Source organism: Microtus pennsylvanicus, chromosome 6 (assembly GCF_037038515.1).
Source record: "Microtus pennsylvanicus isolate mMicPen1 chromosome 6, mMicPen1.hap1, whole genome shotgun sequence".
In the NCBI taxonomy this organism is placed as follows: domain Eukaryota; kingdom Metazoa; phylum Chordata; class Mammalia; order Rodentia; family Cricetidae; genus Microtus; species Microtus pennsylvanicus.
The window spans coordinates 75,561,512-75,699,365 of record NC_134584.1 but is presented as its reverse complement, the minus strand read 5'-3'; the positions used below and the strand labels follow the sequence as shown (position 1 = coordinate 75,699,365).

The window sequence follows — 137,854 nt, the reverse complement described above, 5'->3', positions numbered from 1 at the left end:
TGTATACAATATTCTGTCCGTGTGTATGTCTGCAGGCCAGAAGAGGGCACCAGACCCCACCACAGATGGTTGTGAGCGACCATGTGGTTGCCGGGAATTGAACTCAGGACTTTTGGAAGAGCAGAGCCATCTCTCCAGCCCGAGCATAGGTTTCTTGAATCTTTGAATTCCTAATATAACAGTAGCATAGAAGGGGAAAGAAATCTGAACGTTTCCCATCACCCCAAATCACTCTCCTCTACCTCCAGAACCTTCATTCACACACCACTTTCTTGGACCCTCAGAACTTAAAGCTTTCACATTCTCAGACAACAGCCTGTCCAGGGTACCTGTTATAGATGGCTGTTGCCACTGGGCTGCGTTTTCACCGATAGCCTCTCCTGGAATCTCTAGGGAAGTCAGTCCTGTCACACAGAGCCAAGTCTCAGCTTCTCTCCATGACCCCTTCGTGTCTCTTTAAAACAAATCAACCTATGTGTCCCTTATGTTACCAAGTTCAGCTACCAGCACGAGGCACTTCCTGTATGAGCACATGGAAGGGGGTGCAGCTTTAATTCCTTGTTAAACATGCAGTTTCTCTTAAATCTTACCATGACCTTGTCTTTATGGTTTTTGTTTTCAGGACAGGAATTATCTTACAAAAATAGAAAAAACTGGCTGGGTGGTGGCGGCGCACACCTTTAATCCCAGCACTCGGGAGGCAGAGGCAGGCGGATCTCTGTGAGTTCGAGGCCAGCCTGGTCTACAAGAGCTAGTTCCAGGACAAGAACCAAAAGCTACAGAGAAACCCTGTCTCGAAAAATCAAAAAAAAAAAGAAAAAAGAAAAAGAAAAAGAAAAAACTGGCATGGGGTAAGGCCCAGTGAAGGAGAGATGGACAAGGGAGTTAGAGGGAGCTACAATGACCTTTGACAGCCTGACGTAGAACAATTCCCTTACTCTATTAGGACAGGCTGCTGGTTAGAGGTGGGGGGTCTCTATATGTAAGAGGTACCCCCAGACAAGCTGTTGGTTAGAGCTTGTGGAGGGTCTCCAAATGTAACAGGTACCCTGGACAGGCTGTTGTTAGAGCTTGTGGAGGGTCTCCATATGTAACAGGTACCCTGGACAGGCTGATGTTAGAGCTGGGGGGTCTCCATATGTAACAGTTACCCTGGACAGGCTGTTGTTAGAGCTGGGGGAGGGTCTCCATATGTAACAGGTACCCTGGACAGGCTGATGTTAGAGCTGGGGGGGTCTCCCTATGTAACAGGTACCCTGGACAGGCTGTTGTTAGAGCTGGGGTGTCTCCATATGTAACAGGTACCCTGGACAGGCTGTTGTTAGAGCTTATGGAGGGTCTCCATATGTAACAGGTACCCTGGACAGGCTGTTGTTAGAGCTGGGGGGTCTCCATATGTAACAGGTACCCTGGACAGGCTGTTATTAGAGCTTGTGGGGGGTCTCCATCTGTAACAGGTACCCTGGACAGGCTGTTGTTAGAGCTGGGGATCTCCATCTGTAACAGGTACCCTGGACAGGCTGTTGTTAGAGCTGTGGGGTCTCCATATGTAACAGGTACCCTGGACAGGCTGTTGTTAGAGCTGGGGATCTCCATATGTAAGCGCTACCCTGGACAGCTGTGGTTGGAAACAGGGGGAGAGAGCTAGTTTAGCTCTAAAGATTTTCAGATCATTTGTGCAATCGCAGAAGTTGCCACCATTAAAAACTGAGCATGCTAATTAGGCCATTGGAATGTACTGAGGCCACGCTGTTTGTAACAACAGGGTGAGGCTTTCATAAAATTCACGGCAGTGGCAGGAGAGAGGAGGGGTCACGGAATGAACTCCACTGGAGAAAGTTTCTGCAAGCTCCAAGTGGGAGTTGAGAAGCAAGAAGGAAGCCCGGGAGGGCATGGAGAAGCTGTGAGACTTCCAGGACACAGCGGAGAAACAGGAGGTACAAGGTCACAGAGGGCTTAAGGAAGCTGTGGAACTTAGCAGGTAGCTCCTGGGAGGCAAGGAAAATGACAACATAGAGGCCTAGGAGGGCAAGGAAAGTCGCCGAACCTGGGACATGCAGGCAGCTCCTCGGGGGAGGGGAGAAGTAGCACAAATTCTAGTTGGTCTTAATAATAAAAACCAGAGTCGATATGGGGGTTAATGCTGAAGGTCAGAAAAGCAGAGCGCCAGCCACTGGAGTTACCTCTACCGATGCCCAGACTGAAGGGGCGATCCTGTCCTCAGACTGCATCTCCAGACTCCCTCTGTCTCCAGCAAACCTCAGGCTGCACTGCTCTTCAGATTTGTCCTGCCCTATATTCCTCTCTCTGCCCAGCCGTATCACTCCTGTGCTCTCTGTGCTGGAATTAAAGATGTGTGCCACCATACTCTGACCTCTAGGGGCTGAACTCTGCACTCTGATCTTCAGGTGAGCTTTTGTTAAAACACAAATTATCACTATAGTGAGGAAGTTCCAGAAAGAGCTGAGAGGAACCACGAGGGAGCAGAGAGGGTTAGTGTCGTGGTTACAAGAATTTCAATTTGGGGCCTCTCCAAGCAGACTGAGGGACTCGTCAGAGAGAAATGTCCTAAATCATAAAGAAGAGTCATTCCTTTTCACGGGATGGAGGCCCAGTAGGGGAGAGGAAGCTTCCTGGCACCCAGGTGAGGCTTTTGTAGTAAAAGTAGACGAAGAGGAGACCTCCATAGTGACACCCGCCCTGTAGAAGGGGAGAGACAAGTGGTTAGAGCAGGCAGGGGAGAAACAGCTGAAGAAGCCCAAGGGTCAAAAGGGCACAGCAGGGAGAGAGGACGCTTACTGAGCAGGCAAGGGAGAGATGGATTGTTGTTAAGGTGAACAGAAGTGACTGAAGAGGCGGACTCCAGAATCGAATTTGGTGGGTGGCAGAAGCCGGCAGAAGCGAAGTATTTGTACATTCCTCGGGGGAGTCAGCCCAGCAGCTTGAGTCAGTTTGAAACGTGGAGACGAGGGCATGGCAGAAAGGTCCACGTAACATTTTCTGCCAGTGCTACCCAAAGAGAGGGAACTCTGGAAGGGGGTGGTGCTTGGAGACCCCTTAATTTAGGGGATGGGACAGTGGTGAAAACGAGGACAGTAGTGGGTGACCCGAAGGGTAACCCTTTTATTCACGTATAAGAAGTTCAGCTGTGGCCAGAGCGCATAGGCAAGGTACCATCCTTGGACAATATGTCCTAAGTTTTTGATAAGTAATCAACAGGTGTCCCAGTTAGTGACCAGGAACCCGAGGGCATATCCTCCTTTCCTGTAACCTGGAGAGACAAAGGGCAAGTTAGGTCCAGAAGATGCCAGGCTGGAGCCTGGAGGGGGCCTGCTGAAGCCTATGAAGTGGCTTAGCAATGGGTGCAAGAGGAGTTCATGCAAGAGGCCAAGGGTCGCCTCATATAGCATATGGCAAGAAGAGAGAAGGGATCCAAGAGCATGAGAAGCTGGCCATCCCTCGGAAGGACAGGATTTCATTCTTGGTGGTGGCGGCTGTCAGTGACTGAATTAAGTGTTTTCTATCTAGGGTAAAGGCCTTGTGGGTTAGAGCAATAGCTAACCCCAGATAAGTCACCTGGGGAGTTGACTGCTGGACCCGAGAGGGTGAGACCTTACATCCCCAGCTGGACAGAAAGTTTAAAAAGGCAGAGGTGTCTGTCTGGCTAATTTGCAGGCATGGACTACGAAGAAGATTGGTAATATACTGTATAATCTTGGATTTGGGAAGAGTAAGTCAGAGGATAGGGCTGGCCAAAGAGATGTGGAATGTCCCGGAACCCCTGGGGTACGACAGTCCAGAAGTGTTGAGGGGAAGATAAGTATCCGGGTCAGTCCAAGTTAAGGCAAGGGGTATTTTGCGATTGGGGATCAAGAGGTATGAAAAATAAGGCATCCTTGGGGTCTAGAGCAGAGAAATGGAAGGTCCCTGAAGAGAAGCTGATCTGGGCCTTTCCATATCAATCATTGATCAAAAATTGTCCTACAGACCCACCTACAGGCAACTATCTCAACTGAGCTTCCTCTTCCAGGTATGCGTAGGTTGTGCTAAGCTGCCAGCCCTGATGGCCTGAGGTGCGTGGTAGCTGCAGAGAGCTGACTCCTGCCGGCTCTCCTCTGATCTCATATGTACATTGTGGCATAGGCAACTTGTCCGCAGAAATAAACAAACAAAGGTAATTTTTAAACATTTAAGATTCGGAAGAGGGGGATGGTGTCATATGCCTTTAATCTTAGCACTTGGGGGGGTTGTATAAAAATAAAATACATAAAGTCAAATTAGGACTGGGAGAGGAGGTTAAAGAGCCTGCTTTGGAAACACAAGAACCTCAATCCAAGTACCAGAACCCAAGTGAAACAGCTAGTCAGCGTGGTATTGTCTTATGATGCCAGTGCTGGACAGAAGGAGACAAGAACACCCCTGGGGCTCACTCAGTAGCCTCCTAGCCTCTCGCTGCGTTCCAGGTCAGTGAGATACCCTAGCTCGACCAATGACAGGAAACACGTGAGGAGTAACATTTGAGGCTTCTGGCCTCTTCATGGATGCACACACATGAGTACATACATGTGCACAAAAGAAAAAATAAAGACAAAACAGAAAGAGTAAAACAGCACTAGATGCAGTAACATAGATGCAATTCTTATTTTCCTTATGACTGTGACCAAACGCTTGTACACCACGAAGCTTGGAAGGAAGACTGAGTCTCCCTTGGTAGAAAGAAGGTGGGTGGAGTTCACAGTGGGAGTCAAGGCTCCTCACATCCTGGGGTCAGGAAGCCAAGAAAGGGGAATGCAGACTCTCAGCTGGCTTTCTTCTTTTTCTCGATTTATTGAGTGTGAACCCTGAGCTCGTGAGACGGTGCTGCCTACCTTCAGGGTGGGTCTTCTAAGATAGACCAGAATGCTCTCCACTTAGAGTGATCCTCCAGCCTCTGCAGCCAGAGTGTTGAGATTAAAGGTGTGCACCACCATGCCTGGCACAACCGATACTAGTTCATGAGCATTTCCCCAAATTCTTCTGGAACTGTAAGCAATGTCTAGGAGTCAGCAGCATTATCCTCAAACATTGCTCACGGCTGCCATGGCTGCCCACAGACGGCTAGCTGCCATCACTCATCAGAGAATCCTCTTTGTTCAGCAAGTGGAAACCACAGCTGAACTCAGTGCAGAGAAGAGAAGATTGCGGTGAGCCCAGCCCTGATGGGTACATCTATATCACTGCTCCTGCATCTGTGGCTCAGGGACCATGGAGGAAGAGGGGACAGAAAGGTGGTAAGAGCCAGAACACCAGGAAGCCTGCTGTGAAACCAGCTCTCCTAGAAATGGCTGCATAAAAACCAGAAAGTGGCAGTATCAATAGACCAGCTAACATGGAAGGGGAACAGTTTCACTTGGTCCTACCCCTAGGTGAAGAGCTTTACGCAACTAATGTCTTCTGATTTAGCCCCTCCCAGGGATGAGCTCCCTCACTGTTATCTAATACAACAAAAATGGCCTCATTGGGTTATATTAATATATTTTTGCATACATATACACATACAGACATATATACATATACACATATGTATGCACACACATGCATACAATGTACACATATATATACGTACACACATATACATACACATATGCACATACACATACATATATGTGTGTACATAGCATAATGTTTCCAGAAAAAGAAGCTATTGATTTGAGAATGACGGGTGTAAGAGGGTTGGAGGAAGGAAAGGAGAGGAGAAAGTGATGTGTTAAAATTGCTTGATAGAAGGGAAAACAGACTAGAGTGAAAGGAAGTGTCACGGCTCCCACTGCATGCGAAGCGGACAGATGGCGAGGGCTGTATCTGCTTCACCACAAAAACGACCAGATCCACCGTGTTCAAAGGAGAATTTAGTTATCTATTTATTTGTTTACTTTTTTCTGATTTTTGAGATAGGGTTTCTGTGTAGCTCTGGCTGTCCTGGAACTCACTCTGTAGAACAGGCTGGCCTTGAACTCAGACAGATTCCCCTGCCTCTAACTCCCGAGTGCTGGAATTAAAGGTGTGCGCCACCACCGCCCAGTTTACTTATTTTATTTGAGACAAGGCTTCTGAGACTGCCCTAGACACTGGCCACCCCCGTGTCTTGGACTCCTGAGTGCTGGGATAGCAGATGTGTACTACTCTATCTTGCTTTCCTGCGCCCGAGTTTTGTTTTCTTTCATCGTCATGATTGCCGTGTGATGAAGTGAACTCTGTCCAGAACGCGGAAGTAGCTGTTTGCTCACCTGGACAAACAGAAGAGGTGTCCTCAGAGTGATGGCTGCCAGGTGGCACAGTTCCCAGCCAGGGCCTGTGTGTGAAGCTGTCAAACTTGGAGCAAGCACTCTCCCTCTGTGTGGGCTGTTATAAGCACAGCTGCCCTGTCCCTTGGCCAAACAACGTGCATGCTCTCCTTTCTCTGGTGGGTAGCTCAGGATGATGGTGCCAGGAATGGAGATGTGTCGTAGGGATTTCTCCTGGAGAGTCATCACACAGGCTTCTCCGAGATCTGCTTTTTTTCTCATCCTGTATCCTTTGGTAGCAAGAAGAGAGTAAGATAATGAGATGAGTCTATAGCCAGCTAGTGAGAAAGCCTGCCTGACCTGCAGTATCAGGAAGCTGGGGAGAAAAAGGTTGCTGTTCCCTGGACCTGGTGCCTCACCTGCTCAGTTCCTGGAAAGCTAAACCAAATCAGGCTCTGTTGCTCCCTGCCTGCCATTCAGCTCATCCAACAGGAGTCTCTTACGGACAAAAAGAGAGAGAGAAGGTGAGCAGATCTAAGGTGCTTCCTCCTGCTGCCCTGGTTGCCGAGAGCCTCGTGTATCCTTCTGCTGTGGGCCATGCCTCCTTCTCCTTCTGTCTGCATGTTCTGGAGATGTCTCATTGCTCTTTCAAATTTGCAGCAGTTGCCTTCTGTGGACATCACGTCACCCAGCTAGCACTATGCTTGTTGTTAATTTAAGTGTTTTGAAGGCATCATCAGTTTGGAGTGTGGTCTGCTTTCTGTGAACTCTGGTGGAAAGAGGATCCCACTCTGGCTAAGGCTGCACAGCAGCATACACAGCAAACACACGTGTGCTGCTTCTCCATAAGCCTGAGATGGAAATGTGGGCCTTATCATGGACATGTTGCTGACTGCAGAGCTGAGCCATGGAGAGCTTCGTGGGTTCCCGAAAGTCTCAGAGCTAGTAGAAACATAGACACAAAGTGTCTAATGCAGGTTTTCTGGGTTCAGGCTTTAACCATTCTTGTTGCTCTGAACTTTCCTAAGAAATAATGGTGATGGTGGAGATAATGGGGACAGTGAAGATCACTGTGATGGTGATGTGGTAATGTTGGCCATGGTGAGATGAGGGTCGTGGTGGTGATGACTGTAGCGATAGAGGTGACGATGGTGATTGTCATGGTAGTGATGTAGTGACAGTGGTCATGGTGGAGAAGATGGCCATGGTGATGCTTGTAGGGATGGTGCTGATGTAGTGATGGTGGTCATGGTGGAGATGGTGGTTGTGGTAATGATGGTCGTGTTGGTTAGTTGGTTAGTTTTATCACAACTTAACACAAGCTAGAATTGTTTGGGATAAGGACTCTCAATTTGAGAAAATGCTTCCATAAGACTGATCTGTAGACATGACTGTGGGGCATTTTCTTGATTAATGATTGATGTGGGAGAGCCTAGCCTACTATGTATGGTGCCATCCCTACACAGGTGGTCTGGAGTGTGTAAGGAAGCAGCTGAGCAAACAGGGGGAACAAGCCAGTAAGCAGCGTTCCTCCATGGCCCCTGCTTCAGTTCCTGACTCCTGGTTGCTACTCTGGCTTCTCTCAGTGAAGGACTAAGCTGTAAGGAGAAATAAACTCTTCCCTTCTCAAGGTATTCTTGGTTATGGTCTTTATCACAGCAATAGGAAGCAAACTAAGACCATGGTGATGGTGATTGCAATAGTAGCGAAGATGGAGGTGGTGGTGATAATGGTGATTATAGTGGCGATGACGATGGTGGTGGTTATAGTGGTGGTAAAGGTTGAAGTGCTGATGATAATGGTGATGATGGTGGTAGCGGTTACAGTGGTGGATATGGTGGTGATAATGGTTATAGTGGTGATGACGATGGTGGTGGTTATAGTGGTGGTAAAGGTTGAAGTGCTGATGATAATGGTGATGATGGTGGTAGCGGTTACAGTGGTGGATGTGGTGGTGATAATGGTGGTTATAGTGGCGATGATGATGGTGGTGGTTATAGTGGTGGTAAAGGTTGAAGTGCTGATGATAATGGTGATGATGGTGGTAGCGGTTACAGTGGTGATGACAGTGACTGTGGTGGTGATAATGGTGGTTATAGTGGTGATGATGATGGTGGTGGTTATAGTGGTGGTAAAGGTTGAAGTGCTGATGATAATGCTGATGATGGTGGTAGCAGTGATAGTGGTGATGACAGTGACTGTGGTGGTGGTGTTGATAGTGGTCGTGGTGGTGCCAGACACAGTGATGACTGTGTTGCATTTGGACAGGAACCACAGATGCTCTCTGGTTGAATAAAACTCAGCAATATACAAGTAAATGATCTCTCATGATGCCTTTGAACGACCCAACCAAGGCCTTGGAACACAACATCCCACCTGAGACATGGTGCTATTCTGAAAAATACCTTCACAGACACACCTAACAATCAGGTCTTGCCAACTATGTGGGTATCTCTAAGCCCAGTCAAGCTGACACCTGGAATGAGCCATTACAGCCATATTCTAAACTACTCCAGAATGCAGTGACTTGAGCTGGGCATGGTCACATGTGCCATTTATCCCTGCAGTCAGGAATCGGAGGCAGGGGGAATCACCCGTTCAAGGCGAGTCTGGGTTTCTTAGTGAGACTGTGTTGGTTGCTTGGCATATATCCAGTTGGGTGGAGCTTAGCTGGGTGACAACTCGGGTGTCTTTCATTCTTTTCTGGGGACACTTGTTCTCAGGGTAAGTGTAAGAGGACAGGCCATACCCACACTTCAGGTTGGCTATGTGCCATCAACTAAAGCAGTTCATAGGGCCACGTCCAAGCCCAAGGGGTGGGAGAGCAGTGTTACCCCACTGAAAATGCAGCAAGGCTCTGTAAACAGGAAGGAGAGAATAACCGAGCAGTTCTTCAACCTAAAAAGCCACAGGAGTTAGAAGAGAGCTGACTCGGGCTGATCTCATTCGTGTGAAGGAAAATCAGAACTTTTTGACATTTCCAAAGGACTTCTGAGGAAGCTGGGGTGGCTATTTATGTTCACAGAGTGACTCACAGGAGTCACATGGCATGAAATAGGAAAATTCAATGCTAATTGTGCAGCCCCAGGACTCCCTGCCTAACAGTAATAACATCTTGTGTTGTTTGGCCTTTTCCAGCTCACAGCGCCTCCAACCTTAGCATCTGACTTCACAGTCAAAACAACCCTTCTCAGGTCTTAACCCGGGAGGGAACACAGGTGGAAGGGACTTGTTCAAGGTAACAAACTTGATGGGTGTAAATGTTTGTATTCCCCAGTTGGTAAAGTGCTTGCTATGCAAGCCTGAGTACCCCAGAAGCCGCGTGTAAACTGGAGGGGTGGTGGGGTAGCAACAGCCTGCCACCCTGGGCTGAGGTGGGGAGGCAGGTAGATCCTTGGGGTGCATTGGCCAGCTAGTCTAAGCTAAACAGTGAACTCCAGGCCAATAACTGGGGGTGTTCTTTGGGCTCTAGGAGCATGCGCGTGCACAGAAAGACACCCCCCCCACACACACACATACACACACACCCAGAGATCGCTTTGTACAGTCAATGCCTATTCATTCACAGACCCTGGCTGCTTCCACGGGGCAAAAAGAGTGGAAGTAAAGAAGCCGCCTCTGCTTCAGCAACCTCATCCACCTTCTCACTTTGCCGCTGAGTCAGCCCTGGACCAAGGCACAGAGGGGCTCCTTCCCTCCTTCCCTCTCCCTCAGCAGTTGGCCGGAGCCCACCAGCCTGGGGCTGTATGTATTCTTCTCACTCCGCAGACCTCCACACTTCTTCAGATAGAAACAGTTTTTGTTGTTGGTAAAGACGTGTGTGTGTGTGTGTGTGTGTGTGTGTGTGTAACTGTGTGCATCATTGCATGGTGGGCGTGGAGGTCACAGGTCAATCTTAGGAGACCTTCCTTTGTAACCGTCAAAAAAGCTTCTTCCCTCCCACCATAGTGTCTCAGGGATGGAACTCAGGTGTCAGGCTTGGCAGCAAGCTCTTTATCTGGCACCATCCATCATGAGGGCCCCCAAACAGAAGCAAAGAGTGCAACAACCCTGGTGTGGGGGTGTTCCCAACATCTTCAGCGAGCTTTGTTTCCTTGTCTGTGCTTGTCCCTCCCTTCTTTTGTGTGTGGGATATTATTTAAAAAGGTGCACTTTTGTTTCTATATATGTGCATGCACACACAAGTGCAGCTGCCCTCAGAGGCCAGAAGAGGGTGTTACATCCCCTGCAGCCACAGTTAACAGAAGCTGTGAACCACCTGGCTGGGTTGTTGGGAAGTGAGCACTGGTCCTTTGTGATAGCAGTGTTTGCTCTTAATTATAGAGACTGGCATTCGCTTAAAGGGTGTGTGCGCGTGTGAGTGTGTGTGTGTGCACCCGCGTGTGTGTGTGTGTGTGTGTGTGTGTGTGTGTGCGTGCGTGCACAGGTGCATGTGAAGAGGTTAGAGAACGTCTTACAGAATCGAGGGCTGTTGTGGCCCTATTAAATATTAGTCACAGATTTACCATGTGGTCCCAGGGTTGAAGTTGTTAGACTTGGAAGTGGGCACCTTTACACAGGGAGCCATCTTGCTGGTCCCTTGCTGCTTCTTATGGGAAAAACAACACTATCAACTCTAAAAAGAAACGCAGGTGTCCAGTGTGGCAGCGGAAGTCTGTGATCCCAGTACTGCGGCGCGCTGAGGCAGGATGTAGAATCCTAAGCTAGCCTGGACTACATAGTGAGACCCTGCCTCAAAAAGAGGTAAGTAGGATCTAGCAGTGATAGCACACGCCTTTAATCCCAGCACTCGGGAGGCAGAGGCAGGCGAATCTTTGAGAGTTCGAGGCCAGTCTGGTCGGGTTCCAGCACAGCCAGGGTTCTGTAGTGAGATCCTGCCTCAATCAATCAATCAATCAAACAAATAATCAACCACTCAGTGAGTAAGTAAAGTAAATCGCGGGGAGCGTTGGAAGGGGTGTGGTACACCCCTTGCCTAGAATTTCCAAGCATTTTCTAAATCCTGGGTTCCATTCCTTAAAGAGGAGAAAAAGATCTTTAGTCTCACTGCTCAGTTGCAGACAAGCGCGATGCACGCAGTCCACGACCCTGAGCCCCCGAGCCGCTTCCCCCTCTCTCTGTCCTGCTGCGGCAACGTCACTCTTGGGGTGGGGGGCAGAAGAAACCTGTTTCCAGAGCATGGATTAGCAGTTGCACCCTAAATACTGTTTTTCTAAGAGCATGAATTATTTAGGTCGCCATCGGCAAAGGGGACATGGCTGAAATTCCTGGCAGCCTCCTGCCTTCCTACCGCCTCAGCAGGAACAGGTAGGTGGAACTGGGATTCCACAGCTCTGCTTCTCAAAATGCCAGCCCCTCGAAGCCCTCCCTTCCTTAGTTCTGTTCCGCATTGAGAAGTCACCTTAAGGGACACAGAAAACCAAGAAAAGCCCATTGCAAGGAGCGATGGGGGATGCTTGCTCTCAGCTCCTGGTTGGAAGGTCACTTGGCTGCGAATGATGACAGGGCTCGGTCTGTCCAGCCTTCCCCCTAGCTTCGGAGAAGCCTCCCCCTCCTTCGCGCCACAGCTGGAGCAGCTGCCCTGTTCCACATTGGCTTCGCTGCGCAGGTCTCCGCGACCCACGCAGCTCTTTTATGCACCCCTCGGGCTGGTCCGTGGGTCGGTGTACCACACGCTGCTTGCAAGCCTCGGCGTTGACCAGGTGGGATCCTCGCGACTCGGGGAGAACTGGCCAAGGCACCCACTAGATCCGATGCAGGTGAGCAGGGCTCCTCAGAGTGGGGTGCCTGGGGTAGGACCTGGCGTTCGACTAGGAGCTCGGTTTTCCTTTATATTGCAATAGATCTTCAGCCCTCTCTGTGAATAAGTTTTCTTTTGAGTTGATTTCCAAATTTTATTTGATTCTCTGAAAAACAAAACAAACCACGTCTTTCTCTGAAGAGTTTCTCTTGAAGTGTGTGTAAGTGAATAGACTTATTTCTCTCTTTAAAATGGTTTTGGGGGGGGGCGTTGGGACCCAGGGCCTCGCACATGAAAAGAACTCTGCCATTCAGTCGCATCCCCAGCCCCCAAATCCGTTTTCTTCTAACTATTCTCAGCTCTGGGTCTGCAGCCCCTGGCGACCAGTGTCTTTGCCACCTGCTGGGCACACGTGACTGAGCTGTGAGAGTTACTGGCCCAAGTCCAGAAGGCAGCCTGTCCTTTCTCAGCCTGGTAGCTCCCAGGGCGTCCCCGTGGTTGGGGTTTGGGGGTCCCTGGCTCAGGCGCCCTGACCACACCGGTTCCACATGGTCTCTGGTGCTGCTGGGTCGGAGGTCCTTGGGACTTTGGACAAGAACAACTCTGAATGGCCTTCTCTCTCTCTCTCTCTCTCTCTCTCTCTCTCTCTCTCTCTCTCTCTCTCTCTCCTCTCTTTCTTTCCTTCCCTCCCTCTCTCTGTTTCTCTGTTTCTGGTCTTTACTCTGTCTTTTTTTCCCTCTCTGTCCCTCTCCTCTGTTTTTTCTCTTTATAGCTCTCCTGCCTGTCTCTGACTCTCCTCTCTTTCCTTTTCTCTTTACCTGTGAATTTTTTTCTCCTCCGAGTTTCTCCGTGCTGACAGCCTCACACACATCCCCTGCAGGACCCTGGGCCAGGCCCCTTGGGACTGGGATGCACATTCCCCCAGCAATCTCATGTCTTTGTTGCAGGGTAGGGGCATGGGATGTGTCCCTGAGACATGGCCCAAGAAGCCAAACCAGAATAGGACTGGAGCACAGCAGCTTGGGGGAGCAGGAATAGCCAGCACACCCTGAACCCTCTGCTCTTAGCCCAAGGCCATGGGCACATCTGAATAAACCCTGCCCAGAACCTGGTCTGGTTTGGGGTTAGCGGTTTCACATGGCCTCCTTATGTCCTTTGCAACTTATTTCTAGGGTGATCTCAGGTCATTAGGTATGCTTAGCTGTGATATCTATGCTCCCTAATTATGTGGCCTCAAGTCTCTCCCCTCCTCAACACCTCACCCATGGCTGCAGGGAGATCCCCCCTTCCGGAATGCTTGAATTTATCTCTGTTGTTCTGTTTTCCCTTAAGACGCAAGAACCTACAGAGGATCATAAAGATGCCACCCTGCGCAGGCGCCACTTTCCCTCCATGTAAGATGGGTTAGTTCAATGTCATCTTCTCCCAGAGAGTCCATATAAGTGGTCCCTGGGGGCAGGAGGAAGAGGGTGAATTTGACATTGAAAGAAATGATGGGGCAGTGTCCAGCAAAGGGCTGTTCTGCATTGTCTGCGGCCACTTTAGGCTCTAGCATAGGGGTTGAATTATTTAGTTTATTTTTTGCTTAATTTATTCATTTATTTATATTTTTTTTCTGAGACTGGGTTTCTGTGTAGCCTCCTGAGTTAGGATATGGATGTGTGCTAGTCCTCCTGGCTACGTTGTTGGTGGTGGGGGTGGTGGTAGCTTATAGGCTCCAAGGAGGCCCCGGGAAGGGCCAAAGAGGAAGGTTCTATTCTGGGATCTTTCAATCCAGGCTGTCCTCACAGTACTAGACAGTTCAGAGCTGCCAGGCAGCTCACTCTGTCTGACCCCTCAGGCAATGCCAAGTTCATCTTGGTGGTGAAAGGGTTGCTCTAACCAGTGTGTGGAGCCACCCTCCCCCAGTCCCCAAACACTGCCCTGGAAGGCAGACCTTGGACAGCAGCCCAGGCTGGGAGATTGTTGGTGGGTGGGTGGGGTTTCTTGAGGATTCTTGGATTCTACCAGGCCAGGGTGAGAACCGCCAGGATTGCTAAAATACCGAGTAGTCTCGCTGGAATGGGAGACCCTGGAGGCCTCACAGTCACCCACCTATGCATCAGGGTTCTCTGTTGGGGACAGTAACAGGGCACCTGGGAGGCTGGGGGTGGGCTACCCAAGCTCCATAAACACAGGCGACTTTTGAATTTACTCCCAGGAGAATGTGTGGCTTCCTTCCTCTTCCTTCTTTCCACATAGTGCAGGAGTGTGTGCAATGTATGAAGCTGCACGTGCACACGTGTGCCCATGCGTGTGGAGGCCAGAGGCTTCCTCAGTCACTGTCTGCCTTGTTTCTTGAGACAAGGCCTCTTGCTGAGAGCTTGCAGATTCTGCCAGGCTGGTGGCCTCTGAGTTCTAGGGATCCATGCGTCTCTGTCAGCTCAGGTTGGGATTACAGATGCCACTGTGCCTGACTACTTTTGTAGAAATTCTGAGGAATTAGACTCAGCTCCTCATGCTTGCGTGGCGAGCGCTTTACCAGTCGAACCATCTCCGGCGTCCCTCTCCTTCCTTCCTCTGAGCCACTACACCAGGCTTGATTTCTCCTCAAAACTGTTACAGTACTCAGGACACACGTGAGGTGCTGCAGCTGTCAGTCTCCGTAGCCTTGGGAATCTCCCACCACCCAGACAGGAAGCAGAGACCAATCTGGGTCCCTCCTGTCCCCACCCCGGCTGCAGCAGCAACCACTGTCTGCCATTGATCCTGGGAGTCATGTGTGCTCTGTTTTCATACATGGAACCTCATAGTGAGTGGCCTTTGTGTCTGGATTCTCTCTCTTCTGATGGATTTCTTCCTAAATGCATCTTTACAGATTTTGGGTGTTAACTGCACACACATGAGCTGTGCGATTGATGGTGGTTTTCATCCTGCAATCTAGAATCACCTGGGAAGAGTCCCAGTAGGAGGCTGTCTGGATCTGGTCAGCCTCTTTGTGGGCTGTCTGGATTACACTAATTGATGTGTGAAGACCCAACCCACCATGGATGGCGTTGTTCCCTAAGCAGGGCACCTTGGACTGTATATACTTAGAGGAGGCTGAGCATGAGTGGGCACGTTTATGCTCCCTGGACTGTTATGTGACTGGCTGCTTCAAGTTCCTGCTTTGACTTTCCTACTGTGCTGAACTGGTCCTCAACTGTGAGCTAGAAATGAACCTTCTCTCCCGTTCATTGCTTTTGTTAACAGCAGACTTAAAGCCAGGACAAGCATGGGAGACGCTCTTACTCACCTCACAGCTCACGTTTCTTTCTTCCTCTTTTCTCGTGACTGCCCCTTTCCCTACACAGACCAAGGCAGACATTCAAAACAGGACCATGTTCTAGCTCAGGCACTGTGGTGCATGCCTGTTATCCTTGCACTCAGGAAATGGAGGCAGGAGGATTGGGAGTTGAATATAAGCCTTAGCTACAAGGCCAGCCTGGGCTACATGAGACCCTGACTCAATAGAACAACAACGAAAAAGAAGGGGTGACTAGACTATGCACACTCCTAATTCTCCCCAAAACCATTTGTGTGTTTGTATTCACGTGCATGTGTGTGCATATGTGTGTGTAAACCAGTGATCAAATGCAGCTTTTCATCAGAACTCAAAGCTTTTTAAAAGCCTTGGTTTAGAAAAAGTATCTTAAATTTATTCTTTGATAATTTATACAATATATCTTTTAATTTATATATTTTTAATTCTGATCTTTATCTTGTATGTCCTGTGTACACGCAGTCACAGGCAACTGCTGCCATGTGCTGTGGAGGTCAGAGGACAATTTATGGGAGTCAGTTCTCTCCTTCTACTGTGTGGGTTTGCAGGGTGGACTTCAAGATGATCAGTTTTGGTGGCAAATGTCTTCATCCACTGAGCCATCTCACCAGCCCTGTATACTGCATCTTGACATAAGTTATATGATCCCAAATTTTGGCAACAGAGAGAAAAGGAGAAGGGAAAGAACTGGGGCTCTAGAAGCCGTTTCAAGGGTGCACCCATAATGGCCTGACTTCCTCTCACTAAACCTACCCCTCTAAGTAGCCCTTACCAATGGATTACCCACTGATGACATCATAGCCTCACAAAGCACCCCTCCCCAGGCCCAGCTCTGCTCTTAGTTCACTGGGGACCAATCCTACAACACATGACTCTTGGAGATGACTCAGATCCAAACCATAGCAGCCATCAATAAATGCTTGCTCAAGGCTGGACACTGTGATGCACGAGGTTTACTCACTTGGGAGTAGAGCCAGGTGGATTGCTGTGAATTCGAGGCCATCATGGTCTACATACTGAGACTCTACCTTAAGATTGATAACGTAAAAATATTTGTTCAACAAACAAAGGAGCCACCAATCCTCGTGGCCACCTTAACAAATTGGCAGGTTGATTCATCAACACTTCAGTGGCACAGAGACGCCATGCCATCTAGCCAAAGGGGCAGCAAGAGCGAAGCGGTTGGCAGACATCTGCCGATGCCAAACTCCGAGGATTCAAAGGCAGAGCCAGCAGAAGGAATTTGAAAGACAAAGACATGCTATTAGCAAAGGTGCCTCCTGCTGCTGCCTGGGGCGACTGACAGCAGCTTCCTGGAGGAACAGGAAGAAACACCTGACTCTGTAGACCAGCTGGCTCCTTGCTGCAGCCTAGAGCTGGGCTTACAGGTGCAGTCATCGTGCCTGGCTTGGGACACACGTGTGTGTGTGTGTGTGTGTGTGTGTGTGTGTGTGTGTGTGTAAGGAGCCCAGATGCCGGCCGTGGGTGTTGTTCCTGAGACAGCGTCACCCGGTTTTATGGGAAAGTCTGTCACTGAAATCAGAGGCCCCCCACCCATCTAGGCCAGCAGGTCAGTGGCCCTCATGTGTCCCCCCACCTCCATGTCACTGGCTGTGTGTGCCACCAGGCCTGGCTTTTCCGTGGTTGCTGGGTATGAAACGCAAGTTCTAATGACCTTCTGGCAGGTACTTACTCCTATGCTGTCTCCTCAGTCCTCAAATGCAATTAAAATGTATTGTTTGTCTGTTTATTTTTATTTATTGTGTGGGGGTGTGCATGCATATGTGCACGCTGGTCATGTCTTGGCACGTGAAGGTGCGGATGTACATGTGTTTACATGCACGTACAGGCCCTCGGTTGCTCTCTTCCTTGCTAAACCTGGAACTCACTGCTCAGCTCTTCTCCTTGTCCACTTGCTCACCATCTCCCTGTTCCACCTCCCAGGGCTGGGGTTGCAGGCGGCCTCCGCATCTGCACAGCTTTGACACGGGTTACGGGTATCTGAACTCTGGTCTTCATGCCTGTGCAGCAAGTACTTTTGAGCCTCACAAGCAATTTTAAAGAAAGCATTTTTAACCCATGCTTGAGTGAGGAACCCGAGGATACAAAGGGGACTGTCTTTCATTCTTGTGTGTGACTCTATAAAGTATTTCTGTCTCTACTGATAAGAAAATAGGCTCAGAGAAGTGCAATTGTTTACCAAAGTCACACAGCAGTCAGTGGCAGACTTTGGCAAGGCGCCCAGGCATTCTGGGAAGGAGACATCTGTCTGCTCTGCCCACCAGAGGCTGAGGTTATCCCAGGTGTGTGTGTTCCTTCATCGCCTCTGCCCTGTGACCTGCAACTGGACCTGGCGTCTGTGCTTAGAAGAGGCACAGAAAGGGAGATGCAGATGCACAGGCAGGCAGGGATGTGGCCAGCATCTTCTGCAGCGTGGGGAATGGAAGCATGTCGAGCTAGATGGAAGGGTGAAGAGGAGAGAGGACCTTCAGGGAAGTGAAGGCTGGTTTGTGCCAAGCAGGAGAATGAGGAGATAGTTTCAGCCCAGCGCCCAGCGGGTGCTCAGCATGCATGGCCGCTGGGCGGATGCGGGAGGAGAGCGGAGCTGGTGGTATGCTGGGACTCAGGGACCATACGCCCCATGACCACTAGGCAACAGTCTGGGGTCTCCCCCACTCTGACCTGAAGTCCATGCCAATTCCCTGAGCCCACCTATGTGTGTGCCTGTCCTAGGCACACTGAGATCACGCCATCTGGCTGGGGACGGGCACGGATGGAAAGTGTACCAGCTGTGACCAGGTTTCTCCTCACTAGGGCCCACACTTTGGCTGATGCCCACCTGCCGGTCTCAGCCTGGCATTCAACCTTTGCCATCTGGTCTGGCAGTTTGTTTAGCTCTGCCCTCATGGGACTTTTGCCCCAAGCCATGAGAGCGCTCATTGACCCCAATTTGATTTGATTTTTTCCCCTCCCACCTTGCTTTATGCTGTCTGAACAATGGTTCTACAGTGCCCAAGATGGAGCAGCTATGAAAACAGGGCTTAAGTTAGATTCCCCCAGCCAGCCTGTTCTGTGGCTGCAGTGCTCTGGAGAGGCCCAGAAGCGAGGGTGGGCGGGGCTTCGAGGGTGGGCGGGGCTTGCTGGCTGCTAGCCTGGTTTCAAGGGTTGGAGAGTCAAGCAATCAATATTGATTGACTTGGCTTCATATTAGAATTATAGAATTTCAGTGTCAGCAACAATGCCTAAGTCTATAAAGTCCAGTCTGGTACGAACATAGAAAGAAATAGATAGCATCCCAAGAGACTAGCCCAGTTCAGAGGGAACTTCTTTTCAAAAAAAAATCTTTTAAAGAAAGCCACAGAAACATAAATATGAATGCTTTTGCAACCAAGGAGAGACGAAGATAAAAACCAAGTAGGTGAGCTTCTGAGATAACCAAACCATCAGAAGAGGACTGGCGAGGGCAGTGGGAAAGGAGCTTGTTGAATGACTAACCTTAAACTTGACTCAGCTAGGAGCCCGAGGACAGGGAAAGAATTTCCTTGGAGAAAAGCAATTGTTAAGGAAGATAAGAGATGAAGTCACAGAAACTAAAGCCTAGCCTCCTGAACATCATATATAGACAACATGTCAAGAACTCTAGAGATAAAACATACAGTTAAACTACTTGCTAAGGAAAAGCAAAGTGATGCAAAATTCATTTCTGTTTTACTATAATATTCAAAGAAATTTCCCATTTAGTTCATTTTCTTTGAATTATAAATTTTAATAACAATTTCAAAGAAAAAATGTTGTGAATCCGGAAGTGATAGAGATTAATTCCACTACTGCTAAGCACGATATAACTAAAAAATGATAGGAGGGGTCACCGCTTTACAGTTTCATTTGCACGGGATTAAAATTTAATGCGAATGTACTCAAAAGCTCACGGTATTCTTGAAGCTCCTGGTAAAAAGTAAAATGATACCAGCTTATACTATCACCATTATCCTCTTCAGACCAACAGTTTTGGTAACCCTTGGACACAACAGCAGCGCAAGCTAATCTTTGTGTGCCAAAGCAACAATAACTCAAAAAAAAAAAAAGGAAGAGACACTCATGAGAAGATGGCAAGAGGAAGCTCTGCTGTCCTCAAATGCCACTGGAACTAGACTGTCTGGAAATATGGTGAGATGTTTGGGGAGTCTTAGTCAACCACGAGTCTGACCCAGTAACAAGAAAACAAAGGAAACACAAGATTACACTGTAGCTTGAAAACGTTGTGTTTTCAGAAGAAAACCAAAGCTAACCAGCCAGCTTTGAGCTTACAGAAAATGTTGGCTCAAAATGTAAAATTTAGCACACCGGTTATGTGGTCTGTTTAGTGATCTCTGCCCATCCCCACCCACCCCTGGCCGGTCAGAAGGATGATGGCGGGAACCTTAGAAGGAAAGCAGGTGAGGCAAAAGCTATCTTTCTTGATTTTACAAACACGATGTGAGATCCTTAGACTAAGGCGTTTCCCACATCAATCACATCAGGAGGGCACAAACAAGAACCGCTGTCCCAGGATGGAAAGAACCCCGCTGCAGCTGACATCCCTCTGCTTCGCCACTGCGCAAGAGGAGCTGTTTTCTTCCAGTCTCAGGAAAGATCTTGCTCTCAGCTTGTCTCTCGCTTCTCCCCGCCCTCTATTGATAATTCTGAAACGTTTTCCTCTGTGGTGAGGTTTGTGCTTATTACAGGACACATGCCGCTGCTATTCGGCAATCTGAAGTGACTGGTCCCCATGATGGACTCACTTCTACAGCGTCACCGAGGCAGTGTGGAACAGAGTCATCACACAGTGAGAGACCGGGTGTGGTGGCAATCTGGGTGGGTCCTCGGCACGGCCTACAATAAGGCTTAGACGTGCGCACAGGGCGATTTCCATGTCTTCCCAGGAGCTTTACAGTTTCTTTTTTTTTTCTAAAATGTTTTTCTTTTATTTTTGAGATTTTAGTTATATAATACCCCATTCCCTTTCCTCCCTCAAAATGCTCCCCAAAATCCTTCTTTGCTCTCTTTCAATTTCATGATCTCTTTTCATTAATTGTTGTTACATGCATGTACACACACACACACACACACATATCTTCTTAAATATAACCTGCTTAGTCTGTAAAATTTTACTTTATGTATGCTTTGGACTAACAGTTTGGTACCAGGGAGCCAATAAACATATCCTTTTTTTGGGTGGGAGGGATTCTTTTTTGTTTGTGCCCTCTAACTTTAATTCTCTCTGCTACAGCGAGCACAGAAAGAAGATATCATCAATCCTTTGGGAATATTGATTTCCTAAATATTTCCTATTTGCTTGGCTACAGATTAGGGCAGAGCAACCCAAGGAGAAAAGGAATTAAAGGAAAGATTGAAACAGTAAAGCTTCCGTTTCAAATTCATGTATACCAAGTTTTCACCTGTAAGTAATACGTGGCCTTGGGTCGGGCATACAGCATCAAAACACAAAAATCCAACACTTGTTTCATTTGCCAACTAAAAATAAAGAATAAGATCTATTAATGTTCACTATAACAGATTAATTTATAAGCCTATTCAGTAATTGAATAGCACCTCACATTTCTGATGTAATGATACAGACAGAATAAAAGGGAATATATTTATACTAAATATATATATATATGTATATTTAGTATAAAGTTATCCTAAAGAGCTTCTCTATTCCTCTGCTCAACTAGAACGAGCACAGACCAAGCATTTTACATTTTAGCTAAATTTTTATTTAGGCAATAAGTTACTGTCGGCTTGACAAAAACTAGAGTCCCTTAGGAAGAGGACCCTCAGCTGAGGAAATGCTTCCATCAGATTGGCCTGTCGGCAACTGTGGGGGTGTTTTCTTGGTTAGTGGTTGCTGCTGGGAAGCCCAGTCCAGGGTGGGCAGCACCACACCTGGGCGGTCCTAGGCGGTAGAGGAAGGTAGCTGAGCAAGAGCTGGAGATGAAGCCAGTAGGCGGCCTTTCCCCATTGGTTACTGTTGCTGCTCTGAGTTCCCGCCTTGGCATGCCTCAGGGATGGACTGTGGTGTGGGACTGTGGGCAAATGCACTCTTTCCTCCGCTAAGGCGCTTCGGTCAGTGTTTCATCACCACGACAACAGCAAACTAAGACAGCCTTTCTTCATCACATGAGAGTATTATTGTACTTTATCAGCAAGCAGGGCACTAGGCCATGTCCTGCAGGTACAAGACACAGGCAGTTCTTGCCCTAGGGTCTCACTGACTATTAAGAGATTGTGCCGGGCTAAGTCATTAACAGTGAAGATCTTTGTACAAGATGGGAAGAGCAGAAAAGTGGAACAGAGAAAGCCAGGGTACGGCATCCAGCTGAAATAGGGTGCCCAGGTGTGGAGGCGCTAGCCTCCTCTGCTACAGAGCATGGCGGGTTGGGGCTCCCAGAACAGGGGTGCCAGGATGTCTTAAGACATGTGAGGAGCACTGGGCTTGATCTCATATGGAAGACAGGGTCTTCTGACCACAGGAAGTGAGTCTGAGACGGCAGACTGAGCAAGAGAGTCCGTGCCAGAGCGGGCCTGAGTCAGGCCACAGTAGAGGGATGGAGGAGGGGTGAACGGCGCCCAGGCTTTCCAGGGAGGAGACAGAAGAGGAAAGGCTGCAGGACAGCAAAGGTCTGGGCAACTTCCAGAGTCGGACACTAATAAGGATAAACAAGAACGCTTATGTAGTTTGAGAGTCAAACACACCACATATGATATAATACCGTATAATATGAGCATATAATAGGTTCTCAGGGAAGGGACTTCCCCTGAGATTCCTGGCAAGCCTTTATCTTTATTTTTAATTAATTAATTAATTAATTTTACATGCCAACTGCAGCCTCCCTTTTGCCTCCTCCTGCAACCCCTCCTAGTCCACCCTTTCTCTGTATTCACTCAGAAAGGGGCAGGCTTCCAATGGGCATCAGCAAAAATTTTTTTAAATCAACTCAATACATTCCCCATACTACTGTATTTATTATACAATATACAATCATTTTACTACGTACAAAAGTTTCCACTTCTTAATATTCTTTCATAAATGCTGTCACGTTTTGTTCTTATAACTTCCAAATGATCTGGTTTGTCTACTAAACACTGTGTACATATACTATTCCATTGAACATATCGGCAAAATTGAGGCAATTAAGGGGAAAGGGTCAATTTACCTGTCTAAAATGACGAGGGCATGGAAAGCTGGGAGCAGGTTCCAGGAGCCGTGAGCTCCACTGCTGGGCTCCCCGCCTTCCTTCACTGTGTGACTGTATTTCTGCTCATCACTGTCTATAAACAGGAGCAGATCACCCTCAGCGGGGTGCTGGCAGACGCTGCCAACCGACTCAGAATGGGCAGGATGGCCACTCCTCATGGGTATCATCTGTATCTTCTGCCTGTTTTCATGGAATAATACTATGACTGATTTCATGCTACCAACTAAATGTCACTGGACGAGGGCTCAAAATGTGATTCACAGGCAACCGTTGCAAGTCAGTAGGAGCTGGCTTCCCCGTATAACGACATTGTGGGTCATTATCTCCCAGACGTCCATCCCAGGACATCAGTTCTTTCAGGTCCATTCTTTGACCTACCTTTCTGAGTCCTCCATTGTTTTCTTGCCCAGTAATCCACTCGGATAAAAAAAGGTGGGTATTGAAATGACTTCCAAGGACCCAGATTGCACCTGTCTTTTGAATCTAGAAATAGAAGTATAGGGAGGTTGAACGCCCAATATAGTTGAATATCTTAACTTACCAAAGTAATGTAAATGCTTAAAAATCCCTTCTTTATGCATGTCCACATAATGTACGGATTTGGATTATCTCACAAGTTGCTTCCTGATACCAATAACATACAAGTACTATTTCTTAGCCAAAATATTTATAAGCTAATGAAAGATATATTTTTGAAAAAGACTAAAATGTATGGGCCAGCAAGATGGCTTAGTGGGTAAAGACACTTATCCCACAAGCCCAGTGACCCAAAGGCCATCTCTGGAGCTCCCATAAAGTGGAAGAGAGAACTGATTATCCCAGAGTGGTCCACTAACCTCCATGCCCAAACTGTGGCATATATGCCCCATAGCATGAACACAGAAAAATAAATAAAAAACTTGAAAATTAGAATGCAAAATATAAAATCAATTTCCCACAGGATCATAGATACTGTGAATTTTCTTAAGCTAGTCAAAGGCATCCTTTGACAGTCAGGAGGAGCGAGAACAGTCTACAATATGGAAGCGGCTGGAAGGAAACCACTGCCAGCTGCGGCGGCTTGTGCGGCAGCTCAGTGCAGTGGGTCAGTGCCTCAGTGCAGCAGATCACTGCAGGGGCTCCCTTCGGAGGCTCACTTTCAGAAAGGATAATTTCCATTTTTACTAAGAGCCCTGCTCAACAGCAGTGGAGCTTCTGAAGTTAGGCTAAATGGCTAGCTAGGTTTGGCCTGACTCGCCTCCATTGCCCACTGGGCTGTGTGGACGTGTTAACAGTGGCTATGGCTGGTCCTCCTGCCTCTGCCTCCAAAGGACCAGGATTATATAGTCTGCTGCTCCATCCACCTTCTAGTGTAAATTTATAAGGATGAATTCTAGTATTTCCTCAGAGAGTGGAAGCTACTGGTAGAGGAGAACAGACTGGGGAGTTATGTTTGGCTGAAAATAAAGATAAGTAACAAAGTATCTAATTTTAAAGTGAAATTATATACCTTAGAGGCATATATAGGAGTCGCGTGCAGTAGAGGCAACTGAAGATTGCATGAGATTTGAGCATCCAGAGTCTGGGAAAATCTTGGACAGTGGAGGCTAATAGGAAGTTTACACTGCAGACAACACCCACATCCTCCTAAGGCACCAAGGTCAAATAACTTCCCATTTGGTGGGCTAATTCCCCTTACTGATGGAGAGAGATTTAGTCCTTTGTAATCCTGGGTGGTGACAGTTTGCTAGGATCTTTTTGAAACATTTCTGGATTATGAGTTCATCATAAGAAGACTCGGAAGTGGCTATTCCAGAATCGACAGCCACCACTATAAACCAACAGTCCCCTTCATAGTAATATGTAAGGGAAAACTGTGCAGTGATATGGTTTTATATAAAATACAGCCACGTTCAGTCCCAATAAGGTTTTATGTATATAGCATTAGAGCTTTAAAATTTATTGAGCAGTTCCAAATTTATGATCAATTAAAATCTAATATCCTTCCTCGTTACTCCAGAAGATCTGGACAAAATGCTTTAGCTAAATGGTATGAAATTAAACATGGATTGAAATTTATACATTCATGTTAACTGAAATGTAACAGTTGAGAAACAATCACTTAGAAAAATTTGGGGGTTAGGGACTGAACCCAGGAGTGCTAACCAAACACAGTCCAAACCGCACCACGACATGTTGAACTCATTTGTTCTTCAGTGTGTTCTTCTGAATGACGGAGCTGAGCTGCGGAGGTGGCTCACAGGGTAAAACTGCATGCTGTTCGAGCATGACCACCTGTTTGGACCTCAGAATCCTCGGAAAACCAGGCAGGGCTGTGTTCATTCCTGGGACCCTGGCACTGTCGGAGGGCAGAGGCAGGAGCATGCCTGGGCTTGCTGGCTATCAGTCTAGCTCCAGGTACAGCTAAACACCCTGTTTGAAAGGAAAGGCTGAGAGCGATAAAGCAGGGTGCCTGAAATCCTCCCCTGGCCTCTGCATGCATACACACACACACACACACACACACACACACACACCCCACACTGCATACAAACACACCACACTGATATACATACATATTAACTCACATAAAATAAAATAATTGATTTATCGCATTGTCACAGTTTAAAGAGTAACCACTCAAAGTGCCCTGCATTAACATCAACACTATTACCAACACTAGAATCGCCTCTGAAATAATCTCACATAATTTTCTTATTTTCTTCATTTCAGCTATAACACACAGCAGTTTCTGAAGCCACTGATTTTCACGTGTGTGCTGTGTTTGTGTGTGCTCCTGTTGCTCTGCGTGTGTGCAGAGGCCTGGGGCTGACGTTAGCTGTTTTCCTTGGTTTCTCTACACCTCACACACTGAGGCAGGGTAGGGTTGCTCTGTCTTAGAGAGCTCTCCAACTCAGCCAGCCTGAGCAGCCAGCTTGCTCAGGGGTTTCCCTCTTCACCTCCTACACGCTGGATTACAGGGGGGCTACTATGCCCACATGGCATTTTTTTTAATGTGAGATCTGAACTCTGGTCCTCAGGCTTGCAAGGCAAGTGTTTTACCAGCTGAGCCATCTCTGCAGCCCCCACTGATGGTATCTCTGAAACTATAGGGCAAATCCCAAGTGGTTGCATACAAGGGATAACGGTTTTCTTTTTCCTTTTTGCTTGTGATCTTGACAGTTCCCCACCCACTTGCTTTTGCCTTATCCATGCCAACTACTTCGCAGAGTCAACCAAGGCAGAAGGCGCCACTGCTGGGTCTCTCCTGCTTTCCAGGCTCAGCTCAGTGGCCAGGGCCATGGCTCTGGTCAATAGAAAACTGCAAATCCCTTAGCGTTGTACAGCATCTCTCCACGGCTTATCCCACCTCCCTATTTAACCCCAAGTATCTGTGCTCCCAATGCACTTAAGGTTCCAAAAGTCTTGCACATTGCTCTTTTGACCTCCTGCCTTTCAGATGCAGTCTGTGCCAGGCACCAGCACTTTGCTCTTATCTGCCCCAGGAAGTCTACTGCACCCGCAGAGAGGGCTCATCCCTTCCTCCCCCCATCTGCAGGGGGACTCAGACACAGCAAGGAAAAGTGAATCCCAGTGAGAAGTCTGCAAACTCCGGAAAAATTCTGTGCTCAACTTTACCACAGATTAGACAAAACCACAGGCTCATCTTCTGTGGCTCAGATCACTAAAGAGAATACAATCAATAAACAGTAAAGACAGGAAAGAGTACAATATAAAAATAAAGAGCGGATGAGGTTGAAATTTATCAGAAAGTCTTACTTTGTTTTAACCATGTCGACGACATAGTTCAAATAATCACCAGTCTAAAAGAAAAAGAGAAATCACTGAAAATTAAGGATGCCTCATGGTTTTATCGACACAACACTTTTACTACATGGAATTTATGTGTGAAATTTCAACATGACCTAATGATTTCTAGTGATTTCACTTTCTAGGAGAAAATACAAAATATACATATTTATTTTAAAGAACACTTACTTGAATACAGAAACTACTGCACACTTCTCTTGTCTAAAGTTTATGACATTAATACACAATTCTTTATAGTTTTACTCAAACTTTCAAAATGAAAGCGTGATTACCATCATGGATGAGGGTGAAAAAGAAAATGATGCCATTGTTGGGGAGACCTACACCCCAATCTTCATTACTGGGCAAGATGTCTTCTATAAGCTCTCATTCATTATTCATCTCTCCCCTCAGAGCTCAGGGATGACCCTGCCCCAAGAGGAAGTGGAAAAAGTGTGAGGGCCAGAGGGGATGGAGGACACCAAGAAAACAAGGCTCTCTAACATGAGCAAAGCTCACAGAGACGGAGGCAGCATGCCCAGGGCCTGCACAGCTCTGCACCAGACCCTCTGTGTCTATATTCAAACTTCCAGTTTAATGTTTTTTATGGGATTCCTCAGTGTGTGAACGCATGAGTCTCTGACTCTTGTGCCTTCTCTTGGGCTCTTTTCCTTTTGTTGTTCTGTCTTGTTCAACTTTGATGTGATAGTTTTGTTTTATCTTATTATATTTTATTTTGTTTTTAATGAATAAATGAATGAACAAATAAATGAATAAAAACCTAGTGACTAGGGTAAAGGTTAACAACTGAACTTTTTTTTTTTTCTTTTTTCTTTTGGTTTTTCGAGACAGGGTTACTCCGTAGCTTTTGGTTCCTGTCCTGGCACTAGCTCTTGTAGACCAGGCTGGTCTCGAACTCACAGAGATCCGCCTGCCTCTGCCTCCCGAGTGCTGGGATTAAAGGCGTGTGCCACCACCGCCCGGCTATCTTTTATACCTGCTGGAGAAGGTAAAAATCAGTTTTCTCCAATGGAGTGACACTGGGTTTATAAGTGACTCCAGGGTAGGCCTCATGTTCAGGAGTAAATGACCAATGTATGGTGGACTACACAGAGGTGTGTGTGTGTGTGTGTGTGCGCGCGCACGCGTGTGCATGTGTGTGCATGCATGCATGTGTGTGTGTACGTGTGTGTGTGTGTGCGCGCACGTGCGTGTGTGTGCATGCATGCATGTGTGTGTGTGTATGTGTGTTTTCATTTGGTGTTGTTTATTTGGGGGTGGTAGTCTTTAATTTTGTTTTCTTGGTTCGGGGAAGTTGTGGTTGTACTGGGTTTTTGTTCATTTTTGGAGACTTAGGGTAAGTATTGGGAGGAGGATATGGAAGGACTTCAGGGAGGGGAAGAATCTGATAAAAATATGTTTAAATTTAAAATTGCTTTAAGCAATAAAGAAGGATACATGTGCTTTAAAAAATAAATAAAATTGGTACAGACTGTGACTGCACAGAGCAGACCAAGAGGGGAGTAACCAGCTCCCCAGCTGGACAGCCCAGTCTCTAGTCCCTAGGCCTGGGGCAAAGCCCTGGCCCTGCTACCTGCACAGAGCAGACCAAGAGGGGAGTAACCAGCTCCCCAGCTGGACAGCCCAGTCTCTAGTCCCTAGGCCTGGGGCAAAGCCCTGGCTCTGCTACCTGCCTCAGCTTCACTAGGTGGCCAGCAGGTAAGCCACCTGCAGGCAGACTGCTCCAGTATCCCCATATCTATCAGACCCTGCAAGCCTCGCTCTGCTCCCAAACACACCCATCCCCGGCGACCTCAGGGGCTCTCTGAGGCACAGACCGCGGCTGCACAGACAGGACCAAGAGGAAAGTGACCAGCTTCCTAGCTGGACAGCCTAGTCTCCAGACCCTCAGTCCTGGTCCACAACCTCGGGCCCCTCTCCCACCCATCTCAGCTGTTCTAGCTGGCCAGCAGGCAAGCCTCCCTCAGGCAGGCTGCTCTAACCACCCCCCATTGATCAGACCCTGTAATCTACAAGTCCCACTCTACCCCTAAACCCACCCCTAACCCCAGTAGCTCCCTGAGATACAGACACCAACTGCAAGGACTGGACCAAGAGGCAGAGACTGCCTGTACCAATGGGAGGAAGAGATGGGTAGGCACAATGCAAGAATTCATTCAACAACCTAAGGAGCAGCACGGCAACACCAGAACACAGTGGTCATACAACAGGAAGACCTGAACATCCTAACCCAGAAGCAGAAGAAAACAACCTTTAATATAACTTTATGAAGATGATAGAGACCCTTAAAGAGGAAATGAAAAATTCTCTTAAGAGATGGAGGGAAAGACAGATAAAAATTTGGAAGAAATCAATAAATCTCTTAAAGAAAGTAAAAAAAAAAAAACAGGTGAAGCAACAGTTCAAATGATTCAAGACTTGAAAACTGAAATAGAGTCAAGGAAGAAAACACAAACTGAGGGAATTCTGGAAATAGGTAAACAAACAGGAACTACAGATGTAATCATAACCAACAGAGATGGAAGGGAGAATCTCAGGCATTGAAGATACAATAGAGGAAATAAATTCATTGACCAAAGAAAATGTTAAATCCAACAAATCCTTAACACAAAACATCCAGAAAATCTGGGACACTATGAAAAGACTAAACCTAAGGGATAGAGATAGAAGAAGAAGAACTCCAGCTCAAAGACACAGAAAACATATTCAACAAAATCATAGAAGAAAACTTTCCCAACCTAAAGAAGAATATTCCTATGAAAGTACAAGAAGCTTACAGAACACCAAATAGGCTGGATCAAAAAAAACCCAAAAAACAAAAATGTCCCCTCACCATATAATAATCAAAAAACAGAACATACAGAATAAAGAAAGAATATTAAGAGCTGCAAAGGAAAAAGATCAAGTAACATATAAACACAGACCTATCAGAATTACAGCCAACTTCTCAATGGAAACCCTGAAGTCAAGAAAGTCCTGGACAGATGTGCTACAGACACTAAGAGACCATGGATGCAATCCCAGACTACTATACCCAGGAAAGCTTTCTAACACCATAGATGGAGAAAAAAAGATATTTTATGACAAAAACCAGATTTAAACAATACCTATCCACAAATCCAGTCTTACAGAAAGTACTAGAAGAAAAGCTTCAACCCAAGAAAGTTAGCTGCATCCACAAAAACATGGGCAACTCACACTAGGAAACCCCAAAGAAGGGAAACACACAAACACTACCACCAAAAAAAAAAAAAAAACCAGGAATTAACAATCACTGCTAGTTAATATCTCTTAATATCAATGGACTCAATTCACGTATAAAATGGCACAGGCTAACAGAATGGGTACAAAAACAGGATCCATCCTGCTGCTGCATATAAGAAACACACCTCAACCTCAAAGACAGACATTACCAAAGAGTAAAGGGTTGGAAAAAGATTTTCTAATCAAATGAAGCTAAGAAACAAGTGTGTATAGCTATCCTATCCTAATATCTAACTCAAACAGCCAAAAGACACTTAAGGAACTGCTCAACATCCTTAGTCATCAGGGAAATGCAAATCAAAACAACTCTGAGATACCATCTTATACCAGTCAGAATGGCTCAGATCAAAAACATCAATGATAGCATATGCTGGAGAGGTTGTGGAGTAAGGGAACACTCCTGCATCGCAGGATGGAGTGCAAACTTGTACAGCCACTTTGGAAATCAGTATGGAGGTTTCTCAGAAAATTGGGAATCAACCTACCTCAGGACCTAGCAATACCACTCTTGGACATATACCCAAAAGATGTTCAATCATACTCTAAGGAAATGTGCTCAGCTGTGTTCATAGTAGCATTATTTGTAATAGCCAGAACCTGGAAACAACCTACGTGCCCCTGAACTGAAGAATGGATAAAGAAAATGAGGCACATTTACACAATGGAGTACTACTCAGAGATAAAAAACAGTGACATCTTGAGATTTGCATGCAAATGGGTAGAACTAGAAAAAAAACCCACCCTGAGTGAGGTAACCCAGACCCAGAAAGACAAACACAGTATGTGCTCATTCATAAGTGGATATTAGGTGTAAAGCAAAGAATAACCAGCCTACAGTCCATGATTCCAGAGAAGCTACATAACAGGGAGAACCCTAAAAGAAACATGTATGAATCCCCCTGGGAAGGAGAACTAGTCAAGATCTCCTGACAAAATTGGGAGCATGGGGTGGGGAGAGAAGGGAGGGCAGAAGGGGAAGAGGAAGGGAGAAGGGAAGGGGAGAGGAGAACATGAGGGAATGATGGCAGAGATGGGGGAAGGACAGAGAGGGACAGCAAGGGAAGAGATATCTTGATTGAGGGAGCCATTATGAGGCTAGCAAGAAAACGGGCACTAAGGAAATTTCCAGGAATCCACAAAGATGACCCCAGCTAAGACCTAAGCAGTTGTGGAGAGGGTGCCTAAACTGGCCTTTGGCCTTACCCTGTAGTCAGATTGATGACTATCTTAATTGTCATCATAGAACCCTCATCCAGCAACTGGTGGAAGCAGATGCAGAGATCCACAGCGAAGCACTGGGCTGAACCTAAAGTCCAGTTGAAGAGTGGGAGGAGCAAAAATATGAGCAATGGGGTCAAGACCATGATAAGAATACCAATAGAAACAGCTGACCTGAGCTAAGGGGAGCTCACCGACTCTGGCCTGACAGTAGGGGAACCAGCATAGGGTCAAGCTAGGCTCTCAGAATGTGGGTGACAGTTATATGGGTAGAGAGGTCTGTGGGGTCACTGGCAGTGAGACCAGGTGGAAGGGCCTTGGTCCTGCCTCAAGTGATGTGTCAGACTTGTTACTCCCCATGGGAAGCCTTGCCCTCCCTGAGGAGTGGATGGGGTTGGTGTGGGGGGAAGGTAAAAGGGAGTGGAAGGAAAGGAGGGAGTGGGAACTGGGACTGGTATGCAAAATGAGAAAAGATTTTTTTTAAAAAAAATTAGTAAAAAAATAAAATAAAATCAGGATGGTGACACACACCTTACAGATGTTAAGACAGTTACAAATAATGTCTAGAACAATTCACAATTTCTCAGACGTAGAATTTAACAGGATTTACCAGAACTTAATAATGCGTATACCAACATTTTATAGAGCTAGGAAGATCTTATCTCTATAGTAACAGTTTTAATACTCTATTTGAAAGTTACAATTACAATTAAGTTATTTAATTTATAATTAAATTGAATAATTTTGTGTTTTGCTGAATAAAAGAATCCTATGTTAAATAGAATTTGATTTTAAGAGTCATGTGACTCTCACATAAGATTCCTGTTTACACACATAGTTCTCAGTGGTATCGAATAAGTACTAAATATTTCATCTAGATTCTAAGAGTATCTGTGGGATACTTCCTTTAAGTGCAAAAAAAACCCCTACAAAACAAAACAAAACAAAACAAAACATGATGGGATAGAAGCTGCTGCTCAGGGCTTTGGAGGCTACAGAGACGGATGAGGGAACCTCATTTCCCATACATACATCGGCGACAGAGATAATCACCACGGAGTCCTTCTCTTCTTCAGGGGTCATCCTGGACAGGACAGAGGTCAGCGTTTGCTTCAAGTAGGTGTAGTTCCCTCTGTCAACGGTGGTGATTCCCAGTGCGAAAGACACTGCGGACAGAGGCACAAACATGGAGGAAGTCATGCTTTACCATCAGACCATGCTTGCCCACGCCTGTAAGCTGGTCTTACACTTGCCTTTTAAAAAGGAGCATTTGAGCCATACTACCAAAATACTGTCTGTGCCCTGACTTTCATCTTCTGCTGTTTGCAGTGGACTGTGAATAAGTGCTCTAGAATTCAAACTGTTCTTCTGTTGCAGAATCTTGTTGTAGAGAAAACTTTTGTTAATACAGCTAACTCAGTATACTTCCTCCCACAATCTCTGGTTCTCCCGTCTTCTTCCTGAAGAGACAGCGGAGTCCCAAGTGGGAAAGACACTCTGAAATGTTGTCATTTGTGGAAACCATGAATGAAGTCATTTCTAAACGGTTTGATGGAGTAAATATGTATCTCAGATGACTTTAGGTACCTGTAAGGAGTAAAGCATCAAGACGCACAGGACCCAAAAGACCTAGGCAGGAGCTAAGCTTTCCTGGGTATCTTGTCACCCTCACGTCTGACTGTGTAAGGGCCACACCAACCTTTTCAGCTTTTGATTTCCCCACTGTTTATGTTTTTTATATTTAGTTTGGGCTATCTTTATCCTTCATGCCTAATATTTTACAGTTCCTATGTATTTTTTCCTGTTGCCGATCAACTTCTACTGTAAGCAGTAGCACGCGCGCGCGCGCACACACACACACCATTCAAAATGCCCTGAAGGCTCTAAAGGGGGATTCTGATGGAGACAGAGGTATCTACAATGTGATTCCTCTAGTCTCAGTTTCACGGGTCTAAGTTAGGGTAGATAGTAATTAGCCTCACTGCCCTGGGGTCTGGGGACTAAGCAGAGTAATGGAAAAGGTTTAGTTTGGGTGGGGGGAACACAGTTAAGAATTTAGTAGATGCTAAATGATGCTTCAGAGTTCCACTACCTCCACGCTCCAGACTTTTGGCTGTTGTGCCATGCCGTCTCCGTCGCAACTACTCAGCTCTGCCACCGTAGCGAGAGCAAACATACATGAACAGGGCTGTATCCTAGCAAAAGTTATGTAGAATCTGACAGCTGGGGAGACTGACCCGAGTTGGCCCTCGCCCTGGAACAAATGAGACTTGTGTCAGACATTCTGAGACTTGGCTCGGTGTCTGCTTCTCGCTGCAGTGCTGTGTTTTGATCCGTTATGTATGATGGGCTTGAACTCATGCTTCTATGTGGAATAGTGATGCATAGCTGTAACCCCAGCGATCCGGAGGTAGGAAAAAGGCATTATGAGTTCAAGGTCAGCCTGCGTTACTGATGTGGGATTCCCCTCTGTATGCTGTGAATACCATTGGTTAATAAAGAAACTGCTTTGAGAGTATAGCAGAGCAGGGCAGAACAGAGATACGCGGGGAAAACTAAACTGAGTGCTGGGAGATAGAAGGCGGAGTCAGAGAGACACCATGGAGCCGCCAGAGAGGAAAGATGTCAGATGCCACCTGGAACCGTGCCTGTAGGCCACAAGCCTCGTGGTAAAATATAAAATAATAGAAATGGGTTAATTTAAGATGTAAGAGTTAGCCAGAAATATGCCTAAGCTATTGACCAAACAGTATTGCAAATAATATAGTTTCTGTGTGATTATTTCAGGAGTCTGGGTGGCCGGCAACAAACAAGCAGCCTTGCTGGTTGTGGTGGTGCACACTGGTAGCATTTGCTGAAGGAGGCAGAGGCAAGAGGATCACAAACAAGCAGCCTCCTTCAACAGGTTACACAGTGAGATTCTGTCTAAAAAGAAAAAAGACCTAAAACCATGAATAAATAAACAACCATCCTCTCTTTGAAACCCATCTTTGCTGATATTGGTCATAAGAAGGTGGGAAGAATAGGACAACCACAGGGTAACAACAGGCTTGTCCAAGCAAGGAAAACCCTTTGTGGGGCACTTAGAAGATGCTTCATGTGTACTGGACATACGTCATAGATGTTCATGTGTACTGGACCTATATCATAGATGCCCCATGTGTACTGGACATATGTCATAGGTGCTTTGTGTGTACTGCACATACGTCATAGATGTTTGTGTGTACTGGACCTATACCATAGATGCTCCATGTGTACTGGATATATGTCATAGGTACCTCGTGTGTACTGCACATATGTCATAGATGTTCGTGTGTACTGGACATACACCATAGATGCCCCGTGTGTACTGGATATATGTCATAATGCCTCTGTGTACTGGACACATATCATAGATGCCTCATGTGTACTGGACATACGTCATAGATGCCTTGTGTGTATCTGACATATGTCAGTTAATTTTCTAAGCATCTGTAATGAAATTGAACTTAAATTCAAGTCACTAAATGTAATGATTACTTTTTCAAAATTCACACCTAATGGCTAGAAGTCTACATAGTAGTATCTCACACCTTCAAATCTAAAAGCTTGGCCATAAAATCTGAGGGATTTCTTGGAGGAGGGGGAAGATGGGGATCATTGAGAAGGGGGTGGATGAACAAGGGACGGTAGTGAGGGGACAAATATGACCAAAGAGAGATGATAAACACATGTGCATACACACGCATAACACACACACAAAATGACGCACACACAATGACACACATACACAATACACATGACGCACATATATCCCACAACGAAACCCATTATTTTGTATGCTAACTGAAAATTTAAGATATAGATGCTTCCCCAAATCAAAATACTTGAACTCAGTTTCCCAATTCTAACTGTTCTTACCGCCTGCTTTTCCTCTGCTAGTGGCTACATCCGGGTAAATTCTCTCCACTGCCCTCAGATGAGGGAGGAAGAACTTCAAGCCTTCGAATCCGTTGGGACGTATTTTACTCTCACCCAGTCTGCTCACTTTCCTTTCAACTGGAAGAGAAAGGAGGGTCCCTGAGTTCACAGCAATATGTTTTTAAAATGTTTATTTGTGAGGTAGAAGTGGGGGCTGTACACCCTAGCATGCATGCATGTGTGAGGTGCCTGCTGGGGCCTGAAGGTGGTATAAGGTCCCCTGGAGCTGGGGTCACAGCTCCTGAGGCAGGTGCTGGGAGCAGAGCTCTGGTTCTCTGGGAGGATGAGAGGCACTGGGAACTGCTGAGCCATCTCTCCAGCTCAATGCAACTTCTTAAAAAACGAAGGATAGTTAATTCAGCCACAAACTTAGTGCTCAAGGAAAGATATGCAAGTTATTGTTATCATAATTCTATATGGTAGAGTTCAGTGGTTACTGATGAGTATCTATTTTAAACCAGTGTTTAATTTCAGCCCAGCACTACGAGCTATACCAGAAACAAGCAAAACTGCCAGTCCTGGACCTAGGGGCATGGATAAAAAGGGCTGTAATCTGTGATCTTGCTACTTTGATTGATATCCCTTGGTTAAAACTTGTAACTTTATAATTTTTTGTAGCCCCTTAACATTCAGCAACTCTATTTTCACCATTCCCAAATAATCCCTTCTACAGTTTTGAAAAAGGCAAACAAAGGAGGGGCTCATATTCGTAGTAGCAATGTCGGAGAGATGGGGATGGAGAAGATGGACGGCCCCTCGAACACACGGTGGGGAGAAGGGTTGCCTGCTGGTTGCCCAGAGGTGTGTGAGAGAAGAGGGATGCCAGCTGATGCCAGCTGCTGACTGCTTCTGTGAACTGATCGTGGATGTGGTAGAACCCAGAGAAAACATGAGGAGTCACTGTCACGGTGCAGACGGGGAAAGCATATCATCCGTGTGTCTTCCCTGAGCTCTGCATGTCTCACAGTAAAACAGCGTGTGAACTGGACTGTGCACTCGGGGGAAAGTGACCTAGAGTCAGAAGCACCCAGGTCTAAACCCCCGAGTTCATGGAAACAGATGACCATTCACAAAGGCAAAAGCAGCACGCACGGAAGTCTGACGCGTTTGCGATCTGGGCGATTTCGTACTTCATTTGGTTCAAGATTTGCACTAGATTTTGGCGATGATTTTCACTTTCGTTTTTTAAACGTAGCATATTTTTCTTAAACTCCGACATGCGGTTTCTGCAATTAGTTAGTTGATTGCCTGCAAAGGAAACGGAAATATCTAGTTTACACATGTAGTGGGCAAAACGAAGTTTTCCGATAACAAAGGGGTTGTATATCGCAGTATACATGGGGGTTGTACATGTAGTCCACTATATATGAGGGTTATACATACATGGCACTAACATGGAGGTTGACACACATGGCACTATATTTGGATTTGTACATATATGCCACTATATGGGGATTGTACATAGACATAAGTGAATATATATCATAATATACATATAGCATATACAGATGGCTAAAAGAACAAATTGTTAAAAAATATCCATAGTGAGAAATGATATTACCAATGATCATTTTTATCTTTTACTTTGCGTTTTATGTTTTCCAAATTTTCCTTATTATGAATATATTCAATTTGTAATCATAGAGAAAACCCACTGGCCTTCCTATAAATGAATGTTTAATTGTTTCTCTGTGGAGCTGGGCGGTGGTACACATGCCTTTAATCCCAGCATTCAGGAGGCAGAGGCAGGTGGATCTCTGTGAGTTTGAGGCCAGCCTGGTCTACAAGAGTTAGTTCCAAAATAGGATCTAAAGCTACAGAGAAACGCTGTCTCAAAAAATCAACAAAAATTAAAAAAATTTACAAAGAGTTTATCTGTGGAAAGTCGAGGATGTTGCTGTATGGGGCTTGCCTAGCACACACTGGGCTCTGAATTCCAGACCCAGAATAAACAAAATATAAAATAAAACCACAATGACCAGGAACATAGTTGGGTCTGAGGATATTCAACACGGGCAGGCATAGAAGCCAGCTAAGGAGGCTGAGGTTGCTTAGTCATGAAGGAGGGAATCATCCCAAGCACCATGTGAGGGGGGCACCGCACGTTGGTTAGGTATCTTAGTTAGGGTTCTATTGCTGTGAGGACAACACCCTAGAGGAAGGAATTCAGAGCCACCTACGAAGTTAGAGAAGAGGTTCTCACGGACACCTGTTATCTCACGTAAGCCATCCTTCTCCATCCTTCTCAGCATTAACACGTCCGCATTGCCCTTCAAGGCAGTTAAAAGATGTGTCAGGGTAAATGAGGACCAAGAAGCTTCTAACCACAGCTTTCTTGTTACCATTGTTAGAGGTTAGTAGGGAGTGAGTCAGAACTGAAAAAAAAATCTTATAGGTGTGCAAAAGGCAGGATGTTTACTGCAATTCTACTTAAAAAATTCAGGATGCAGAGGCAGGGGGATCTTTGTGACATGTGTTCAAGTTTGCCTGGTCCACACAGTGAGTTCTGGGTCAGGGCTATGCCCTGAGGCCTTGTCTCAAACAACCACTACCGAGTGTTCGGTACCTTGCCGTATATGCTCCCAGAGTCTTGCCTACTTCTGTCTCTCATTTTACCACATAAATATCAGGGAAATACAGGGAGATAACTCAGTGGATGGTTTGTTTTATATCAGAAAATGTGGATTTCTGTGGCAAACAATCCCCTTTTTTCTCCCTCCCCTTCCCTCCTTCCCTCCCTCCCTCCCTCTCTTAAGGCCAGTATGCTGGCTGAGCAAGAAGAGAGACTCTGGAGCAGACACTTTAGAACAAGACCTGTGTGTGTGTGTGGGGGGGGTGAGTTTACGAATTCCCAGGGTCTGAGACAGTGACTTCCTTCAGCTCTCACACAGACGGATGAATGAAGCAAATGAATTTGCCACATAGGAACTGATCTTAGTGCTTCTTGGGCTGAATCGTGTTTTCATCAAAGAACTGAACTGCCCAGTGCCCATTTCACGGGTAGCGTCTGAGGTGTAGCCGTAGTGTACAGTGTGGAGAATTCCCTGGATAACTGTCTCTGCCAAATAAACCGTGTGTTGGAGTTGTTACCTTGCAGGTGATGCAATCTGCCTGAGACAGTCCCCTAAGGACCAATTTGGTCCACATGAAGAGAGAGTTTTCCCTGGAGAGCACTATTCACAGAAACGGGCACACAGAGGTGTTTAAAGACATAGCCGACAGTTGGCCCTGCTTCTTGTGTAACCTCTGTGGGGAGTCCAGGTATCCCTGCTGTAGTAAGGAGCTTGCAGTGCTTACCTAGGCACCCAGGCAGTGAGCAGGGACAATGCTGTACAGAATCAGTGTGGGAAGTTTGAGTTAAACAGCAACTACAAGCGTTGCTCCACTGAGCATCCTTGTGGAGCTGTGAGACAAAGCCCAGTTTATATGAAGAGTGGACCAAAGTGACTTTTTTTTTTTGGTTTTTCGAGACAGGGTTTCTCTGTAGCTTTGGAGCCTGTTCTGGAACTCCCTTTGTAGACCTGGCTGGCCACGAACTCACAGAGATCCGCCTGCCTCTGCCTCCCGAGTGCTGGGATTACAGGCATGCACCCCCCCCAAAGTGACTATTTTTATGTAGATTCTCTCTCCATAGCCCTGGATGTCCTATAACTCTACAGACCAGGCTGGCCTTGAACCCCTAACCCACAGAGATCTGCCTGTCTCTGTCTCCTAAGTGCTCAAATTAAGGGCATGCACCACTATGCCTGGCTAGTGACTTCTATCTATTAAAAGCAAACAAATAAACAAAAACTCCAAGGGCCTGGCAGGATGGCAGGAAGCGCACTTACCACCAAGCTTGATGCCCTGAGTTCAATCCCTGGAACGTACATGGCAGAAGAAGAGAACTGACTCCCAAATGTTGTCCTCTGACCTCCACACCTGGACCATACCTCCCCAATAAATAGATGAATGCAAAAAAAATGTAAATAAAAGGCTCCAGGGCCGGAACTACAGCTCAATGGTAGATTCCTTACCTAGAACAAATGCTGCCAAAAATAATTTTAAAAATGTAAAAAGTTCCTGATATGGTCCTAAGTATCGCTGGTTCCCACTTTTCATAACAGAGGCCTTCGAATTGCTCTCAGATTTAAAAAAAAAAAGGATAAAACTAAGTGTGGGAGCACACAGTCAGCACCCAGGATGTTGTGGGATATTTGCACACTGTGTGAAGATGTATTTCTGTATTGGTGTAGTCGGGAGGTATAGGCGGGACTTCCGGGCAGAGAGAGAACTCTGGGAAGAAGGAAGGCAGAGTTGCCAGCCAGATATGGGCAGGGAACAGAAAGTACAAGATGGAAGAGAGGTAACAGCGTGTGACAGGGTGTAGATTGATATAAATGGGTTAATTTAAGTTATGAGGCCTAGTTGAGACAAGCCTAAACCAAGGCCAAGCTTTCATTGTTAATAATTAGTTTCCATGTCATTATATTTGTGAGCTGGTGGCCCAAATGAAAATCTGACTGCACCAGGAGGCTGAGGCAGGAGGACTGTGAGACTCAAGCCAGCCTGGCTGCCTAGCAGGACTGTCTCAGAAAGGGAAAGAAAGAGAGGAGTCCACATCTGCGTGTTTAAATTCTCTCGTGACCCCTTATGAAAACAGAGAAAGAAGTGAAAGTATTTTACATCTTAATTAATCCATTATATCTAGATGGTATTTCGTTGTGAAGGTAAGTAGTGGGATGTAGCATGAGTTCTAATTGGTCTTAATTGTAAAAACCCAGGGTTAGATATTGGGGTAAATGCTGAAAGATCAGAGGAGTAAAGGAACAGCCACTAGGGAGACCTTTTGCCTGTGCTGGATTCTCAGACCAAAGCGGGCAAGATCCTGTCCCCACAAATCCTCAGCTGAGAAGGGAGAGCATGTTTCAGATTGCTCCCTGCATTCTAACTGACAATGGTCAAATCACACTACAGTCAGATACCTTGAATTCCCCAGGAGTGGCCCTTTATCAAGACATGACAAACAGTACCGCGAGAGCTCACAGGCTGTAAGAGTGCACACCCACTGCCTTAGCCTTGGGGGTGCTGCGAGTGTGCCCACACCACCTGTCCCTTTCTCAGCACCTGTGGAAGGTGCCTTACTTTATTAGTAGGTAAAAAGATGCGTGTTCTTCTACATTCGAATGTGTGTGTTGCCCACAGGTGCACATGCGTGTGTGTGAACATACCGCAGCTCGTGTGCAAGTAAAGGACATGTGTGAGTAGGTTCTCTCCTTCTACGGCTTCTGGTCATTGAAATCAGGTCAGCAAAGTCCATTTACCTGCTGAGCCTGACCCAGTGTATGCTTTCGAGAGTCATCCCTACAAGTGGGCCAAGCTGTCGTGCATCCGTGTTCACTGCTGTAACTATTGCACTGATCAGAGTGCATCGCAACACGCTTTCACGTTGTTGAAGGATGCTTATAGGGATGCCGTGGATCAAGAACCTTTTATTCTGTCTTCTAATAAGTGTATTCAAGTACTCTTCTGGAATATATTGGATGCAAGCATTTTATTTAAACTACTAAACAATTTCCATGTGTATGTGTGGCATACCCCCTCCTGTTTGTATAGGTATGTAGGGGGATTTTCCCCTTCCAAAGAGAGTCCGGGAGAGATAAAATATGGTGCTCCAGGGTCAGCCTTTTCTCCCCCAATTCAGGCTGAGGCATGTTTCTCTGAAAATTGCAAACCATTGGACCTGATGAAGAGGAACAGGGGGAACAAGCTAAACCAAGAGAGACATCTGCGCACAGCTGCCGGGCAGGCAGGTTGAAGTGGTATAGATCTCTGGTTAGCTGTGGCCCGAGACAATATTGCAGGGTCACCACAAGCGTGCATCTTCTTGGTAAAGATTCCTAGTTGAAAGGGGCTATGGCAGAGGAACAGCTCATGGAGACCAGAGGGCACATCAAGGAATGAGTAGCCAGTTGGGAAACCCCAGCAAGACCCCAAAGCAGCCACAAATAAACCCACAAAGAGACAGCATCAGACGTCGGCCACAGAAGCATCAACTAGAGAAACCAAAACCACCCGAGACCTCGACTCCGACCTACCCCTCCCTCCTCGAAACCCCCCCCTCCCACTCATCTGCTCCTCCCAGAAAGGTGCAGATGGTATTTGCCAAAGGCGGCACCGTGGTACCTTCCCATCAGAGGTCTTCTGCTATGTGACCTCATCCTCCATGCACCATGTAAAGGTTGGGGACCAGTCTGTGCGTCTACCCTGTGTCGCCTGCACAAGGGCGACATGGTCAAGTCCGATAATATCCTTCCCTGATGTGGGAGTGATTTCTTTCTAATCTGTTGCTTTCATTGATTGGTTAATTAATAAAGAAACTGCCTTGGCCCATTTGATAGGCCAACCCTTAGGTGGGTGGAGTAAACAGAACAGAAAGCTGGGAGAAAGAAGCTGAGTCAGGCAGTTGCCATGATTCTCCCACCCCAGACAGACAAAGGTTAAGATCTTCCCTGGTAAGCCACCTCGTGGGCTACACAGATTATTAGAAATGGGTTAGATCAATATGTAAGAGCTGGCCAATAAGAGGCTGGAACTAATGGGTCAGGCAGTGTTTAAAAGACTACAGTTTCCGTGTAATTATTTCGGGTAAAGCTAGCCAGGCGGCGGGACGCAGCCTCGCGGCTCCTAACACTACACTTCCCTGTCCCCACCAACATCTGAGCTCATGCCGCAGTCCTAATGCTTTAGCTATAGTTGTTGTCCCCTTAAGCCCAGTGGAAACTCCTCAGAAAGGGGGGATTGTCGTCGATCCATCGCTTACAATGGAACAGCTACTGACTTGTTCACTCATTTACTCAATCATTGGGTTTGTTTGTTTGTTTGTTTTGTTTTCCAAAAAAGTGTCTGGCATGCTTGTTCTGTGCCATACACTTCTTTCTTGGACACTAGATTCAGATCAGGGGACAAAACAAGACAAGAACAGAAAAGTATCTTCACCTCCATTCACTGAGTTTAAATATTTTCAAACAAATCGATTATTAATACTATGAACTTAATTAAAAGCAAAAATGCTATCTGTCCATAAAATTTGTTATTTATTTATTTCTTGCGCCTATGTAATTCTGTCTGGCCTCGAACTCATAGAGATCTGCTTGCTTCTGCCTCCCGAGTGCTGGAATCAACAAACATCAGCTAATTTTTAAAGGGAGAAAGGACTAGGTGCTAGATCTGGCTGTCTTTCTGTGACTCCAAATTCGCACTGATAATATTTAAAGCTATTGGGAAAAGAGGAAAGGTGCTGGCGCACTTGCAGTGTCTGGAGGAGGAGATCTGGAAGAAGGAAGAGGAGATGAGAAGGGCCGCTTTGGAGGGACCTGCCAGCGCGAGGCCAGAGGGCCGGATCCATCAGCACGTGTCTCATGGTGGCTCCCAGGACCGGTTACAGCCTAACCGCCAGGGGACGTGGGGCTGTGCCCTCCATCGGTACAGCCCTGGGTCGGGGCATGGGACCTCTAGGGTGTCCCTCATCTCCCTTCCTTCCTGACATTGGCGGTGGGACTCCCGAGTGAGGCAGGATGGGGATCGACCGTTCCTGTCCCCGTCCCCCTCCTTACTGGTTTGGTCCATCTTGAAGATACAGAAATTGTAGAAGCAAAAGAGCAGGATCGCAACGAAGGCGAACAGCAAGTTCACGTTCTTTGCCTTCATCGCGCCGGCGTCACGGCGGGTGGAGGCGACCCGCGTAGCTGTAGGCTGTAGGCTGCACGCAGAGGCTGGCAGAACGCGGCACCTGCGTCCCGAACCACGCGCGTGCAGTCCTTAGGGTCCCCAGCACTTTAGTCTGGTCAGATCGCGGTCCCTTCTTGAGAGCACTTATGACCCTCTGGCTAGGGCTGCGGGGTGATTAAATGTGAGAAACTGTGGCCTTGGACGGGATGGCTCTGGCTCGACACCACCGACTTAGCGTATTTTTCCTAAGCGAACTCTTCAGAATTTTGATTCAAAGGTGGAAAACACACGGCATAACCTCGAGGTACCTTCATCCCTGTTTCCGATGTGACCTTTCCACTCTGAACTCTCTTGGAGACTCAAGGGCAATGCTTGGGTGATAAGCAATCTCTTTTCTGCAAGCGCACCCGGGTTTCTGGCCCCTTTGAGAGTTCAAAAAGATTTGGATTCCCATCTGCTTGATAATGCCATAGTGTATGCTAAAGACCCAATTTTCTGTCAGAAACTTTTTAAGCACAAATATTCCAATGTCTACCACCAGGTGGCAGTATTACGTTTCAACCAAACCAAACCAAACAATAACAATGAAGTATTTGAATGGGTCCTGGTAACAGAAAATCCCCAAATCCTTTGAATGTGCTGGAATTCTTGGGTCCCTATACCACACTTGGATCACTGTTCATATATATGTTCATAGCTTGTTAAACAGACTCTGGTATGTCTTCTTCCTTTCCCCTGGCAGGCCCTGAAGGGAGTATGATTTATTGTTGCTCATGGATTATCTCTGGAGGTCCAAAGTTATTTTTAGCTCCATATTTAGTCAAAGATACATGGACAGGAATGGGCTCTGACTCCTGGCTGGATGACCAACTGGCCAGCTTCTCCCTACAACTATCCAAATCTTCCCAAGGCAAATCACCATAGTGCCCGCATCAGCACGAAAACACGCTTGATTCTCATACGTAACCACGTTTACATACAGTCTTACACTAGCTGTGACAGCAATCAGAGAGACCAGATATCCTTGGGGAAAGGCCACAAACAACATTTGTCACCAACCGTGCTAGACTTTTCTCTGAGTGCGATCAGAGAGTTAGTCTGATTTATCACCCAGATGCAGCCCATTCAGTCTGCTGGACTGCTGTTCAGCTTACACAATGCCTGGCCCAACAGTGACTTTCTTAAAACATGGCAGCTATGTTACATCAAGATGGTCCAGCGCTATCTGCAAGAGCCACCTCTCTTTCCTGGGCTACCTAGGGTCAACAGAAGACACAAGAGGAGATTAGGATTTCTGCTTCCTTTGTTTCACAAGGAAAGATGACATTTCCTGTGTTCTTCAGGAATTTGTCACTGCCTGGCATTTGGTTCTAGCGAGCACTGGACCAAGCCGAGGGCTTTCATTTTGACTGTCTTGTTGAATCTACATGAAGGGCACGTCTGTGTCTCACAAAGGCATTTGACTTTAAGATGGTAGTGACAAGGACCGTAACCATGCCAATTCTAATTTTGTAAAGTCGAGAGTTATGTATTTTTTCTTATTTCTTCCTCCGCACTGTCATCACTATTGGTTGATGCCCTGTAGATCACGCCGCATTATTTACATCAAAGGCTTGAGTGTCTGTGGACTTTGGTGTCAGATGGGTCCTAAGGAAAATCGCTCATAAAGCCTGAGGGATGACACTTCCTTCCTGGGACAAAGTTTTCTGCATCCCAAGTTCATGTGAGTTCATGCACAAAAGAACAGTGCTGTTTAAAATTCGGGTCCTCTGTGGAGCAGATGCTTGAGTTGTAACAAGGAGATGGTTTAGTAACTATTTCGGGCAGGTCTCACCATTCAGCAGGCTCTCAAATCAACAGCTGTATGGTTTTTCCATCTTAAGAAATGGAGATACAACAGTGTGGCTAAGAATTAGAATGGAAGGCTGGAAAGACAATTTGGTGAGTGTTTGCCATCGTCAGCATGGCTGCCTGAGTTTACAGCCCCAGCAAGGATGTGCGAATTCTTCTGGATCATCATGTACTTCACACAGTCCTAGAGCTTGGGAGGAGAAGACGGGAATACTCCTGTAGCATGCTCCCCAGCCAGGCTATCTAAACTGGTGAGCTCTATGTTTGGCTAGAGATTCCGTTCAAAAAATAAGGTGTAACTGAGGAAGATGGCCAGGTGCCAAACTCTGGCACCCCTCCACCCCCACACACAGGTAGCCAGACTTCATTACAATGTAGCCTTTGGCTCTTTTAGGTATAAAGCCTGAAAGGGCCCACAGTTAAATAGAGAGACCTAGAGAAGATGGTCCCATTTTCACCTATCTTAGAACTGCACTACTTCTTAGCTGGCCCCATAGAAGAAGAAAGCCAAAGAGAAAAAATGCAATGAGCATCTTCTCCTGGGAACAGTGGGGGTTTAGTATATACAAACGAGCACACACACACACACACACACACACACACACACACACGCAGGCACACCCAGAAACAGCTACAAAAAGAAACAAAAATCAGGCTAGGGAAAAATCTCTTAGTGGAAGGAAACTGGCAGCCAGTTCCTGGGCAGGGATGCAGCTGGCCTGCAAAGATCCAGGAGCAACCAGGGCAGACAGAGATTTCTTTTACGTCTCCCCTGCCTCTACACAGAGAACTGTGGACCTGCAGCCCCTGTGCCTTCGGTGGGCTCTGGGTTCTCCCCCTACTCCATTCGTTTGACAGCTTTCACAATTGATACAATTTTTTCACCTTCTGGGCATTCCCATTGTCAAGATTTGCCACTCAGGGCCTGCTTAGGAACCTGTAAATCTGGATGTTCAGAGGCTACAGAAACAGAACCACTTACTGCAGGAGCCTACAGAAGAGAAGGAAGGCTGTCTTCAATACTTCTGCAGAGGCTTGGCTCCTGAGACTTCTCTTCTTTCTTCCCTGGGCTCACTTGAACCACCTCTAGGATGTGACCAGCAGCTGCAGGCAGAGGGACTCTTCACTCCAAGACTGTGCCTTCTAGCTACAGAAGGGAATTATCCCTGCAGCTGTTCCAGCCGCCTCCACCCACTCTGCTCTAGACTTCCAGACCTGTGGCTTCTGAGTTTGAGTCTCCGGGCTTTGTTACCTTGCTGGCCCAGTGACCTGCTAGAGCTGTGTGCTTTCAGAAGCTGTAGGAGCTCTACTAAGAGTTCAAAAGTCTCCATTTAAACAGTAAAATCCTGCATGACAATGGTTTAACGTAGCTTTTATCTTCCTGTTTGTACTCTCTGCCACCTGCCCACTCCATCCTGGAAGGAGGGCCCGACAAGAACTTGATTGGGGACAGAAAGGAGATGGTTTGCTTCCTCTGGGACGAAGATGGTGGTTTATGTGTCTTTCATGCATTTCTGTTCTACAAATAGAATCTACCTTTAAGATGATAGTTGAGTAGCGGCAAAGGGTGTACCGCTCACTTCATTTGAGTTAACCAGGAGATGAATGGAGCACAGACAAGACATTGGCTTGAATATTTCTGGAAGTATAAGGAACTGAGCAAGGGAAATAGGGAGCCAGGAATCTTGGTTGGGTGGGAGGATTCTTCAGTTATTTACTTTTTGAAACAGAAACTTACTTGTGTTGCCCTGCCGGCCTTGATGTCCCAATCTTCTGGCTGGGATCACAGGCATGCAGTACCATGCCCAGTTCAGGGATTTCTTCTGTTTCATTTTATTTATAACATAAGATGTCTTTTGTACTTGATCTTTTTTTCCACTTTGCCCTTCTCTAACCCTCTGGCCCCTCACTGCTTCTTAAGCATTTAATACATTCCTAATCCAACACCTCTCCACTTACTGCTCACGTGGGTCAGCCTTCCTCCTGAAGGGGTCCGAGCACGCTCCCTTGCTCCCTCCCATAAAAGCTTACTCTTATTGTGCTGACTCTGCTGTACCTAGCTCCTTCCTGTACTCCCTAATCCCCTTTGCCTAATCTCCCTAGTAGCGAGCAGCTTCACCCGATACAATGTTTTTGCCGGTTGGTTTTGTGTGTAGCCCCTTGTAGAAGACAGTCTAGCACAGTATACCAGCTAATAAACTGTACCTTTTGAGGTTTTAAAAATGTGCACAAATTATTCCTCCAGTAGAAACAATATTTAAGAAATGAATAATAATAAATGAATGAGAAATGAATAAAATAACTTTGATAAGTTAATCGTTCAATGTTCTTCTTCAGAAGGAAAAAGTCCAAACTTCGCAACTTCTCGTTGCACACACAGGCCACCCAAATTCCTTTGCAACATCCATAAAGTCCAGTCGAGCCAAGTTTCCTTTGTTTCTCATAAAGAGGGGAAATAATCACTTCTCAGATTAGGAAATGTAGGTGAAAGTGCTGTAGTAACACCCGAGGCAGAATAGTCTTTGAAACCCGGGAGCAAAGTTTCCAGGCCAAGTCCACCGGGACCACGTTGACACTGGGCGTGGCAGCCCGCCCCCCGTTGCCAGGGGAACCGTCTGGCGTCCGGCGCACCAGCGGCAGGCCCGCCTTCCGCGCCAGCGATAGGCGGGAGCGAGGGCCAATCGGAAGAGGATAAGGAGGCGTGGCTCGGAGCTCGGCACCGCCTTCCCCCGCCCCCAACCCCGGCCTCCGGTGCCGACTTCCGGGTCGCAGTGTTTGCGGGGAGCGCTCGGCATAGAGCGTCGTTTCCGTTGCCGGTGTTTGCAGCTGGCGGAAACCGAGGCAGCGCCAGCTTTTCCTAGTTCTCCCGCTCCTGTGAGGTGGCTGCTGTTTTAATCTTCTCTCACCCTGCGTTGCTGGCGTGCGGCCGCGCAAGCCTCGCGGGGGTCCCGCGCTCACCCGCAGGGGGCCGGGGCCGTCGAGGCTTTGTGCTGCGTTCCCGCGCGCGAGAGGGGCGGGACGGCGCGGTCCCCACGGGGCTCGCGCACGACATCCCGGGGCCCGCGGTCGCCCGGACGGCCTGCCGGTGCCTGGCACTTCTGCAGCCTCCGTCCCGACGAGCGCGGACGGGATGCCTCATTTTAAAGACCCAGATCCGCGCGTCTGGCACCGGCACCCAGTGCCCTGGCCTGCGGGGATTGCGAATTTGACAGCTCCTCGGGCCCCGGCGCAGAGAGGGTGTGTCTGCGAATCCCAGGCCCGGAAGGCAGGCGAGGAGCGGTTTCCTTTCGGTCCCCGGCATCCCTCCTCCCTTTCGTTTAGCACTCGAAGAGTTTTCTTCTAAGACCCAGTTGTATCAAGTGTGTAGGTTTTGCGGGATTTAAAACAAAACAAAAAACTTTTTTTTTTTTTTTGGCATTTCTGCCCTTCGTCTATTGACTGGAAAAATCATGAGTTCGTCAGGATGCCATCTGCTCGGTTTTCAGCCTGTATGCTTCAGTTTGTAAGCCACTTGTGCTGGCGTCAGCTGACCGAGACAGCTGGGACACGCTCTGCACCCTGGCAAGAAGAGCTCATTCTTGGGGAAGCCACATGTGATGTGTGGTTGATTTGAAATTGTTGCTCGGTTCGTCTTTTTATTCTCAAACTGTTTAGTTCCAAGTTTGAAGGGATGAAAAACAAAAGAATCCAAAATACGAAATACTATTATTTGGTAAAAATGTAAGGTAGTTGTTCTTTTAAGCCATTAAATAATTTGGCCAGTTTTTTTCCCTATTTTTTTTTTTACAATTTTTAAAAAAGTGAACATTTGGCCCAGAGATAACTTGACCATTTAGTTAATTAGTATTTGATTTATGCTGTTTATTGTTTCCTTACCTGACTGATTAAACAGTCACAAAATAAGACACCATGAAATAAAAGGTTTTGTTATTATTTGGGATTTGGGGAGTTGGATCAGCTTAATTTGTTTTTCAGTTTTAAAAACCCCAGTTTAAGGCCGTTAAGCTTGTGTTCTATCCTCCAGGACAACATGTTTATTTCTCTGTGGGAGTTCTTCTATGGGCACTTTTTCCGGTTTTGGATGAAATGGGTCTTACGACAGATGACTGGGAAGTGTGAACTGCAGCGAATTTTTGACACCTATGGCGGCGCACAGAGGACATACAGGATAGGTAATGCTACTCAAAAACCGAAAAATTCACGATTAATAAAAACGTAATTGAATGCTCTCTGTCTACCCAGTGGTAATGTACTTGTGTGTTCTGATTAAATCATCGCAACTGAGTTTCTTAAGCTTTTTGGTCCTTGAGTCCTTTTAACTGAACACTGAATGATTGTATATGAAAAACTATTTATAGCTACCCAAAGAAGAAATATTTTGAGTTTCTTAAAAATATATCAGTTAGCCTGGCAGTGGTGGTGCATACCTTTAATCCTAGCTCACAAGAGGTAGATCAGGAGGATCTTTGTGAGTTCAAGGCCAGCCTGGTCTACAGAGTGAGTTCCACGACAGCCAGGGCTACACAGAAAAGCCCTGTCTTGAAAAATCAAGCAAACAAACAAAAAAGCATCGGCTATTCTTCAGATTATGCTTGCAATAGTTTACTGAAAATTATTCTTTCTTCCATTTGAAACTTTACACAAATATATGGTGAAACGATTGGAAGAATCAGGATCTTTTCCTACATCGTGGCCTCATTCTTCTCACATCCTATTCTTATTCACGAATGGGCAAACTGCTCATTAGTCCTAGAAAAGGTTACCAGAACCGGCCAGGGCCAGGCTTGTAGAGATGGCCACATGGCTGCTGAGCACTTGGAGTGTGCGTGCCGTCAACAGGGCCAGGCTTGTAGTGTGCATGCCGTCAACTGAGTTGTGCTGTACCCATAAGGTATACACTGGATCTCAGAGTCATGTAAAAATTGTAAAGATGTCATACCTGTATGTAATATGTTGAAGTGATAATTTTTTGGATCTGTTAAGCTATAGTAATATAAATTAAATTTCTAATTTGATGTAGCTGTGGAAATTTTATACAATATATATACATATATATGTATATATATACATACACACACTCACACATACCTACCTACCTACCTACATACATACATACATGGGCTTATTTTGGCTTGTGTTTTCCAACATTTAATTGAAAGTATTGCTCTGACTTCAAACTCAGATAGTTGAGAAATGTGATTTGAAGTTAGTTTAGGTGTAGTAAGAAAGACCTGGGCAGAGCCACAGCAAATGTTGCTGTGTTAAGTGGAAAATCGAGAATTAACCAGTTCCTATTTTATGTTGATCAAGATTGCCTCAAATGAGGAATCATGACCCTTAGGGCCAAGGGAGTGAGGCCTGGGCAGTGGGCCCTGTACCCAGGGTGGCGCTGGAAGAATGGCAGGAGCATTTCATGGCCATTCTTTGATTTTCCCTCTTGCCTGCTCAGAAGACCCACACACCTCTTGATACAGGTCTCTTTGGGCTGCAATGGTTGGCGCTTTATAATTTTTGGGAAGAGCATATTCAAGGCTTTACTTTGAGGCAGAAAGCATTTTTCTTAAAATTCCCAAAAGGAGAGCATTCTCAGTGTACCAGAAACTTTTTGTTTTTTTTTAACAGACCAACACAGATATTCTTGTCATTCTTGGCACAAAGGCCAGGATACAGAGAGAGGCTGTTTGCTCTTTGCATGGTACAGGAAAGGTGGCGAGGCCGTCCGGCCTCTGCTCCTTTGTTCCTGTGCTGTTCCGTCGCTGGCCACTCACTCGGGCTGGCAATGGAGAGAAAGTAGTGGTTTTGAGTGCAGTCTTCAGATGAATTTCTGAGAGCTGAGCTGTGGGCAGACACTCTCACTATGGCGGTCTGCATAGAAGCAGAACATTCTGGGGAAACGGGTTGACACCAGCTTGGTACTGTGTTGAGGGGAGATCGTTCTACCTTCATCTTGATCCTATAAGATCTTGAGATGATTGCCCTGTTGTTCATGTGGAAATTGTATCTTAAACTGTGAGAGTGACTTTTCGTTGCTTTTATATTTTTACTATTTGATTTTGGTCTAATGCAGAAAATACATTTAAGTGGTAACTTTTTTTTTTAATTTCAGAAAACTCCTTGACATATTCCAAGAGTAAGGTAAGGGCATATTAAAATGCTAATTCTACAAATCTTAACATAAGCATATATTTTTCTTTAAAAAAGATTCAACTGTGTCCTCTTCTGAGGCTTTGCCTCTTTATTTTGCAGTAGCAGTTGGTAGCTTTTGGAGACCAGCATCTTAGGAAAGCCCTCCCATCACTGTGTCCTCAGGGTAGCTTGTGTGAGAGAAGAGCAAAGCGATTCTGGCTGGAGCAAACCTTGCATGTTTACCTTTTGACCCAAAGCGAGTCCCGACGTGTGCCATGTAGCCGCCAGCTTTTGCCATCTAAGAAACAAAGCCAAAGCTGCAGGAGCATAAAGCAGGGTTGCACATGTGTGCTCATGCACATGTGGGCCAGCTGCAAAGACCCTTTATCATGTTGGTGTCACGGTCTCAGGTGTGTTCCACCTGTCCCATTATAGGCCCCAGGTGTGGGATTCAGTGTTGGCAGAGGGAGTGGTCTCTCAGTGACTCACTGGAAGCCTGACAGTGTCCTCTCCATCTGCATTCCCGGTTTACCTCAGTGGTCAAGTGCAAAGCAAGGAGTCCGCAGGTGCAGTCTGACTCTGTGAAGCTAAGGCAGACAAGTGGTTGCCTGAGTTGCAGTGGTGCAGAGTCAGGACCAGTACACCAGTCTGCCACGTGCAAGCCACAGTGTTTGATGCTAGCGTTAATCAGATCACAGTGTTCTGTGTGTAAGAATTACTGGGGTAGCAGAGACAAGCGTACAGGCACGTAGGTCATTATTTAACGCTGTTAAGGACGATGGCCAGCATTCACAGTGACAAAAGGGGTAGTAAGCACGTAGAGATGATTGCTCACGGTAAGATTAAATATTGTTTCCACATTGTTAGTTCAGTTTCCTGTGTGTGCATCTGCTTTAGATATCCGTATATGTTTGTACTTGGTCCTGTTGTAAACTGTGAATCATAAATCATAGTATGCACATGGACATGGCGCAGTCTGCAAGTGTTGATAAGAGTTGCTGACTCACGCTGGAACAGAAGGGTGGTGGGTTCTGCACGCTGAATGCTTCTTTCTGGAGAGTTGCCGCTCAAGTGGGTGCTTACTAGTTCCGGTACAGCCTCACGATGAACTGTGTGAGAACAACTTACATAGATAAACACGGGGACACTGGGGAGGGCATAGAGTTGTCTTTTGTTCAGAACCCAAAATGATTGTTTTTTCCTCTGAGAATGCGGCATCTGAAAAATTGAAAGTTTCTGCTCTGGTTCTCACGCACGTACACACACACACACACACACACACAGAGGCAGATCTCCATAGCAGCCTGTGCATTGTAGTGGGCCTTCTTGGACACATCATCTCTCAGGGCTGTCAGGACAGGTTCAAATGCAGCAGCTCCAGCCCTCTGGAGCTTGTTGGAATGTAGGCACTGGGCCCCACTCCAGAAATCCTTGTTTTGCTTCTGATGTGTTGGTTTCCTGGTGACCCTGGGTCCTGCAGGTCAGGTCAGGGCCATGCTAGGAGGTTCAGCCCTGTGTCTTGCCTACTCCCATTCTTTCTGTAAGAAGCCACGTGGACCAATGGATGCTAAGCAAGTTGTGTTTCTTTGTATCGTAAATCTGGGAATATTTGAGAAAGAGCCATCCTTTGACAGGGGCTTCCTTGTGGTCTGGAAACCACATTGTGACAATGTAATAGTCCCTCATACCACACCTTCAGAGCCAGCATTGCCCCAGCTCCTGAGGAGTGTGTCCTCTCAAATGCTTTGACACCTGGAGCTTCACCTGCCCCTACGTTGCTCATGGTTGCATCTGATTTAGCTCTTGTCCTGTTCCGTGTCATCACCACTGTGCTGCCGCTCCAGACCGCCACACCACCTGCCATCGGGCGGTGTGCCATGAGAGCCGGAGTGCTTGTTCTCCCAGTGAAAGCTTAAGGGACCCCGTCTCCAGTTTAATCAGTTCTGAAGTCAGGAGTGCTCTGACCACTCTCTGCTTGGAATAGTAACCCGCAGCCTCCCCTCCCTGTCCTTTTGCCTTCCTTGTTGTGCAGTATTTTACTCTAGTTCTCCATTTTCTCCTGCCCTGAATGAAGCATGGTGTTTGTAATTTGCATCTGTGTCCCTAGAGCCTGCACCAGTTCCTAGCGAGTAGTAGTGCTCTGAGTACAGACAAAGCGGAGATGAGCGGTTTGTAGCCGCAGGGTCTCCACATGGGCATGTAGTGTTTGCTCCCTTTGCTTGTTCTCCTGGAGAGGTACAGGATCTGAACTCAGCACCCATGCAGCAGCAGAACCGCTGTAATGAGGATCAGCTGCAGCAGCAGCATCTGGTCTCAGAAGTTATTAGTGAGATTTTATGTGATAAACTAAATATCAGCAGGATAGGAGGTAAGATGTTGGTGAACTCTCAACGAGGATTTCATGACTGCATTTCAGCATCCTGCAGTGTCTGCAGTGACTGATAAAGAAGTAAAATTGATGCTGAGTGATTATCGCCAGGAGAGAAGTCAGGAGTGGCACGGAGAAGGAAGGTGTAGAAATGACAGAGCAGTGATTATCGCCAGGAGAGAAGTCAGGAGTGGCACGGAGAAGGAAGGTGTAGACTCGACAGAGCTGTGTTTCTCACCTCCCTGATGCTGCCACCCTTTCATACAGCTCCCCATGCTGTGGTGTCCCCAGCCATAGAATCATTTCATGGCTACTTCATAACTGTAATTTTGCTATTGTTATGAATTGTAATGTATATATCTGATATGTGACCCCTGTTTAAAGGTCGTTTGGCCCCAAGGTGGTCAAGACTCCACAGGAGTGTATTAAATAAGCAGAATAATATTCTAATTTCACCTTACTTACTAGTTTCTTTAAAGATGTCACTTGAAATGTTAAGGTTGTATTCTTATGCTATCACCATTAGAAAAGTAAAATACTGCTCGGTGATAGTAGCGTACACTTCTAATCCCAGTACTCGGGAAGCAGAGGCAGGTGACTCTGTAAGTTCGAGGCCAGCCTGGTCTACAGAGTGAGTTCCGGGACAGCCAGGACCACACAAAGAAACCCTGTCTCAAAAAACAAAATAAAACAAAAAACTGTAAAGTAAAATCCTGATGTTTTGTAGGACACTATAAAGAGAATAGCTAATACTCCACATTCAGTTAAATAGTAGATGCTTTGTTGCCTTGAAGCCTGAAATCCAAAGCACGTTTGTTAGTACAGGGAGATGGGCTTGCCAACGTACACATGCAATTTGTGCATATTTCACACATTATATTTACTTTAAGAGAAAAATCTCATTCTGGTCTTGTGTTATTTCCATCGACTGGCTCTGCGTTTTATTGCACGAGAAGAAATCTGGACAAAAACTCTGATTTTATTGCTTCCTACTTGTTGGCCTTTGTGCAGTTGGCTTGAACCTCATCAGTACCACGTGATGGTTTTACGACTAGAGGCATTAATATGAAGGCAGCATAAGAAAATCCATCTTGATAATATTGATGATGATATAGTTAAGCCAGGGGACAAACATCTATGAAACTCTCTTATGTATTAAAATGCTTTGCATTCCCAATGCTTGTTATGAATAACAGCAATTTATTCTATTAAGGCTTATCCCCAAAAGTGATCTCAAAGTATGGCTGCCTTTTATTGTAAATTGTTTGACAGTTGAAACTTCTTTGATTGTTAAAAGTTAAGTCTCACTTACTCAGTTACAGACTATGGACTGCTTATAAATTATCTCCTATGGCTGCTAAAATATGAAAAATTTCAATATCTGGAGTATAAGCATAGTATTGATTCCATTGGTCAAAGAATTTTGTTGGAAACAGAGAAAGAAAATCAGAGCATAATCAACATTTGTTTAGCATACCAAAGCAAATTTTAAAGACCTGAACTAATTTTCTGTATTTGTATCTTTAGAGACCTGAGAAGATACTAAGTCTAGAGTAAGCTGAGGAATTTACAAATAAGGCAGAAAAGCAATGAAATTATGAAACATACAAAAGTAGACTACCAACAAGCTCAGAAACTGATTTTTAAAAAAGATTAATAATATCAATAACCTCTATAACTGACCAAGTATGAGAGAAGAAAAATGCCGAGTATGTAGACAAGATATCACCCTAGCCTAGGTTCTGAAGTTCTGTGAGCGACTTCATGCCGGTAAATCCTGTAGCTTAGATGCAATGGAAAGAATTTGTAGAAAAGATAGTTTATCAACTAATGTGAAAATAAACAAAAGACCTAGCTGGCCATATATTCAAAAAAAGAAATCTCCAATTTAAAATGTTTAAAAAAATCTCCATCATTGGCCTAATTAATTCTCTTTTAAAAGATATTTGAACCTTTGTATTTTTATTTTAGGGTGTTTGCCGGCATGCATGCTTGTGCACCATGTACATTCTTGGGGCCCACGATGGTCAGAAAGGTATCAGATCTCCTGGAGCTGGAGTTACAGATGGTTGTGAGCCACTGTGTAGATGCTGGAAACGAAACCCAAGTCTTCTACAAGAGCAGCTAGTGCCCTTAACCATTGAGCCTTCTCTCCAGCCTGGCCTAATTCATTGTCACCAAACATTCATGGAAAGAAGAAACAGTGCCACTGTTAACAGAAAGTCCTAGGATATAGAGGTGAAAAAAGCATTTTTTATTTTTTTGAGGACAGACTAAAACCAAATAAAGAAAGACATGTAAATAAAAAGTACAACTCAGTACCCTTTATGAATGTGATACAAGAATCCTTACAGAACAGCAGCAAGGATAATAAATTATGATTGAAGTTTAAAATCAGTGAGTATAATTTATTACCACACTAACAGAGTCAGAAAAAATATGATCATTTTGATGGATACTAAAACATCTGATCATGTTTAAAAACTCCCACCTGAAGGCCAGCGAACAGTCTGCAGCTGGCACAGAAAACTTTCCGATAGTGAATGTCTTGTCATGTGTAGTGGAAATATGGCAGATGAATTGTGTTTCTCTGTTTCTGCTCGGCATCATTGCTGGAGATCCTGGGAGCCACAGCCAACCAGAAACAAACCCAAGAAATAGCTGGCCAGAAAGAACTATTAGCAGAAATGTAGTCTGAGAGTGTGGACAACCCTGGAGTCCTCAGAGGCTGCTGCTGTGTACTAACAAGCAAACTGAACAGTCTGGCAGCAGGTAGCTCACTGCTGTCTGTGTTAGCAGTGAGCTTCCGGACCATGAGAGAGCAGTGCTACCTACCACAGCAGCCAGAAGAGCACACACTGGGGAGTTTAGTAAACACTGTCTTCAGCCCTAAAACTTGTGGAGAAATTGTTGAGAAAAAAAAGTGTTGAAATAGGTGGAGCGGCGGGGCTGCGTCCCCAGCACCCCGCTGCCCGCACGGCTAGCTTTACCCAAAATAATTACACTGTATTCTTTTAAACACCACTTGGCCCATTTCTATCTAGCCTCTTCTAGGCTAGCTCTTGCACCTGGACTAGCCCATTTCTAATAATCTGCTGTAGCCCACGAGCTGGCTTACCAGGAATGATCCTAACCTGCATCTGCCTGGAGTGGGAAAATCATGGCGACTCTCCGACCCAGCCTCTTTCTCCCAGCCTTCTGTTCTGTTTACTCCACCCACCTAAGGGTGGGCCTATCAAATGGGCCTAGCGGTTTCTTTATTGCTTAACCAATGAAATCAACAGATTGATATATGACACTCCCACATCACTTCCCCTTTTTCTGTTTAAACAAAAAAAGGAAGGCTTTAACTTTAACATAGCAAAATTACATATAGCAAAACAGTTATCAAGCAAGAATTACAGTTACAATATTTATATCTATTTTATCTTTTATCATAACTAAGGAAAACTATAACTATTGATTCTTCAACTCCATCAAAGACCCCAGAAGGATATAATAATACCTAAGTAAACAAGAAGTCCAAAACTCTAGAAATGACAGAGACATCTCGCTGCCTGTACAGTCACCCAAAGTTCCTCTGTACCGTTGGGGCATCCATCTTCAGCCTTCAGGCCCATAGTATCCAGCAGACATTTCCATGAAGCAGGCAATTTCAAAGACAGTTCAGTCACTATCTGCTGTGTCCTGCAGAATGTCTTGCAGACTCTTTCATGAGTCATGAACCCCAAAAGACCGTCTCACCTTTAGGCAAGTTCAGCAGTCCTCTCTCTGCGGGTTCTCTGTGTCCATTTTATGCAACAGTCCAGGCAAGAGCAGTTTCTTGCCCAAATGGCTATCAAACTCCATAAGGAGCCTCTTCGATGCCCATCTTCCTCTCGAAGTAGATTGGTGCTGCCAGGAGCAGACATGTCTCATTGTCATGAAAAGCCCTAAGTTATTAAAATGTTTTAAATGCCATATTCTGCAGCCTTTGAGAGATATGAAGAATGCCTATCTGAAATATATCTCTATATATCTAGAAAATCTAAGTGACATGACTACAAACTTGACTATTATTTATGATTATCCATCAACAACCTATATTTCCTAATTATACATTACATTTAAAAAAACTACACAATCACAATACCTTAATCAATATCAGAAATACATATACATATAACAAAATTGACCTTAAAGTCCACACCAATGCAAATTATTCATATCTATATCATTTCCCCCTTTAAATGTAAAAGAACATTTATAAACAATATTTTGGGAACATGGGCGCAGTTTTTTCTCTCCAAACTGCTTCCTGCTGAATGGAGGTGCTGTTAATCAAATTGTTTAGGGTGTAACCTGTGTGTCAGGTTCATCTCAGTTGGCAGTTGAGTGAAGTAATTTTCTGAAGATGTTCACAGCAACTTTTCGGGAGGTCGTGGTCTATCATACCAAATCGGGATAGATGCAATCCACAGGGTCTGGTCCTCTGTGAAAACAAAAGAAGACCCTTTCCAAAGCATCATATCCTTAGACCCAAATTCCGAAGTCAAGATACCTTTAGAACATATGTGTAGGTTCAGCTTAGCAGCCCATATAATGAAATGTCTCTCTGTACTTAGCTCCTTCACTGTCAAAAATTTTAAAGAAAACACAATGTACATAATCCAGACTCTCTGTGAATTTTCCATTTTTACGTGGCTTATTTTTCTTTATTTCTTTTAATCTCTTAACTATCTGTACTCTGTCTCTTTAAAGACTTTACCTTTTTTTTAAAACCATTAACTTTATTCTCTATATTCATTTTCTTCTCTCTCTCAAGCCTACGTACATTCATACAACAGTGTGGTTTTTTATGTCTGAATCTGTTTTATTGTGAATCTGTAACATTTTTTTACTATCCAGGAGCATTTCTTAAAATGTTAAGCACTTCTTAAAAACTTAAGTTGCACCATGTACAGGTAATACGGTAATAAGGTACAGCCTGTTTCCTGCCCAGTCTAAACCTTAACTGCGCTGTTTTTATGGTAATTACGGTAGTTCCTGCCTAAGACCAGCACAGTTCATCATGGTGGAGCTGAGCAGCTCCTGCCTCAGAGCCATTTGGTGCCCCTGAGCCACACACAGTTCTAGGCACACAGCAGTCCACATTGCCATCAACCAAGCCGTAGCACATTACTCCAAATGCTCCATTCAAAAGCTCTGTCTCCGGCAGGATCCAGACAGAGATCGCAATGGCAGCACAGCCCAGAAAGCCGGCATTTTAAAACAGCCAGTTTTTTCCTGCTGCTGAGTCAGGAAAATTTCAAAATGGAGGACATACCATTTTGTGCTAGCTCTGGGGCCGCCAGGTAGGAGCGGCACTCAGCACTTTAATTCTGAGACTGAGGTGGCAGCACAGAAATTCTTTTCATCCAAGTTACAGCCAAATCTGACACGCAGAGCACTGCGCAGTCTGAAAACTCGTCTCTGTATGTCGGCAGGAATCCGCCATGCTCTTCTGCCTGCCTAAGCCTGATTCTGCAGTCTGCCCAGGTGCAGGCTGGGAGTGCTGAGCTGTCAGCACCGTCTCAGAGCACTCTCCTTCTGATCCCAAGGGGAAACACAAACATCCAGTCCCATAAAATCCTTTGAAATGCTTTAAAGCCACAGTTTGCAATGGCGCACAGTCCTAGGAAGCCGCAATTTAAAATGACGCAGCTTTTTTTCTGCTGCTGTTGCAGAATCAGGAAATCTCTCTACAGCACGCCACCAACAAACAGCAAAAATCTGTGTTAAACTCTCTCTCCCTTATTTTTAAGCCTTCTCAGGTTTTTTAAGTGGATTTAGTCCATCACGTAGGGCGCCATCTGTTGAAATAGGTGGAGCGGCGGGGCTGCGTCCCCAGCACCCCGCTGCCCGCACGGCTAGCTTTACCCAAAATAATTACACTGTATTCTTTTAAACACCACTTGGCCCATTTCTATCTAGCCTCTTCTAGGCTAGCTCTCGCACCTGGACTAGCCCATTTCTAATAATCTGCTGTAGCCCACGAGCTGGCTTACCAGGAATGATCCTAACCTGCATCTGCCTGGAGTGGGAAAATCATGGCGACTCTCCGACCCAGCCTCTTTCTCCCAGCCTTCTGTTCTGTTTACTCCACCCACCTAAGGGTGGGCCTATCAAATGGGCCTAGCGGTTTCTTTATTGCTTAACCAATGAAATCAACAGATTGATATATGACATTCCCACATCAAAAAAGAATAAAATGAAGCCTGGTATTCATCAATTAAAAGGCTCATTGTTGTTAAAATATAAGTTCCAAATTGACCTATGAGTTTGTGAAGTTATTTTTCTGTTTTATTTTGTTGTTCTAGACAGGGTTTCTGTGTGTAGCTTTGGAGCCTGTCCTAGAACTCACTGTGTCGATCAGGCTGGCCTTGAACTCAGAGATTCCCCTGCCTCTGCCTCCCAAGTGCTGGGATTAAAGGCATCTGCCCCCACCATCCGGCGAGTTAGCAAAATTTTAATTAGAATCACATTGAGTATGTTTTGAAGAAACTGACAAGCTCATCTACAGGCTTATGCAGAAATAGAGGGAGGGGTCGGGATAGCTCAAATGGTCCTCTAAGAGAGCCAGATTAAAGGACCTACCAGGGCTTTGTAGACAAGGAAGTTTTCAGACAGACCAGACAGACCCCACAGAATGGCTACCTTTTAATATGTTGACACAGTACTTCGTGGGAAAAGAAGCTGCCAGCAAGGGCTGCTAGAGAACTGGGTGCTGGGTGGGGAGCCCGGGCTGCAGACAGGAAGACAGCTCTTAGAGTCTGTTGCTGCTCCTTTTTAACATTGATTTTAAAACTCTGCATCTTTTTGACAATTTCATAAATATGTAATAGTTCATAACCATATTCTTCCCATTTTCATAACTTATTTTTTTAACCCACTGAGTTAAATTAGGATTTCTTTTATAAAAGAAACTAGGAGGCTTTTAGAAAACTGTAAATGTTTGCATGATTCCAGCTCTTGGAGATCTGAAGGAAGTGTGGTTTCTTTTTGCATTTTAATATGTTCTTGGTAAGACTGATTAAATGTCTCAAAACAGACTTCTACGTCAACTCTCCGGGACTTCTCTCATTCAGCTGTGTCTCGATACCCAGGTCCTCCAGAGTGCCACACGAGTTGCTGAGAGTGAGTTGGACAGATGTGTAGCGGACATAATGAAGGAGAAGAACATCTGCCGGGAGAAAGACACCAGGTGTGCTGCTCCCTCTGTGATGGCATGGGGCTCTGTAGCGTGCTGTGCCCAGCCCTGCTCAGGTTACCTGGGGAACAGGTAACTTGTGGGTTGTTCTGTGTGCACTTCAGAGTTTCATTGCTGTGTGGTGGAGTGTTCAGAGATGTGTGACGGAAAAACAGGCCTCGCTTTGTTGTGATAAGAGGTTTGAGTTAAACTAACAATGTTATCCTTTCAGTTTTCAGATATGCATGAGGACGTGCTTACTGCAGATATCCGGCTATAAGCAGCTCTACCAGGCTGTGGAAAATGTGAGGAAAAAACCCTATGATTCTGGCAATGCGCAGCATGAGAAACTGCTCCTCAAGGTAAGTGCTGGCTTAGTGTTCCAGCAGGCAGGCAGCTTCAACTGTGAGCACTGTGTGGGTTCTAGAAGCTCATTCAGTCCACCCATTTGTTTGCCTCTTGGAGAATGTGTGTTAGATTTCATTGATCGGGAAAGATTGTAGATCAACAACTTTTTAAAAATATTTTTTTTAATTTCATGTACATTGGTGTTTTGCATGTGTGTTTGTGTGTTTATGTGTTTGTTGGATCTCCTGGAACAGGAGGTACATACAGTTGTGAGCTGCCAAGGGAATGCTGGGAATTGAATCCAGGTCCTTTGGAAGAAGAGCCAGTGCTCTTAACCACTGAGCCATGTCTCCAGCCCCCTGATCAATAACTCTTACTTGATAAGCATTTTTTAGAATATATTCAGGTAAATAGAGCTTCTAAGATAAGTTATCCATTCATAAAAGGGGGGTTCTTCTGCCTCTAGGCAGGGGTGCCTGGGCCCCAGAGCTTCCGTTTATCCAATTTTTTTTGTGGAGGTTGGGCTTTCCCTCAGCAGCACAGAAGCTATGAAAATAGATGCCCCCTTTGCACAACAGCATTGGGGCATCAGTCAACAAAACTGCCACAGTAGACTACAACTGTAAGAAAGGACAGCTTCCTGTCACTTGCTCCTGGTGTGCAGGGTGTGCAGGCAGTGACACCGCTGTGGTAGAGAGTGCTGTAGCCCATCCAGTCTGGCTCTTCCTGCAGGGAAGGGGATTATAGGGCTCTGGGGGATGGGCTGGCCTGCTGCTGGTGCTAAAGTCCTAGAGCTTGGGAAGAGCTGCCTCCTGCTCAACTGTGCTCCAGTTCACACTGCCTTCAAGGGGGCTGAAGGGGTGCTTTTGAGTATGCTTGCTTTCCTTCATACTTTTGGTCTTCCTCTCTCCCTCCCCCTCTCTCCTCTCCCTCATCCTCTCTACTTCACTCCCTCCTCCCTCCTCATATTAGAGATTTTTTGGCATTTCATGTGGTGTGCTTAGTTTTGATTGACCCTCCCTACCTGCCTCTCCTCTCTGCTCCCCATCCCTGCTTAAACCCTTCTCTCCCAGTCTCCCGTTCCACTTTGATCTCACACATAACCCATTAGCATATATTGCACCTGGAGTTAGAACTGCACATAACCAAAAGTCCTATGAAAGTAACTTTGGGGAGAGCTTAAACACAGCAAAACTGGGGCTGGGGCCAGGGCCAGGGCTCAGCACCCAAGAGTGCTTACTGCTATTGCAGAGGACCTGGGTTCAATTCCCAGCACCATCTGTAACTGCAGCTCCAGGGGCTCTGACACCCTCTTCTGGTCTCAGAAGGCATGAGGCACACACATGGTGCACATAAACACATTCATAAACATAAAATGAAAATCTAAACAAACAGAAAAACCTTTTTTGGAAAAATATAAATAAATACTTTACCTAATTGCAAAATTAAAATAAAACTTGATATTATTTTGAGGTTAATAAAAGGTTACTATGTGGGTTGAGCTTATATTTGAAGTAATTTAAAGCATCCTAGATGAGTACTCTTATCTTCATTCACCTTAATTTGAGATGCTTTCTGTGTAACACCTGCCTTCCTGAAGGGATAAGACACACGGCCTAGCGCCTGCTCCAGGCACCTTTCCCCTTGGCTGTCCCTTATGCAGTTCAGCTCTGGAGGGAGTGACAGTTGCTGACTCTAAGTTTAGCTCAACAGTCCTGGGAAGAAAGCTGGAGTTGAAGTAGTTTTAAGTATAATCCAAAAACATGTTCACCAGCTTTTGTCAGTGTCTACGTTTGGGATACAAACTTCCACCTTAACCTTATGAAATCAGAATCTCCAGGCTACGGCCCATACTTGTATTTATGAATATTAAATTTTGAGTATTAAAAGCTCAGTATGATGGCATGTACCTATAATCTCAGAATTCTAGAGATTGAGGCAAGAGGAAGGGGATTCAAGACTCTCCTGGGCTACATAGCAAGATGCCCTCTCCATAATCAGACATCAAATAAGAACTGGGCAGTAATAAATAAAGGACAATGAGCTTATAATGCATGTTCCTAGAGAAGCTAAGTAAAAAGGTGAACCCAAAGACAAACACATAGTCATCCTCATGAATATTAACCTTCATCAGGCGATGAAAGGAGACAGAGACAGAGGAGCACGGGACAGAAATCTCAAGGTCAAAATCAGGAGCAGAAGGAGACGGAGCACGAGCAAGGAACTCAGGACCGCGAGGGGTGCACCCACACACTGAGACAATGGGGATGTTCTATCGGGAACTCACCAAGGCCAGCTGGCCTGGGTCTGAAAAAGCATGGGATAAATCCGGACTAGCTGAACATAGAGGACAATGAGGAATACTGAGAACTCAGGAACAATTGCAGTGGGTTTTTGATCCTACTGCACGTACTGGCTTTGGGGGAGCCTAGGCAGTTTGGATGCTCACCTTAGGAGACCTGGATAGAGGTGGGCGGTCCTTGGGCTTCCCACAGGTCAGGGAACCCTGATTGCTCTTCGAGCAGATGAGGGAGGGTGACTTGATCGGGGGAGGGAAATGGGAGGTGGTTGAGGGGAGGAGGCAGAAATTCTTAATAAATAAATAAATAAAAGAACTGGACAGTAGTGGTTTTATACTGCAGCCCACACATTGAAAGCCTTATGCTATGGTCACATTCCTTGTTGATGTCAATGAGCTGTCTGGGTTGCTAGTAAGAGAGTGGGCAAGATAAAGTCCAATGTAATTGTTGGATTTAGCTTCAGGGCCAGAATTCTGGAAGGCCAATCTTGACAGTTTCTTAGGTGACAGGACACTCTTCCAACACTCAACAGTGCCTCATGGCACTGAAATGGAGGTGGGGGTGCAAGCATTTTGTTTTGCCAAGCTTTTCAGTTTTTTAATCAGTGTCTACAATTCTGTTTTTGTCTGATGACTTACATAGGATCTTGAAACTGACTAAATTTTCTTAAATTAGTTTTCATTGACTGGTTTGTTCATATCTAATGAAGGGAAAGATTGTTAGTCAACAACTCTTGATAACACCTTAGTGTTAAAGATTCTACTTGTTTATAAGTAGGCCAATTAAAAAATAAATTTTATGAAATAGTCTCATGTACACACATACACTTATCTCTTGAATTTTATTAATATTATTTCTTCATGGTTCTCTCCCTCAGGCCTATTTTATTTTATTTGTTTTTGGTCCTATTTTATTTTATTGGATTAAAGATTAACTACCCAATATTATAGCAAAACCTGTTCAAACCAAATTATGGGTCCATTTATCCAAGACTGCTCTTAAGCAATTTAATTCTAGTAAATATATATATATGTGTGTGTGTGTGTGTGTGTGTGTGTGTGTGTGTGTGTGTGTGCAGCTAACATATATATTTGTTTACTAATCAATATGTTGCCATATATTGTGAATTATGACTTATAGACTGTAAATCATATAGAGAATGGGAAGTCAATATATATATATATATCAAAGAAGTTGTATATATATCAAATGATTAGTAAACATAGGCAGGTCATTGCTCCAGATGTCTGTGATTTTGATTTAAAGAAATGATTCTTTATAACAGTCTTTCTGATTGGAATAGTACACCATGTTTTTAATTCAACCCTTGTTGGTCTTAGAATTTGCCTAAAAGTTGTTGAGTTCAAAGTATTCAATTATGAGTTACTTAAGCTAAGAAAAGGAAAATGTCCCAGTAAACCAGGAACATCATTATCATTTGTAACACAAAAGCATGTTTTCACAGCTTTGGAGTCTTCTGATGCCTATGGAAAAGTTGAAGGCCCGGATCTCCAAGCAGTGGGTGGACATTGGTTTCCAAGGTGATGATCCCAAAACAGACTTCAGAGGCATGGGCATACTTGGACTGATCAATCTTGTGTAAGTGAAATAAGTTTCCTTTCCTTGGGTGAATGCAATTCCTTGTTATTTCCCGTCTCTTTCAAATCTAGTGAGAGCGGACCTGTTGTTTCGTATTGACTCTGAGTTTTCATAACTATAGTCCACATGTTTGCTAGGGTGCTGACAGCAACCAGCAACATAGTGTGCGCGCATGCGCATCCGCGCATCCCCTGTGCACACCTGTGTCTGTGATGACTCACCAGCGTTTGCAGTGCCTTCCTCCTCCTTTCTGTTTCTGCCCTCCTGTTTCCACTGTGTGGCTCTGACTGCATTTGGGAAAACAATCAGGTTAGGTGACATGCCCCTCACTATGTCTGGCAGTTGACCTGGACCCAGCTCTGTTTATCATGGCTGTAACAACTTGGCTTTTCCCTTAGTACTTGGGCCATGCGCATGGAACCCTAAAATACGTCACAGCCGATCGCCAGCACTACTCTAGTACACTGGAAGACCCAGCTCTTTACCAGTGGTTCTCAACGTGTGGGTCACGGCCCCGTGAGGAAAGTTCCATGATTCATAACAGTAGCAAAGTTACAGCTATAAAGCAGCAACAAAATAATTTTATGGTTGGAGTCACCACAACGTGAGGAACTGTGTTAAAGGGTTGCAACACAAGGAAGGTTGAGATAGAGTTCTTTTATAAATATGCATGTGTTTAGACTGCAGTCTTTCAGTTTACCTGTGAATTATGATTTATACACTATAAGTCATTTAGAGAATGAGAAGCCAATAATTTCTTTGTTTTTTTACTTTCGAGAGATGATTCTCTGTATAGGCCTGGCTATCCTGGAACTTGCTCTGTAGAATAGGCTTGCCTCGAACTCACTGAGTTCTGCCTGCCTCTCCAGAGTGCTGGGATTTAAGGCATGCATCACCACTGCCTGGCTCTTTGGATAATTTTACTGTGAAAAAAATCTGAAATTGAACTAAACTAAGTTAATACTGAGAAAAAATATTTAGGCCAATATGGATAAAGCTATTGGGGGAAAGATATGTCATAATGAGACTTCAAGATGTATGTTATTTTAAATTATAAAAGCATGTATGCTTTGGTAATTTCTAAAATCTTAAAAGTTCTATATAATTCTTCTTCCTTAGGATAAATCAGACAGTAATCTTTAAGGAAGATGAGCAACTTCCCCACCTCCCTCTGAGCCTGGGGCTTTAGTCATTTAGCAGTCTGACTCTTGACTGTGTTGAGGGTCTCAGACCTCTAGATGGAGTACAGGGCTCTTCCCTGAGCTGATGTGAAGAAGGCCAGGACTCACACAGGACTGTGATGTCTGCTTGTGAGCAGTGGGATAGAAATGCGCACTCCAGCTGTGGCAGAGAGGAGACAGAGACGGGCGGCCCAGCTGGTGCCCTCTGAGTATTGTACAGGCCGGAAATTAGCAAGTTTCAAAACGAGGACTTTTTTTTTTTGTAAGTAAATAGGAAATCCCTTTGTAGCTGAGTTCTCTGTTAAGATAGTCTTGCCATCTACCTGTGTTCCTTATTGAGAGGCCTGATTCCTTAGGATTAAATTTGGACTCTGAGACCTCTGTGAGCCATTGAAGGGGCTTGAAAGGGGGGTGGCTGTGGGAACAAGGCTGTTGTTTAGATGGTAGCATTTGCTTGTGCTGTGGTTTTCACGCTACTCGTGAGTGTAACGTTTTCATTTCATCGTCTTCCTTGTTCAGGTATTTCAGTGAAAATTACACCAGTGAAGCACACCAGATTCTTTCCCGTTCAAATCACCCGAAATTAGGGTAAGCTGGACAAACATTAAAGAAGCTAGACTCTAGCAATGAAAATGACTATATAAATCTGAAGGTATTTCAAAATATGTCTTAAAATGATGTTATTTTAATGCGTGATAACTATAGAAATGATATTATAAACTATTTTAAAGAAAAATGACCAAAAATGTTCTATGTATTCCAGTAAATTGTATCATATGATATAGTTTATAAAACAAAGATGGGGGCTCAAATTTTTTTTCAAAAATTATTTCAGGGGTGGTGGTGGTGCATACCTTTAATCCCAGCACTTGGGAGGCAGAGATGGATCTCTGTGAGGTTCAAGGCCAACCTGGTCTACAAGAGCTAGTCCCAGGACAAGCTCCAAAGCTACAGAAGAACCCTGTCTCGACCCCCCCAAAGTCTCTTTAGCTACTGCCTTATGTTATATATGTTTATTTATTTATTTATTAAAGATTTCTACCTCCTCCCCGCCACCGCCTCCCATTTTCCTCTCCCTTCCCCAATCAAGTCTCCCTCCCTCGTCAGCCCAAAGAGCAATCAAGGTTCCCTGCCCTGTGGGAAGTCCAAGAACCATCCACCTCCATCCAGGTCTAGTAAGGTGAGCATCCAAACTGCCTAGGCTCCCACAAAGCCAGTACGTGCAGAAGGATCAAAAACCCAGTGCCCTTGTTCTTGAGTTCTCAGTAGTCCTCATTGTCCGCTATGTTCAGCGAGTCCGGTTTTATCCCATGCTTTTTCAGACCCAATGCAGCTGGCCTTGGTGAGTTCCCGATAGAACATCCCCATGGTCTCAGTGTGTGGGTGCACCCCTAGCAGTCCTGAGTTCCTTGCTCGTGCTTTCTCTCCTTCTGCTCCTGATTTGGACCTTGGGATTTCAGTCTGGTGCTCCAATGTGGGACTCTGTCTCTGTCTCCTTCCATCGCCTGATGAAGGTTAATATTCAGTATCTGTTACTTAGTACGCTGTTGTTGTGTGTGTGAGTGTGTATGTTTACGTGGGTGCACCTGCATATGCACCTGTGTGTCTTTTCTGTGAACACGCATGTCTTGGAACAAAGATATGGGCTAGAATAGTGATTCAGAGTAGAGTTGGAAGACCTCAATGCCTAGTTCCTGCGTTGGTCAGGACCGCAGTGGAAAGACATGGAGAGTTTTAGACCTAGGGAAAGCTTCATAAGCCACGGTTGAATGAAGACTGGGCAGCTAATAATCTACAAACAAACAAAATAAATAAATAAACAAATTAGAAAATGAATTTATTTGGCCAAGCACGATGGTGCATACTTTTAATTCTAGCACTTAGAGGTAGAGGGAGACATATCTTTGTAAGTTTGAGGCCAGCCTTGACTACATAGTGAGTTCTTGAAAAACAACAAAATAAAAATATTTTAAAAACCTACATTAAAAAAATTCTTCTTTACAGCGGGAATACCTTCAGTCAATAGTCTTTCAGGTACCAGCCCACTTTGGGCATAGTCTCATGTACTATAAATGCAGACAAAAGGCATGCATGGGTTTCTTGGGAACCTCTTGGCTGTTGTATTTGGTTCCAGTTCCCAGTGCAAGCAAAGGACCGCAGATCACTACTCTTTCTGTGAGTTTATCCCCAGGTAAACAAACCTTTGTTATGCTCCACTCCAGGCTGTTGTGCGACTCTTTTGTACACCAGCACTTCTCATGTTCGGTGAGGCTAATTACCTTGTATGGATTGACTGATCACACAGACACTAGCAGTAGTGGAAGACCCTCAGAGCAGCAAATGAGGCCTGTTCTCAAGTCTGCTTGGGCTCCAAGTAGTGCTGCTGAGACACAGGTGGCTAGGACTCTGCGAGTGCTCAGACACCCCTACTATGCATCTCCCGTGATGACTTTTAGGGTCTGGCTGCTCCAGCTTCCTATTGTTGTACTCCCCTGTTCCGATCCTAAACTCCAGCACATTCTTACCTTTGCTGAGAGTTAACAGCTTGGCTTTATCTCTTCTCCCAGACTGTGAGCTTTTGGAGAACTGAAGAACCCTTCACTTCAGACTCATGGTGAATAATCAAAATATGTTGGTTAAGAGGTTCACCACTGGGAATTTCCAGGAGCAAAGAATGGCAGCTGTCCTGCAATTTCAGTTAGAAATACACTCCATTGACTGAAGCCTCTGAAGAGAAGAAATTTGGAGGATCCACAGGGAGAAAATGTCTATAATGGGTTACAGAGAATGCAGCAAGCTGTCAGAGAAGAAAATGTAGCGTGTCCATGTCTTCTGGGCCCCAAATTACAGCAGATGTCATTTTTTTCATACTTTAAAATCCTATTACTTCAAATTCATTGTGCAAAATATTTATTATAATTCTTTTTAGAACTTCCTTATTGCTGCCGTATATGTGATGTGAATGTGTGCCAGAGGGCACATATGCCACAGAGCCTGTCTGGTGGTCAGAGGACAGCTTTGTGGAGTCTGTTCTCTCCTTGAACTTTATGTGGATTTTGGGGACAAAACTCAGGTTTTCCAGGCTTGAATGGCAAACACCTTTATCTGTTGAGCTGTTTTTCTGGCCTTCAATACAGTTCTTTCAAATAATTATTTAGTGTGTATGTGTGTGTTCCTAATGTGTTCAATGGTATGTGCTTCAGGTTCAGGGTTATTGTATGAAATGTGTTACTACTTAAAGCATCTAGCACAGTGGACAATTGGATCATGATGGCAGTGACCAGCATTGATGTCCCTTTGATGTGTGCATGCATCCATTTCATGAAGAGCAGCAGGCTACGAACCCAAGCACTTGGAGCCCGTGTCCAACCTTCCACTTAGCCAACCCTTTTGCCTTTTGGTCACAGTTCCCATTACTTAGCTCTACTCAGGTGGATGCCGTGAACCAGGGCCTCAGAGACTTAGTGCCTCTTCTTCACTTGGACTCAGAGACTTCCAGTGTTCTCCAACCTCCTTGCTCAATCAAGGCTGCCCTGTGGTGGACACGCGACTTTCATTTCCAGCCTAGCTGAGTTAGCTGCAGTGGGAGAGGATACAGAGAGCAAATTCTCCTTGGATAGTGGAGTGTCTGACTGCAGCTGTGCAGACAGTCCAGGCTCCATGCTGCTGCCTTTCTGGGGCTCCACCAGGGTTGCTGAGAGCATAGGGAACCTTCGGCTGGCTATTTAATGGAGTGCTGTATGGATGGAAGCGTTGAGGGTGGGGACCAACAGTGGCATGGCCAGGATACCTGGCCTTCTAGGTAAGCCTGACCTCACACAGATAAAGTTACTGCAGGCTGAATCCCCAGGCCCCTGCCATCTGTGTCTGAGGCAACCATGCATTAACCAGTTTCTCTCCACTATCCAGCAGCTCCATGATTCTTAGCATCTAAGTCTAAGTCACATATATTCCATACCATAGACTATTTATCAATCAAGCTCCTGCCATGTGGTATAGGACCCCTCTTCCCCTCTAAAACCATTTTCTTTTAAAAATAATTTGCTTATTTTTTTTAAAGATTTATTTATTAATTGTGTATACAGCGTCTGCATGCATGTATCCCTGCAGGCCAGAAGAGGGCATTTTATCATAGATGGTTGTGAGCCACCATGTGGTTGCTGGGAATTGAACTCAGGACCTTGGGAAGAACAGTCAGTGCTCTTAACCTCTGAGCCATCTCTCAGTCCCTAATTTGCTTATTTTGTTTCATGTGCATTGGTTTGCCTGCATGTATGTCTATGTGAGTGGCAAGTCCCCTGAAACTGGAGTTACAGACAGTTGTGAGCTGCCATGTGGGTGCTGGGAGTTGAACCTGGGTCTTTGGAAAGAGCAATCAGTGCTCTTAACTACAGAGCCATCTCTCCAGTCCCATCCCTCTAAGCCCTTTAAAACTGGATACCTAGCTTTGTCTGGTAGAACAGAAGCTTGTCTTGCTTTGGAGTCCTGCCAAATGGTGCTGCCTGCCTGCCTGCCTGCTGCATTGATAACTCTTTTATAATTCTCTCACTGAATGACAGTTTGTCTTAGAGCCTCGCTCTTGAACCCCCCTCCTTTCCTTTTTTTCCTTAAAGAGGCAGTGAGGAAAAGCAGGCAGAGGCACCAGGTCAGGCACCCACAGGTTGGGGAGGTGGGGAAAAGGACAGATGAGAACCACTTAGGGGACACATGGGTCATGTCATGGATCCTGAAGATCCCACTGATTGAGGGGTGGACCTGTCTACTTACTTTATTTCCTTCCTGGCCAATGGATGAGCCATCCCTGTGCACTCCACCTGTGAGACCCATCCCCTCTACTTGCTTTCATCTCATGCCAATTTTCTCTTAATAGTCCTAGATCCCTCTCACAGCACGGTAGCATATTCTAATCTGTCTTTTTCTTGATCCCCCATTCCTCCCTTCCTCTTTATTGCAATCTTTTTTTTTTAGAGGCTGCAATATTTATTTGGTTGCTCATATGTTCTCTTCTCTTAACTGATGGGAATCTACTCCATTCAGGCCCCTTTTCCCACCTCTCCCAAAAATTCAGTTTTCCACAGTCTTCTATAATAGTATCATCTACAGTTCATACACTTAAGCCTATGGTACCATTTTACATTCAATCCATGTTGAAATTACCTGGTGTGAGTGAGAAGGAAACACAGAGGATCACGCAACAAACCCGCTTAGGAGTTTATTAGAGGGCGCGTGTACAGGCCTGGGAAGTCAGTGTGCAGAGAGAGAGATGGAGTCCAGCTTTTAAAAGCTGCCTAGCACATGTGCACAGGGGGTTGACATGACTATGTCATACACAGATGACAGGGCTCACACATGTGTGCAACCATACGTGACCACACATGTGCACATGGGCTTAGCTGAGTCATATGTGGATGATGTAATCTATACTGCACTTATGTCATGTGGGGCTCTTTAACATTCAGGCACTTCTGCCTGAGGGTTTGTCTGCACATGCATGGCTCCTAGAACCCGGAAATATCAGCCTTATTGATTACAGATATGATAATGTGTGATTTTTTTTCCCCCAGAGCGATGGGAACAAATGCCTATTCCCCATTGATAGAGCACCAAATGAAACTAGTTTACTTGAGTGTGGCTTCATGAACCAGAGAGTTTGCTAGGGTTATGTCAGGAAAATAGGTTGTGGGTGACTCAAAGCTCACCCCCAACATAGGCAATGGAAATGACATCCCTGGAGCTCTCTTCATGACTTGCAGGAGCTTGTCTGTCTGAGGGCATCTTCCCTACAGCAGTCACTGTTTCTCTGACCTAGAGAGAAATGAGAGCGAGAGCGAGAGCAAGAGACAGAGAGAGAGCGAGAGAGAGAGCTAGAGAGAGCGGGCTGACCTTCAGGGCTTCCGTACACTTGTAAAGTCTACTTTCTGAGCCTTGTTTCCTTCACATCCTTCCCACGTCTTACGTGCCTCCCTTCTCCATTGAGAGGCTGCAGGTTGAAGCTGGATCAGAGAGATGGGGCATGAATAAAGACAGCAAAGGGGAGCCATTGCATAGCTCAGGGAAGGTGCAGCCAGAGTCTGGGGTGTAAGATACCCAGCTTTCTTGTCTCTAACCACCTGCACCCCTAGCAGGAACAGGGGGATGGCCTCAGGAAAGAAGGCTGTGAATTTCAGGTGGCTGGGCACAAATGTTCTCCCTCTACCCTGCTTTTACATGGACCTGGCACATTCTTTCTCACAGGAAACCCGTTGATAATCTACGGTGATAGAGCGCCATCACTGCCGCATCATCGCAGTGCAGTGCCCGTACCCACGCCTATGCATTACCCCAAGCTGGACGAGGAGAGTGAAGTGAGCATTGTGTTATAAACTGCCAAGCCCATTAGTCACTCAGCTATCAACCATAAATATGACAGGTCCATCCATCAATCCTGCACCTTTTTTCTGGTCTTGGGATGCATGCATTAGCAACTTAATGGATTTAGGAGCATTTTCTCCTATAGACTTGAAACAGAGAGTATTTTATGATTAGCCTCACGGGCCATGAGGGAAGGAAAAAGGAGTCACCTTCTGCCACAGTGCTCAAATCTTTGTGGGTCCAGAGAACAAAATGCCACTCACTAAAGCTGCTGACATTGGCTGCATTTAGGAGACCTCAAAGACACCAGAGCCTGGCCCAGCAGTCAGGGACATCAGTGGCTGTGATATGCGTCTCGCAGCTCTGGGCCAGCTGGCCACACTTGTGACACTTGACTGGAAGGCTCTCTGTCTGGGACCAGTTTTCTCCAGGATTGCACAAATTCAGGATCCCAAGTCACATCCTCGTTCTGTGTCTACTGTGGGTGTGCTAATTTTATGTCTCAGTCATGGGTTTCTGTCTTCTTCAAGATTGTTCTTCCTGTAAACCTGAGCTGCTTGTCTATCATCCATTAGCCTATCTTTGTAGTCTCTGTTTCTCAGTACTTCTCACACTCAAGGCCCTGAAAAAGATCAGTTTAGATAAAGTCCTCTCCTTTCCAGGCTTGTAGAGAGGGATGTGCACCCCAAGGATGTACACCCCATGGAAGAATCAGAGATGATGAGACCCTGGTTTTCCTTCTGGTCATGGGAGACCTTCATTGCCACTCCACCCTGACTTTAGGACTTGGCCATGATGGATTGATGGGTTGTATTTTTTGTGCTTGGGCTGTCCTGTCTGGGATCATCCTGGTAGGCAGGAGATGCCCATCCTGTAGGTTGAAACTGGATGCCCTCTGCACATTGCTTGGTGGATGATGGTGGATAATGTGACCTGGATCTGAGGTTTTGGAATTATACAGATCTAAGGAGGGATCCCTATTGTGTGACCATAGGTATTTTATTTCATGAGCTGATTTCCTCTCCAGGTGGGCACTGATGCCAGTGGATGCATGTATCAATTGCTTCCTCTGGGTTAGGTGTTGTGTTGAACTAACTTGTGATTTGATGGATGAAGCTCATGTTCTCACACCAGCTCCAAGGGTAGGAGCTCAACCTTGACCAGGCAGGGGCTGGACTGCAGAAGGCCTAACCTATTGGGGCAATGGTTCTGCCAGGGTAATTTACTGCTTTTAAGGGGTTGCTAATTTCTGGAGGCTTTTCCGGCTGTGAGAAATGGCTAGGGAAGCCACTTCCCCCATCCTAATGAGGAATTATCTACTGCGTCCGCAGTGGTGCTGTGAAGCCCCATTCTAGGACAAGAATATTGGTGGGGCCATCAGGGACACAGTTATGTGAGACCTGCTTTCTCCATACTTACCAAGAAATATTTCTGCAACTCTTGGGGGCAGTTGTCTCCCTCTTACGTGGGACACCAACATTCTACCACAATTATCAATACACGTGTTTGTTTTCCAGCAGACTACAGTCTTTGGAGTCAGGGTCCCTTACTCGTTTATATATTCTTAAAATCTACCATAATTTTGGTTATAGACATTCTCTGTGTTTGTGGGATGAATAGTGAAGGTTTAAAAAAAATCTTACAGGGTTTTATTTATTGTGGTGGTTGGAATGAAAATAGCCTCCATAAGCTCATAGGCAGTGGAATTATTTGAAAGAATTAGGCCATGTGGCCTTGTTGGAGTAGGTGTGTTCTTGCTGGAAGAAATGCATTTCTGGGGTTGGGCTTTGGGGTTTCAAATATCCAAGCCAGGCCCAGTGGCTTTCTCTCTTCCTGCTGCCTGCTGATTCAATTGTAGAACTCTCTGCTCCTTGTCCAGCACCATGTCTGCCTGTGTGCAATCATGCTCCCCACCAGGGTGATAATGGACTAAATCTCTGAACAAGTCAGTCCCAAAGAGAAACATTTTCCTTATAAGAGTTGCTGTGGTCACAGTGTCTCTTGACAGCAATAGAAACCCTAACTAAGACATTTATCAAGAATGGAATTTAAAGCTTATGTACCTGAAAAGGAAAGGAAATCTGACCACTGTCAAAGTATTCCAAGTTTTATACAAAAAGATGCTCAGAATGAATACATTTATTTATTCTCTCTCTCTCTCTCTCTCTCTCTCTCTCTCTCTCTCTCTCTCTCTCTCTCTCTCTCTCTCTCTCTCTGTGTGTGTGTGTGTGTGTACCCAGAGTGAGTGTAGAGGTCAGAGGACAGATTGCAAGAGTTGGCTCTCTCTTCTACCACAGATACCTTCGGGATACAGTTCAAGTCCCCAGGCTTGGGACAGGCTCTTCCACTCGCTGAGCCATCTTGATGCTCCAACCTTTTGTATCTTATTTATTTAGACAGAGTCTTATTATGTAGCCATGGCAGTCATTGACCTTAAGATCTTCCCGCTTCAAGGTTTGGAATTCAGGCATGTGCCATCATGCCCAGTTGTGTTTCTAAGATCACAGCTTCCTGTACTAGCAGTTTGATTCCCTCCATGTTCTCTTCTACATGTATACCCATGCATTCTAAAATTACATATTTACCTATGGATGCTATTACATATTAGTTTTGTGTCTTGCATTTTTTCCAACAGGGTTTTATATAACCCAGGGTGACCTTGATCTTGAACTCCTGATGATCCTCCTGCCTCTCCCTCCCATGTGCTGAGGTTACAGGCTGACTATTCTTTTCACTTTATTTTCTGGGTACAGGAGGATGAAGCTTTATCCTCGCACATTTTATACCACAGTTCCCTAGTCCATGCTCTCTTTTTCGCCCCTGGCTTCAGTGGTGCAGGCCCAAGGCTATGAACTGTGTTGGAAGGGCAGCTAGAGGCTTGAGGATGCTCTTGCCATGTGGCAGGCAAGGTCGGTCACATTACTGCCCCTCCCTCTTGTTGAGATTTGGGTGGGAATGGGCACCTATTTCTCTCTGCAAGAGGTGAGGCATAGGAGAGGGCTGCAAGACGTCTCCAGCACTCCTGGGTGAGAGCCAAGCTTTATCTCTGAACTACACAACCCTCTCGAGTGTAGGCAGGGCAGAAGCACTCCAGCAGATGAGGTGTCTCTAAGCCTGCACTCAGTGCTCCTGACTGGTCATCCCTGTGAACCACCTCCCCATTCCCCATCTCCCTTAGTTCTCTTGCTATTGGCTGTACAGCTGCTGAATTCTGTTTTTCCTGGGTTTGTCATGAGGAGGCATTTCCACACTAAACAAAGACTTAATGTTTTCCAGTGTCTTATTTTATGCTCCTCCTAGCTCTCTACGGTGAGTGACTCATTCATTTATCATTCCTCTTGAGCAGACAGCATGCTGCCAAAGCACCGGGCACGCAGAGGTCGAATAAACACCATGAGACCAGATCAGGGACCACTCTGAGAGCTGCATGGAGTGGATTCAGCCCTGGAGCAGAGGACGGAGGTTGGTGGTATTACTGGAACACTGGTGTCACCTGTCACTCACAACTTCGGGTAGCAGAGGGTTGAATCTTCAAGCTATACTTCACTCAGAAGGCTAGCAGCAGGAGAAGAGGAAGGAAGCAGAAGACTGCCTTCAGTCTCATCTCAAGCCAGCCGGCTGCAGGGCACCCCAGTTACAACAGTCATCACAGATTTCAGTCTTGTTCCTGCTATTCATGGTGTCAGTGTCTCTTTCCTTCCATCTCCTGTACTTCCTCCTCATTATCTTCTGTCTGACAGCTAAGTTCCAGGTACTTCCAGGAACACTGAGTATGCTTAGGTGCTGCTACTGTTGTTCCTGCATCCTTCTAGGAGTCTGGGTGGAGCAAGTGTTAACTCAGGACAAAGCAAGCCATTGATGCCATTGTACAATGTCTGCCTGCCTATTCCTCTCTGCAATACGGAGTACAAATGTGTCTTTATGAGATACAGGTAAAAGTGCCGTTTATTCATTACTTCTTTTACTTCTGTGACCAAACTCCTGGTAAGAAGCAATTTAAAGTAGGGTTTATTTTAGTTCACAACTTCAGAAAGAAAAAGCCTGTCATGATGAGTAGGCATAGAGGCAGCAGCATGTGCGACTGGGCATACTGTCTGCAGTTAAGATAAATGCTGATGATCTATGCAATTCTTTCTTTTTCAAGGTCTGGTCATTTATTTCTTACCATTCAAGACTCATTTTTGACTGGACTCAGAAGTAGAAACTTTCAGTGAATACAGCCTACATCCCTTGGCAATCTGTTCCTGACATTTTTTATTTGGCTTCTTTCAGTCTCTAGGCCTGAAGTTTAACCTACTCCACAAGCTCCTCCTTGTCTTTGTGTGTGCATTGTTTCTTCAGAGAATATGTTGGCATTTGTGTTGCAGGGAACCTGGAGTAACAGATACCGATTTGGGCATTTTGGTCTTGGGCTTCTTGCCTTCTTTGCTTAGGGGCTTCCTGACAGTGTATTAGCAACTGAAAAACTTTCTAATTCTGCTGGATTTTGGGGGTCCCAACTGCTTAGACATGGTAACTTTTATCAGTCTAGGAAGAACTTTCTCTAATTTGTTTTTTCAGTAGCTAAGTTGAAAAGACTCAGATTTACCCACAATGCATCCAAGGACAAACTGTGCTTCCTTCTCTATTTCTAGGTCTAGAGCAAGAATGACCATTATTCAGCAGCTGGCACGCTTCCCTGTGGGCCAAGACACCTGGCTTCACGAGATAGCCCTTCCTCCAACCAGACTTCACCACAGTGGACAAGTGACAAGGTTGTCTTCCATACTGACTGTGAGCTGCAAGACTATGTAGAATGGGAGCCAAACATGGCCATGAACTTGCCACCCTTGGGACCAAGGCTATGCTACTGCCTCATAAACATTGCCAGAGCCTCCAGGGAAGCTCCCATTCCATAAGGGCTTCCTGTAATTACTCTTTACAGAGTCTGTAGCTGAAGGGACATTTATCCCTCTCAGCTAAGAGTGGTCTGACCTGGATTCTCACTCCCATACTGCAGGTGGCCTAGGTCCAAACCCAGATGCTGCTGCTTTTCCTATAGTAGCCACACATCAAAATTTGAAGGCCCTTGCTAATAACTTATTTCTGGGATTGGCAGGATACTGGCTCATAACAGTGGTTCAGATGCTTCTATCAAAAAAAAAAAAGCTTCTATCATTCTGAGTGGTGGTAGTGCATACCTTTAATCCTAACACTTGGGAGGCAGAGACAAGTCGATCTCTGAGTTTGAGACCAGCCTGTTCTACAGAATGAGTTTTAGGACAACCAGTACCACATAGAGAAACTCTGTCTCAAAAAAACAAATAATAAATAAATAAATAAATAAATAAATAAATAAATAAATAAATAAATAAATAAATAAATAAATAAATAAATAAATATACTTCTATCACAGCCTGGAGAAGGGGAAGGGAGTATCTGGTCTCCCCATTGGCATCAAACACTGGAGATGAGGATGGTATGGAATCTATCACACTAAGACACTACCTACACAGTCTCTGGATTGGTTTTGAAGCAGCACTTACAGTGGTACCTGGCATGTTGTAAGCAGTCGAATACTTACCAAACTTGTTGCTTTGATAATACATTTCATTTAATGACTTTAATTAGCGGGACAATGCAGGCCTGGCTTGGAGAGGCATGCCCTGCTTTCCCTTCCAGAAGATGGTTTCCTAGGTTCACCTTTCTTGTTCCCAGTGTCCCTGATATCAGTGAACCACCCAGGCCTTCTGTCTGTCAAGGCCCCACATCTACTTTGTATATTGCACTTGGTTTCCATGGTTGTACTCTAACCCTTTGTGTTTCTTTCTGTAGAATTGGGTGAGAACAAGATTAGCCTTGTGGAAGTGACACAGAGGGCAGAATCAAATCAGATAGCCAGCCCCAGGGCTGTTTTGTTTTTTTATTAAGGAAAGGATGGCTTTGACTTATGGCCCAGTGAAGTAAGTGCTGTAGTGGCTCAGAGTCTCCCCCACTTAGAACACAGTGACAACAGCCTTATCTGATGGGGTGAACAGAGGGGCAGGTGACTCGCTACTTAGTTCAGGGGTCATCGGTTCAATAGAGACTGTGCCGAGGCATCAGTACCTAGATACAAGTTTGGGGTCCCTGTACTCACTTTCCATGAATGGAATTGTGTGGGATGGAAGGACAATTTGTGCTTGGGAAGTGGATTGTGGTGTCTTTAGGATATCTATGCTACACATACAAAGTTTTTGGTATTCTTCACCTGAAAACGTGGATTTCATTCTCTTTCCATTTGCTGTGTGTTCATGCAGAATGACCCAAAACCAGTAGGACAGCTGGTGTGGGTTTCTGGAATCAGGACATGGAAGGCACTGTTTGCTCTCTTGGGTCATCCTTTCAGAGAAATCTAGTGACCTTGTTCTGAGGAAGTTCAAACAATCTGTGAAGAGCTACATGGTAAACAATGGAGACCTCCGTTACCTCCCCATGATCCAGCCAGAGTCATGGAATAAGACAGAGCAAGTGTGCTAGTTCAGGTCTTCTATTTTTGTTTTTGTGTATGTGGTATATGTACATGTGTGTGTGCTGTATGGACATGTGGATATATGTGTGTGCTGTATTTTCGTGTGGATGTGTGTGGTGTGTCTGTATGTGTGCATAGTGTGTATACATGTACATGTGCATGTGTGTGTGGTATATGTGTGTGTGTGTGTGTGTGTGTGTGTGTGTGTGTGTGTGTGTGTGTGGTTTAGACAGAGGTCAATATCAAGTGTTTTTCCTGATCTCTCTCCAACTTATTTTTTGAGGCAGGATCTCTCACTGAACCTGGCATTCATCTATTTGGCTACGTTGGCCAGGCAATGAGTTTCAGGAATCCACCTGCCTCCACTCACTTCTGCTAAGCACTGGGATCATAGAGAGCTCTATCATGCTGGGCTTTCAAGTAGGTGCTGGGGGTTGAACTCAGATTCAAACACTTGCACTAGTTGGCACTTTTCAGACCTCTCTCTCATTTTCTAAAGCCAAGGACCAAAAAGTTTTGTGGCTGGGTTGGCATTCCAATCCCTCCACTGGAAGATTTGCCTGGTTATCGAAGATGGCCAGTTCAGTCTCTGGATCCTCCATTACTAGGATTCTTAGCTAAGCTTACCCTAATAAATTCTAGGGAGTTTCCATTGCACTAGGTTCCTATCTTACCCCCAAATACACACCCCCAACACAACTCCAGTTGTCTCTCCCAGTAGTCTCTCTCCTCACCCCTACCTGGTTCCCCCTGTTCACATTCCTGCCCATCCCCAGATTCCTGTGGAATCTTCTCAGGGAGTTCCTTGTGTCACCCTCGAACCCTCTTTGTGACTTAGCTTCTTTGAGCCTGTGGACCATAACATGATTATCCTTTACTTATCAGCTAATATCCACTTATGAGTGAGCACATACCTTTGTCTTTCTGGGCCTGGGTTACCTCACTTAGGATAATTTTTTCTTCGAGTCCAATCAATTTGTCTGCAAATTTCATGTTGTCATTGAATTTTACAACTGAGTAATACTTTATTGTATAAATGTACCACATTTTCTTTATCAATTCTTCAGCTGAGGAATATCCAGATTGTTTCCACTTTCTGGCTATTATGAATAAAGCAGCAATGAACATGGTTGTGCAAGTGTCCTTGTGATATGATGGAGTATCCTTTGGTTACATGTCCAAGAATAGTATAACCGAGTCTTGAGGTAGACAGATTCTCGATTTTCTGAGTAACTGCCATGTTGATTTTTATAGTGGACAGTTTATATTCTTTTTTATTTATTTTTCAAGACAGGGTTTCCCTGCATAGTCCTGGAACTGTCTTGGAACACCTTTGTAGACCAGGTTGGCCTCAAACTCATAGAGATCCTCTTGTTTCTGCCTCCCAAGATCTGAGATTAAAGACGTGCACTATTACACCTGTCTTTTTAAAAATTTCCTTGTTTATTTTAAGATTTATTTATTTTTGCTTCTGTAAGGTAAAGAACACCTTCAATGAGACAAAAGAGCAGCCTATAGAATGGGTAAAGATCATCACCAACTCCACATCTGATAGAAGTCTGATCTCCAAAATATATAAAGAACTCAAAAAGCTTGACATCAAATAATCCAATTAAAAAATGGGGTACAGGGTTAAATGGAGAATTCTCAACAGAAGAATCTCAAATGGCTGAGATAAACTTAAAGAATTATTCAACATCTTTAACTATCAGGAAAATGAAAATCACAATGACTCTGTGATAACCATCTTACACCTGTCAGAAAGGCTAAGATCAAAAACACTAATGACAGCCTATGTTGGAAAGGATGTGGAGTAAGGAAAACACTCCTCCACTGCTGGTGGGAGTGAAAACTTGTATAACCACTTTGGAAATCAGTATGGCGGTGTCTCATAAAATTGGGAATCAATCTACCTCAAGACCGGGCATATATCAAAAGGGTGCTCAATCATACCACAAGGATACCTGCTCGTAGCAGCATTATTTGTCATAGCCAGAACCTGGAAACATCGTAGATGTCCCTCAACCAAAGAATGGATAAAGAAAATGTGGTACATATACACAACAGAATATTACTCAGTGATAAAAAAAAATGACATCATGAAATTTGCAGGCAAATGAAAGGAACTAGAAAAAAAATCATCCTGAGGGAGGTCGCCCAGACCCAGAAAGACAAATACAATATATACTCACTCATAAGTGGATATTAGATGTAAAGCAAATGATAACCAAGCTACAATCCACAGCCCCAGAGAAACTAGGTGGCAAGAAGGAACCTAAGAGGGACACATGGGTCTCCCTGGGAAGGGGAAATAGATGAAATCTCCTGGGTAAATTGGGGATAAAGGGGTTATAGGGGAGGGGAGGGGGGAATGGGAACATGAGAGATTAGGATGATCAAGTTGGGGGAGGGATGGGGAGGGAGAGCAATGAAAGAGATATCTTGATAGAGGGGGCCATTATAGGGTTAGGGAAAAACCTGGAGTTAGGGAAGCTCCTAGGAATCCACAAGGATGACCCCAGCTAAGACTAAGCAATAGTGGAGAGGGTGCCTCCTGTATTCACATTGGAGACCACTCTAATTGTCACCATAGAACCTTCATCCAGTAACTGACAGAAGCAGACGCAGAGATCCACACAGTCAAGCCCTGGGCCGAGATCCATGAGTCCAGTTGAAAAGAGGGAAGAGGGATTATATGAGCAACATGGGTCAAGAGTCAAGATAATCTTTGGGAAAACCATGAAGACAGCTGTCCTGAGCTCGTGGGAGCTTACAGACTCTAGATTGACAGTTAGAAAGCCTGCATGGGACCCACCGAGATACCCTGCATGTGGGTGACAGTAGTATAGCTTTGTCTGTTTGTAGGATTCCTAGCAGTGGGACCAGGACCTGACCCTGATACATGAGCTGGTTTTTTGGAACTTATTTTCTATGGTGGGATGTCTTGCTCAGCCTTGATACAGGAGGGAGGAACTTGGTCCTACCTCAATTTGATAGGCCATGCTTTGCTGACTCCTATGGAGGGCCTTACCCTTTCTGAGTGGAGATGGAGGAGGAGTGGATAGGGGGAGGGTAGACGCAAGGTGGGAGGAAAGAACTGGAGGAGGGGAAACTGGCAGGTATATAAAATAATTTTAAAAAATTAAATAAAATATTTTTAAGAAGAGAGAAAAAGATTTATTTATTTTATTTTATCTGTATTGATATCTCACTTGCATGTGGGTCTGTATGAGGGTGTCAGATCCCCCTGGAACTGAAGTTACACAGTTGTGAGCTGACATGTGAGTACTGGGAATTGAACCTGGGCCTTCTGGAGAAGCAGCCTGTGCTCTTAACACTGAGACACCCTCCAGTGTCTCTTAACAGGGCAAGTCTGGTGGGTAAATGTGATGCAGGGACCGCAAGTGCCTCCTAAGCCTGTCTGAAGTAGTGACCTTACCTTGGCATTGCCCACCTTCTGCAGGTCCAGAGAGGCTGTGGAGTCTCCCCCAGTTCTCCTCTGGAACCCAGTTTAATTTTTTGAGAGGGTTCTGCTATCTGGAGGAATTAGCTGTTTTGTAACTTTGTTTGCTTATGACATCATTAGCTATGGCAAGTTTAGAGGTGGGGAATACTGGAAATCTTTCAGAAAAGGAATGAAGCTATATTTTTAAAAGGTGTTAGGGAAATGCTTAAATAAAATAAAATGCCCCCTCCCTCAGTTTTTCCATGATTCTTTTCCCCTGGGGTTTTAGCATGGAATGAGAGTGTTAGGAGCTGCTGGTTAGAGGGAAGAGTGCTGAAGTCAGATTCGAAGCAGGCGAATGAGCCAAGTGCCCTATCGGCTTCTTTAATATCCTTGGCCAGTGGGACCTGTCACCATCAGCAAGGGAAAGGAAACGTGGATCCGTAACTCCAGGGTGTTACTGTAAGGGACAGTTCATGGCGTGCAGGAGGGAAACAATCTCCAAGAGCAGGAGTGGCCTTGGTCTGCCTGCTGATGCTGGCTGCCTGCTTAAGTCTGCCTTCCATAACCATGGTGCCTTTCCCAGGCCATTGATACCACCACCATCATCACCACCATCATCATCACCACCACTACCACTACCATCATCATCATTATCACCATCACCACCACCACCATCATCATCATTACCACCACCACCACCATCATCATCATCATCATCACCATCATTACCACCACCACCCTCATCATCATCACCATCATCATTATCACCATCATCATCACCACCACCATCATCATCATCACCACCACCACCATCATCATCATCATCATCATCACCATCATTACCACCACCACCCTCATCATCATCACCATCATCATCATCACCACCACCACCACCACCACCACCATCATCATCATCATCACCATCATCATCACCACCACCATCATCATCACCATCATCACCACCACCATCTCCACCACCATCACCATCATAATCACCACCATCATCACCACCATCATCACCACCACCATCACCATCATCATCATCACCACCATCATCATCACCATCATCACCACCACCATCACCACCACCATCATCACCACCACCATCAACATCATCATCATCACCACCATCATCATCACCACCATCATCACCATCATCATCACCACCACCATCACCACCACCATCACCATCATCATCACCACCACCATCATCATCACCATCACCACCACCACCATCATCACCATCACCACCACCACCACCACCACCACCACCATCATCATCATCACCATCATCATCACCACCACCATCACCATCATCACCACCATCATCATCATCACCACCATCATCACCACCACCATCACCATCATCACCACCATCATCATCATCACCACCATCATCACCACCACCACCACCATCATCATCATCACCACCATCATCACCACCACCATCACCATCATCATCATCACCACCATCATCATCATCATCATCACCACCACCACCCCCACCACCACCATCTCCATCATCATCACCACCACCATCATCATCACCACCACCACCACCATCATCACCACCACCATCACCATCATCATCATCACCACCATCATCATCACCATCATCACCACCACCATCACCACCACCATCATCACCACCACCATCAACATCATCATCATCACCACCATCATCATCACCACCATCATCACCATCATCATCACCACCACCCCCACCACCACCATCTCCATCATCATCACCACCACCATCATCATCACCACCACCACCACCATCATCACCATCATCATCACCACCATCATCATCACCACCATCAACACCACCACCACCACCACCATCATCATCATCACCATCATTACCACCACCACCATCATCATCACCACCACCACCATCATCACCACCACCACCACCATCATCATCATCATCATCATCATCACCATCATCATCACCATTATCATCATCATCATCATCACCATCTTTCTTTTTCCTTGCACATATAGTTGTGGTATACTTTCATATGTGTATGTATGTGTGTGTTTCTATGCACATTCTCACATGTGTGTGGAGGCCTGAAGGAGATGTTGGGTGTTTTTCTCCTTCGGTTGAACCTTGAGCAGGTGGATTTGACTGTTTAGTCGGCCAGCTTGCCCCAGGAACACTGCGATTACAGGTGGGCCACTGACTCGTTGCTTTTACAGGGTTCTCACGCTTCCACTTCAGCCACTCTGAGCCCTTGCCCTCATTGTTGATTCCACTCTGGTGAGTGGGGACTTTTCTATCTGAGCTAAGTTCCATGTGCCTTCCTGGGAGGTCTGTGGAGCACTGATGTTTCCACCTAGGGAGGGGTGTGATGATTCAGTTCTGTGCTTATAGCAGGTTGGAAAGGAGAGTGTTTTTCTCACAGTCAAAAGGGCTCCAGTGCAATGTGCTGCATATGTGATTTATACACACGAACTGAACCCCAGGCACTGGTCCTTGAATTAAGGAAGCAGAGGGGCAAGGCTGACCTCTCTAAACCTCCCAGATGATAGAAAAGATGGCAGTGCCATGGGCATGTCAAGGAGAGGTACGATCTTGCTCAGTGAGTCCTGCGAGTGCTGAGTCCACACCTTGCCACCAAGTTCCCAGGAAAGACTGCTGCACCCCTGCCCAGGGCCACATTGGATCAGATTCTGAACCCTTCAGGACTAATTTTGAGTCCCCATTGTCCTGCCTTTAACTCCCATCCAAAATCACTTCTTTGCTTTTGCCACAGGCCAGGCCGAGACCAGAGAGTGGAAAATGAGTGTTCTGTCCCCTGTATCCCTAACGAACATGCTGGGAGCACAGGGTTTACATTCCTCGCCCTTGCCCAGCTGATGGCGTTCTGTTGATCTGAGAGTGACCCTTTCAGGAACATAGTTCATTAGTGAGAGTGGAAAATGAGTGTTCTGTCCCCTGTATCCCTAACGAACATGCTGGGAGCACAGGGTTTACATTCCTCACCCTTTCCCAGCTGATGGCGTTCTGTTGATCTGAGAGTGACCCTTTCAGGAACATAGTTCATTAGTGAGCATCATTGCTTCTGATGAGTAGTTAGTTTCAGGGGATGAAGGGTCCATGGATTAATGTAAGCCATGAATAGAACAGATGTTTAGCTCATCTCAGTTGATCTGCATTTCTTCATTCAGACTGAAAAGGAATCAGTGGTGGCAGGAAGACCCTGCTCATCACTGCCACCAGCAGCCTGAGTCTTCTCTTCTCCTCCGAGGACAAGCTGGATTCAGAACTACACCACAGATGTGATTAGCTAGACTGAACCACAGTTAGTGAGTTTACTAAGGATTTAGATAGAGACACACAGGAAGACGAGAGTAACACCCGAGGTCTTTGAGTCTTCTCAGAATGAGCTGCATCTGGGTGCCTTTGGAATGGCTGTGTATTTGACTTTGTGGCCTTTCCTGGCTCAACGGGTAAAATTCACAACAATCCTAACATTAAGCAAAGTTTAAGGGACATTTTAAAACTATGTATAACTTGGGGCTGGAGTGTAGCCCAGCAGGGTGCTTGCCTAGCATGTGCGACAACCTGGGTGCTAGCCTAGCACATGCCTATAATCTCAGCACTTCGGAAGTAGAGACAGGAGGATTATCATAATGAAATTGAGACCAGCTTGTGGTATGTGAGACCCTCCATGTTTTAAAAAATTTTAAGTGAAAACGTGAGTTGACTGACTTCCAAAACATTATTTTCTTGTGTGAGTCTGTGTGCTTGTGCGTGTGCACACACGTGGCATGGTGCACACATGGGGAAGTGAGGACACCTTGGAGTTCTTCTTTCCTCCAGGAATTGAATTTGGTTTGTCCAGCGTAACGACAAGTGCCTTACTCACCGAGCCATCTTGCCAGTTCTACTTCAATTTTTTAAACTTAGATTTTCCTTTGCAAGTGAAATTATAAAGTGTTTTATTATGAGGCATGCCGTTTAGAATTCAGGATGAGAGAGAGACAGGAGTGCCGTAACATTCAAGGTCACAAGCGTTCTGCACTAAGCGGGCACAACTCTCCCACTGTTTTGAGACCTCTCTTGGAAGAGGGAATAACGACTCTGCAGCCAGCCTTGGCTTCATCTTCAGTAAGGAAAGGTGAGCTAAAGCCCTAGGTGACGGGCTTCTTTCCCTTAGAGTGCCTCCCCCCCCCCCGGTTTCTTTGTTTTTTATTCTACCTTATGGCTCGGGGGACGCTTGGGCCACTGAGGATTAGGATCTAAAATGGGGGTCCCAAGACCTGCACTTCCAGCATGTCCTAGACTCTTCTGGGAAATGCAGGTGATGGGAGAGAAGCCTTGCTCTCTGCCATCTTCCCCTGCTCTGTAGAGAAGAGAGGGGACCACTAGGTGGCAGTGTTGGCTTAGGAGCCAAGACAGGCAGGCGCCTTTTGAACTAGAATGTCCCATCATCCCACAGCCTACTTATTTCCCAACTCCCGGCAAGGGTCGGGGATACATATATTTTAAAGAAAATCAAACTAAGCCTCAGAATAAGGACGTCCCTAAGGGAGAAAATTCAAGGAAAGTGCCTCGGTCTCGGCAGTGCTCTCAAAGCCAGGCTGACTCCATCTCTGGCCGAGGTGGCCCAGGGAGCCCTGTCCACCTGGAAGCTCTTCAAAGACCTTTGGTTCCAGAATCTGTACTCTGCCTGCTCCTCATCCTTGATCGAGACATTTTTTTGAAGATCACTGGATTGTAAAGATTCTGACCTTTTCTCCTCCCCCCCCCCAAAAAAAACCCAGCATGGGTCTAGACATTACTCTCTCTTAAAGTTCCGTGTTTTGGCTGTCTGATTGGGAAGCCGTATCCTTCCATTTTTAGCTTTGCTACTAACAGGCTGTGTCCTAAGGCAGACGTTCAACCTTTCTGAGCCCCTGGAAGTTGGGGCATGGTGTGTGTCAAAGGTTTGTTAAGAAACTCCAATCAAATGCCATTAGGCCCAAAGGTACTCCGTAAGCTGCAGAGCCCTGTATGCACAGAATGAAGCCACGACTGGACCCAGGGCAGCAAGGGATCGGGAAGGGTCATGTTTTGAAGGAAGGTGAACAGCCATTAACACCAACTCTGTGATGGCTCCTCTCCGTTCCTCAGCACCCATCTCTGCAGCACGAACCACTCCTTACACAGCAGGTGGAAAACCCCAGACATGAAAGATCTGTTTATGGGCCCCAACCTCTGACCACGCTGTAATGATTTCCCTCTGCCATTAAAGTCCATTTCTCATCTTGATCTCTCAGACCCCCACAGTGTCCCAGACTACACCCCTTCTAGCCTGACCTCCTGGCCCATTTCCTCTTTCCTGCCTTGTTGCTCCGGAGTCGCCTTTTCTTTCTTTGATTCAGGCCTCAGTATCAGTGCTTCCTTCTCAGAGAGCTGTACAGAGAAGAGCCACATGGTCTAGCAGCCATGAAGCCCTCTGGTAGCACAGCTCTGTATATTAACTTCCCTGTACAGCACTCTTTGAACTATCTGACATCTCACTCGTCTGTGAGTCTCGTTTGTGTAGAGACAGAAGAGCAACACAAGAGCAAACCCCCATGTCTAACAGCCAGAGCTAAGGGCCACACTCCCCATGTCTAACTGTCAGAGCTAGCAGCTAGACTATGCCTCCTAGGAGCCTGCCCCATGACGTAGGAGGCCCTGTACAGTTACCTGTAGCCTAACTGCTGTGGTCCCCTGTGTAAGCGGCCAGTCTCTGGAAAGACAGCTTATCCTATAATCTTACTAAACAAGATAGTGGGCTGCCTGACCCTTCTATCCACCCTACATAGCCCATAAAGACGCTGTGGGATAAGAGCAAGTGACTTCTTCACAACTGATTAAAAAACTCCACTTCCTCTCAGGGCTGTGCCCTCTTTTCTGGGATCTGACGTCTGTCCTGGCCATGTATCTCAATAAGCTGTCTTTCAAGCGTGGTGAATTCTCCTGTCTCACCACCATCTGTTTTCCAGACTGCTGCCTCAGTACAGGGCGTCTCCCTGGCTAGAGTAAAGCCAGCATCCAGAGGAGACACTTGCCTCTGAGTTCACCTTGTTCCCCACGGTTTAGAAGGAGCCACGCCAGCCTTGTTGTATGTACACCATATGTTTCTGTTGGGCAGTGAGCATCTGAACAAAGCTCTGCAGTGCTGATGCTGGTGCCCCAAGGAGGGTTCCAGGCACACGATGCCACATGCGGTTTGGATCATGTGCTTTTGCTCCAGCTCTTCATAGCCCACCTAGAGGGATTGGAGGCGGTAGGGAGGCAACACCTGCCAAATGACCACATTAAAGCCTGCGTTTCCTCCAAAGCTGGTTAACTGCTCTGAGCTGGGAGAATAATTAAATCCCATTTTATATGATGTGATGTTGTTGCACACTCGGGGATCTGTTATAATTGTTGAACAGGATGGAAAATAAAGCTTCCCAGTGCTGTAATTAACTTTTGCATTAGAACTGATGTCAGCTCGGAAGGTCCAACACCTCTGGGGCAAGTTTCTTTCTCTCCTCTGAGCGTCATGATACACGTTCACCCTGCACACTCTGGCTATCTAAAGGAGCAGCCTCTAGGGATGGGTCTCATTGAGCACCACTTAGTGATGGGGAGGGAGAGGGAGGGAGAACCCCTGTGCATCCTTCAGAGTCACTGCAGCGTCACCTCAGCTCCAGGCTTAGGGATTCTTCCTCTCTTCTCCTCTCTGGTGGGAACTGGGAGCACCTGGTGAACCTCACACTTACCGGAGGCCATGAAGGTGTGTGTAAATGGGAGATATGCATATTTGTACCCTTCCCCTACCCTGTGACTGACATTTTTAGCGTAAAAAAAATCTGGGCTTTGTACCCCTTACAGGATATCATTTGGTTCAATGGTTAAGAGCACTGCCTGCTCTTCCAAAGGTGCTGAGTTCAATTCTGAGCAACCACATGGTGATTCACAACAGTCTGTAATGTGATCTGGTGCCCTCTTGAGGAAGAGAACTGATTAGTCATCCTCATCAACTTAGACCATAAAACCCAATATGGACCAGTTGAGCAGAACCGCTATATATGGACTGCCCATGTGTGCTTCAGCATTGCAGGGCATGAATTTCATTTCATTTTCAGTAGAAAAGGCCAGCTATAGTGATCAGAGGAAGAACTAGGGACAGGGAAAGGAGTCCAGTGACCCCAAGTCTGTCTTTGGGGTCCTGATATGGGCTTTAGTTTTAAATACAGATAGAACTGGGGCAAAGGGCATATAAGAGATCTCCATCTTTAAGTCTGGTTTGTCACCATTATTGTTCTGGTTCCACCAGGTGGTCCAGAGAAATCCTTCTCACTGTTACTGCATGAAGGAGTCCATTGGTCCTAGGAGGTGACTGCTTCTGCTCCAGGGACCAGCCTCGTCATCATGGTTAACTCCCCTTGTCTGAGAGGACAGGATGTCCTTTGAGGATCTGCTATTCTCAGGACCAGGTGACACCGGAGGGAAAGTTAAGGACAGTGACTTACATCTCTACCGCCAGTCCAAGTGAAGACTAGAAGGTGTGGACTTCCATCTTGTTTTAGTTGCTCTGTGGGCCCTAGGGAGGACTCAATGTTTCCTAGTAAGAGCAGTTTTTTTTCTTTTCTTTTTGGTTTTTTGAGACAGGGTTTCTCAGTAGCTATGGAGTCAGTCCTGGAACTCGCTCTGTAGACCAGGCTGGTCTTAAACTCATAGAGATCTGCCTGCCTCTGCCTCCCAAGTGCTGGGTTTAAAGGTGTACAGCACTACCACCCGGCATAAAAGCAGGTTTTAAAAGATTTTTTTTAAAGTCTATTGAATTATTTACTTATCTATGTGGCCCGTATGTAATCATATGAGTGCCACCACACATGTATGGAGGTCAGAGGGCAGCTCATGGGAACTTCCACCATGTGGATTCCAAGGATCCAACTCAGGTCTTAAGACTTGATGGTGAGAAGAGCCGGCAGAGCCATTCTACTGGCCCTAAAAGTAGCTTCTAACTGACTACTTTGTCACTAGACTGTGTGCCCTGAGGGTCGTGCTGGTCTCATACCTCATCAGAACCTGGCCCGAGGACAGAGTCTGGAGTTGTTCAGTAAATATCGGATGGCCAAATGCTCTGACTCATTCCTGTGTCTACAAGAGCTAGGTCAGTGCAGTGCTGTTTTATAGAATGAACGCATAAGAAGCCATCTTTCGGGCACAGCAGAGGAGCGGGGTAGAGGCAGAAGACGGAGGAGGGCTGGAGCCTGTTTTGCTAGCTCAGCCTGTGTAAGGACTACCTTGGGTTGGAGCATGCTCAGAGCAAAAACGTACTGTCACATTGTTCTAGAGGCTGAGGTGCAGGGGAAGTGTCTCCCGATCCAACCTACTTGGCTCCCAGGTGGCCATCTTTGCCCTATGCTTCACCAGGTCTTCCCCTGTGCCTGTGTGTGTCTTCACCTCTTGTAAGGGCTCCTCTAATAACCTTGCTTAATCTCCATTGTCTCTGTGATAACTATGTACAAACAGGGGTCAGGGCTTCCAGATAGTATGTTAGAGGTTTCAGAAAAAATTTTTAATGGGGACACAATTGAGTCCATAATGGAACAGAAGGCACTTTCTGTTACCACTCTAGCGGATAGAAAGTGGGCAAAGAGGTTGCATGCTTCCTCCTCTGGGGATGATCCTTGGCCTTTTTAGGCACTTCTTTGACGCTAAGCAATCATCCTGGAAATATCTCTGATCTTGCCACGAGGGGGAGACAGAGCGCCTAGCAGGAGCTCCACCTGCTCTATTGCAGGAAGCTACTCTGTCCTGTCCAGTCCTATCTGCCACTAGCCTCAGATAGAGACTACAGCCTGGGAGCCAACAGAATGGTATAAAAAGATCTATCTGGCCTGTGCATTGCAAGTCCCGGATGAGGGAGGATTTAATTCTTTTCTCTGCTGTAACAGAATGCCACAGTCTAGGAATTTTATAAACAAAAGAAGATTGTTTGGCCCACAGCTCTGGAGGCTGGAAGGTCTGAAGGCATGGTGCTCATCTGATGAAGCCTCTGTGCTTTGTCACAAAGCGACAGAAGGGCACAGAGAGGCAGACACTCAAGGGAGGGCTCGCTGCTCCAGCGATCCAGGCTCAGTAACTCACTCCTGTAATTACCACCAGAATAATGGTGTCAATCACCTCTTAGAGGTTCCGCCTCTTCTTTTTATTTTTTCCTTTTTGAAACAGGGTTTCTCTGTGTAGCCCTGGCTGTCCTGAAATTCACTCTTTAGATCAGGTGGGCCTCAAACTCAAAGATACCTACCTCTGCCTCAAGTGTTGGGAGTAAAGGTGTGCACCCAGCAGGGTCCCACCTCTTAAGACTGTCACGATGGTAATTCAAACTCAGCATGGACTTTACAGAGGCCATCCAGCGTGGTGGGTGTTCTGAGCCTCTTCATTCTGTAGAACTCCATTCTCCAGCCACCGTCCACCTCTGCCATTGGGGGCAGGACTGTGTGCAGAGCCCCACATCTGTCCCTAGGCTCCAGCTGTTAGGAATGAAGCAGTGGCCAGGGCTTCCTGTGTGCCCTCCTTGCTTTCTATTCATGGGGCTTTTTTTTCCCTTCCTCCAAGCTGGGGTATGAGTCCCAGATAGGATCAGGATTATCTGGTAATTCTTAATGAAGGGCCTCCTGGCACTTGTGCAGTTTCTTAAGCCCCTGCTATCCGGCTGAGGGGATGATGGAGATCAGCACCTGCCTCTGCCCCACACCCTGTGGTGGTAGTGCGGAGGGGGCTCCCCTCCACCCCACCCCCAGCTTTGGCCAGCTTACAAGGGCTTGCTCTTGTAGCTGTGCTCAGGGTACAGCCCTGATGGAGCCTTTCTGTCTGACCTAGGAGAATTCATCTTCCTTAACTGCTTTAAGGGAGAGCCAGGCTGTGTCTCTCTCCTGTCACCGAAGTGAATGCTGTGGACAGAGTAGTCTGAAGGCCATCAAAGTCACTTTCGACTCTGTGTCCACAGCCCAGCCCCTACTTCGCTGTGCGCACCTAATTTCTAGATAGCCCTTTGGGAAATTAATGGAACATAAAGGAATCTTTTTGACATTTCATCATTTTTTATAAATAACCCAGGTAAAAGCCACTGTTCTCTTTTGGCATAAACTTTATGTAGGTCACAGTTTTCAGGGACATAGAAAGCTGTGTGTGACCCAGGTTTCATACAAAGCAGGGTTTCCTGTGATACCTGACCTGGGGGGTCAGAGGTTGGAGAGCTGCCATGACAACCGAGGATGTTCATCTTCCCAGAGGCCTTGCTTCAGGCAATGGAGGCAGGGGTCCAGAGAGCTCCTAGGAAGCTGCTGAGTTGTCCCGGGGCCTCTAGAGGCTTCATCCAGTTCCCTTGCTCATACTCCCTGGACCTGCTGTTCCTGGAGAATGACAGTGGCCCCATTGCCTTTACATGTCTGGTCTCATGACTTTCCTCTCAATGACAGACTGGATTCTAGAACAGACCCTGGAGGGGATAACAGGATACTAGATCGTGACATCCATGGCTGTGGAAGGACTTGCTCCTTCTGAAGCTTCCCCTCCTTGGAAGGAGTCCACGGGCAGGCAGAGGGTAAGAAAGGCACAAGGCTGTGTTCATGCCTAGATGATGGGGAAGACTCAGACTCTATTGTAGAGGAAGAGCTAAGAAGTCAGGACCTTCAGAGAGAGAGGAAATGGGTGGAGGGGGGAACATGAGTTCTGAAGGCTGGCCAGCCTGGCTGCAGGCTAGCCTGATTTCTTCCTAAAAATGTCCTTGGTCCCTTTCTTCTCTTCCTCCCTACTCCTCCTCCCCTCTCCCTCCTTTCCTCCCTTCCCCCCCCCCCCGTTCCCTTTCATCAGCATAGGAGGTCTTAGGTGTCACCCTGCATTTTTTGAGCAAAGTATGATCAGTGGTCCTCCTTCCCTTTCCCCCAACCCTGCTACCACGGACTCCCTTGTGACCTCACCACCCTTTGCAGCCTCATCCTTTTCCATTTGTCGTGTGTCCTTTTGGCTGCCCTTCACCCTTTTTCATCACCTGCTTTTATCTTCATTTAGTCTCCTTTTTAGTTTGTTAGGTGATACCCATGTAGGACCAGCCATGACAAGCTCAATAGAGTCCTGAGTCTCAGTAGTTTACCCTAAGGCATTACCTGGTTCCAAAAAAGACCACAAACTGAGACCACCCAGGAACAGATCATCCAAAGGAAATTCCTATCATTGTAGATAGGAGCACCTTCCAGCACACACTGGTAGTTTTTCACCAGGACACCCCTAGACAAATGTCAGCCAATCAGGGGTCCTGGACCTTAGAAATCCCTCACCCCCATCTACGATAAAAGCCCAGCTCTAACTGACCTCGGGACTCTCTGATTACTCCAATACTTTGGACACATGAAGAGACCGAGTTCGCAAACTTGTGTAAAAATAAGGCTATTTGCTTTTACTTACAGGACTTGGTCTCCTAGTTGGTTTTGGGGGGACTCCATGATCTGGGCATAATAACCTGTACCTTTCCTTCTCCTTGTGTGTGTGTGTGTGTGTGTTTGTGGTATGCATGTGTGCGGGAACATGAGTGTTGGTTTGGTGCATGTGAACATGTATGTGTGTATGCGTAGAGGCTGGATGATGATGTCAAGGGTCTCCCCAGTCACTCTCCCCCTTATTCTTTGACGCATGATCTCTCAGTCAAACTCAGAGCTTGCTCATATGGTTGCTCTTGCTAGCCAGCTAGCTTTGGGGATCCCCTGTGTCTGCCTTCTGGACTGGGAGTGCAGGTGGGATACCACACCCACATGCCATTTATATGGGTACCAGAGATCTGAACTCTGATCCTCTTGCTTGCACAGCTAGTGTTTTAATGCAGAGCCTTCTTTATCACCCCTGGCCCGGCTTCATGACTAGACTGGTCTCAGTTTCCTAGTTTAAGAGCTAGCCAATACTCATCTATCTTATAGTTATTCTGAGCATCTAATGAGAGAGTAGTGCATGCAGCATGGGAGTGTTTAAGGTAACATTGTTTATACAAATTAAAATGTGGAAACAACCTAAATTCACATCAAAAGGGAAATAGCTAGATTAATGATAGAAATCTATGATACAGAATACTATACAACAGGTAAGAAAATCAATGGAGGGCCAGTGACATGGCTCAGCAGGCAACAGCACTTTTTGCCCAGTGATACAAATCTAATGTCCTGAACTCAATTCTCAGAACCCAAGTAAAAGTAAAAGGAGAGAATCAATCCCACAAAGCTGTTCTCCGAATTTCACATGGATACATACCCATAGATACACATGGTCTACACACTCATAGATACACATCATACACACATGCATGTATACATACATGAACACACTAACATACAAATAATAATTTTGAAAAAAATTGATCAAAAGTATTAATCAGAAAGATCTCTAGGACAGTTCAATGGCTAAAGCTATTTGCATAGTACCAATGCCAAGAAAACCACTTTCAGTGATGGGCACTTCCACAGCTTTCTTAGGGCTTTCTTAGTAGGCAGCACCCCTGGCTACCTGTCTCTCACACTACTACAGGGTGAAAGTACTTGAGGCTCTGCCAGTTTGAATGTGAGGTTACCAAGACATTGTTGGAGTTCACATTTGTTGTGGTCTTTGTGAAAACCAGTGTGGTCTGACACCATTTGTGTTTAGAGTCTGGACAATTTAACACATTGACTAAAAGTATTTACCTTTAGTTGCTTTAAAGAAGTCAGGGAAACACTGGCTAAATGGTCAGATTGTTCTGGAAGACAAAGCCACTTAAGGAAGCAGAGATCTCTTTGTCTCAGGGTTTGAGAGAGTTAAGTTGTGGTCATCTGACTTCAGGTTCAGGGCCTGTGCTGAGGCAGCACACTGTGGGGAGGATGTGTGGAGATGTGTGGAGGAGGGGTATGTGTGGAGGAGGGGTATGTGTGGAGGGGGATGTGTGGAGGAGGGGTATGTGTGGAGGAGGGGGATGTGTAGAGAGGGATGTGTGAGGGGGATGTGTGGAGGGGGATGTGTGAGGGGGATGTGTGGAGGGGGATGTGTGGAGGGGGATGTGTGTAGGAGGGGGATGTGTGGAGGGGGATGTGTGGAGGGGGATGTGTGTAGGAGGGGGATGTGTGGAGGGGGGATGTGTGAGGGGGATGTGTGAGGGGGATGTGTGGAGGGGGATGTGTGAGGGGGATGTGTGGAGGGGGATGTGTGAGGGGGATGTGTGGAGGAGGGGGATGTGTGGAGGGGGATGTGTGTAGGAGGGGGATGTGAGAAGGAGGGGAATGTATGGAGGGGGGATGTGTGGAGGAGGGGGATGTGTGGAGGAGGGGGATGTGTGGAGGAGGGGGATGTGTGGAGGGGGATGTGTGGAGGAGGGGGATGTGTGGAGGAGGGGGATGTGAGAAGGAGGGGGATGTGTGGAGGGGGGGATGTGTGGAGGAGGGAGATGTGTGGAGGAGGGGGATGTGTGGAGGAGGGAGATGTGTGGAGGAGGGGGATGTGTGGAGGGGCATGTGTGGAGGGGGATGTGTGGAGGGGGGATGTGTGGAGGGGGGGATGTGTGGAGAGGGGGATGTATGGAGGAGATTTTGAAGTGAGTGGCCACCAGGAAGCAGAGTGATAGACTAAGGGCCCAGGAACCAGATATTCCCCTGGACCACCCCAGTGACCTACTTCTTCCAGCTAGGTCCTGCCTCCTGTTTCTAGAACATCCTCCAAACAGTATCAGCGCTGGGTACAAAGCCCCCAATGCATGTCTCAGGTGCAATCGTCTGTGTAACAGACCAGCTTAGGGCAGAGGACACTGTTTTGAATCATTGTTTCAAAGAGATTTCATACTGCCAAGAGTGTATAGCAGAGGGTCTTCATACCAAGGAGGACCAGAGAGTGGGTGGAAGCAGAGGCTGTGATCTAACACTGAAAGGCCTGCCTTCAGTACTCGCTCTGCCCCATCCAAAGGCTCCACAGCCTTCTAAAATGGCACCACCAGCTGAAGACCAATTGCCCAGAATATGAATCAGTGAAGGATATTCTAGATTCAAACCATAACGGGACACTTCATGTTAAACATAGCAGGGTAACCATGGGGCTTAGTGTCCTTACCCTCCTTCAGATGCTGTCGCCCTTAGACGGAGTGCCAAATTCACAAACATCATTTCCTCGGGAGACCCTGAGGAGGGTCATTGAGCTGATGTGATTGGCTAAGCCCTCAACGAGCCCTCTGCAGAGGCAGCAGCTCAGATGGCACTGGCCTCCATTTTCCCTGGTGACCTCTCACAGCCGAGTTATTTAAGCTCCTTTGACCTGACAGCTCCATCTTAAAACTGATAAGAAAGCAATTCCCGGCAGGCCTCGGAAGAGTAGGCAAAGGAAGCTTCAGGCTTAGTGGCTTACTTCTCTCATGGGCTCAGGCAGACATGGCAGGCATGAGTGGGGTGGTGCAGGCAGTGAAGAACTGTCAGGGAAGCAGGGCTGACCCGTAAGCACACACCTATCCTTCGACCTTTTATGCTTGTGACAACCCCTCTACAGGGGAAAATCCATCCTCGTTAGACAGGTGTGTTACAGAATATTTCACTTAGTTACAAGGCCACACTCAGGAGCACCTAGTGTGTGCATGTGCGTTTATGTACATGTGTGTACAAGCTCGCATGTTTGTGCATGGTGTTGGATGTGCATGTACAATCTGTGTGCATGTGTATATGTGTGTATGCATGTGTGGTGTGTATGTCATGTGTGTGCATTTGTGATATGTATGTGGGTGTGCATGTGCGTGTGTACATGTGTGCTTGTGGTGTGTTAATGTGTATGTGTAGTGTATGTGTACATGTGTGTGGTGTGTGCATGTGTTGTGCACGTGTTGGTGTATGTGTATATACGTATATATATACATGTGTGTGGTGTGTATATGCATGTGGGTATGGTGCTTGTGTCTGGGGTCTGCAGTGGGAGAAGATGAAGCTGAGAGCAGGAGATGGAGGACAGGAAGGGACTGGAAGGTGCTGAGTGTCAGCTGTTCTTTTCTTTAGCAAGTAGCCCTCTGCCCCCAACCCCATAGTCCAACAGTGAGTTTCTTTCTGTCAAGAGTCAACACAACCTCCCAGCTCCTGTTTGCACTGTCGTTATCAACATCATAATATCGTCTAAGCGCTTAGCTCAAAACCAAGACAAAATCCCCCTCCGCTCTCTCAAGCCCCTCCCTTCTGTCCACTGGGCTGTGTCGGAGTCCTCTTCAAGGGTGGTGAATACCAGACATTCTCCTGACGTGTGTACTTTTCACCTCATTCAGAACCTGCATCAGTTGCAGCCAGCAAGAGGGAATGGAAGGACAGACAGGAATTTCTCTAGATGGTTCTGTCATCTTTTCCTACCTGGATCCAAATGGGATCATCAAGGACAGGGTTCTGGTTGGTACTGCAGTGGACATAGTAATTACACTCTCAATAGACCCCTAGATAAAAAGTGCACAGAACGTTGGATTGTTGGACAAACGTGTCACCACTGAGCACTGACCTGTCCTAAGTCCTGCCTCTCTCCTATGATGCTAGATAAGCAGATACCACACCCTTTACCTAACCTGCCTTGGTGCAGGTGGGAAGCACAAACTCTCCTAGAAGGCAGGAGAAATAGAGACTCCTCTCAGGAGCCTGGGACCTGCTTTTCCCTGTGTCTAGGAAATAGCACCCTGAAACCTGGTGAGAGAAGCCCACCTTTGAAAGAGTCTTTCTGGTTCTCCTTCAGTTGTGTTCCTTCTCCTAGGGAATCTGAACAACGCCAGCACTATTCCTCTCATTTAGTCAGGCTCGGGCTACTGAGCACCTTGGAACTTTCTGGTCAAGTGCTATTGAGGCTACTTCTAGCACAAGCATCCCTTCCCTTGTCATTACTGTCAGGGGTGGACCATTCTGGGGGGGTACCCTACAGCTCAGACAGGTGCCAAGTAGCTGTAGGGGTCTATATCAAGCTTGCCTGTGTATGATCATGGATTCCCATATGTGCATGTGAGGCCATAGAATGTATTTTTTAATTTGTATTTATTTAAGTTATCTATCAATCTGTCTATCATCTATCTATCTATCTATCTATCTATCTATCTATCTATCTATCTATCTACCTACCTATTTTGCTTTTACATCCAGACTGCAATCCTCCTCCCCACCTCTTCCCAGTTTGTGCCCCCATCTTCTCACTCCCCCATTCCCCCTTCAGAAAAGGGCAGGCCTCCCATGAATATCAACCAGCTATGACATATCAAGTTACAGGAACCTTGTCTCCCCCTCTCCTATTAAGGCTGGATGAGGTAACCCAGTAGGAGGAAAGGGTCCCAGAAGCAGGTAACAGAGTCAGTGGGAGTGGCCAGCCAATGACTGGTCCAGTTTGAGACCCAGACCATGAGAGGAAGCCCACCTCTGACACTGCCTGGAGGGTCAGAACCCAGAGGCTGGACAGCCCCCCCATCTCCCTTCCCCTAAAATGAAATAAAATAGAATTTAAGAGAAAAAAGGGATAAAAAGGAAGAAAGGGAAAATCTCATCATGGAAGCTGCAGTGTGGCACAGTGAGTCACACAGTGACCCTTTATCTGTCCATTTTTATAGGCAGATGTTCATTGCAAGGAATCATTGGTTTGGTCTGACCCTGGGCCCTCACTGGGACTTCTCCTAGACATCTTGTTGCTACCTGTGTCGTTTAGATCCTGCAGCCATGGGTCTACAGAACTGACCCCCATCCTCCCATGCTCCAGCAGATCACAGATGCATGGATATTGGGGTGGGCCAAGACATAACCCTGGTTCTGGGCCTGGGTAGTTGCAGTGTTGGTCAGCCCGCCAGCTCTTCCGTCTTCACCACCAGAGTGAGCTCTCCAGCATTGCCCTGGCTACTTCAACCCTTACATGATGAGCAAGGGATGGGACCAGTTTTCCTGCTTTCACATCCTCGGATCAGTTCTTTTCCACCTACACTTCAGGGCCAGCTCTACTCTGCTACCCAGGCGAGGTGTTGGGGCCGCTCTCCGGAGTGCTGCAGCAGATGAGGGGCATTGGACAGCTCTCCCACTCTTATGACCTCAGGGTCCTCTCTTCCACCTGCTTTAGGCCTTGCGGGGTGGGAAGGGGTGGGGGACATCTCTCCCCCACCCATGCTGCCACATGGCAAATGAGTAGTGGGGACAGCTCTTCCATGCTCACAACTTCAGGGCTGCTCACCCATATCTCTGCCAACAGGGTTGGCTCTATTGCTCTGCCCAGGTGAGGCGCGGGACTTCTTTTCTGAGTGTTGCAGCTTCTTCTGGACATTTTTATGTGAGTTCTCGGTGATGGATCCTGGCAAACACTTTCATTTCCCTAGCCCCTAAATTTATTTTTGTCACAAAAAGCATAAAACTGCATGTTGTAGAGTACTTAATGTATATACACACTGTAATGTTAAAACACAGCTAAATATGTTTGTCTTCGTGAACATTGATACTTTCTTTAAATTTACATTTATTTATATATTTAATATGTACAAGTATGAATAAATACATGTCATGACATATACTTAGAACTCAGAGAAGTGTGTGTGTGTGTGTGTGTGTGTGTGTGTGTGTGTGTGTGTCTGTGTTGGGGGTTGGTTCTCTTCCTCTGCTTTGTGGGTTCTAGGGATGGAACTCAGGTCTTCAGGGTAGGCAGCAAGCAACTTTACTTGCTGAGCCATCTTCCTGGTTCCAATTTGTTTTGACAATTTCTTCTCTGTGAATGCCCTCTAGATTCATACAGTGTTTGGAAACCTAGAGGACACTGTGGTCCCACCATCCCCACCTGTGCCGCCACAAGCCAGGGCTTCCTGCGCCCATCTAACTGTGACTGGATGAATGTGGGCCTTCTTTCCCCATTCCATCCTGCCTCCGAGTATAAGAAATTTATGTATGTGCCCAGGCTGCTTCAAAGGTATTTGGAAGCTGGGGCAGATATTTGTAGTCTATGCTCGTCTGAACAGCTTATGATCCTAAGTGAATGCCGGCAGCACCGTGACAGCCGAGTCACAGGTCACCTCGGGGAAGGAATGCTGCCTGGGCCCATAGGAACCTTCTACTGTCCAGAACCGAGTCTCATCTGGACCAGAGGAGGAGTGTCAGGAGGAGAGAGGAGATCAGAGTCTCCTGAAACGGAAGAAGGGGCCAGTGGCCCTTGTGGGTCTTCCAGACTGACGTTGCTGTGGCTTTGGCTGGCCATGGACCCTGGGGTGGGGCTTAGAATGACTGAAGAAAGCTCTTCATAACACACCAGTGATCATGAAACTACGCCAGTGTAGTCCTGGGCCCGTCACATGGGCTATCTATCTATCTATCTATCTATCTATCTATCTATCTATCTATCATCTACCTACCTATTTTTATTTTTACATCCAGAATGCAAGGAATGTTCAGAGGGAACTCTGTGCTTCCATCAGTGCAGTGGCCCCACGAGGTTCAGTTCCAATTCTCTCAGGTGAACGTCTTGCTTATCCACCCCAAACCATGCTCCATGGACCTGTGAGCAGACTGAGAAGCCTGAAGTCTCCTCTTCCATGGGACATCTTCACAGAGCCTCTGTCTTTTCCTTAGTCCCCTCTTTGCAAAGCTACCAGCTAGCCTGGTCCTTCAGATCTTCTACGTCCTAATGAGTGTGATGGAGATTACTTACAGTCTGCCCCTAAGCATGATGTGCGGCACTCGGACATGCTCTATAACTGTCATTCTAGTCACGTGACTGTTATGAGTCATGTACCTTCTAATGTGCAGTGTTTGCCTTGAACAGTTCACAGGTGCATACACGTGTACCCCAGGATCCCATAGAGCTCTGTTTCCAGAGCACAAGGCACTTTCCATGGGAGATGACCCTTGGGCTCACCTGCTAGGAAGGGCAGGTTGATTGGCAGGTGTGAGTGGGTTGGGTTGGGAGAAACTGGTTGACCCATGTGGCCCCTGGACTCAAGGGACTCAAGGGACTCAAGGGACCCAAGCTGACCCCGAGGCCTAGCTGGCTATGATGTCATGGGTGGTGGGCAGCCCCTGGCTCTCCCCCACTTGAGATGTACTTTTCCTATCTGATGCTGTTGCTCCTCTGAATATTTGACTCAGGAGCCCTGCCACCCTCTCTGTGTCTCAGTGTGGTTTGTGAACCGTGGAGATCCTGCTCTGGGGTTGATCATGCTTCAGGCTGTTTTCTCTCTTATCTGCCTTCTTCCCTTCGGATTCTCACAGGGCTCATAGGGGCAGAAGTGTGACTGACTTTCCCCCATGTCCCCAGTACTCAAGGTACAGTGTCTGAAGAGGGTGAGTGCCGATTTCCCAGAATCACAGGGCCTCCAAGGAGAGACATCCATGACTCAATGTGATATGCTTTATTATTATCTTTTTACATCTCGGTCACAGTTTCCCCTCCTTCCTCTGCTCTATGGGCGTGACGTGCTTTAACAATAAATGCAGTTCAATTCATGTGTACTCTGAATGTGCAGGAGTGGAGGGGCAGGGCTAAGCTTGAGAAAGGGAGAAAACGAGGCCCATGGCTTGAGAAAGTCCACTCACTGCTGCAGGTCTCACATGCCCTGGCAGCCCCCGCTGCAGTTTGTGACAAGATCCCTTCGCCGGTCGGGGCAGTTCAGAAGTGAATTTGTGAGTTGTGGGCCTTGATGTTTGGCCACTGAAATGTTCCCAGAGACACATTATCTGCCTCACAGCTGCTTGGGTACTGCTCACCCCGCTGGGTCCCTCCCACAGCATTTGAGTCAGGTCTACTCTATCTGCAGATAAGAAAACTAAGCCTTACACAGGGGATGCAGCATGCATGGGAGGTGGGAGGTGGGGGGATGATGTCTCCAGTAAGACCAGGGGTTGATCATGGGGGCTGCAGAGTACACAGGGAGATTCCCCCAGTAAGACCTGGGCTGATTGAAAACCCCTCCCCTTCCGGTGCTGCATGCGCTGATCGGCCGCAGCAGCTGCTGACTCGACAGCCAAATCACCTTTTCTTTTCTTCCTTTCTTCTTCTTTTTGCCAAGGTCTCGCTATAGGGCCTCCATCTGCCACAGCCTCCCAAGTACAGAGATTCAAGGCCTGTGCAGCCTTCCATTGCCCTTGCTTTCACCTTTTCTAAGGTGCTTATCAGTTCTGCTTCTGTCCCCCGCTTCCTACGTTCATACCACAGCGGACCCATTTGCCTCCATGCCTTTCCTGGCACGCTGGAATGTTTATGAATCCAAAGGGGCACTTTCTCCCTTAAGTTTCTTTGCCAGGGATCATGAGAAACATCCTCTTCTTGTATTCATCTGCCCCCTCTATGCCTTCTGCTCATCCATTCTCATCTTCACACCTCCAGACCTGTGTTTTCAGCCCAGGCTAATACTGTCCTTCTCCACGACCCCTTGCTGCATTATGGGGGACAGGGAGCCAAAAGCAGTCTTCTGGAGAGCTAGTCTGTTGTTCAGGAGCAGACGGCTGATGTGAGTGACAGAGCCTGTGAGTCTTAGAGTGCAGGAGTGCGCCCAAAGTGCCAGCAGCGGGTCTCAGGTGAGTCTGTGGAGCTCCTCCACGGGAGTCCAATGAGTCTAGTGTGTAATGAGAAGACAATGAAGATGATTGGAAGACAACATGGCAAACCTCCAGAGAGGAGAGGTGCCAAAGAGGAAGTTTCCAATCAGGTTGGTGGCTTCATCCCTTGCTGCCAGGTTGATTGTAGGGAAGTGGGCACTTGGCTGTCAGAAGGGCACAACAGAATAGCTTGTGTTCCAGAATTTTTGAGCCTACTCTGGTTTGTTGCTGGCAGTTTTCTCTGTCCCTGCTACTGTTGTAGTCTCAGCCTGGGCTTTGGTTGTCATTGGTTGCCCCTCCCATCCCGTCACCATGAATTCTCCCTCTCTAGGTGTGTGTGTGTGTGTGTATGCGCGCGCAAGCATGCATGCTTTTGTGTGTACCATATGTCAACGACTGGGGGCCTTCTTCATTCAATTTTCACCCTATTTTTGAGGCAGGCCTTTCAATGCATGTGGAGCTCGCCAGTTCAATAGGTCCGAGGATTCTCTTGTCTCTACTTCCCCTATGTTGGGATTACACGCACTCTTGGTTTTAGTACGTGGGTTCTGGGGCTTAAACTTAGGTTTTCTTGCTCTCAAGGCAAGCCAACCACTATTGAGCTGTCTCCCCAGCCTTCTAGTTTCATATTTAAACTATAAGCTGACAGCCTAAATTTTCCTCCAGCTCTAAGCTCCAGGCTCATTCCCCTTGCTGCCCAGGTTTTGGATGCTGTTATATTTATTTCTGACTTACTCCTCAGCCTCCACTATACTCACATGTCACTGCCGAGCAGAACCTGAGTTGCTCAACAGGGTGATCACCATCTTTCACCTCGCTGTCCTACAATACATAGAAACTTGTCAGTTAAAGTGTGAATTAGTCTTCTAGATAGAGAGGCATGGAGTTTCCAGACAAAACAGCCACAGATGTTTCTAGAATGACTCCTATTTTCTAAATTCTCATGGGCAAAAGCTTGTGATAGTGAAAATTTGAAAGCAACACGGGAATGACTAATACAAAAAGACTCACTGAGCTGGGTGTGGTGACTTGCACCTGTAGTTATATTTGGGAGGCTGAGGCAAGAGGATTGTCACAAGTTTCAAGCCGGCTTGAACTACATGGTAAGTTTCAGTATAGCTTGAACCAGAGAATAAGATCCTGTTTCAACGAACCAGTTAACCCACCCACCAACCAAAAGACCATCTCAGAGCATTCCAGAAGAGTGTACTCAAATCCAGTACTGCTACCTATGTGTCTCTGACTCCTGTTAGCTTTCAGTGCCTCCAGTCCCGATGCTAGATGGATTTCCTCATTGAGAAAGCTGCTATCCTCTATTCTCAGCCCCAACCAGAGAGTTCAAGAGAGCTCGTGGTTCAAAGGGATGTGAAGAATGCTTATTTGATCCCTGATGGCAAGTAGGGGGATAAGAAGATCATGTAGGACCCTTGTTTACTCTCTAGTTAGGTTGTTTCTCAATAGGATATGGAAGAACCAAGGAGAGAGAGACAATGTGGACCAGCAGACAGGAGTCTGTTGATCTGAGTTCACAAGTGAAAATCAGAACTAATACCAATACTCCTCAAATTGTTTCACACAATAGAAACAGAAGGAACACTGCCAAACTCTTTATGAGGCTACAATTACTCTGATACCCATAAAGACATTACTAAGAATGAGAATTACAGACAAATCTCACTCAAGAACATTGATGCAAAAATACTCAATAAAATACTGGCAAATCGAATCCAAGAACACATCAGAAAAATCATCCACCATGACCAAGTAGGCTTCATTCCAGAGATGCAGTAATGGTTCCACATGCGAAAGATCTCTCAATGTAATCCACCATATAAACAAACTGAAAAAAGAAACCACCACATGATTATCTCATTAGATGTTGAAAAGCCTTTGACTAAATACAACACCCCTTCATGATGAAGGTCTTGGAGACAGCAGGGATACAAGGAACATACCTAAACATAGCAAAAGCAATATACAGAAAGCCAACAGCCAACCTCAAACTAAATGGAGAGAAATTCCCAGTGATCCCATTGAAATCAGGAACAAGACAAGGTTGTCCACTCTCTCCATATCTATTCAATATAGTATTTGAGGTTCTAGCCAGAGCAATAAGACAACAAAAGGAGATCAAGAAAAAAATCAGAAAAGATGAAGTCTAATTCTTACCATTTGCTGATGATATGATAGTTTACATAAGCAATTCCAAAAATTACACCAATGAACTTCTACAACTCATAAACACTTCCAGGAATCTAGCAGGATACAAAATTAACTCTAAAGAATCAATAGCCCTCCTTTACACAGATGATAACTGGGCTGAGAAAAAAATCAGAGAAACATCACCCTTTACAATAGCCACAAATAGCATAAAATATCTCAGAGAAGCTCTAACCAAACAAGTGGAATTCCTGTATGACAAGAACGTTAAATCTTTGAAGAAAGAAATTGAAGAAGACACCAGAAAGTGGAAAGATCTCTTGCGCTCCTGGGTCGGTAGAAGTAACATAGGAAAAATGGCAATCTTACCAAAAGCAATCTACAGATTCAATGCAATGCCCATTATAATCCCAGCAAATTCTTCACATTGTTCAAAAAAAAAACAATACTCAACTTCATATGGAAAAACAAAACACCCAGATATCACGTACAACAAAGGAACTTCTGGAGGCATCAGAACCCCTGACTACAAACTACTACAGAGCTATAGTACTGAAAACAGCCTGGTATTGGCATAAAAACAGACAGGAGGACCAATGGAACCAAATTTAAGACCCGGGTATCAACCCACACACCTACAAACACCAGATTTTTTGACAAAGAAGCAAAAGATATAAAATGGAAAAAAAAGCATATTCAACAAATGGTGCTGGCATAACTGGATATCAACATGTACAAGAATAAAAATACATCCATATCTATCACCATGCACTAAACTCAATGGACCAAAGACCTCAATATGAAACCAACCATACTGAACCTCAAAGAAGAGAAAGTGGGAAGTACCATTTGAACACATTGGCACAGGAGACCACTTCCTAAATATAACCCCAGTAGCACAAACATGGAGAGAAACAATCAATAAATGGGGCCTCCTGAAACTGAGAAGCTTCTGTAAAGCAAAAGACATGGTCAACAAGACAAAACAACAGCTTACAGAATGGGAAGAGATCTTCACTAAGCCTACATTGGACAGAGGGCTAATCTCCAAAATATACAAAGAACTCAAGAAATTGGTCATCAAAAGAACAAATAATCTAATAAAAAATGGTATATATACTTAAACCGAGAACTCTCAACAGAGGAATCTAAAATGGCTGAAAGACACTTAAGGAATTATTCAACATCCTTAGACATCAGAGAAATGCAAGAAAAAAAAACAACTCTGAGATTTCACCTTACACTTGTCAGAATGGCCAAAATAATAATCACTGATGACAACTTATGCTGGAGAGGATGTGGGGTAAAGAGAACACTCCTGCATTGCTGGTGGGTGAGCAAACTGGTACAACCACTGCTTTGGCAATCAGGATGGTGATTTCTCAGAAAATTAGAAAACAGCCTACCTCAAGACCCAGCAATACCACTTTTGGGTATATATCCAAAATGTGCTCAACTATGTTCACAGCAGCATTATTTGTCATAGCCAGAACCTGGATACAACCTAAATGCCTGTCAACTGAAGAATAGATAAAGAAAATGTAGTACATTTACACAATGAAGTACTACACAGAAGAAAAAAAAATAAGGTCTTGAAATTTGCAGGCAAATGGATGGATCTAGAAAGCATCATATTGAGTGATGTAATCCAGACCCAGAAAGACAAATACAATATGTACTCACTCATAAGTGGCTTTTAGACATAAAGCAAAGAAGAATCAGTCTTCAATTCACAATCCAAGAGAACACAGACAACAAAGAAGACCTTAAGAAAGACATACATGGATCTAATCTACATGAGAATTAAAAAAGACAAGATCTCCTGAATAAATTGGGAGTGGGGAGATCATGGGAGAAGGTAGAAGGGGGGGTGGGAGAAAGGGAGGGGAGCAGAGAAAAATATATTTCTCAATAAAAACAATAAAAAAGAATAAAGAAGGAAAACATAAAAAAGGTGAAAACCCGCACATGCAGCTATCCTGTGACTATTCACCTAGACTCTCACCTGGTCCTCACTGTTCAGTCTATGGGTGGTCAAAAGTCCTGCCCAGAACGAGGAATCTATGGTGAAAATGTGATACTGTGGCCATCTCATTAGGGGCTGTGGGAGGCTCCTGCCCAGCCCATAGATGGTTTTAAGAGCAGAATTCCTGGGTGACAGGCGGTCATGCTCAGCAATGAATCTTGGACTGGGGGAGGTGGGAGGAAACTCTCGCCGGGACCTTGCTGTTAGTTATATCTCTGCACTCTCCCAGAAATGGACTGTCTCAGTGACGCCATGGATCATTTCTCCTGGGAAGCAACGGTGAGCCCCATTTCTGATAAGAAGATGTTGAAGGACAGGTTCTCCCTGATGCTGGAAGTCACAGAATGAGAAGTGGTTTTGACTGTGAGTTCAGAGTTGTCGCTTGCTCGTGGGGCACCTGAGTGCACATTAGAGGAGCATCAGCCTGTTTATGGAGACTGCAGCGTGTCTCTGGATGACTACTTTTGTGCAGTGCAGAACTTGAACAAATGTACTCTGTGGCTCTGCTCAGGCCTGAATTCTAGTCCTGTGCTCTCCCAAGAATCCTAGGCCACTTCCTGCTGGGTAGGAGCAGCAGATGGCCTGATTTAGCCCCTCTGCTGCTCCCTGCAGACAATCCTTCGATTTGGGTGAGCAGTTGAGAACCATAGAATCAGAGGACAACTGAATCACCCCTTATTCTGCAGGAGTTGGAAACTGACAACCAGGAGGTGGCAGTGATAGCCAGCACACATCCTGAGTCCCAAAGAGTGGTTAACTCAGGGAGATATGGTCCTGGTCGAGGCCTCAGACTCCCTGTCCATACCCTGGGGCCTTATCTGGTAGCACCAGCATCCAGGTTGTCTGCAGGTCCTGTGATGGGATATGAAACTTTTTCTTTCTGTGATGCTGACAGTCTCCTCATCCTTAGCAGTCACCCCAGGTTTTTCTCCAGACACCTTGCAGGAAATTTGACAAATGGCTTCTTTCTAGCGGGTTTTATCCCAGGGGTACAGCCACCTCCAGGGATTGGAGGAAAGTGTCATTTCCCAGGCCACGCTGAATGAGACATCTCCTTTCTCTGCCCCCTAGCTGGTCCTCTGTATGCCAGCACAGATAGATCATTCTTTAAGGACTCAGTCCTGGGTCACCAGAGCTGCTGGTGAGTGACATGCTCAGACTGTCTTACCACTGGGTTATTCAGCCAGAGCTGGCACAGGCTGCAGGGACCAGAGCTAGATGATGGTGGTGGTGGAGAATGATTGGGGGTCCCAAAAATGGGTTGGGCACAGAATCATAGATAATATGGCCCCACAGTTGTTAAGCGGTTCTCCAGCTTTCTGCCTATGCCAGAATTTTTGGGGCCGCTTATGTAAACTACCATATCATCAACATATAGTGAGAGTTTGACTTCTGATTTGTATCCCCTTGATCTCCTTTTGTTGTCTTATTGCTATAGCTAGGACCTCAAGAACTATATTGAATAGATATGGAGAGAGTAGACAGCCTTGTCTTGTTCCTGATTTCAGGGGAATCACTGGGAGTTACTCTCCATTTAGTTTGAGGTTGAGTGTTGGCTTGCTGTATATTGCCTTTATTATGTTTAGGTATGTTCCTTGTATCCCTGCTCTCTCCAAGACCTTCATCATGAAGGGATGTTGTATTTTGTTGGAGGCTTTTTCAGCATCTAATGACATAATTATGTGGCTTTTTTCTTTCAGTTTGTTTTCATGGTGGATTACATTGACACATTTTTGTATGTTGAACCACCCTGCCTGCATCTATGGGATGAAGCCTACTTGGTCATGGTGGATGATTTTTCTGATGTGTTCTTGGATTTGGTTTACCAGTACTTGATTATTTTTGAATTAATGTTCATGAGGAAGATTGGTCTGTAATTATCTTTCTTAGTTGTGTCTTTGTGTGGTTTGGGTACTCTCAAGAGTAAGGATTACCACTGCGTGCTAGTGCCACTGACATTATATGTGGGTGCTGGGACACAAATGTAGGTCCCCACTGTTGTCTGACAAGTACTCTGCCAACCAAGGAATCCCCCCAACACAATCCCTAGTTCTGGTTTCTTAGTCCCCATGCTCACCATGAGTGTCACTCTGTGTGGCTCTCACGAGCCAGATGTTCCTCAGAATGTGAAAGCCAATATCCCATTCCCCAGGACAAAGGTTATATGGTATCTGTTCATCTGTGTTGTGACTTTTGCCTGTGCCCTGACAAAAGATGGTGACCCAAGATGAAGAACACTAAGAAGTTTTCTGCCTGTTGGTCAGAATTGTCATCAGGTCCTAGAGGTTTGGCTGTGTAGAGTCAGCCCATCTCCTAGCCTTCTCATTTCTACCAGGGACTGTCTCTTCTGAGGCTTTCAGGGGCTCTGTCCCTAGTCTCTCTGAGCTTTGGGAAGTGACTATGGTATCCACTGACACTTCTCATCCTGTGATACCAGTTCTTTAGTTTCTGACACCTTTCTCGGTGTGAATATCTGCTAAGAGGGACCCAAGCTATACAACATGAGTTCAGAGAATCCACACTAATTCTGAGTCCAGAGATCCTTCTTCTTCCATTTCCTGACGCCAGGTCTTTCCATGGAATAACCCTTCTGTACACTGTGAATATGTATTCTTTTCATTTGTTGGTAATAAAGCTGATTTTGCCTACAGCAAGGCGGAATAAGGGTACAGATTTGGGAAAGCCAAACAGAGGTACAGGGAGAAAAAAGGGCAGAGTCCAAAGACAGGAGCCAGCTGCCTGAGAAACAAGACAACAGGGAACTGGTAAAGCCACAGCCACATGGCAGTACATAGATTAATAGAAACAGATTAATTTAAATGTAAGAGAGAGCCGGGCGGTGGTGGCACACGCCTTTAATCCCAGCACTCGGGAGGCAGAGGCAGGCGGATCTCTGTGAGTTCGAGACCAGCCTGGTCTACAAGAGCTAGTTCCAGGACAGGCTCCAAAACCACAGAGAAACCCTGTCTCAAAATAACAAAAAAAAAAAAAAGTAAGAGATATTTAGTAATAAGCCTGAACTATAGGCCAAAATTCTGTACTCAATATAAGAATATAATGAGGATTTATTTCAAAGCCGCTGCTGGATGGTTCAGTCCAGAGAGACCTCTGTTTACAAACCCTCCATAAAATTTGTAAAATGGTTTCAGGATCACCTTAGTCACAGAGGTTGCTCCAGCACGCTTCAGTATCTGGTACAGATTTGTAGCACTGGACAGATGAAGAGGGAGGCCAATACCTGTAATGTCTACACTTGGCAGTAGAGCAGAACACGCAGATGTTTGAGGTCACCATTAGAGATACATAGGGCCTTCACTGAACTGCAGAATGAGCCGCTAGCCCTGTCTCAAAGAATCAAAAATCAAAATACTTTGAGACACACCAATCAGTCCACAAAAGTTTAATTGATCTATTATTCTCTCTCCTCTCTCTCCTCTCCCCCCCATGTGTGTGTATCTGTGTTTCTTCTTACACATATACGCATGCACTTGTGTCTGTGTGTACACATACATTCATTTGGGGTATGTGCATGTGGAAGCCACAGGGGAACCTCAGTGTTTGTTCCTCAGACACAGTCACTGGTTTTTTTGTTTTGTTTTGTTTTTTTGATACAGGGTCACTTGACAGTGAGACCCAGTAATCAGCAGATGGCTGCCTTGCCGGTGGTGGGATTCCAAGCACATGTCATCATTCCTGTTTGTCACGGAGGGACATGGAAGTCAGGCCTCATGCTTGCCTAACAAGCTGTGTACAGACTCAAGCTTCCTTTGCTTTTTCGGGGGGCAGGGGGGAGTTCTGATTCTTCAAGAAAAGATTTCTCTATGTAACAGCTTTGATGTCCTGGAACTCCCTTTGTGAACATGGCTGATCGTGAACTCACAGAGATCCTCCTGCCTCTGCCTCCTGAGTGTGCTTCCTTAGCTTTGGTTTTTATGTTTTCCCCAGTTGTTCTGATGTCATTTGTGTCTCTGAATTTCCTAAGGCAAGACCTATGCTGATGGCTGGACAGCTGAGCAGGGGCATCTGAATTGAGGCACGTTCTCTGCCTCTTTTAGTTTAATTGACCTATAAATGTTTTCCTCTGTAGTTGGCAGCTCTACATCCCTTGATGTCTTCTTTTTGTTTGCCCATCACAGAAAGTGTTTGTTTTGTTCCCACAAATGAGAGCCCTGTGACCATGTGACCCTGAGCCCAGAAGGCCTTCCTAGCTTTTTCCTGGACTGCTCATGTCAATGCAATCAGAACATCAGTTTGCTGAGTGGTGGTGGCGCCACATGCCTTTAATGCAGTACTCGTGAGGCAGAGGCAGGCCAGCCTGCTCTACAGAGCAAGTTTCTAAAGGTACAGAGAAATATTGTCTCTCGCAAAACAACAACAACCACCACCACTACAACAACAACCACAATAAAAACAAAACAAAACAAAAAAACCGGCATCGGGTGTCCCTGTGGCCATGCTGTAGACTTGACATGTCTGTGGGTGTCAGAAACAGCTACCAATAAGACATAGGTATCTTGACACACGAGTTGCTACAAGTATGGTTGCTCTGTCAGGTAGCTGGATTAACACTTTCCAGGTGATCTCCATAATGGCAAAGAAAGAATCAGAACAATATTAGCATATCCTAATCTTTTTAGGATGGCGACATCCTGTCTGGAAGTCATGTGACCACCTTCCGTGTGGCCAGGTATGAGCTGGCCTATAAGTTTGGCTGCCATACAATGTAGGGCTTGTATAATATTGCCCCACGGGTCAGGATAAAAATCAAGTCAACATTTAATAAGGTAAAAAACAGGAATTTCTTTATTGAATAATGAAATAATAAACAGAAATTTTTCTTTCAGGCCTGGCATATTTTTTTTTTTTTTTAGTTTTCATCATGCTGTTTAATCTATCACGTTGCCTAGAAAGGCTTGTTAACAAGAGTACAAATACGTCTCCAGCATGTCTCTCAAGAGTACAAATACGTCTCCAGCATGTCTCTCAAGAGTACAAATACGTCTCCAGCATGTCTCTCAAGATTACAAATACGTCTCCAGCATGTCTCTCAAGAGTACAAATACGTCTCCAGCGTGTCTCTCAAGAGTACAAATACGTCTCCAGCGTGTCTCTCAAGAGTACAAATACGTCTCCAGCGTGTCTCTCAAGAGTACAAATACGTCTCCAGCATGTCTCTCAAGAGTACAAATACGTCTCCAGCGTGTCTCTCAAGAGTACAAATACGTCTTCAGCGTGTCTCTCAAGAGTACAAATACATGCTGTTTAATCTAGCACGTTGCCTAGAAAGGCTTGTTAACAAGAGTACAAATACGTCTCCAGCATGTCTCTCAAGAGTACAAATACGTCTCCAGCATGTCTCTCAAGAGTACAAATACATGCTGTTTAATCTAGCACGTTGCCTAGAAAGGCTTGTTAACAGGAGTACAAATACGTCTCCAGCATGTCTCTCAAGAGTACAAATACGTCTCCAGCATGTCTCTCAAGAGTACAAATACGTCTCCAGCATGTCTCTCAAGAGGACAAATACATGCTGTTTAATCTAGCACGTTGCCTAGAAAGGCTTGTTAAAAAGAGTACAAATACGTCTCCAGCATGTCTCTCAAGAGTACAAATACGTCTCCAGCGTGTCTCTCAAGAGTACAAATACGTCTCCAGCATGTCTCTCAAGAGTACAAATACGTCTCCAGCATGTCTCTCAAGAGTACAAATACGTCTCCAGCGTGTCTCTCAAGAGTACAAATACGTCTCCAGCGTGTCTCTCAAGAGTACAAATACGTCTCCAGCGTGTCTCTCAAGAGTACAAATACGTCTCCAGCGTGTCTCTCAAGAGTACAAATACGTCTCCAGCATGTCTCTCAAGAGTACAAATACGTCTCCAGCATGTCTCTCAAGAGTACAAATACGTCTCCAGCATGTCTCTCAAGAGTACAATACATGCTGTTTAATCTAGCACGTTGCCTAGAAAGGCTTGTTAACAAGAGTATAAATATGTCTCCAGCATGTCTCTCAAGAGTATAAATACGTCTCCAGCATGTCTCTCAAGAGTACAAATTCGTCTCCAGCATGTCTCTCAAGAGTACAAATACGTCTCCAACGTATCTCTCAAGAGTAAAAATACGTCTCCAGCATGTCTCTCAAGAGTACAAATACGTCTCCAGCATGTCTCTCAAGAGTACAAATACGTCTCCAGCGTGTCTCTCAAGAGTACAAATACGTCTTCAGCGTGTCTCTCAAGAGTACAAATACGTCTCCAGCGTGTCTCTCAAGAGTACAAATACGTCTCCAGCATGTCTCTCAAGAGTACAAATACATGCTGTTTAATCTAGCACGTTGCCTAGAAAGGCTTGTTAACAAGAGTACAAATACGTCTCCAGCATGTCTCTCAAGAGTACAAATACGTCTCCAGCATGTCTCTCAAGAGTACAAATACATGCTGTTTAATCTAGCACGTTGCCTAGAAAGGCTTGTTAACAAGAGTATAAATACGTCTCCAGCATGTCTCTCAAGAGTACAAATACGTCTCCAGCATGTCTCTCAAGAGTACAAATACGTCTCCAGCATGTCTCTCAAGAGTACAAATACGTCTCCAGCATGTCTCTCAAGAGTACAAAAACGTCTCCAGCATGTCTCTTAGAGACCCGTCCACCCACTGCTCTGTGTGGCCGCTAGCCTCTTGTCTCTCTCTTCAGCAACTGTGAGGCGGATTCCTTTTCCTCGGGGAAGAGAAATCCATGGTTTGTTGCCCTTGCCAATAACAAAAATGTTGGAAAGCCGGGTGGCAAAGCTGTTGCCGTTGGCATCTTTCACATGGACCACATCAAAAGAGCCGGGATGTCTCTCTCTGTTGGTGATCACACCAATTCTTCCCAAGTTAGCACCCCCAGTCACCATACACAGGTTACCAGTGTCAAACTTGATGAAGTCGGTTATTTTACCCGTATCCAAATCAATCTGAATGGTGTCATTCACCTTGATGAGGGGATCAGGGTAGCGAATAGTGCGAGCATCATGGGTCACCAGATGTGGGATTCCTTTTGTGCCCACAAAGATCTTTCTCACTTTGCACAACTTGTACTTGGCCTCCTCAGGTGTAATATGATGAAGGGCAAAGCGACCCTTGGTGTTATAGATCAGACGGAAGTTCTCTCCAGTCTTGTCAATGTTGATGACATCTATAAACCTATCAGGGTAGGTTATATCGGTCCTGACTTTGCCATCAATCTTAATGAAGCACTGCATGCAGATCTTCTTCACTTCATCGCCAGTCAGGGCATACTTAAGCCTGTTCCTCAGGAAAATGATCAGAGGCAGACATTCCCTCAGCTTGTGAGGGCCAGTGGGTAGACGAGGCGCAAACACGCCGGTTAGTTTATCCAGCATCCAATGCTTTGGAGCTGCTACACGCTTCAGATGTTTCTTGGGACCAGGAGCCATGGCTGCGCTGGGAATGGAAAGAGCCTGGCATATGTTCTTTAAGAGTAGAACATAGTCCTGATGTGCCAAAATCAAATGAAAAACAGCAGTGGGTTCCATATGACCATGACATCGTGGAAAAGGCTTTTCACTAGAATGCTGTGGACAAAATCACAGTTAACGCAGGTTGAGAAATAGATCCCGCACATAAGAACAATCATTTATGAAAGATGAAGCCTTCACCCATGTTTCTTTCTATTCCCTTTTCTTCATGTCTCCCAACTTGTGTGTGTGTGTGTGGGTTCATATGTGTCTTCTGGAGCACTTACCTTGCTTCCTGAGACACTCTCCTTAAACCTGTGACTTGTCAGTAACTCTAGACCACCTGTACAAGGATGAAAAGGGGACTTCTCTCTTCCACCTCCATAGAGGTAGGATGATATGCTCACACTGGCCTTCAAGGCTTTTATGTGGCAGCTGGTTCTGAGCTCACGCCCTCACGTTTGAAGACCGAGCACTTGGAGTGAGTTACTCCTGTCACTAGGAGAGCAATTTCATGGCTACATTCTCATCTTATGATATCTCTCAGAAGCCAAGTGTTGTCAACAGAACAAATGAATAATTGACCCTGTGTGGTGGTCAATCCCCTGTTGGAGCTCTGGATGGGAAGCAAGAAAAGCTTGTGGCTGAATGTGTTCATGAGTACCTGCAAGCTAAGGACAACAAAAGTTGTCCATTTCCTGCCATGGTGAGCAGCCTGGGGATCAGGAAGTTTGGCCAAAAAAACCAAACAAATCACATGGTTTCTCGACTTGTGTGAAGATGAGCAGTGTGGATTTGCTGTCTGAAAGGGGCAGAGAGGCGACCACACGCTTTCCTGAGGTAAGACCGAAGGGCACATGAGGCTGGTTCCTTCAAGTCTTTGAAAGGAAGTGGCCTGGCTTTACTGGATAGTGTCCCTAATGGATTCTGTAACCTTGTCTGTCAGGGACAGATTTCTTTCACCTTGGCCCTGGCTAGACAGCCTTTGCTTGGGGAGAGCTGACCAGACATGTGTATCTCATTCTAACCGTCCATGGTGCTCAGCCTGAATTCTCTGGCCACCTGCCCACCTGCCTCCCATTCAGCTTCTCCATGACAGGAGACAGATCATGATGTCAGAGTCACACAGAGTTTACTAATCCCCCTGCTTTCCAAAGTCTCATGAGAAAACCGAGAAAATCGCCCTTTGCTTGCTTAGATGGCTTTCCCAACACAAGGAGCTGATTGGCAGGGCACTCCCTAAACTCCATGGTGCCCTGCGCTGGTCCAGGACTTATGTTCACATTGACTACTGTGTCTGATAGTCAGGGGCAGGAAGACAGTAACACAGAATGCCCCACCTCTTTCAGCAAGTTGGCAGAGAGGCTGTGGCATGGGTTAGTTGACGGGCTGCCACTGTGGTCAGGCTTCCATTGTCACATAAGGCAGACCACTGATGGTTTTGTATGTTGTGTCTTCCAATGAGGATTGAGGGGTGTGCCTGTTATTTGTTCTTTTTCTGAGGCTATCTAGCCCATTCTGACCGTGTGAGGTGGTCACAAACATCCAATTGGGTGCAGAGAGGCAAAAAGGGCTCCTCTAGGCGAGGAGTTCCACAAAAGAAACTTTGTTGTGGATAAAACTGAGTGTAAGGGTCTCTTCTGTCTTCCAGACATCTTAATGGAAGTGCAGGTTTGCAAGTTTCAAGAGAGACAGTGGTGTCATCTGCTCTCTGAGAGTGCAAGGAGAACGGAAGGGTGGGGACAGCTGCAGTCAGAGCTCAGGGCGATGTTACTCAAGAGTTTCCTCTCCCCATCCTGGTTAGTATGTGGCTTAGTTTGAATGAGAATGGCCCCCATGGATGAACATGTTTGGATATGAAACAGGAGGTGTGGCCTGGAAGGAGGAAGTGTCAGTAGGGGGTCACAGAGCTTTAAGGATTCTAGAGCCAATCCCATTCCAAATAACTCTCTCTCTTTCTCCCTCCCTTTCTTTCTATATATATATATACATATATATATGTATATATATGTCTGTTTATGTGTATATACATATATATATCCCTCTCTCTAATCTCTCTCTTCCTCTACTCCATATATATTATCTCTAATCTCTCTCTCTCTCTCTCTCTCTCTCTCTCTCTCTCTCTCTCTCTCTCTCCCTGTTGCTTGAGAATCAGTGTCAGCTATCACCGCCAGCTCCAATGCCATGACTGTCTACCTATTGCTAGATTCCCATCAGGATGTTTATGTGCTGTCCTCCTCTGCAACTGTGGACCCCTAAGTAACATGCTTTCTCACTTAAGTGGCCTTGGCCACAGTGTTTTGTCAGCAGAATGGGCAAATTCAGTAAGTGAATGCTAGAATAGGTATCTGTCTGCACCAAGTTCCTATCTCAAAGGCCCTAGGGTATCTGGCAAAAGATTCATGACACAGGGAGACACAGGGAGACCCTCCTCAGGATGACCTGCTGACCCATTGCGCCATCAATACCAGTAGAGTTCGGCACTGTAGGCTGCCACAGAGACTTGTGTGTGCAAGCTGTGCTCAGCGGTGGCCGAGGGAGTAGACTGCTATTTGCTAAGCTGACACAACACCCATATTCAGAAAGACCAATGCCAGCATTCTCAGCAGTCATAAGAAAGCCCAATTCATTGGTGGATTCCATCAAGACCAGGCTTCAGAAACTCATCTTTCATACAGAGACACTCAGAGGACTCAAACTAATTCATCACTTCAGTGCTTCTCAACCTGTGGGTCTCAACCTCTTTGGGGATCGAGAGCCTTTCACAGGCTCACCTAAGATCAGAAACAGGAGCAAAGGTAACTGTTTCTTTTTTTGGGGGGGTTCCACAACATGAGGAACCATATTAAAAGGTTGCAGCATTAGGAATATTGAGAACCACTGATCCAAATAATCCCCTCAGACAAGAACCCTGGATTCCCTGACAGCTGGGAAGCTCTCGCTGACACAGAGAGCTGTTCACAACCTGCATGGTGACCATGAGGATTCTGCAGACACCTCACTCAGCAAGAATGTACACAATAACACTGGCTGACACCTTGTAGCTCCATGACAGTGACTGTTCCCCCAATCTAGACCCCGGATGTCACCACTGGACACAAAGCCGTCCAAGGATGCCAGCACCTTGTCCAGCGGTGATGTTCCACAGCCCCCTCAAGTCCTAGTTACCTTTTCACAGTAGCCAGAAAAGTCCTGTAATTTTTGTCAAAGTGAAAGAATCATTCACTGGGATAAAAATACTACCACAGTTTCTGAACTGCTGGAACATGGGAAGGGCAGCGTGGACCCTGGTGGCAGGAGGCTGTGAAGAAAAGGACGCAGATTCTTCCAGATCAGCCTGAGGTTGGTTAGAGCAGAAAGAGGAGGAGGATCCTGGGGAGGGGTTGGTTTGAACCCCCTAGGGAGGCATGGTCTTCTGTTCCCGGGAACCCATGCCCTGAACCCTATATATCTCTTCTCCAGGGAGTTTCTCCCGATCAGCTCGCCCAAGGCCCCTGTCCCTGCCCTACATGCTCATCTCTTTCTTCTCAGCTGCCTGGCTGGAACTGTAATTTCCTATGGGCAGACTCCTCTCCTTCCCTAGTGTCTTACTGATTTTCTTCTCTCTTGCCTTGTTCCACACACCCCTCTCCTCCCCTCTGCCCTGTACGTGGACTTCTTTACAGCTGGTCATCGATAAGGATCTTCAAAAATTAGGGGACGTCTTGGTGAAGACCCCATGTTGTGTGGAACATGAAGTTGCATAACGTGGATTGCAGAAGTTGGAAGGCTTCTTTAAAATGGGGTGGCCGTGTGTCCGACTTTTCTGTCCAGCCATAGTGCTGGGACAAGTATCAGCTTACCTTGCGGGAGCTAATAGCTCCCACTGCAGGGAGAGGAGGGGTACAGAGCTTGTCCTCATGTGTCACAGCGTGTCACAGGGCGTGATGATTTCAGGTACATAGCTCTAAAATGTTCTGGCCTGGCCCCCTCTTGTGGCTGGTAGGCCACACCAGGCCGAACGAGACCCATGGTTTAATAACCATGGCCCCAGGCCTGTTCTTCAGACCTTGAAAGGAGACACAAGCAAAGGACTCTGTTAGTGACTCTGACATAGGCAGGACTCACCACTGGGCTAGCCTGTTGTCCCACAGCGCTCTACGTGATTCCTCTTGCCTAACCTGATCTCCCTTCCCCAAGCCCAAACCCCTCTCCTTTCCTCCACTGCCCCTGGTCGCATCCTCTGCTTGTCTGCTTCAGGCTCAACTTTCCCAGAATCCATATAAACGGGCAGAATGGGAAAGCCCCTTCTAGGGTTACAGACATTAGGGTTCGTGTCCTCTAAATGGTGCCGCGTATCCATGGCAAAATCAAATATGAAATACATAAAAAGTCACTGGGCTTGTCTACCTGGTCTCACTGGGACTCCATTTCCCACCTCTCCCTGTCCCTCACCTGGGGGTTGGGGCTTCTTCCATTGGGGGGAGGAGGCAACAGAAGAAACAGCAGCAGAGGCGATGTATTTGCCTCCGCAGCCCTTTAAGGCGCCATCTCTTCTTCCTCCTGTCAGGGTTCTGGTTATTCTCAGTATGCAAGTTGTCTTCATTTGGGCAGGGCAGAACGCCCTCGGATTCTTCGCGTTCTTCCCTCCAGCTCGGGAGAACGTTCAGGGACTCCTCACTCTCCTAGGGGGGGCCAGGGATAATGATGACTTCAGGGTACAGACAAGGAGGCACAGGACCACCAAAGATTACATCACATTCTGTGTCCTGGCTTGGGCCATCACCGATGGTGCCCTCACTCTCGCTGCTGGGGCCAGTGCCCGTGCAGACATCAGCGACTATATTCTGGCTCTCGGGAGCACAAGAGGGTTCATCAATTTCTATGTCGTGGCCTGGGCCATGGCCTATGGTGGACTCACTCTCCCTGCTGGGGCCAGTGCCCATGCTGACATGAGCGACTGTATTCTGGCTCTTGGGAGCACAATAGGTTTTATCAATTTCTATGCCGTGGCCTGGGCCATGGATTATGGTATACTCAGTATCCCTGCTGGGACCAGTGTCCGTGCAGACATCAGCGATTTTATTCTGGCTCTCGGGAGCACAATAGGTTTTATCAATTTCTATGTCGTGGCCTGGGCCATGGCCTATGGTGGACTCACTCTCCCTGCTGGGGCCAGTGCCCGTGCTGACTTCAGCGACTTTATTCTGGCTCTCAGGAGCACAATAGGTTTTATCAATTTCTATGTCATGGCCTGGGCCATGGCCTATGGTGGACTCACTCTCCCTGCTGGGGCCAGTGCCCGTGCTGACATGAGGGACTGTGTTCTGGCTCTGGGGAGCACAATAGGTTTTATCAATTTCTATGTCGTGGCCTGGGCCATGGCCTATGGTGGACTCACTCTCCCTGCTGGGGCCAGTGCCCGTGCTGACATCAGCGATTTTATTCTGGCTCTCGGGAGCATGATAGGTTTTATCAATTTCTATGTCATGGCCTGGGCCATGGCCTATGGTGGACTCACTCTCCCTGCTGGGGCCATTGCCCGTGCTGACATCAGCGATTTTATTCTGGCTCTCGGGAGCATGATAGGTTTTATCAATTTTTATGTTGTGGCCTGGGCATTGGCCTATGGTGGACTCACTCTCCCTGCTGGGGCCAGTGCCGGTGCAGACATCAGCGACTATATTCTGGCTCTCGGGAGCACAAGAGGGTTCATCAATTTCTATGTCGTGGCCTGGGCCATGGCCTATGGTGGACTCACTATCCCTGCTGGCGCCAGTGCCTGTGCTGACATCAAGGACTCTATTCTGGCTCTCGGGAGCACAATAGGTTTTATCAATTTCTATATCGTGGCCTGGGCCATGGCATATGGTAGACTCAGTATCCTTGTTGTGGCCAGTGCCCGTACTGACATCAAGGACTGTATTCTGGTTCTCGGGAGCACGATAGGTTTTATCAATTTCTATGTCGTGGCCTGGGCCATGGCCTAAGGTGTACTCAGTATCCCTGCTGGGGCCAGTGCCCGTGCAGACATCAGCGACTTTATTCTGGCTCTCGGGAGCATGATAGGTTTTATCAATTTCTATGTCGTGGCCTGGGCCATGGCCTATGGTGGACTCACTCTCCCTGCTGGGGCCAGTGCCCGTGCAGACATCAGCGACTTTATTCTGGCTCTCGGGAGCATGATAGGTTTTATCAATTTCTATGTCGTGGCCTGGGCCATGGCCTATGGTGGACTCACTCTCCCTGCTGGGGCCAGTGCCCGTGCTGACATCAGCAACTATATTCTGGCTCTCGGGAGCACAAGAGGGTTCATCAATTTCTATGTCGTGGCCTGGGCCATGGCCTATGGTGGACTCACTCTCCCTGCTGGGGCCAGTGCCCGTGCTGACATGAGCGACTGTATTCTTGCTCTCGGGAGCACAATAGGTTTTATCAATTTCTATGTCGTGGCCTGGGCCATGGCCTATGGTGGACTCACTCTCCCTGCTGGGGCCAGTGCCCGTGCTGACATGAGCAACTGTATTCTGGCTGTCGGGAGCATGATAGGTTTTATCAATTTCTATGTTGTGGCCTGGGCCATGGCCTATGGTGGACTCACTCTCCCTGCTGGGGCCAGTGCCCGTGCTGACATGAGCAACTGTATTCTGGCTGTCGGGAGCATGATAGGTTTTATCAATTTCTATGTCGTGGCCTGGGCCATGGCATATGGTAGACTCAGTATCCCTGTTGTGGCCAGTGTCCGTGCAGACATCAGCGACTTTATTCTGGCTCTCGGGAGCACAATAGGTTTTATCAATTTCTATGTCGTGGCCTGGGCCATGGCCTATAGTATACTCAGTATCCCTGCTGGGGCCAGTGCCCGTGCAGACATCAGCGACTTTATTCTTGCTCTCGGGAGCATGATAGGTTTTATCAATTTCTATGTTGTGGCCTGGGCCATGGCCTATGGTGGACTCACTCTCTTTGCTGGGGCCAGTGCGCGTGCTGACATCAGCGACTTTATTCTGGCTCTCTGGAACACAATAGCTTTCATCAATTTCTATGTCGTGGCCTGGGCCATGGCCTATGGTGGACTCACTCTCCCTGCTGGGGCCAGTGCCCATGAAGACATCAGCGATTGTATTCTGGCTCTCCGGAGCACAATAGGTTTTATCAATTTCTATGTCATGGCCTGGGGCATGGCCTATGGTGGACTCACTCTCCCTGCTGGGGCCATTGCCCGTGCTTACATCAGCGACTTTATTCTGGCTCTCGGGAGCACAATAGGTTTTATCAATTTCTATGTCGTGGCCTGGGCCATGGCCTATGGTGGACTCACTCTCCCTACTGGGGCCAGTGCCCTTGCTGACACGAGCGACTGTATTCTGGCTCTCGGGAGCAAAAGAGGGTTCATCAATTTCTATGTCTTGGCCTGTGCCATGGCCTATGGTGGACTCACTCTCTCTGCTGGGGACAGTGCCCGTGCTGACATCAGCGACTGTATTCTGGCTCTCGGGAGCACAATAGGTTTTATCAATTTCTATGTCGTGGCCTGGGCCATGGCCTATGGTATACTCAGTATCCCTGCTGGGGCCATTGCCCGTGCAGACATCAGCGACTTTATTCTGGCTCTCGGGAACATGATAGGTTTTATCAATTTCTATGTCGTGGCCTGGGCCATGGCCTATGGCGGACTCACTCTCCTCGCTGGGGCCAGTGCCCGTGCTGACATCAGCTACTTTATTCTGGCTCTCAGGAACACAATAGGTTTTATCAATTTCTATGTCTGGGCCTGGGTCATGGCCTATGGTGGACTCACTCTCCCTGCTGGGGCCAGTGCCCGTGCTGAAATGAGCGACTGTATTCTGGCTCTCGGGAGCACAATAGGTTTTATCAATTTCTATGTCGTGGCCTGGGCCATGGCCTATGGTGGACTCACTCTCCCTGCTGGGGCCGGTGCCCGTGCTGACATGAGCGAATGTATTCTCCCTCTCGGGAGCACAATAGGTTTTATCAATTTCTATGTCGTGGCCTGAGCCATGGCCTATGGTAGACTCAGTATCGCTGCTGGGGCCAGTGCCCGTGCTGACATCAGCGATTTTATTCTGGCTCTCGGGAGCACAATAGGTTTTATCAATTTCTATGTCGTGGCCTGGACCATGGCCTATGGTGGACTCACTCTCCCTGCTGGGGCCAGTGCCCTTGCTGACACGAGCGACTGTATTCTGGCTCTCGGGAGCACAAGAGGGTTCATCAATTTCTATGTCTTGGCCTGGGCCATGGCCTATGGTGGACTCACTCTCTCTGCTGGGGACAGTGCCCGTGCTGACATCAGCGACTGTATTCTGGCTCTCGGGAGCACAATAGGTTTTATCAATTTCTATGTCGTGGCCTGGGCCATGGCCTATGGTATACTCAGTATCCCTGATGGGGCCAGTGCTCGTGCAGACATCAGCGACTTTATTCTGGCTCTCGGGAACAAGATAGGTTTTATCAATTTCTATGTCGTGGCCTGGGCCATGGCCTATGGCGGACTCACTCTCCTCGCTGGGGCCAGTGCCCGTGCTGACATCAGCTACTTTATTCTGGCTCTCAGGAGCACAATAGGTTTTATCAATTTCTATGTCTGGGCCTGGGTCATGGCCTATGGTGGACTCACTCTCCTCGCTGGGGCCAGTGCCCGTGCTGACATGAGCGACTGTATTCTGGCTCTCGGGAGCACAATAGGTTTTATCAATTTCTATGTCGTGGCCTGGACCATGGCCTATGGTGGAATCACTCTCCCTGCTGGGGCCAGTGCCCGTGAAGACATCAGCGACTGTTTTCTGGCTCTCGGGAGCACAATAGGTTTTATCAATTTCTATGTCGTGGCCTGGGCCATGGCCTATGGTGGACTCACTCTCCCTGCTGGGGCCAGTGCCCGTGCTGACATGAGGGACTGTGTTCTGGCTCTCGGGAGCACAATAGGTTTTATCAATTTCTATGTCTGGGCGTGGGCCATGGCCTATGGTGGACTCACTCTCCCTGCTGGCGCCAGTGCCCGTGCTGACATCAGCGATTTTATTCTGGCTCTCGGGAGCACAATTGTTTTTATCAATTTCTATGTCGTGGCCTGGGCCATGGCCTATGGTGGACTCACTCTCCGTGCTGGGGCCAGTGCCCGTGCTGACATGAGCGACTGTATTCTGGCTCTCGGGAGCACAATAGGTTTTATCAATTTCTATGTCGTGGCCTGGACCATGGCCTATGGTGGACTCACTCTCCCTGCTGGGGCCAGTGCCCGTGAAGACATCAGCGACTGTTTTCTGGCTCTCGGGAGCACAATAGGTTTTATCAATTTCTATGTCGTGGCCTGGGCCATGGCCTATGGTGGACTCACTCTCCCTGCTGGGGCCAGTGCCCGTGCTGACATGAGGGACTGTGTTCTGGCTCTCGGGAGCACAATAGGTTTTATCAATTTCTATGTCTGGGGGTGGGCCATGGCCTATGGTGGACTCACTCTCCCTGCTGGCGCCAGTGCCCGTGCTGACATCAGCGATTTTATTCTGGCTCTCGGGAGCACAATTGTTTTTATCAATTTCTATGTCGTGGCCTGGGCCATGGCCTATGGTGGACTCACTCTCCCTGCTGGGGCCAGTGCCCGTGCTGACATGAGCGACTGTATTCTGGCTCTCGGGAGCACAATAGGTTTTATCAATTTCTATGTCGTGGCCTGGACCATTGCCTATGGTAGACTCAGTATCCTTGTTGTGGCCAGTGCCCGTACTGACATCAAGGACTGTATTCTGGCTCTCGGGAGCACGATAGGTTTTATCAATTTCTATGTCGTGGCCTGGGCCATGGCCTATGGTGGACTCACTCTCCCTACTGGGGCCATTGCCCGTGCTGACATCAGCGATTTTATTCTGGCTCTCGGGAGCACAATAGGTTTTATCAATTTCTATGTCGTGGCCTGGGCCATGGCCTATGGTATACTCAGTATCCCTGCTGGGGCCAGTGTCCATGCAGACATCAGCGACTTTATTCTGGCTCTCGGGAGCATGATAGGTTTTATCAATTTTTATGTTGTGGCCTGGGCATTGGCCTATGGTGGACTCACTCTCCCTGCTGGGGCCAGTGCCCGTGCAGACATCAGCGATTGTATTCTGGCTCTCGGGAGCATGATAGGTTTTATCAATTTCTATGTCGTGGCCTGGGCCATGGCATATTGTAGACTCAGTATCCCTGTTGTGGCCAGTGTCCGTGCAGACATCAGCGACTTTATTCTGGCTCTCGGGAGCATGATAGGTTTTATCAATTTCTATGTCGTGGCCTGGGCCATGGCCTATGGTATACTCAGTATCCCTGCTGGGGCCAGTGCCCGTGCAGACATCAGCGACTTTATTCTTGCTCTCGGGAGCATGATAGGTTTTATCAATTTCTATGTTGTGGCCTGGGCCATGGCCTATGGTGGACTCACTCTCCCTGCTGGGGCCAGTGCGCGTGCTGACATCAGCGACTTTATTCTGGCTCTCTGGAACACAATAGCTTTCATCAATTTCTATGTCGTGGCCTGGGCCATGGCCTATGGTGGACTCACTCTCCCTGCTGGGGCCAGTGCCCTTGCTGACAGCAGCGATTGTATTCTGGCTCTCGGAAGCACAATAGGTTTTATCAATTTCTATGTCATGGCCTGGGGCATGGCCTATGGTGGACTCACTCTCCCTGCTGGGGCCATTGCCCATGCTGACATCAGCGACTTTATTCTGGCTCTCGGGAGCACAATAGGTTTTATCAATTTCTATGTCGTGGCCTGGGCCATGGCCTATGGTGGACTCACTCTCCCTGCTGGGGCCAGTGCCCGTGCTGACATCAGCTACTTTATTCTGGCTCTCAGGAGCACAATAGGTTTTATCAATTACTATGTCTGGGCCTGGGTCATGGCCTATGGTAGACTCACTCTCCCTGCTGGGGCCAGTGCCCGTGCTGACATGAGCGACTGTATTCTGGCTCTCGGGAGCACAATAGGTTTTATCAATTTCTATGTCGTGGCCTGGACCATGGCCTATGGTGGACTCACTCTCCCTGCTGGGGCCAGTGCCCATGAAGACATCAGCGACTGTTTTCTGGCTCTCGGGAGCACAATAGGTTTTATCAATTTCTATGTCGTGGCCTGGGCCATGGCCTATGGTGGACTCACTCTCCCTGCTGGCGCCAGTGCCCGTGCTGACATCAGCGACTTTATTCTGGCTCTCGGGAGCACAATAGTTTTTATCAATTTCTATGTCGTGGCCTGGGCCATGGCCTATGGTGGACTCACTCTCCCTGCTGGGGCCAGTGCCCGTGCTGACATGAGCGACTGTATTCTGGCTCTCGGGAGCACAATAGGTTTTATCAATTTCTATGTCGTGGCCTGGACCATTGCCTATGGTAGACTCAGTATCCTTGTTGTGGCCAGTGCCCGTACTGACATCAAGGACTGTATTCTGGCTCTCGGGAGCACGATAGGTTTTATCAATTTCTATGTCATGGCCTGGGCCATGGCCTATGGTGGACTCACTCTCCCTGCTGGGGCCAGTGCCCGTGCTGACATGAGCAACTGTATTCTGGCTCTCGGGAGCACAATAGGTTTTATCAATTTCTATGTCGTGGCCTGGGCCATGGCCTATGGTATACTCAGTATCCCTGCTGGGGCCAGTGTCCATGCAGACATCAGCAACTTTATTCTGGCTCTCGGGAGCATGATAGGTTTTATCAATTTTTATGTTGTGGCCTGGGCATTGGCCTATGGTGGACTCACTCTCCCAGCTGGGGCCAGTGCCCGTGCTGACATCAGCGATTGTATTCTGGCTCTCGGGAGCATGATAGGTTTTATCAATTTCTATGTCGTGGCCTGGGCCATGGCATATGGTAGACTCAGTATCCCTGTTGTGGCCAGTGTCCGTGCAGACATCAGCGACTTTATTCTGGCTCTCGGGAGCACAATAGGTTTTATCAATTTCTATGTCGTGGCCTGGGCCATGGCCTATGGTATACTCAGTATCCCTGCTGGGGCCAGTGCCCGTGCAGACATCAGTGACTTTATTCTTGCTCTCGGGAGCATGATAGGTTTTATCAATTTCTATGTTGTGGCCTGGGCCATGGCCTATGGTGGACTCACTCTCCTTGCTGGGGCCAGTGCGCGTGCTGACATCAGCTACTTTATTCTGGCTCTCTGGAACACAATAGTTTTCATCAATTTCTATGTCGTGGCCTGGGCCATGGCCTATGGTGGACTCACTCTCCCTGCTGGGGCCAGTGCCCGTGCTGACAGCAGCGATTGTATTCTGGCTCTCGGAAGCACAATAGGTTTTATCAATTTCTATGTCATGGCCTGGGGCATGGCCTATGGTGGACTCACTCTCCCTGCTGGGGCCAGTGCCCTTGCTGACACGAGCGACTGTATTCTGGCTCTCGGGAGCACAAGAGGGTTCATCAATTTCTATGTCTTGGCCTGGGCCATGGCCTATGGTGGACTCACTCTCTCTGCTGGGGACAGTGCCCGTGCTGACATCAGCGACTGTATTCTGGCTCTCGGGAGCACAATAGGTTTTATCAATTTCTATGTCGTGGCCTGGGCCATGGCCTATGGTATACTCAGTATCCCTGCTGGGGCCAGTGCCCGTGCAGACATCAGCGACTTTATTCTGGCTCTCGGGAACATGATAGGTTTTATCAATTTCTATGTCGTGGCCTGGGCCATGGCCTATGGCGGACTCACTCTCCTCGCTGGGGCCAGTGCCCGTGCTGACATCAGCGATTGTATTCTGGCTCTCGGGAGCACAATAGGTTTTATCAATTTCTATGTCGTGGCCTGGGCCATGGCCTATGGTGGACTCGCTCTCCCTGCTGGGGCCAGTGCCCGTGCTGACATCAGCGATTGTATTCTGGCTCTCAGGAGCACAATAGGTTTTATCAATTTCTATGTCTGGGCCTGGGTCATGGCCTATGGTGGACTCACTCTCCCTGCTGGGGCCAGTGCCCGTGCTGACATGAGCGACTGTATTCTGGCTCTCGGGAGCACAATAGGTTTTATCAATTTCTATGTCGTGGCCTGAGCCATGGCCTATGGTAGACTCAGTATCGCTGCTGGGGCCAGTGCCCGTGCTGAACTCAGCAACTTTATTCTGGCTCTCGGGAGCACAATAGGTTTTATCAATTTCTATGTCGTCGCCTGGGCCATGGCCTATGGTGGACTCACTCTCCCTGCTGGTGCCAGTGCCCATGAAGACATCAGCGACTGTTTTCTGGCTCTCGGGAGCACGATAGGTTTTATCAATTTCTATGTCGTGGCCTGGGCCATGGCCTATGGTGGACTCAGTCTCACTGCTGGGTCCAGTGCCCGTACTGATCTCAGCGACTGTAGTCTGGCTGAGGGGAGCACCAATGGTGTATTCAAAGCCTGTGCTTTGGATTGGGCTCAGGGCACACAGTAGATGGAGGCCTGAGTGGATGGTGATGTTGCACTTCTCCTCGATCTCAGCCTCTCCGCTGTCATCCTCCATATCTAAATCCTCTATGCAGGAGAAATAGTCCTCAGAATCACTGTCAAGGACAGTTTCATAGGATGAAGTACTCTCCATCTCCTCAGAATGAATCTGTGGGGCCGAAAAACCTGGCCAGCTCTCATGCCACAGGTTTTCCGTTTTCTCCTCCATGGCCCCCACCCTGACAGGTGGGGGATGGGACCACCACACGAATCTAGAATGTAAAAGACAAAACCAGGTCTAGAAAAGAAGTTTGTGGCTCTCAATGTCTACATCATGAAAACCATCAAAAAAAATTAGCTATCTCTAACCTCCTTATGATACATATTGTGGTCAGAGGTTAAAAAGAAAATAAATACCAACCCAAACCCCAAAGCAGTGATGAGAAAGCATAAGAAATATTAGAGATGAAATAAGTGGTTCCTTAGAGTTTGAATCAAAGACCAAAGAAACCAAGATCTGGTGATTTGAAAGGATGAAGTCTGACAAACCCTTGACCTGCGTCACCCAGAGAGAAGATTCAAATTCTTGAAATGTGAGACAAGACATGAAGTATGAAAGGACAAGTAGGACCTAGGGAGCCCTGCGTGTGTGTGGTGTGAACTGACTCTACAGAGTTGGTAACCCTGTAAGCAAGAGATTTCTTGAGTCATAAAAGAGACACTCACATTGATAAGATGTTATTAAACCTACATAGCACTTGCTGCCTTCTAGATACTCCACCCTGGGCATGAGGATCAATTCCGGATGTTACAAAACATACAGTGTGATCAATTTAGGGATGATGTGGAAAGAGAAACACAACTTCTGCTAGCAAGGACATCCCAGGACCAACAGAGTGCATGATGGGTCTTTCTGTATAGCGGAGACCAGTGTTCCTCAGGAAGCTTCAAAAAGATACTAGGAACGATCATTGCAAACATAGTCTTGAAAACCAGTATAACCCTGAGGCTTAACCCATCACAACAACAACAACCACAAGACACACACACACACACAGGCTTGAGTATACTCCTATGTTCTTGAGGAATATCCACTTGTACATCTGTTATCAGATTCCTTGCTTCTTCACACAAGTTCAAACAATACATGACAGCTAGGATGTTTCCTGTTCACAGAGAGTTCAACAGGGAATCCTAGGACAATTCTATGGGGAAACTAACAAGCATGTAAGGAGATCAAGTGAAGAGGTCCACACTTGGCCATAAAAACATCAACTTTTGTCATTCTCTGAAGAAGAAATAGACATGAGCTTCGTACTGCAATGCCCTCCCCCCTCCCAGTTCCAGAGAAATGGTGACTAGAGCTATGGATCAGTAGCTCAGGCTTTAATTGAAATGGGGGACTTTGGGGCACACACAAGGGGCAGCTGTAATGTCACAGAGCAGATGAAAATTATCCCAGGTCACTGTTTACATCTATAGAAGTGTTACAAAGGATTTTTTATTTCATACAGATATGGTTTAAAATAAGAAAAATGAAACCAAAGTAAAACATGGCAAAAAAATTTAAATGGAACAATTAAATAAAATGAACACATAAGCAGAAATCTGTGCCTCAACAAAAAGCATTGAGTGTATGTATCAAAAAGAACAACTGAACACAAAATCCAGCCAACAAAGAGGAAATCTCCCAATGTCAAGGTCCAAGAGATTAGGAGATTCCAGTTTATCAGGTCAAGTGTAGAAGTCCGGTGCTCTCTATCCAACAAGAGTTTCTCTGCAGCATCAAGACAAACTGCAGTCAGTTGTGGGGCCTTATAGGAAGAGATTTCAATAACTTCTCACAAAGGCTTTTTGTGATGTCATAGTAAGGAATGGACCAGTAACAGCAAAGAGCCCAAAAGATGATTCTCTACCCTGCTCCAGGGACTGCATAACTTTTGTCAAGGCTGTGAGCAAATCCCCAACAAGATATAGCTTAAACAGCAAAGGGTAACCCTCCTCTCAGGCTCTCAGGGGACAGGGAGGGATGGCAGACGAGGAGCTGGGGACTTGGGAAGATAAGTCTGAAGCAGTTGGGTGCATGCCTTTGGCAGGTCCATGGTGCATCCAGTCACTCAATTTCTCCTGAGCCCCTGAGCTTTTATGATTTCCCCAAAATGCACCTCCTGCTAGACAAGGCATTCAGACATATGAGAAGGTGTGAGACCATTCCTATTGAACATGAGCAGGACACTTTGACTTTAAGAACATAGTAAGCAGGTAACATGGTAACAAGGTAACAAGTGCCATAGTAACAAGGTGGACAGACTCAGCAACTCTGTGCTGACCTTTGTTAGGGACACGGGTATGGACTAGTTAGAGAATGAACCCATGGTCTGTCCCAACGCCCTTTGCACTAGGATGCTAAAGTTCTCTAAGTATTCTGACGACTACAGACATTGTCTCCACATTTCGCATATTCCATTCCTTTATCTAAAACTCATATAGATGGTCATCTAAAGGATGCTAGCCTTCCCCGACACTGGGATGCTGTAATGAAATGGACTGTACCTCATGGTACACATGACAGTTTTTGGTCTTTTTTGCAGGGCATTGGGGTGCAACATAGCAAGTGTGGAAGATAGTTACCAGGGTGGATGAACATTTAAGTGCTTCAAAGGATTTATGAGATAATAGAGGGCACAGGTAGATATGATAAACATTCACATGGTGATGAAATAGATGGCTTTTTACAGCTTGTCCATACTAATAAACTTTGAAAACCAGAAAAATTAAATTTAAAACTATCAAGGAACCATGTTTAAGAATAGAAATATGGGACTAGTCAGAAGAAACTGAATGAAAAGCACAAATTAAGTCAAGAACCACCTCAGAGACATAAATCAAAACCAACAACCTTGGAAGCAAATGTCAAAGCAAATGAACAGCGTCTGTTTTCGTACATCAGTAATATCAAGGTTTATGTTAATCAAAGTCTGAGCTCAACAACTCTGCAAACAACCAAGCTACAGCTTCTCTGCAGAGAAGCCCCAGCCAGGGCCTCATGTGGGCGGAGTCTGCAACTCCTCACAATGACTCCAGTGAGGTCATAGGAGGAAATGAACCAATCACAGCTATTCACAACCAAGAAATAAAAACTCTTCACCTTCTGTCTCCTAAAACTGCATTGGTTTTCTTACTGTCATGACCAATTCCCTGAGAAACAGCAACATTTGTTCCATGGGTTGTGCTATGTCTCAGACTCTCAGAGGACAGGGAATCCATGTCTGGGGACTTGAGAAGATGGGTCTGAAGCAGCTGCTTACATGGCTTTGTCATGTCCTGTTGCCTCTAATGACTCAATTCCCCCTGCTGGGTTCCACCACCACGGGGCATTACAATGTCCTGAACAGCACCCCCAGTTAGAGACCGGAAATCCAGAGAATTAAGATGCTGTGAAACCTCTCTCTCACAACCTTGAGGACATTTGGACTTTAATAACAGCAGCAGTAACAACAAGAATGGACTCAGCCAGCTTTGGGCTAGCCTGGGTTAGAGACAGGGCTATGGACTAGACAGTGAACACACAGGTTTCTTCAAAGTCCTTTTCACTCAGGCCCTCAAACTCTGTGATGACTCCAACTACTGCAGCCCTCTTCCTCTCCACCCTCAGGACACTCAGCTCCTTTCCCTTAAACTCGTAGTTATGGGCACCAAAAGGGTGATGGCCTGTCTGTGACTCTGCGAGGCCACGAGGAAACTGTTGTCCCTCAAGACTTTCCAGAGCGTGTTCTGTTTAGTGAGTGGCCTGGTGGCCAGGAGAAGAGTCTCTACGTGGTCAGGGGATTTATAACCACAGGGAAATGCCAGGGGAAGTAACAAGGGTATGCTCCAAGTGCACAACCAAATCAAATCCCTTATCTTTTACAGGTAACTTAACAAAAGTTAAGGTAAAGAAATAAACCAATGTATGAAATGTCAAAGATGAATGGGTAGAGAATAATAGAAAATGGTTGATGATAAAATTAACTGAAGCAAGGCACAAACTAAGCTAATCTAAGCCCAATCAGTCAAAATTCAGACACAAACCCGACCCCACTGGGAAGCACACTCACGATATTCAGGTCAGTTGCGATCACAGATGTTAAGACGCACACTAAAAATCAAAATCTATAAAAATCACAGTCTACAGCAAGTTCTTCGCAGTTAACGAATGGTTTCACCGCAGCCTAAGAACAAGGTCTAGGCCCAGCTGGTGCCTAATATAGGCGGGCCTCTCTCATTCATCACAATGGTTCCTTGTGAGGTCATGGAGCCATGCACCAATCACAGTTGACCAGAAGCCAGCATAGCTTTAGAGTTCTTTGCTCATGGCTCCTCCCACATCGCTACCAAGACTCAGTGTAAGGGAGACAGAGGTTATTTGGCTCAGGCTTGCAGAGGATCAGACCAACACGGTGGTGGGCTCAGCTGGTGGCACTGGCAGCAGGGCCTCGGGCAAGGGCTTTCACTGCATAGACATCTCCTCACCCTCAAGCCTAGTGAAATATCCTTGCCATCTAGGCCACTCCTAAAATTCTTTTCAGTGTCAAAACCACAAATCCCGGTTTCTCCTGAGTCAAGATCCCTAAAAGCTCAAACTGCTGAGGGTGACAGTTCAAAGTTTGTTTTCTGTCACATCAATGACTGACATTTCTGGGGGTTTATGCCAAATCAGCAGGGCAGAGAGCTGACTGTGTTGCCTGGTGGCCTAGGTTTACCTTCTGCATCATTCCTATATAGAATGAGAAATATATAATAAGCAGATCATGTGACTGCTTGGTACTTATCTTTTCTATAAGCTGGGAGCTCTGCTCTCTAACTTTTATCATACTCCAGGTATCCTGGACTCTGACCATACAGCCTCATCCCATCAGCTCAGCAGGGCTGGGCCCAGTTAGCACTTGGATGGGACACCAGGCATGTTGGCACACATGGTAATCTTACCATATGGGGGTGAAGGCAGGAGGATCAGAAGTTCAAGGTCATCTCTAGACTATTAAGAACAACACGAGCTACATGAGACCCTTTCTAAAAAAGGAAATGAAAACATTTTAATACATTTTCACAGCTTTGGATTCAGCAATGCTTTCTTATCCCAGCAGCATAAGCACACACCAGGTGAGAGAAGGCTGTTAAGGGAGAACCCGGAACAGACAGACCTGGGCGCTCCCAGGGGAAGAAGAGCAGCTTATGTCCAAAAACTCAGAAGGTGGAAGATAGACCCCTTGTTGCAATCTGAGTCATGGAAAAAGGTCAACATCGACTCTGCTCCCCACCAAATGGTAGGGTTCTGGATTTTATGTAACTCAGGCTGGCGTCAGATTTACTATGTAGACAAAAATAGCCTGGAACCTTTGATCCTCCTGCCTTTGTCTCCCAACTCCTTGAACTGTAGGCACGATTCCATGCCTGGCACTGCCTTCAAAATTCTCTTAATTATTATTTTTAGTTCTTTTTGCATGTGTTCCTAGTGTATGTATGTTCCTATGTGTATGTGTGTTCCTATGTGCATGGGTGTTTGTTCCTATGTGTATGTGTGTGTTCCTATGTGTATGTGTGTGTGAATTCCTATGTGTGTATGTATTCGCAGCATTTGCCTATCAGAAGTACTTGCTATATATCATATCCAAAGCAGGCACTAAACTCATAGGAATCCTCCTGCATCTACCTCCTGTGTGCTGTTGGTATTCCAGGTGTACTCCCCCATACCTGGTTTAATTTACTTTGCATTATGAAAAAAATAGTTTACTTATTTGTGTGAACAAAACTGTCTGAAAAGAAGCTGTCTGGCTGTGAACAACAACAATAACAAAGCTCCTGGAAGGAGTCTGTGTTGTGTCTAGAGAGACAGACAGACTAGGCAGAATTTCAATACTGTGCAGAGGTTTGAATTTGATAGGTCCAGCGGCTAATTACTTTACCTTGAGCTAGTTCTAGCTCCTTGCCGCACTCAGTATCTGAGTTTCTTCCTGTCTTCCTTCCCTCTTTTTTTTTTTTTGACATTTCAACACACACAGGGTTTGGTTGTCTAGTTTGGGCTGTCATGGAATTCACTCTGTAGACCAGGCTGGACTGGAACTCTGTAGATCCACCTTCCTCTGCTTCCTGGATGCTCGGATTAAAGGTGTGTGCCACCACCCAGCTGTCACTCTATCGAAACTAGCACCTCATGATAATAAATAAAAACCTCCTGAAGCTATTAACTTAGCAGAACGTTAGCTTCTGCAAACCGAGAGCTCTAAGAATGTCTTCAGATATCCTGTTCGCCTGTAGAATAGCACTCCCCGCTTCTCGATGTACCTGCTGCTCTGGTGTGCCCACAAATGTATGGTAAAGCTGCCTTGACTTACAATTGTCTTTGTTGTGTAAAACTGTGCAAATCCTGTGAAAGGCTTCCACATTGGAACATGGAATTTTGGGGTAACCTAAATTTGTGTTCCTGGGCCGTGCTCACTCTAAATGACTCCAGAATAAACCATCTCTTATTCCCTTTAGGATGAGAGCTGAGGTGCTAATGTTGGCATTTCTTTATACCTGGGAGATCGATAACACAAGGCGTTGGCCTCAGCCACCAAATCTTCAGAAACTTCGGAAACCCCGTGTTCAACACAGTAAGGTGGTGTGTTGGTTTTTTTCCTGTTGCTGAGACAACAGTGACTTGAGGAGCTTGGAGGGTAGAGTCTGCTGTGGCCGTGGGAGCTGAAGGCGGCCTCTCACATGGCATCCACAGTCAGGAAGCAGAGGTCCTCTCCAGATGGAGCTTTAGCCCCAGCTCCTATATTTTGGTTTGGAAACAAGGTCTCATGTAGCTTCACTGGCTTCACACTGTTAGTAGCCACGCAGAGCTGCACCTTCAAGGGTAGTCGCTGTGTCAATGACAGGTGATCTTTTATTTCCAGATAAAGCTTTGCAGCACACACTGGGCATGTGCAGGAATGCGCCCTCCCCACAGGAACAAGTGTGGCCTTCCTATAAATTCACACTTGTTCTTTGGTTTGGGAGAGCCCGGCTGTAGAGACGATGCCCCGCTTCTCCTTCCTGCTGCAGCTGATAGGTCCTTCTTCCCTCGCTTCCCTCTAGGTGTTTTCATTTTGGCTTTGCACTGGCCAAGAGGAGAATCCACTGAGATCCATCAGCCACTGGCCTGTAACCTCTCACAGAAGAATATGCTCACATCTTTCCTCCATGTCAGAATGTATTAACACTAAAGCTGTAAGGCTGAGCAGTTTTTATGATGGCTGTTAGTATAAGTCTGCCTATCTTAGCAGTTTGGCCAAGGCAAATTTTGGTTCTTGATTCCAAACCTTTTTTTTTTTTTTATTTATTTACTTTGAGACAGAGTCTCTCTATGCAGCCCTGGCTATTGTGGAACTAGCTATGTGGACCAGGCTGGACTCAAACTCCCAGAGTTCTGCCTGCCACTGGCACCCAAGTGCTGGGATTAAAGGTGTGCACCCCACTACCTGGCTTTATTTCCATTTGAAATGCTAATATTAATTCACATCAGACATCACACTGTAAATGTGGCTGCATATCTCTCCACATACAGGCAGGTTAAGGAAAGAAAGCCACTGACTGCAGAGTGCACGGGTTTCAACAGTGTGCTGGGAACGTGATCCACAGAGATAAGGAACGAGGCCCATGTCAGGAAGGAATACGGTGTTACTGCTCCTGGAATCAGGTTTCAGAATGAAGATGCAGAATTCATCTGTGAGATGAAAAGTCTGAACCAAGTCCACAGCAAGAAATGGGTCAGGAGCATGGAACAGTAGTGGGTCAGGTCCAGGTCCATCAAGTAAGCTCTCTCAGTAGTGAGGGAAAGAGCAGAACAGGGGTCCTCAGTCCTTGCACACACAGCATCAGATGGTAGGGTGGTGTGCAGTCATGCCATGGCAGCGTTTTTGTTTGCTGTCAAAGGGTTTTACTGTCTTGGATCATGAGGAATCGAACCCAAGTTCTCACACATGCCAGGCGAGGGCTCCACCACTAAGCTGTGCCTCCTCCTGCCACTGCAGTGTGAGGGGACAGCATTTTATGAAGCCCATGTGAGGGAGTTGTTCCCTTTCCACAACCTGGAGTGTCTGGTATGTCTTTGGGCCTAATCTACCTGATATGATTTAAATGCAGCCAAGTTGTGTGGGTCTCTGCAAACACCACGGGCAGCAGGGTAACAGTCCAATGGTGGTTCAAACTTCAAGTCTGATGCCAAGTAGTTTATTTGAGACATTTTTAAGCACAGCACAATTTGGTGAAGTTTCCTGATAATTCAATCTCATGTGCACAGCAAAGCTAAAGACATGACCACATCAAAACTCTGTGTTAAGTACAAATGCCATCTTCTATAAAGATGGATTCTATAGATTAATTGATAAAACAAGTTCGAGATGAGGGTCTGGGTGTAGTCTTGGCCACATAGGTAGCCCAAAGGTCACCAGGCTGTTAAACACATCTGTTCTCACCTTTCTGGGCAAAAAACCAGTTATAGCCTGTTGTTTTAAGGCCAGTAGAAGTCCATAGTGGCCGGGGGAATCCTGATCTTCCAGCTCAATTGAAGGTTTGCTGTGGCTCCTGGCAGGAGTGCTCCCCAATATGATGCCAACACTTCCAGGCCAGCAAAACTTAAGGTTGTGGGAACAGGAAGGAAATTTTTTTCTAGGGAGTCACTAGGGTGTAATGAGTACATATTGCCTTTTCCATCCTGCCTTGACTCCTGGACCCACGGATCCTGGCTATGGGAGAAACTGTACCATATACTGGATGCTGATTCAAAGCATATAGCACCTTCTGGAGAACCCTGCCCCTGCCCTCCACGCTGCTGCCATCTAGTGGACACTGGAACTATGTCTTCAGAAGACCATCCCATCTTTCATCAGGTCAGCTCCTTCGGGATAGCAGAGAACAGGGTGAGACCAGTGGATTCCGTGATCATGAACTACACTTTCTACCTCCCCTTACCAGCCTACTGTGCCTTAAGTCTGGTTATAGGTCTAGAGCAGCTATTGGTGGCCCTGAGGGGCATCAGTATTGTGTTGCCTGGCATTTCCTCCACAGCTGGTTTAGAAGACAATGAAGAATGAACTTCCTCAGTCACAGGTGACAATGATAACATTTCAAGGGGGGGGGATGAGGGTGGAGTGATTACCCCTTAGGTGAGATTAACCCTTGAGAACCTGAGAGCTCACAGTTCTCAGCCCTAATAGAGTGCTACCACACACCAGAAGACATCTGGCATGTTCGGAGTGAGAATAAACCTTTATCCTCCTCTACGTTTTCAAGGTCCATGTGACTCTTCTGGCCAATGGGCTGTCAAAGATGGTGCTGATGGGCAGAGGAGAGGGGTCAGACTTTAGAGCACTAGTTGTGCAAACACAAGGCCTGAGTTCAGTCCCCCAGAACTTACATGAAAAGCCAGCCCTAAAGCGCTGGGGTGGGGTGGAGGGGGGGCTGTGGCAGGTGGGTTCCTGGGGCTTTCTGAACAGGCAGTTTAACCAACTTGGCAAGTTCTCAGCCAATGAGAAACTCTCAGTAAACAAGCTGGGGAGGCTGGAGAGATGACTCAGCAGCCAAGAGCTCTCCCTGCTCTTCCTAGAGACATGAGTTTGACTTCCAGAACCCACGTGGTTGTAAATAACTCTATTCCTAGGGGATCCGACATCATCTTCTGACCCATGAGGGCACCAAACACACATGTGCGTGCGCGCACGCGCGCGCGCGCGCGCACACACACACACACACATAATAAAATTAAGTCTGAGACAGAAAAAGAAAACACTAGATGCCTGGGATACATGCGGGAGGTAACAGAAGGAAGTTTCTGTTATGCCCAGACGACAGAGCCCCCCCAAAACCAGCCAGGAGACCGAGTCCTGTGTGTAAAAGCAAAGAGCCTTCATTTTTACATAAGTTTGCAGACTCGGACTCCCCATGTGTCCAAAGTATCCGAGTGATCTGAGAGCCCCGAGCTCAGTTGGGGTTTGGTTTTTAGAGTAGCAAAGGTAGGGGTGAGGGACTTCTAAGGTTCAGGACCCCTGATTGGCTGACATTTGTCTAGAGGTGTCCTGGTGAAAAGTGATAGGTGTGTGCTAGCGGGTGATCCTATCTGCAAAGGTTGGGATGTTAGGAATTTCCTTGGGATGGTCTGTTCCTGGTGGTGCCACCTTCTGGCTTTTCCTGGAACCTGGTGCTGCCTGCTATGGCAGCTGTGTGGCCTGGGTGCCACGTGTGTCCAGGCTGTCCTGGGCCCCACAGTTTCTAGTAAGTCCTTTAACAGTGACATTCTGTTCGGAGGGATGTGTTTTAAGTCCTTTCCTCTTCCCACTGTCTGGAACATGGACACGATGGTTATAGCAGCTATTTTGTGGCTTTGTGGCAAACTTGAAGGTGGAAATCAAGACTCACGGATCCAGCCAGCAGGTCTTCCACAACAGTTTTTCCTTCCGTTTCCTGGGAGTTTATGAA

At 46.4% G+C, this 137,854-nt stretch overlaps 3 protein-coding genes across 9 annotated transcripts; 1 reads left to right on the top strand and 2 right to left on the bottom strand.

Annotated features, from left to right (window-relative positions):
• Nucleotides 1-17,667: 17,667 nt before the first annotated feature.
• LOC142853063 (alpha-1,3-mannosyl-glycoprotein 4-beta-N-acetylglucosaminyltransferase-like protein MGAT4D) lies at nucleotides 17,668-42,486 on the bottom strand. The gene is made up of 8 exons (XM_075977997.1): nucleotides 42,393-42,486; nucleotides 35,890-36,045; nucleotides 34,738-34,875; nucleotides 31,870-32,003; nucleotides 26,305-26,348; nucleotides 22,924-23,028; nucleotides 20,743-20,818; nucleotides 17,668-17,760 (listed from the first exon to the last, which is right to left on the bottom strand). Exons 1-8 carry the CDS (start codon nucleotides 42,484-42,486, stop codon nucleotides 17,668-17,670), a joined length of 840 nt encoding a protein of 279 aa, XP_075834112.1.
• A 4,625-nt stretch (nucleotides 42,487-47,111) lies between these two features.
• Nucleotides 47,112-110,174, top strand: LOC142852086 (ELMO domain-containing protein 2-like). 7 transcript variants are annotated; one of them, XM_075976490.1, is made up of 9 exons: nucleotides 47,112-47,237; nucleotides 48,383-48,530; nucleotides 50,465-50,493; nucleotides 59,977-60,074; nucleotides 60,292-60,421; nucleotides 64,173-64,306; nucleotides 66,007-66,075; nucleotides 92,238-92,362; nucleotides 110,121-110,174. In XM_075976490.1, the coding sequence occupies exons 2-8, from the start codon at nucleotides 48,389-48,391 to the stop codon at nucleotides 92,320-92,322; spliced, it is 687 nt and encodes a 228-aa protein (XP_075832605.1). In that variant the 5' UTR covers nucleotides 47,112-47,237; nucleotides 48,383-48,388; the 3' UTR covers nucleotides 92,323-92,362; nucleotides 110,121-110,174. The 7 variants fall into 7 exon arrangements, with proteins under 7 accessions (XP_075832605.1, XP_075832604.1, XP_075832599.1 ...); XM_075976489.1 differs by lacking the exon at nucleotides 110,121-110,174 and adding an exon at nucleotides 99,519-99,549; XM_075976484.1 differs by lacking the exons at nucleotides 92,238-92,362; nucleotides 110,121-110,174 and adding exons at nucleotides 75,185-75,300; nucleotides 76,473-79,422.
• A 2,951-nt stretch (nucleotides 110,175-113,125) lies between these two features.
• LOC142852887 (small ribosomal subunit protein eS4, X isoform-like) lies at nucleotides 113,126-113,959 on the bottom strand. The gene has a single exon (XM_075977878.1). The coding sequence runs from the start codon at nucleotides 113,938-113,940 to the stop codon at nucleotides 113,137-113,139; it is 804 nt and encodes a 267-aa protein (XP_075833993.1). The 5' UTR covers nucleotides 113,941-113,959; the 3' UTR covers nucleotides 113,126-113,136.
• Between the last annotated feature and the right edge of the window lie 23,895 nt (nucleotides 113,960-137,854).

Bases quoted from the DNA above. Each gene is read 5' to 3' on its own strand.
- LOC142852887 (XM_075977878.1), bottom strand. From the start codon at position 113,940: ATGGCTCCTGGTCCCAAGAAACATCTGAAGCGTGTAGCAGCTCCAAAG.
- LOC142852086 (XM_075976487.1), top strand. From the start codon at position 48,389: ATGTTTATTTCTCTGTGGGAGTTCTTCTATGGGCACTTTTTCCGGTTT. The intron at 50,494-59,976 runs GTAAGGGCATAT...CTCGATACCCAG, and splicing joins TGACATATTCCAAGAGTAAG to GTCCTCCAGAGTGCCACACG. The intron at 60,075-60,291 runs GTGTGCTGCTCC...TTATCCTTTCAG, and splicing joins TGCCGGGAGAAAGACACCAG to TTTTCAGATATGCATGAGGA.
- LOC142853063 (XM_075977997.1), bottom strand. From the start codon at position 42,486: ATGAAGGCAAAGAACGTGAACTTGCTGTTCGCCTTCGTTGCGATCCTG. The intron at 34,876-35,889 runs GTGCGTGCTGCT...TTTCTCTTCCAG, and splicing joins CGCAAACGCGTCAGACTTCC to TTGAAAGGAAAGTGAGCAGA. The intron at 23,029-26,304 runs GTAAGACTTTCT...TTCTATTTCTAG, and splicing joins GTCGACATGGTTAAAACAAA to ATTCAAAAGACAGGTGCAAT.